Below are 144,179 nucleotides of genomic sequence, written 5' to 3'. Positions count from 1 at the left end.
CTCCTTGAATATATGTCTTTGGATGAGACACTGCACCTTCTTTTGACTAGGTCTCCCACTTAAATCTGCCATAGATGGGCTAAAGACCCTCTTGGATTAGATTTGCAAAATTGGTTATAACCACTCCCACAATGAGGTGGTTCACTTATAATATCCGCTCCTTGTGATGTATATCGACTGTGACACCCTCTCCTAGATCTTGTTTCTCCTAAAATTGTATAATTCTACTCTTTGACCATGTCAATATTGATCTAAATTCACATTGGATACCTCCATAAGTGTGGCACTCCTCCTTGGTGTATGTTCGTTTAAAGATGCCACAACTACTTTCAAAACAACCCTTAGATGACAATAGAGTGTTGATCTTGGACTGTGTGCAATGTTGTCTTTATTATGTATTAATCGCTGTTTTTTTATGATTTTCTAGATTGATAATTACTTCCAATGATTTATCCATTAATTTATCTTGTGTCACATTCATCATTAAACAATTATACATAGAGAATATTCAACAATAAAAACAATAATTACAGTAGAATCATGAAGAGACAACCAAACACAGAGATACAAAATTTATCTTGGGAAAATCCTAACTAGGGAAAAGCCCAATAACTTTTTCTTAGAGAAATTTGTCCAATTCAACAAGGAATAAAATCTGAATATTCCAGTCAAATCAAGTCAAATTGACCAATAACCAAACCCAGGTCAAAACTCGTCAAACTGTTCTCAATTAGCCTCAGAAATTCGGTCTGTTGTGCCTTAGATATTTCTTCCGCCTCAGAGAATTTGTCCTTCAAGTCCCCCACAGTTTCATCCTTCATTAGCCTCAGAAGATATCTTCTTGTGATCCAAATTTTTGATGCCTAAATGGAGAGGATGAATGCCAATATATAGATGTTGAATGAGCTGAGTTGGTGTGTCCCTTTACATGTGGAGGCAAAAATTCAAAATTCAAAATTTTCTTCTTTTGAAGCCAACTTGGAATCCACATATATTTATTATTTTTGTATATTTGGAGGTCTAAAACTTGATTATGAAGACCGACCATAGCTACAGAATTCAACACTCCCTCTTAGCTAGGGAGGTATTCATAATGAATTTTCCAGATCTTCTCTTGTTGAATAAAAATTTCTCTATCCCAAGAAAAGGTTGAATGAGCTTAACTATGTTGATGAATCCATCATGTTCTATACTAGAACCATGTGGAAAGCATCCCCACATCAACATCACATAGAGGAATTGGTTACCTGCTAGTCCTAAGGTCACCAATCAACCAAGTCGTAACTTGGAGTCTTGTCAGGAACCCCACCTGACCCATGGTGAAAACCTCCTTGGATCACCAATCTACCAAGTTGTCACTTGGAGTCTTGTTAGGAACCCCACCTGACCCATGGTGAAATCTTGGGACCCATTTACCATTCCCACATGTCGTCACATGTCATTGAATGGTAAAAATACTTGCCCGATGCTATAAGGCACAACCTCAACCCTCTAGCCAAACCCCATGGCAATATGGTCAAAACCGCACTGACCGGGGGAGCAATCCAAACCTCGATGCTAACTGGGCCAATCTTCCCAACCTTAAATCATGGTTTCCCGGTCAAACCCCATGACCTAAGGGAGATTCTCTACCACTTGATGCTTCAACATCAACAATCCCTTCAACCAAGGGAAACATTCTCAATTACTTCAAGCTTCTCCAACTTCATCCAAGGACAATTGGAATGTCAATAAACAACTTGACTATAGAAATACATAGGAGCCTCACTGCTCCTTTATACCATGTGCAATTATCATCATGATTGTACTTGATCATACGATCGTGAAGCTCCCTTGCTTCTATGTTTGCCAAAATGCAATTGGAGCAAATGTCTTCTCAACGTCCTCTCCCTCTTCCTAGGAGAATCTCCGCTTTGCACTTTTCTATGCTGCCAACAAATGCTTGATCTTGTGAATCCATCTTGAAGTCATTGCTGACTTTCCACAGATCTTGGTACAATGACCTCCTTTAAACTTGTTGTCCAGCCTGCTCCCTCTGAACTAGGAGCCCTTCTAGATATCAGTACAATTTCTTCCTTTTGAACACGAATCACTCTTGGGAGAGTCCTCTTCCCACATACTTCACTTCGTTCATCCAATACTTCCATCTGTTGCCAGAGCATTGACATCCTTCACAATGTACCTGCAATCCTCACTAGGAGACCCTGGAGGAATGATTACAACCCAACAAAAGAAACAGAAGCAAGAGGCTAATTAATAGCAAAACAATAATAATCAAGGAAGAGAGACATAAAGTACTTATCCTTTGAGGATTGAAGGGGATTGTCAGCTCCCTCTGGATCTTTGCCTTCTTGCAGAAATCATTTACTTCTTTCTACTAACTCATTGTCCTCGTTCATGAGCATCTTGCTTTCCTTGCTTGAGCTAGGGTTTCTTTGTCCAAGACATCCTCATGTTATCAAGGAGATGAATCACATCACTTTTACTTGTATTCAACATTGTAGGTCTTGATTTAGGGATTCATCCTTAGGGATTTCAACCTTATACCAAGCTGTCCTTTTTGATTACTATCAAACTTGCTGCTTTAGTACTAAACTAGTCTTTTTACTGTTAGGCCATACTTCTGCTATAAATGATTCTCTTTCTGGCCATCATGGCAACACGTGTTCTCTCAGCTTAGGCAGCATACTTCTACAGCTAACATTCTTGCTATATGCAATGGCATCAATATGAGCTAAACTCATCTGAGGCAAGTTAGTGGACAGTTTAATAAACTGATACTCTTAGTAGCTCCAACATGAACCCTTGTAAGCAACAAGCACAATCTAGAACAAAGATCAACTCAGGTTTTGTTTCAAAATTCGAGTTTATGCCTTAGCTTTAATACTGTCACAGGCTTCAGAATTTATCCAGGATTATGCTTCAGGGCTTCTAGGGTTCACAAACTCGAATCCTGAAAACTTATGTGCAAATTTATCCTGATGTAGTTAACATAGGTGGGACAATTCTTCCATTCTAAAGACTCAGCTGCAAGTCAATGAGTTCCTTCTAGTAATTGGCATACTTTCACCCAATACAATCATAATTACATCAGTACAATGCAAGGCTCCAAGAGCCCTCCCAAGATATGTGGCATTAGAGGCTTAGATCTCAGCAACTTCAAAACAACATTTCTTCTTTTGAGCACATATCTTGTAGTATAGTGTAACCAAATGAAATATCCCTATACAGGTCCAGACTCCATACAAAACTTCAATCCAATATATCTTCAGTATGCCAAACGTTCTTGGTACAGGTGTATGGAACACACACTTGGTTCATCCCCCTTTTTGCTGGTCTTATGATGCCTTTGAACCATAATCCAAAAACTATTATTTCTCACTACAGAACAGCGGGTGTACAAGTGACCTCACAACATCTTCCTAAGGTGCACGAGTAGCTGGATAACAGTATGCAATCATCCTTATACACAACATACCTTTCAGGTCTTCCCTAGAATCTTATAAGAGAGCTCGCTCCATCGAATGAGCAATATTTAAGTGGCACGAGCAGACTTCCTTTACAAAAGAATCATCAACAACTTCTGACTGCAGAGTATCACAAAATGCTTGGCAGAACTTAGATGGTTGATCTTGGTCCTTTCAGACAAAATAACTTGGCCTCCTCTTTTCTGCAAACAAATGAATGCCATTTCAACTACCATAAAAACTGAACTTTTTCCCACAAAAATCTGCTTCAAAGTCTGCTACAGGACTGATATCATAGGCACCTTCTTCAAGTATAGTTTCATAATCTAGTCCAAGAAACAAAGTTAAGATCCCCTTCAGACTCCTTAGGCATATAAGCTTGAAATAACCCAAGAAGACCTTTGAAAATGACTTTAAGTCTGCCCTAACCAGTCTCATTACAGGTAAAAAAACACCTTGTTTTTGCTCTATAGACGGATCCTCAACAAATTGTAATGTGCTTTCTTCAGAATACATTAAAAACAGTGATCCCATTCTTTATCTCATTTTTGACTGTCTTGATGTAATGTTCCTAAACAGGAATTTAAGTGATATACAAACCATGCAAACAATCCAGCAATCAGAAAAACGAAATAGACATCAAGCACCCATGAAAATGCTGGAAATAGGGAATTGCTGTGCCATTTTATTAATTCTTCAAGGACAAATACAATAGCAAAATAGAATGGTGCACCTGGGCTTGTCTCAATGGACAAGCATGACAAAACTCAGGTGAGAAAATGCTGAACTGAAGGCTGCCTCAATTGCTGCACTAAACTGAACTGCGCTGCCTAGAATCTGCACTGCTTCGAAGGGCTGGAATCACTGCTTTCCGTGCTCAGAAAATTATGAGATTTCAGCTCCTTGCTCCTTGGCCTAAATCCAGAAAAAGCCAGGAAGGGTTTGAGCTGGTTTAGACTTTTGAAATTCGACCCCCAAAGAACCCAACCTCAATTGCAACTGCAAAACTCAGCCTGCTGGAATGAGGCTGTAAATCATCCTGAAAAGTGCCCCAAAACTCTGAGATGATCCCTCCTACAAATCTCCTTCCTTCCCGGATGAGTTTCCGGGCTGTAGCTCTTCCCCTCAAGACCCACGAATTTGTTGAACTGGCCCTCTGCGCTGTCCCCCAAGCCTGGAATTCAAACTGTTGGTTTGCTCCCTTCTTTGACCCCAAAACTCTACCTGAATGCTGGCCCAATAATGTCCTTCAGATTCCTTGGCTCCTCCGGCTAATGGTTGACCCGAGGTGGCTCTATCTCCCTCTGTGTGTTCTCACTATTGGCCCAAAAATACACACTCCTTGAAGATCGCTGAGTGACTGTGCTGTAGATACTCCCTGGAACTCTTGAAAACGCTGTGGAACTGCCTTCCTAGGGTGGCACTCAAAGTTCCTCGAAGGTAAGGTTGAATCTCTTGCTCGAGAGATTCGTGGCTGAATAGCCAGTGGACTCGGCTAAGCAGCTCGAGCAAACAGTCAAGTAAATTCGATGTAGAAGAGTGAATGAATGACCAAGTGAGAGCCACCTTCCCCTTATGACTTCATGGGCCTTCCTTTGCCTCATGTGGGCCCCTCCAATCAGCAATTCAAATTCCCTCCAAGCTATTCGAATGGGTTAGTTCGAATTCCCACATGGTTGGCCCCTACCTTCCACTAGCAAACTAATCTGGCCGAAATTTCTCCTAAGTCCCTAAGTCGAAACCGCTGGGTACTTTTCCTTGGCAAAAATGTGCAAAATTATGTGGAGATAAACCTGTTACAAATGTATTTGGGAAGGGACATGATAATCCTCCCCTCCCAAATGTTGCTTGCCCTCAAGCAACTTTAGAGCTGGATGCTCCAAAATGTGCTCACCCTCCCAGGTGGCATCCTCATCCGGCAAGTTCTTTCAGCGTACCAAGAACTCCCTGATGGTCTTGCTCCTCAACTTTCTCTCCCTTCACTCCAGGGTGGTCTTAGGCTCCAAAACCAAGTGGCCCTCATCATCCAATGGGGGTAACTCTACAGCTGCTGTCACCTGTTGTCCCAAAACCTTTTTAAGGCACGCGACATGGAATATATTGTGAATCCTACTCCCCGAAGGCAGCTCTAGCTCGTAGGCCACCTCCCCAACTCGCCTGATCACCTGATATGGCCCATAGAAGCAGGGCTGTAGCTTCTCGGCCCCCTTCTGCTTCAATGTGGATTGCCTGTACGGCTGTAACCGGAGGCACACCAAATCCCCCTCTTCGAAATGTCTCTTGGTTCGGTGCTGATTTTTGTACACCTTCTGCTGGTTTTGTGCTGTTACTAAGTTAGCTTTGAGAGCCTTGAGGATGTCTTGGCTCTCTTGGATCCAATATTTCACCTTTGGGGCCCGACTGTCTCCAAAAGCAATATCAACTAAAGATAATGCATCATAACCATACAAGGCACAAAAAGGAGCCATTGTATCCAAGCCATTTGCTGCAGTCACGTAGTTCCTCAGATACCCCTCTAGCCACTGATTAACTTGCTTTATCTGGCCATCTATCTGGGGGTGGTAGCTCGTGCTAGGAGTGAGCTCGGTACCGACCAACCCAACCTGAAAACCTCCTGCCAAAAGCCTCCCATGAACCTGTTATCCCTGTCGCTCGCAATGTTCTTAGGAAGCCCGTGTTACCAAAAGATCTCCCTAAAGAACAACTCTGCAACCTGTGCAGCCGAATACCTGGTGGGGATGGCGAAAAAGTGGGCATACTTGGTCAATAGGTCGACCACTACATAAATGCTGTCCTTGCCCTACACTGTGGCGAGCCCCGTGATGAAGTCCATGGATATACTTTCCCATTTCCCCTTGGGGATGGGAAGCGACTGTAACAATCCTGCAGGGTGAATCAACTCCCCCTTGTTCCTCTGACATGCCTCACACTCCTGTACATGCTTCAACACGTCCCCCTTGAGGCCCTTCCATGTGAATCTCTCCCTGACTGCCATGTATGTTTTCCGGAACCCCTGATGCCCTAACAATGGCGAGCCATGTGCTGCCTGGAGCACTCTTTCCCTCAATTGCGAGTTGAGTTGGGCACCAGAAATATGCGCCCCTTGTAGTAGATAACCTCGTCCATCACTCAGTAACGCTCATTTGTGTGGGTACCCTCTAGAATCTCGCATGCCCCCTATCCTTGGAGTACTCCACCGATCGCTGGGCCTTCCAATCATGGCAGATGCTCATGAGTGACAGACCTGTGGGTCTTCGCGATAGAGCATCGACCACCACATTGTGCTTTCCCCACACATACTCTATGTCGAAGTCATAGGCCTGCACCTTGCTGGACCATCTCTGCTGCATGTCGTTGAGGCCTTGCTGCCCCATGAAGTGACAAAGACTGTTGTGATCAGTCTTCACTCAAAACCTGTGACCCACGAAGTAATGTCAGACCTTGGCCAATGCATGCATGATGGTCAGCATCTCTGTCATATATAGAATATGACCGCTCATGTGGTAAGAGCTTCCGACTCTCGAAAGCAATGGGGTTCCCATCCTGTGATAGGACTGCTCCAACTCCCTCCCTGGATGCATCACTCTTCACGGTGAAGGGTTGGGAAAAATTCGGAAGTGCTAAAACTGGGCAACTACTCATCACCTCCTTGAGGCGATCAAAAGCTGCCTGTGCCCCATCAGTGCATGCGAAATCCCCTTCCTCAGTCAAGTCTGTCAGGGGTGTTGCTAACTGTGAAAACCCCTTGACAAATATCTGGTAATAAGTGCAGATACCCAAGAAGCCCCTCAACACTGTCACATCTCTGGGTACTGGCCAGTCACGGATAGCTCGTATCTTCTCCTCATGGACCTTCACCCCATCTACACCAATGATATGCCCTAAGTAGAGCATCTCTATCAGGCCAAACTCGCAATTGGACAGTTTGGCATAAAACTTCTCCTCCAAGTGTTGGAGATGCTCCTCCCAAGTCCTGCTGTAAATCAAGATATCGTTGAAGAAAACGAGCACAAATCTCCTCAACTGCCTCTGGAAGACATGGTTCATACAAGACTGGAAGGTAGCCAGAGCGTTGGTCAGCCCAAATGGCATGGCCAGGAACTCGAATTGCCCATAATGGCACTGAAAAGCTCCCTTGGGGATGCCCTGATCCCTCACCTTCATCTGGTGGTACCCCGAACGTAAATCTATCTTAGAGAAGTACTTGGCTCCTCTAAGCTCATCCATCAACTCATCTATGCGGGGGATGGGGTACCGGTTCTTTAGTGTCTTCCGGTTGAGGGCCTGGTAGTCAATGCACATGCGCAAGGTTCCATCATTCTTCTTCACCAACACCACTGAAAAAGCGAAGGGACTGGAACTTGGCTTGATATGGCCCAATGGCAACAGTTCTTTGATGACCCTCTTAATCTCATCCTTATAGGCCTTAGGATGCCTATAAGGGGTAGTGATCATTGCCTGCACACTCGACTCCAACTCAATGGTGTGCTTGAATCCCCTGTCTGGTTGCTACCCTGGTGGAATATCCCCAAACACCACTACATCCCTGTCCAACAAGGCTTGTATGTCTGGAGGTGGTGGCCGGACCTATCCCCCAACCTCTGAAACCCTCAGCTCCATTGCCCATGCTATGTCCCCATGTCGCAGATCTGCCTCCATCCTATGCGCTGAGACTGTCTAGGGTGGATAGGAATGCATGCCTCTAAGGACTATTGACTTGCCATTCGACCTGGTGAACTCCATCTCTAGTTTCTTCCAATCAGTAGTGACTCGCCTAAGGGAGTACAACCACTGGACACCCATCACCACGTTGGTGTTTGGCACATCGACCACAAAGAAGTGATCCGTCATTGAGTAGTTCCCCATGACTGTTGTCAAAGTAGGCACATACCGAGTGCACTGCATGGTATGGTCACCTAGTACTAGGATTGAAAATTCCTCAAACTTAGTCATGGTGAGGCCTCTCCTCTGAACCAATTGGGCATCTATGAAGTTGTGGGGAGCCCCACTATCAACTAAGACCGACAACTGCTGTCCCTGTATAGTGCCTCTGATCCTCAATGTCAAGAATTTGGGGACCCTGCATAAATAAGCAAGGACTCCCCCAAATGGGGTAAAGGATGCCCCTCCCTGTGGAGGTGGTGGTGGTGGTCCCCTATCTACCGGACTCTCACCATCTCCCACACCACACTCTTGCTCCAACTCATCCTTCTGGTCATTGTTTGAAAAGACTTCAATATAATGTGCTTTGCCAGCAGTGCATTGATGGCCTGGTGCCTAGGGCTCCTGACAAGTGAAGCACAACTTCCTCCTCCTGAGGTCCTTCCGTGTCTCATAATCCAACTGCCCTTGTCCCTGGGTGGTTCTCTGAGGTGGGGGTCTAGTGTCATGCCCCTTTTGTGGAAAAGGGGTCCGTGTAGGGAAAGGGGCTCTGGTCTTGGGGATGGCCCCCTGTAGATATCTGGTGCACATAACTGCCTCTTGCAGCGTGGAGGGTTTGCGTGACTTCACCAGTCAATGCAAGGGCTCAAGCAAGCCCTCTATGAACATATATACCCTCCGAGCCTCCGATAGGTTTGGGACCATCACTGAAACTCGCAGAAACTCCGAGATATATTGCTTTGGGTTGTCTGTCTAGTGCAGTTGGGTCAGCTCCCTGAAATGGGCCTCCAGATCCCTCTGGTCAAAGAATTCCACCACCCTCTTGGTGAAATCCTCATATGAAGCCACATTGGCATGCCCCACGGTGGCCAAACCATGAAACCACCAGTCATGGGCTTCCCCCTCCTTGTGCAGCGCGGCCATCTTGATGGCTTCCAGCTCTGTCATTCGGTTGAGATGGAAATAGGTGTCCATCTTCTCAACCCAAGCCCTAGCAGTGCACTTGGTAGGGCCATCGAATGTAGGGAAGTGCATCCTCCCTATGATCCTCTGCAGCTCATAGCTTTGCATGCCTTGTCCTCCATAGCCCTTGCTCTTCTCATAGTGCTTGAGCTTGCAAAAATCTCTGAAAGAGAGGGCTTCCCTGAAGTCGATACCCATAGATTGCCACTCTCTAAAGTGTTATCCCATCTGACTGGGGTCTTCACCTCCTGCTGGTTCGATCTGTGCCACAGGTATGAAAGAGTGCAGTGTGGCTCAAGTTGGACCACTAGATGAAGGGGTTGTGCTGCCGGTGAGGGGTGATCGAATTGCTGGGAGGCTCCTGAAGTTTCCCCAAATAAGAAGCCTCTAGGGGTGGTCCTCTCTCTGTTCTACATCTTTATCTCCTCCAGCATCTCTTTCTGGCGCTTCGCTAAATCATTCAAAGCCTTCAAGAGGCTGTCAAAAGCCATCTCCTCCCTGCTCTTGGGCTCTACCATATCTTCCTCTGCTACCATTGCTTTCCCCCTGTCCTCTGTGTCTAGAGTGATTTCCAGCTCTCTTTCTCTGCTCTGGTACCTCTGCCTCCTGTATGTGATGTTCTGTTGGTCCCCTTCTCTCATAAGAGAAAATCCCCACAACTAAGCCAAGACCTAGGCTCTCATAGCATTGTAATGTTCCTAAACATGAATTTAAGTGATATACAAAGCATGCAAACAACCTAGCAATCAGAAAAACGAAATAGACATCAAGCACCCATGAAAGCACTGGAAATAGAGAACTGCTAAGCCATTTTATTAATTCTTCAAAGGCAAATACAATAGCAAAATAGAATGGTGCACTTGGGCTTGTCTCAATGGACAAGCATGACAAAACCTAGGTGAGCAAATGTTGAACTGAAGGCTGCCTCAACTGTTGCACCAAATTGAACTACGTTGCCTAGAAACTGCACTGCCTGCTAACTTCGAAGGGCTGGAATCACTGCTTCCCGCTTCCCGTGCTCGGGAAATTATGAGATTTCAGCTCCTTGTTCCTTGGCCTAAACCCATAAAAACCCAGGAAGGGTTTGAGTTGGTTTAGACTTCTGAAATTCGACCCCCAAGGAGCCCAACCTCAACTGCAACTGCAAAACTCGGCCTACTGGAATGAGGCTGTAAATTGTTAGGATATTCCGACACATAGGAAATAGTTAAGTATAACTTGGTCTAGTGTAGAGTTAGGTAAATTGTGTTTCTTTACTATGTACTTTTGTAACTTACAATCCGACGGTTCATTCTCTCCTCGATATTACCGACACTTGATCCGTGGCTTAATACCCGATTGGTCCATGATCTCTATGTAAAGAGCATGGAGGGTCATTTGTAGGGTAATTGTTCATGAGAGAAGCTTATGTAAATTTTCATTCTTTTATTAATAAATTGCCTGAAGTGGCCGCGTTGGCTCAGGCCGTGAACTGTTTCCCTCTTAGAGGGTTTTAAGCACGTCAACAATACTGGTGTATTGATCTGTGATCTGTTTGTGAGCGATGTCTTTTGGTGTTCTGTCTGAAGAACTTACCCTGTAAATTCCTACATGGTATCAGAGCCAAGTTGAGGGCCGCATCCGTTGGTGATCCAAATCTGAAGCCGATAGAATTGCATCCAACTGCTGTTTCCTAGATCTACTGTTTCTGACTGCTTTCGGGCCGATATGAATACTCTATTGTGTTAGGAGCATCTGTTCTAGTGAGGAACCCCTTTCGTTTCACGTGAAAAGGTTTCTGGTAGCCCTAGCTACGTCATTTTTAAGATCTGGAGGTATACAATGTTTATTTGCAGTTTTTAGTTATTTTCTCTCTGTTTATTTCGGTTTATTTAGCTCTTTGTTTTTTTTTTTAATTACCAGATCAATACCTTTCATTTCTGCGTATGCTATTTGCCCCGCGACTCAATGCGATCTGGGCAAATCAGAAACAGAAAGGAAGGATTTTTCTCATGCGTATGCTCTTTTCCGCCGTGCCTTAGTGTGATCTCGGAAAATCAGAAACGTTGAGGAAAATATATAGTTTCCGGGTAAAGCTAACTTCAAGCCGTAAGGTTTGTTTTTTTTTTGTATGTCCGTGTTGGGTTTTGTGTTTTTTGTTTTGTAGGCAAAAAGAGCTTTTTCAAGTAAGCACGCACCCCAAAGCTTCAGTGCAAAAAAAATAAAAAAAAATCCCTTCCTCTTTTCCAAAAATTAGTCCAAAGCTACTTTATGAGAATAGTTTCCAAAAATTACTAACCTTTTAATCTAGCTCACTTGGTCCAAAGTTACTTTATGAGAATAGAGGTCTTGAGTTCAAGTCTTTCTTGGTCCAAAGCTACTTTATTAGATTAAGTTTGGAAAGGGGGCAATTTTTTTTTCAATATAACATTATCATTCATTTCCGCACATTCCCGTACTTCGTCGGCATCTTCAACAACTTTTCTTCAAAAAGCTATAACTTCTTCATCCGGAAGCCGTTTTCAGAGCTGTTTTTTTGGATCAGCCTATTTTTTCCAGATTTTTCCGTTGGAACACTTATTTTCAGCTTATACAGCTTCAGTTTCTATTAAAATGGAAAGTCCATGCCAAGTTATTCTTGACAACACCAACTACTTCCAATGGTGGTCCTACATTGTGGATTTACTTAGAAGTAAAGGTCTTTACAGAATAGCCTCAGGCCAAGAAACCAAACCGAAAGATGAAGATAAGGCAGCCAAATGGGAAAATAGGCAAGATCAAGCACGTGGGTTGATAGGGATTTCTATTTCTCCAGATCTTAGATTCCATATCACAGAACTTGATACTCCTGATGAAGCAGTGAAACAGATCACTAAAGTTTTTGGAATTAAAAATGAACTTAGAGCCCATCAACTTGAAAATGAATTGCTTACATTGGACCCCAATAATTTTTCTTCCATTGAAGATTTTCTGTCCAAGTTCAAGACCCTTAGACTTCTCTTGGAAGCTGTTAAGGTTAAGAAAGAAGATGGTAACCTTATCTATTCCATTCTTACTAAGTTGGGACCAGCCTATTCTGTGTTTGTTTCCACCTTCCATTCTACAAGAGAAGCCTTCATTTCTCAAGGACAAGACTACAAGTCCCCTTCTTTTGATTCCTTTTGTGATTCTTTAATAAGAGAACAAGAAAAACTCTTACACCTTGGTCTTCTTAATCTTGGAAACTCTTCTTAGAAAGCCTTAGCCGCCCAACAACAACCAAACTCAAAAAATCCTAAGAAGCCGTATCCTAAAAGGAATGGTCCTAAACCAAACAAGGGTCCTAAGCAATTTCAACCTCAAAATGACAAATCATTTCAACAAAATGATAAGGAAAATAAAAACAAAGGGGAGAATACTGATCGACATTGCCACTTTTGTAATCGAGATGGCCACTTAAAATCCAAATGCTTTAAGAAGATGGAAGCCTTGGAAGTAGCAATGAAGAAGCATAACATCCATTTGGAGCACTCTTCAACTTCAACTTCATATTCAGGAATAGCACTTTCTGCATGTGGTTGTCAAACATCTCGGTCTGGATATGCACTAAATGTATCTTCTTCTTCTAATTCTCATGAGTGGCTCATTGATTCTGGAGCTTCTTATCACATGGCCAAAAACAAAGCCATGTTTTCTTCTTTAAATGATTGTAACACCAAAAATATATATGTTGGTGATGGTAGATCTCTTAGTGTTGTAGGGACTGAAACTGTTCATATAGACAATGGTTAATTTAATGATGTATTATGTGTTCCAACCTTATCCTGCAACCTTCTATCTGTATATCAGATAACTTATTCAGGTGAAGGTAAAATCGTTGAATTTTCACCTCACGATGTTGTAATTAAGGACCTAAGAGATCCTATACAAATTTTAACTAGCGGCATTGCTGATGATTCTACAAGGTTGTATAAGTTTAACAACTTTGGGTCATCAAATATTCCCTCGGTATTTGTTGCTCATAATGATGAAGTGAGCAAACTTTGGCATGAGCGATTTGGTCACTTAAACTATCGCTCCCTTCAGAATCTATGTAAAGAAAATATGGTGACAGATTTTCCGATGGTATCTTGCAGAGATGGTGTTTGTTCAGGATGTGTACTCGGAAAACATCATCAAGATAGTTTTGAAAAACGTGCCTCTTGGCACGCCTTAGCCCCTTTACAGCTTGTGCATAGCGATTTATGTGGTCCACTTCCAGTTGTTTCATTCTCTGGCTACAAGTATTTCTTAACTTTCATTGATGATTTCTCCAGGCGCACTTGGGTATACTTCTTAAAACTCAAGAGTGAAGTATTTAACATGTTCTTGGCCTTTAAGGCCTTTGTTGAAAAACAATCTGGACATCAAATTCTTAAGCTAAGATCTGATAATGGCGGAGAATATGTTAACAACAAATTCATCAACTTTTGCACTGAGAATGGAATTCAAATGCAACATATTGTTCCATATACTCCACAACAAAATGGTGTAGCTGAAAGGAAGAATCACACCTTAAAGGAAATGGCTAATTGTATGCTTCAATCTAAATGACTTAGTCTTAATTTTTGGGCAGAAGCAATTAACTGTGCAAATTACATAATAAATCGCACTCCTACTAAGGTTTTAAAGAATATTACTCCAGAAGAAGCATGGAGCTCAATTAAACCAGATGTAAGTCACTTTCATGTTTTTGGAAGTGAAGCATGGGTCCATATTCCAGATGAGAAACATAAAGCTTTAGAACCTAAAAGTGAAAAATGTATCTTTGTTGGATATTCTGAAGATATCAAAGGATATAGACGTATTCCACTTAAGTCCAAAAATGTTATCATTAGAAGAGATGTAAAGTTTGCTGAAAATATATCGTCCTATGAGCCTAGTTCGGCGGATGTGCCACCTCTCTCTATCTCTTCTACTTTTGAAAATATTTCCTCTTCAGATGATGAAACCACTTGAAAAGTGCCCCAAAACTCTGAGATGATCCCTCCTACAAATCTCCTTCCTTCCCAGATGAGTTTCTGGGCTGTAGCTCTTCCCCTCAAGACCCACAAATTCGCTGAATTGGCCCTCTGCACTGTCCTCCAAGCCTGGAATTCGAATTGCTGGTTTGCTGCCTTCTTTGACCCCAAAACTCTTCTTGAATGCTGGCCCAATAATGTCCTTCAGATTCCTTGGCTCCTCCGGCTAATGGCTGACCCGAGGTGGCTCTATCTCTCTCTGCGTGTTCTCATTGCTGGCCTAGAAATACACACTCCCTGAAGATAGCTGAGTGACTGTGCTGTAGATACTCCCTGGAACTCCTGAAAATGCTGTGGAACTGCCTTCCTAGGGTGGCACTCGAAGTCCCCCGAAGGTAAGGTTGAATCTCCCGCTTGAGAGATTCATGGCTGAACATCCAATTGACTCGGCTAAGCAACTCGAGCAAACAGTCAAGTAAATTCGATGTACAAGAGTGAATGAATGACCAAGTGAGGGCTTCCTACCCCTTATGTCTTCGTGGGCCTTCCTTTGCCTCATGTGGGCCCCTCCAATCAGCTATTCGAATTCCCTCCAAGCCATTCGAATGGCCTAGTTCGAATTCCCATGTGGGTGGCCCCCACCTTCCACTAGCAAACTAATCTGGCTGAAATTTCTCGTAAGTCCCTAAGTTGAAACTGCCGGGTACTTTTCCTTGTCAAAAATGTGCAAAATTGTGTAGAGATAAACCTGTTACAAATGTATTTGGGAAGGGAGATGACACTTGATGTGCAAGGAATAGACTTTAGTATTCTGGGCTGGACATGGAGAATGTATCTTTTATCAGTCCTTGTAGCCAGAAGAAGTCTTCAAAGAGAACTAAGCATGTGATACTTGAAACACCTTCAAACATGTCATTGGTATTAAAACATCACCCCAATCCCTTCTCCTATGTACAGTGCCTTCCACAATCTAAGGGTTAAATTTTAAAACAAACTTTAGTAAACCTCATGCACAAAAGACAACTTTGCTGGCTTTTCCACACAGAGTTATTTTGGACTTCTTCTGGCCACTTTCTGTAAATCCTTGGCCTTTGATGCTTGGACCGAGGCCCTTTTTTGGATTCTACTAGGCCTGTGGCCTAGTCCTGAGGCTTCTTGGCCCCAAGTAACAGGCCCTGAGGCCTTCTCGGCCCACTTGAGGCCCCATATTTTGTCCTAAAATTTTGACTAATCTTCCTTCTGGAATAGAATATAGGCAGAATATAGATCTTTTAGGGCACAGACAAAAAAACAGATCTTGTTCTGGATTATTTTTCGTCTTACTTGCAACCATAATTGGACTAGGGCTTCTTAAAGGCTGCTCTTTCACCATGGCTTTGATTTCATGTTGATTTTTCAGGATTTTCTAGACTGATAATTACTTACAATGATTTATCTATTAATTTATCTTGTGTCATATTCATCATTAAACAATTATACATAGAAAATCTTCAATAGTAAAAACAATAATGACGGTAGAATCACGAAGAGACAGCCAAACACAAGAGACAAAATTTATCTTGGGAAAACCCTAAGCAGGGAAAAAAAACCCAGCAACCTCTTCTTAGAGAAATTTCAACAAGGAATACAATCTAAATATTCAAGTCAAATCAAGTCAAACTGACCAGTAACCAAACCCAGGTCAAACCTGTCAAATTGCCCTCAATTAGCCTCAGAAATTTGGTCTGCTGTGCCTTAGAGAATTTGTCCTTCAAGTCTCCTACAGATTCGTCCTTTCAATAGGCTCAGATTTGGCCTTCATTAGCCTTAGAAGATATCTTCTTGTGAGCCAAATTTTTGATTCTCAAATGGAGAGGACAAATGCCAATATATAGATGTTGAATGAGCCGAATTGGTGTGCCCCTTCACCGGGGCTGACTTGAAGCCGACCTTACATTTGGAGGCAAAAATTCTAAATTTTATTCTTTTGAAGCCGACTTGGAATCCACATATATATTTCTTGTATATTTGGAGGGCTAAAACTTGATTATGAAGACCAACCATAGCTACAAAATTCAACATTAATTGCTTACCTGATCGGGCCACAAGAATAATAGAGCACTCTTCATTAATCAGGCCTGTTTGTCCATGTCAAAGGGGCTTTGCTGGTTGTTTAAAACTGTTATCAATATCCAACAACCATGCCACCAATACTTGCCAAAGAATTGCTTATTTGCTGGGGAACATTGCATCCTTTTGTCGTTGAAGTTGACATGTTCATGGGCAGAAAAATGCTGTTTCTCCCATGCAACCACGAGCCCAACAAGCAAAACCTTTATTCTGAACGAAATGTTCTGAAGCAGCCCAAGGCAACAAGGTTGAAAAACATGAATCAGATCAGCAACTGGATGTCTTTCTTCAACTAAGATATCTTTCATATAATATATCCACAGAAGTATCTTATAGCCCTAGTACTTACAAGGGCAATCTTCATGATATTACTGGGGCGATGATATTCTTGGCTTCCTTGTTAACACTTCTATTCTTTGTTTCACAAATTCTTAACAGAGAGAAAAAATGGAGGTTGGCATGTTGAATATTAGGGCATCCTCTATACTGATAATTACTTTTTATGATTTTCATTAGTTTAATCTTTTTCTTGTGATCCTTTTAATCATAAAACAATTACACAGAGGAGCTCAACAGTAAAAACAAAATGCCATAAGGATCATAAAGAGACAGCCACACAATAACACAAGAGTTTACCCTGGGAAAACCCACATGGGGGAAAACCCAACAATCCTTTCCTTATAGAATCAATTCAACAAGAGAGACATCAAAGTCATAGACAGACTGACTAGACTGACCAGAAAGATGATGACCAGCAAGTCACCAAGATGCCAAGTCAACACTCCACAAAACTCTGTCAAAGGTCTGCAATAGGAGGCCGAAATTTGGCCTTCTCTCTCCACAGAATTTCGGCCATATCACAGAGAAATCATCACAGAGAATTCGGTCTGTTCCTTCCACACGTGCGAGCTTCTTTCCTTCCTCTTTTGACTTGTCAACTTATCTTCTACTTCAGCCTCTTTTCTTCGCTTGGGAGCAGGTATATTTTGTGAGTCAAATGTATGTCACAAGGAGGAGGGATGAATGCATATTTATAGACATCCAATAGGGTTGAATGGGTGCCTCTCAAGGGGCCAGGCCGACTTGGTCATCTTGTGGTGCCATTTAATACAAAAATCAAATTTTTATTTGGAAGGTCTTGAAGCAGAAGAACAAGCCTTCTAATTTTTCTTTGCAAATACAAATAATATAATTTCTTTTTGATAGTTACAAAAATTCGACATGGCACACATTTACAAAGGTCCACTGCTTGTTTGCACTATTACGTTGCATAAGGTTTGATATATTTTTCCAATGGTGCAGTGGACAAGATCAATGGGATATACCTCAGAATATGCCACTTACTGTATAAGCCTCAGCCTCACAGGCTCATTGTACTCTGTACTTACCTCTTCAGCTTTAGAAGAATCGACAGCATTTCAACTTTTGACATTGCATAGTACTGATTTCGTGTCAGTTCTTCTTTGGATGTAGTATTGCCGTAAGGGTTTGTTAATCTTCCAATCAGACAAGAAAATGCGTGGAGGATTCACAATCTTTATTTGTCTCTTAGTTTATAGCATATGCCATGGAAGAATTCATATCATGACATGTTTGACCACAATATTCTCACAATAATGCTGTCACAAAGTCAGAAACATTATATTTTGACCATGACAAATGGGCTGTATACTTCCCTTTGAATTGCCTGTAGGTACCATGGTTGACCTGTTCACCTTATAGAGATCTATGAGGTGCACTGTACTTAATACAGCCTGCTTAGCCTTAAGTCCACTAAAATAATTTTTTTATTTTTACTGCTACAGCACTGATTGTCAAATCATGTCAATCTTCAATCTACAAATTCATTGCTGCATGTTATGAGTTACTTGACCCATATTGCCATTGATGTGTTATGATTCCTCCAAAAGCTGCTAATCTGTACGTCAGTCTTCCTGTATATCCTGAAACTGACTATATTCTCCTTGACCTTAGATTTCAAACTACTGAGACATCATCCTCTAGATCCACATAATTTCTCAAATCTTCTTACACACAACTTCTTATATCTTACTTAGAAATTGATCTTATATTAGCACTGATTTCATGATGTGGCTACAGGAAGATGACATTCATTGCATACTTTTTAAAAAGTGTTTGTGTTCACCCTGAATACCAGATGAACTAATGACATTTGTAACCCTTAACTTCTTTCCCCATGTGTCTCTGATGCTTTTTATGATAGGTGATATGGCTGCTGGCTGTTAAAACAGATCTACAAACAGTGCACTATTCTACAACTACAGGATGAAGACATCATAGGTATTGAACCCATCTTTACTGCTGTTAAGCACCTTTAAAATCTTCTGGATCAGCACCTACTTTATTTGCAACCAGATTTCAGTAACCTACATGGATAGTCATGTACCTCGAGGCATTTGCAGCTTCTTTTGCAAAAGATTAAAAGGAAGTCAAGCCATCTGAAAATCACCTGGAGATGAGAGCTTACTTCTTCATTTAAGATATCCACTGCTTATATAACTTTCAGTGTCCAACATAATGATACCACTACTAGGATGCTATTCTCTGCTACAAGTTGCCACCGGTGTCCTATGTCTGGAAGTCTGCTGCTTAACCTCTGAAATTACCTTTTAAAATATTCCATTGCTGTAATAACCAATGTTGCAAACATCGGCATCGGGATAAAATTGGCAAGGGTTCGAAAAACCAAAAAATTGCGAAAATTGGGAAAATATCGGTAAAAATCGGCAAAATTAAGATACCATCAAAATATCGGTAAAAATCGGCAAACATCGTCTAGGCCAAAAAATTGTGATTTCGAGATGAAATAGGGATGTTTTCGAGATGTTTGCAACATTGGTAATAACTGCCTTTAATGATAACAAATATTTGACAGGCTTCAGAGGACAGCTTTAGCAGATCTGGGAGAAAAAGTTAAAAACTGTGATGTTGACCTCTGTTTCCACAAATGGGTTTTCAGGCTTGTAGATCTGGAAATACTCATTTCTGCGACCAGCATCTTGTAAGGACCTCAAGACTAGACTCAATGTATATGCCAACAAGTGTAATACTGCCTCAGCTGAAGATCTGGAACCATAGTTTACAGCTTGATAGTCTGGACAACATTTCCAATATGACAATAATGCTGCTTCTGATATTCCTGAAACAAGGCAGCAAGCTTACCTTTTATGTTTGCCATATTATCTTGGTCATTACCCTCCATCTGGCATCAACCAATCGAACTGAGATCCATAGGTACAATATCACAACTGCGTGACGTAGGGTGTTCAATGTAGACAATAACTTCATAAATGGTGGATTACAGATTGGGTTCAATTTTGAGAAGACTGCTTCTAACAAATGCTGTGTAAATTTAAGCTGTGCCATAGGGACTGAAACGTTTTCTATCATCTTCCTACTAGTATGAATCAAGATGTGAATAAGCATACCAAATAACAACATGATGATGTGCATGCTTTATGACCATCAAAGCATATGCTAAGAGGATAACTCTCCAATCAAAGGCATGCAAATGTGAATAAAAGTAAGCGATGAACCATTGACCTCAACAATCAACCAATGAGATATTGATTTTTCTGCACCAGGTCATTATCCAATCAAGAGACAGTATTATCTCCCGGCCAAAATTTTAGGTGTGTATCTCAGGTCCAATGTTGCACAAAGCGGGGACGTTTTTTGGAAGCATCATTTTCCAAAAATCCTCGGAAGCGATGCGTCCCAAAAGTATATATATATATAGATATAGATTCTAGATGGTTGATGCTCGAATAATCAATCATTAAAGTACTATGGATGCCATTTCTATCTTGATTTGTGTACAATATGCATGTTTTGATATATTCTGCAACTAATTTGTCACTCAGGATATATATTTGTGTACAATATGCATGCTCTGATATATTGTACAATATGCATGCTTTGATATATTCTGCAACTAATTTGTCACTCAGGATATATATATCCTGAGTGACAAATTAGTTGCAGAATATATCAAAGCATGCATATTGTACACAAATCAAGATAGAAATGGCATCCATAGTACTTTAATGATTGATTATATATCCTGAGTGACAAATTAGTTGCAGAATATATCAAAGCATGCATATTGTACACAAATGAAGATAGAAATGGCATCCATAGTTCTTTAATGATTGATTATTCGAGCATCAACCATCTAGAATCTATATTCCTCTCCTCTTGTCTAGCCTTTTGCCTCTACTTTGATTCTCTAGGGTTATTGGTCAACATTGCCCAATTATGATCAAGCTGCCTAATCCAAGCCTTATAATATGACAAAAAAAAATTTAACATGCCTGTTCAATGATTTTGACTTGAGTGAAGGGTACATTTTTGCTAAGGCCATGTCAAAGGAGTTCAACAATCAACACCACCAACACTGGGGTACATATAGGGCTTGGTGCTCTTGATTAAATGCCAATCACATACCCTTGTACATGATATAATCTAATAAAATGCCACAATCACATTGATCTTGAAATCTTGAAAATTCTTAGTCTGATGAATTATGAATGGGATATGCAATTCTATTTTCTCCATATGAAGTTCGATGAGGTTGGAATCACTCTCAAGCATTCAGAGTCATTTCATGGTAACGTAAAAATTTAAGTAAAATGATGAAAATGAAAGATAAAGGAGAACATTAATAACTTAACATTAGGGGAATCACTTTTTCTTTAAGAATTTAACATTACCATTAGGGGGCATTTTGGAAGCATCAAGGGAGCACCTTGGGAGTGTCCGGGAAGCAAGTTCCTAATACCTATTATTAAAGTTATCATTAGGGAGCATTTAGGAAGCATCAAGGGAGCACCTTGGGAGTGTCCGGGAAGCATGGTTCCTATTCTTAACATTACCATTAGGGAGCATCTAGGAAGCATCTAGAGAGCATCAAGGGAGCATCTTGGGAGTGTTCGGGAAGCATGGTTCCTCAGATAGCAGTTCGAAAATTCCAAAATAAAAAAATGCCCCGTGGAACCATGCGAGCAGTTTCTGGAACTGTGGTGGAACCATGAAACTATGGTTAGGAATCGTCACGGTTCCAAATATCGGAGAAGCGCGAATTTTTAGGCAGAACCGTGGTTCCAATTTTCGGAACTGCAGTTTTGCCTGTGGTTCGCCAACAGATCTGCATGGGACGCATATCCGCCCTCAGAACCCCGAGGGAGTGGGGGGGACTGTTCCTGCAACATTATGCAAGTTCATCAATGTCCAACTATGTGATCCTGTTGTGATGAAAATCACAAGTTTCCTCTCATGCAATATGAGGGGTAACGATATCGATCATCAATCAATTCAGTGTCAGATTGTATTTCATATACATTTTTGTGTGCCTTCATTTTGCACTCTTCGCAGAATATGGATTTATGACTCATCCAGTTCCTAACATTGGGTCAAATGTATATCTGATATGGATTTGAACTAGTGAATGGTTGTAAGAATCAACGCTTGTAAGCGTAATTTGGTGATTAATGAGGGTTAGCATGTAAAAGACAATGGAAGCAAAGTGGAATAAGACAAAAGAAGAAGAAAACATGAATTAAAAAAATAGGAGAGCAAAGACTGAGAAATGGGAAATGAAAAGTCATGCCTATTGTCCTTTCCATGACCCCAACTCTCCCTATTTTTTATTGTATTTTCACTCTCAAAGCATCTTTTGGCCAAGGAGGTGAGGATATTGAAACTTGAAAGAGCCATTTGCTGCATTGTAACTAGAGTTTGCCGGAACAAGAACACTATGCAACCATTGAATGCTGGTCTTCCTGTTTGCGTTTCCAAGTTAAAATTTCTGTGTTTATGGTATGTTTAATTTTGCTGCTATACAAATTCTGTGGGGAATATGCTACTTATATTTTAGGTTTAATGTGTTGTTTTGAGTATGGTAAAGGTTTTGAGGAAGAATTCTCGGTGGCAGCTATTATTCTACTCATTTTTTTTTCTCCATTCACATTTAATGAATGCCAACAACTCTCTACTCTCCTATGTTCATTTGCCAAAAATTTGAAGACCCATGGCTACTATTAAATGGCTGTTGCAATTAATCAAATAGTTTCTAATTTTGTCCAATAATTTATTGAGTGTTGAAGCCATACACGGCAATTGGAATTTCTCTGCTTTACAACATATGCTTCATCCCCAGGCTTTACAATTTTCCAACTGACAATTTGGCTAGCTTGGATCAGTTTGTCTCTTTAAGAAATTAAGTGACTCAACTCTAGTTCAATCTAACAATTACTGTACCAATAATAAGAGCTTCCATAGTAGGAGCAAAACCTTTTTTGTGTTTGAGACTACTTGGAGATAGGGGATGTTATGCTGAGGCTCTTCGGCCTGTTACCCACGACCTGTGGGTAGTGTATATGGGAGAATTGTTTTCTGCTAGATGGTCCTCAGCGGACAACCAACAACCCTGTGTAGCCCCTAGATAGCTCGATGTGCCATTTTCTCTACCCCCTGAGCTAGCCATATGGTTCTTCGCCCATTTGTTATGAATGTATGTTTAAGGTGGGCCTCCCGACCCCAAAGGTATGGCTTTTCATTGATATAGTTGAGTAGTTTTCCTTACTTATCATGGGCACTCTTGGGTAGGAATTGGTGGGGGGATTTGCCAGAAAGAGTGGGTTAGGTTTGTATTCTTGTCTTCATTGCCCGATTTCACGGTTACCCTTGTGTCCTAGTCCCTCGGGATTTCCTTTATTGGCCATTAGCTCTAGGGTTGGCACTACATGGGAAATCCCGACTTTGGTTTCATGGCCCCCCTTCCCGACACCACCTACATTACTCCCTTTCCACTCATTTGAGCCCCCATTCATCTCTTTGCCCATCTAGGTCCACATGTGTCCATTGGGTCCACATAGGGTTAACCTCCCCCTCCCTTTCTCCACACCTTGGGTCGAGCCTGGAATGATGCCCCAACGGTTGATGCAGTTAGAAAGAAAATAAAAACCATAATTTGGCCACTCTTAACAGGAAATGTACAACAAAATGCAAAAGATGGTCGAGACATACAAATTTAGCACATGGGCAAAAGCTAAACATGAGCTCTACCACTTATATGGCCATCACCCTGGTTCCTATGGGCCCTAGATGAGCCCCCTCCATCATTAAGGAATCCATGATTGTCCCAACCCCTAGTGGGCGATGAAATGCCCCACCTTAAGGGGGTATTCATTGCTACATCTCTCACATCATGCTCCCCATCCCTCGGAGTCTCGAGCAGTTATGAAGAAAAATCAATAAAAGGCAAAATGCATATGAAGGAGGGTGGAAAAACAAAGGCCGGGGTAACTCATGTACCACGATTTTCCCCTCCTACACTTATATACCCAATTGTGGGCTTCCCCTGTTATATCTACCCAATGTACCTTGACATGTGGTTTGGATGATAATTTTCCTTATCCCCACTCCATTTCATATTATATCATTAGCCACCTACCTCTTAAAGGATGTACCATGGACATGCCACCCCCTTTAGAGGTTGAAAACACCTAATAGCGTCCTTGGTTAGCCCCCTATTGAGCTTGGAGACACTTGTACATGCCAAAGCTCACTATGGAAGGGCATGCCACCATGAAGTGCCTCGTTGACCCCATGAATTGTAAGCATTATTACTTGATTATTCTAATGATTTGTTGTATTGGAGGGCAAGGGAATGCATTGGATTTTATGCAGAATTGCAGTTGGGTCTTCATTTAGGGCTTGGTTTCCCTATATAGGTCCTAGCCCTCCAGAGGGCCACATTAGCATTTGTAGGGTGAGTGTTGAGAGCCATGGGCCTCCACCATAGCATATATTACTTCATGGATCCCCAACAATGTTCATTGATTTTTTGTGTTCCACCTTTTGGATGAGGATGATGCACCTCGTCCACCTTGCCCAACTGGCTTCACAGTTGTACCATACACTTGGCAGATGTTCCAAGATGCCTCCCACTACAGAGGGAGGGCTTATATCATTACTCTAGCCCTTACAGATGGTCTACAAGCATATTTGATCCATTTGGGGACCCATGAGGATGTCCTTGTGCCCCCACACCCACTTGAGAGCACCACATGTTCTTGATTGGAAAACAAGTGGCCACCCCCTTGTCCATTATGTTTGGAGTCCATTTCTACATCATGGCACCCCTTGGGCTTCATTAGGCCTCCTCAAAGGCCCAACGACTCACTTTGTTGATCATTCGACCCTATTAAGAAACTTGTCTTTACATTATTGAGCTATTTGGTGGGCTTGTCACCAAAAGTTTTGTTATTATGCACATTATTTTATTTGAGGGGCCTAATTAGGCCTAATTAGCTAAATTGAATTTATTAGGAAGTGTATAAATACAAGTATGATGAATCATTTTGATCATCATCACTTGGATTGGATCATTCTCTCTTGTGAGATTTTTGCTATTCTTTTTCGATGACAAAATTGGATGAATGGATGAATTTTGATGTTTGGATCTCTTCATTTTTGTCTTGGAGCTTCACTATTGTGAGGTACTTAATTCGGAAAATTAAGGAAATTGAAGCTAATAATACAAGCAATGAAATTTAGGAGCAAAATTTACCAATTTAATTCACAGTACATACCTGGCTTTCACTTTTGAAGTCAATCCCGCACTGTCGTTGCTCCAAATTCGCTCTTGTTACCAAAATGACCAAATCCTCCCTGCTAAACTGGGCACAACCTTCGTACCCAGCCCCATAATATTTCACAATGGAAGCACTCTGACATTGTGCCCAAAAGCTTCAAGAACAATTGCTCAAATCTCTACGTCTGATTGAATTCTCCTTCGAGCCACACTTCACGAATCACAATCACCCTTATAGCAGACCCCCCCTCCGGTGTCTCTGTGTACTTGGATAAATACCCCTTCCTAGGCGGTCGCCGCCCTCTTCCACCGCCCTCATAAGAATTTATTTGAGACATATGCTCTACGTGTAGCAGGAATGTCGGGGTACGTATATACTAATATATTAGTGGGGATTTGGATATGTTAAAATAAAAATTTTAACTTTTAAAACTTTAATTATAATATTTAAATATAATATATATTTGTACATTTATATCAATAATAATTAACTTATAAATTTAATGCCATGGTGATCAATATTTGCGTTAGGAAGATTGAAAGTATTAATTTTATTCAATAACCTTAATAATTACGAAATATTTAATATGTATATTTTGAGTGTCGAATTTTAGGTAATATCTCCTTTTTTAATAATTTAGGTACTTGATCCCTTTATCATTCATTTAAACATCTTTTATAATTATTTAACAAGTATACTAGTGCAAGGCATGCGATGTATGCATATGTAGCTATCATATGCGTACCTCGTATGCATGCTAATACCATTTTGCTTATAAATTGAAATGGGTCATTACAACTATTGACATATAATGATGATTGGATAGATTTTTTCTTACATGTAAGTACTCCTTTAATGTTATTTTGTCATTTTCTTATGTCACATCCATGTTGCTGGGGATTTTCGCTATACTAGGCTGAAATTTACTGCTTTTCTCATGTGAAATTGTGGAAATTTGTCTTTTTATAGTGTTGCATCATGTCATGGGCCATGTATGAATAAGTGAATATTCCTAGAGATATTTTGTCGAAATTTTATCTTGATAAGTCATCATATATTGCATATCTAAGTGTAAAGACCTTGAAGCAATTGTCCCATGCCCTAATTGCCATGTGAAATTGTTCTAGAGGCCTCCTTGACTAAATGAAATCATCCCAAGCATTGGAATCTCCTTGACTCCATTTCTCCCAAAGGATTAGGCACTGATCCTCCACTAGTGATCACTCTAAAGCACATCTTTCTCACCTTCTCTCTTTCTTTCTAGGCCTAGCCCCAATAGGTGACCTAGAGCATCAAATTTCTCACAATTCACCCACTGAAAAAATTTGATCTCTTGCTCTCTACTGCGTTGTTGTGTCTCCTAGGAGCCCTCCAAATTTGAAGCAATTCTGATGGTGGGATCTCAAGATATTCCAAGCCCTAGCTCGAAGATCGATTCTTGCCCTTGGTTTCCCATTGGCTAGTGACCTCATAGGGATCATTGCATTAAAATCACTGAAAATTTCTCCTTTGATCCCCTTCTCCCCCTTAATTAGGTCAAGCACACCCCTGATTGATCAACTCCACCCACTTGACCTAACTTTGGGTCCACTTGGTCCCGTGTGGTCCCACAACTTTTGGAAGATAATTTTACAAAGACCATTTGGAAACCAAGTTTTCACAAGGGTTGCTAGAACTAGGTTCCTCCTTGATGAGTCTCATTTGCAAACCCTAGCCCTTGAAACTGCCTTGGCCCTTCTTAGAGAGCCTTACACCTTGCTTCTCAAGCAAGCAAACCATACAATTGAGTCTCTCTTGCAAATAGGCCTTAGGAATCACTCCTTTTCTCTTCATTGATTCATCCTTCTAATGATTCCCTTTACTATCTGGTCTCCTCCCATCGGTGAAACTTTGTAAAGCGTAGGGAGCTTTACTTGAGGTGACAGTGGGCTATTGCTCGTTCGTTGCCCTTGACCTAGTAGTTGTCCCTTTAGGAGCCTCTCATAGGACTCCTGCTAGTTTGAGCGGTAACACGACCTTCATTTGGACATCTTGAGGCCTTGTCGGCCTTCTTGAGAATTGTCACAAATTTTGAGCCTTGTATACTAATGTTTATTTTGAGCTTTACCTCACTAATATTTCAATCTTCCTTTAAAATATGCTTTTGATCCTATGTTGCAGGAAACGTTGGGCAAGAGGCCATTTCGGGCCAAAAAAAACTAAAACGTGTATGGCACGACCTTGAAACATGTTTTAGGCTGTATTGGCACGTTTCACGAGGCTAAAATGTGGCCCAGTACGACCTGAAATGTGTTTCAAGGTTGTACGGCCGCGTTTCACTAAAAGGTGCCCTTTTTTGCGTGTTGTTGTGTTTTTGTTTTGTTTTGCTTCAAATTCTCTATCTAATTTTATTTTTATTTGAAAATTTAAATTAATTTGGCGATTGAAATATTTTGTGGATGTTTCTAGATGGCTCTCGCATGTTATAAAAATACTCTCGTCTCGTTCCCTCATCACACGAATTGAGCAAGTCGTTTCATTGGAGAGGGGTGATTCTAGCAAGGAGAAAAGAGGAAGAGAGCAGTGGTTTCAACTAGGGCGTTTTCAATAGTGAGCAAAGGAGATTTCAACAACGAGAAAAAGAGATTTCACAAGTAGATTCGGAGTGGGGAGTTTCCAGCTATGGTATTTTTGGTTTTTGGCTCAAGTACAACCATCTTTCTCTTGTGTTTTGTGGCATTTTGGGGTAGATTTAGCTACAAAAAATTAAATTTGTAAGAAGCATTCATTTTCTTAGTTTTTTCCCAGTGTTCCTTCTATTTTTCGAGGGTTTGTGCATACAAAAATGTGAAAAACGTTTTTTCTTTACATATTTGTTTTTTTTCATTTTTTTTTTGTAGCAATAGCTTCCAACCAATGTGCAAGTTCAATCCCCAAGTCCAACCAGAGGGCTGACTATTATCCTCTTTGGAGGCATGTTCAGAAGCTTCAAAGATGTGCAGGTGGTGGCTCATGGGAATGGTGATGTAATCTTTGCAGTAATTCATACAAGGGCTCCTACCCAAGAGTGAAGGTGCATCTTTTGCATGGAGGAGGACAAGGGATTGCAGGTTGCACAAAAACAACAGACCCAATGGTGAGGAGGGCATATCAAAGAGAGCAAGATGAGGCTGATGGACTTAAAAGAAGGCATGAAGAGCTTACTAATGCTACTCCTCAAGCTCCACCAAACATTGAGCCAAGGATTGTGGTTGAAAGAAAGAAGAGGAGAGCCACTCAACAACAACAACAACCACCATCCAAAAACACCAGAAGGGCATCCGCTTCAGTTCAAGATAGCAGAATCGCTAAATTGGTGTATGTGCATGTGAGAGAAGAAACTGATTCTAGAGTGGCTAGGTGCATTTATGCATGTGGTATCCCATTCAATGTTGTTCTCTTTCCTTACTGGCAAGATATGATAAGGGCAGTTAACAAAGCTCCCATATGTACAAGGGGCCAAGTCAAAACTCAGCTTCTCAAAAATGAGAAGAAATTGTGGAGGATATTTTATCATTGATTCGTTCTTCTTGGAGTAGCTCTGGGGTTAGCATAGTCTTAGATGGATGGACAAATACAAGGCATAGGCCATTGATAAATATCATTGTCACTTCACCAAAAGGAACAATGTTTTTAAAGGTAGAAGACTGCTTAGGAGAGGTAAAAGATGCACAATTCATTGCTGATGTTATAATAAAATCTATTGAACAAATGGGACCTAACAGGATGGTGCAAGTTATCACGGATAATGCACCAATTTGCAAAGTTGTAGGTTTAATTATTGAGGGGAGGTATGACCACATCTTTTGGACGCCCTGCATTGCCCATAATCTGAATTTGATCTTAGAGTAGATCGACAATAAAGTTACATGGATAAAGGAAATCACAGGGGAAGCAAGGGATATCGTTAAATTCATCACTAACCACCACCAATCTCAATCAATGTTTCTAGAGTACTCCAAATTGGAGTTGTTAAAAGTTGATGAGACAAGATATGCCTCAAACTTCCTAATGTTGCGCCACCTTGTTGAGGTTAAGCAACCATTAGTTTCAATGGTGGTGAGTCAACTCTGGGTTGAGTGGAGACAGGTAGATTAAGAGTAGGAATATATGGTGCATAGATTGTGCCTTGATGAGGAGTGGTGGAGCAAGATAGATTTCTTGCTAAAGTTCACAACCCCTGCATTTGAGCTTCTTTGGAACAGTGACATAGACCAACCTTTCTTAGGGGAGGTATATGATGGCATGGATACCATGGTTGAGAAAACTATGGAAATCATTTCACAAGAGTCTTCACAACTTTTATTTGTTGATGATCATTTTGCTGATTTAGTCAAGAAAATCATTGTTGATGGGTGGAACAATTTCAACACTTCATTACACAATTTAGCACATGCCTTGAACTGCATATTTTATGATGAGGAGCTTATTGCTCAAAGAAATGGGAAGAGGAAGGCACCCCATAAGGATAGAGAGGTGGCTAATGGGGTGAAAAGAGCCCTCATGAGAATGTTTCTAGCTCATCTACATAGGGAGGTGAAGGAAATATTTGCTAGTTTTGCTGCAGGATTAGATGGTTATTCAGATATATCAGCTTTGGAGGAGAGAAACACCGTGAATCCAGTTAGGTGGTGGATTTGTTATGGAGCAAATGGTGTACATTTGCAAAAGCTTGCCATTCGTGTTCTTTCACAAGTGGCAAGCTCTTCATCAGTGGAAAGGAATTGGAGCACCTATGGTTTTATTCATTCTGTGAAGCGCAACAGGTTGGGTTGACAGAAAGCAGAGGATCTTGTTTGCACCTATGGTTTTATTCATTCTATGAAGCGCAACAGGTTGGGCTGACAGAAAGCAGAGGATCTTGTTTATGTGCACTCCAACCTTTTCCTTGAATCTCGTAGGGGTCCAATATATAGTAGTGGTCCTTCTAAATAATGGGATGTGGATCCAGAAAGTCCTCATTTGGAGCTCTCTCTTGCTGCCCTGAAAATTGAGGATTGGGAGCCTAGAAGTGGAATTGGCCAATCATCTTCAACTCCACCATCCACCGTGGAGCATGCTTTTGCTTCTATTTTTGACGAGGATTATGATGATGAGGATGAAGATTGAAGACTATTAGTATTTAGTCTTTATAATACTTGCAGCCTCAATGTTTATTGTACACTTGCAGCCTCAACCTTTATTGTACTTGCAGCGTCATATATATAATAAAGGCTGATTTTGGATATTGCTACTTTCATTATCTGATCATTCATAAGTAAATGTGATGCAAAATTTAGAGACTTATAGCTTATGCATTGACATTGGACAATTTAATCATAATGCAATAAATTGTAATGTATCATGTATGCTTTATGATTGCACATAACATTTCTTAAATGTCCTAACATATGAAATGTGAGCCCACCCAAATTTTGGAAACGGGGAAAAATTTGGGGGGGGGTCACATTTCATACTTGTATCCATTCCATACCTGTTTCCCTGCATCGTGCAACTTAGCTTTGATCTTCTTACATGCTTAAGAATGGATTTTGATCAGACTTTCTGAGGCAAATCTGAGATTCACGGTCTTCTTGAATTAAACATCAGTATCACAGAGATCCTTTGATTTAGGACACAAAAACAGCTCTTGTTCTCTTTTGGATCTACTCAAAACTTATTGCTTCAAGGCTGCTCCTCATACCCTAGCTCTGATACCATGGTGATTTTTAGGGCATCCTGTATACTAATAATTACTTCGTATGAATTTAGTTAGGCTAATTCTTTTCTTAAGATCTTTTCCATCATAAAGTAATTACAAAGAGGAGCTCAACAGTAAAACAAAAAATGCCATAAGGATCATAAAGATACAGCCACACAAAAACACAAGAATTTAGCTTGGGAAAATCCACATGGGGAAAAGCCCACCAATCCTTTCCTTGTAGAATCAATTCAACAAAAGAGATATCAAAGTCAAGATCATAGACAAACTTACCAGCAAGATGACAACCTCAGCAATCCACCTAGAAGCCAAGTTAGTCCTCCACAAAACTCAGTCAAAGGTCTGCAATTGAGGTCTGAAATTCGGCCTCTCTTCTTCACAGAATTTTGGACCCTTCCTCAGAAATCATGCACAGAAATTTGGCCTTACCACGGAAAGATGCCTCGGAAAATTTCGGCCCCTTCACAGAGATAAATGTTCAGCACAGAGATTCGTCCTGCTCCATAAATCCTTTGTCCTGCTTCATAAACTTCTCTTTAGCCTCAGATTAGTCTCTTCGCTTGTCTCAGACAAATCTTGAATAGGAGATCTGAATTGCACTTTGGATGGAGGTCAAATGCTTATATATAGTCATCCAGCAGGGTCGAATGTGTGTCTCCAAGGGGCCAGGCCGACTTGACCAGGAGGGGCCAATTTGGTCATCTTGTGGAGCCATGACACATAATATAAATTCAAATTTTCTGTTTTGGAAGGGCTTGAAGAACAAGCCTTCTAATTTTTTCTTTGACAAATACAAATAATATAATTTTCTTTTGAGCATGAAGAACATGCTTATAATAAATACATTAATGATGAAAATATACATTATGAAGACTGACCATAGTTACAAAATTCAACATGACCTAGAGCTCTGTTTTGCTGGCATATACCAAATTGTCTTGTGTTGTGTGATGGCCTTCAATGCTGATATTACCCATTTGCTTGAGCTCGGGAATCAACTCTAGTTCACTGTTTGACCACATTCTACAGTCATTCTTGCAATCACTTGTTTTCTGGGTATTTATTACATGTTAATTGAGTTCCAATACCATGCTACAGCACCCAAATGCAAGAGACCATGGTGTTCTATTTCTTGGTTGGCCGGCTCATTGATACATACGTCACTCCAGTATTGCACATTCCAACCAAGGGGCATTTAGTCTTGTAGTGTCTTACAATGGGTATGAAACCTACAATCAGACCATTGAGGAAAACCATGCTGTATGAGAAAGCTCCAGTGGAATTTTATTAATTAATTGAATGAAACTAGAATCTGTGGTGAATGGTTTTCAAGCATTCTATGGATTTGGTTGGTAACTATTTAATTGTGTTTGGTTTGAATCCCACAAGTGCCAGTGCTGTAGAGTAATACTTACAGCCATTCATCCTATTCATTCAGTCAATGAAAACATCCTCTAGCCTGTTTGATTTGATTGTCCTGCAGTGTATTCTGTAAGGTATGAAGAATGGGCTTTTAGAGTGCTAAAGTTTTTATTCAACATGCCTTGAAGCTTTAGAACTCAGCATTGACAGAGTTACAAATGTTTGGTACAATTGTTGGACCTTTTTTTTTTCACAAATGGAGCTGTGAACCAAATCTGAAAAATAGAGTATGAATCTGAATGCATTATAGCAGAGCCATTCATCCTTGGTAATGAATTTCCAGCAAGAAGTCTGATTTCGGCTATTGTATCTAGAGGTCTGTCCATATATTGGGCATTAACAGAGTTTTGTCCGCCTGTTGAGGCTGCGAAGGCTTGTGCTCAGAATTGCACCAAGAATAGAGATCAGAAGTTAATTTCTCCGAGGATCCGTGTTGATTAAGTGCATGGGCTATAAGTCCCTTGTTAATGGATCATTGTATTAAAATGATTTCTTTGCAATTTTGTTCATGTAAAAATAACTGTGTACACTAATAACAGAGTTGAAATCAATATTCAATAAATGGTGCCAACTGCCAAGAGAAAAATTGTTGCTCAGATTTTAATATTTTAAAAAGTCTATTAGTGATGTGTAATGGGATGATTGAAATTTTGTTCTCTTTTTTCCAATTGTTACTTTTGTATCAGCTAATGATGTCGCTGTTTTCTCATAGACAGTTATTATAAACTTTACTACATTTACTTTCTTTGCCCTCCAAATCTTAATGAACATAACGGCCTTAGGAAATCCCAAATCACAAGGATGATGTTCTTAAGATCCTACAGATTGCGAATGTATGATTTTGATAAAGTTGTAAGCAAATAATAAAATATTCATATTTCTAAATTTTAGTAGCCTATCTTAACAACATTTGTAAGCTGGCATCTTTATATGGTGATGAGCTTGTAATGTTGATTTTGAATTTTATTTGTTCCATTATCACCACTAAGCTTTAAGCATCTCTAATTAGATCAACCTCAATGTCAATGTCGTTTGACTTAACTAATATTGCTGGGTATAGCTTCCAACAAAAAATAAAGTCAAAGAAATGACGAAAGAATTAAAATTCAGGCACATATTGGTCTTTTTTTCAAGCCTTGGTGACTTTTAGCAATATTTACTTGAAACATGGTGATTTTTAGGAAAAATCGTGATGTCACAAATTTTGCTAAAAATTGTGATTTTTTGGAGGCGATTTCCTGTTTTCTGTTTGGAATTGTGTTTTTTGCGATTTTTTCATCTATGTTTTGCAGTTCCAAACATTTGCAAGTTAATGGGTCACTTCACTTTCATACAGCTGTCATGTCCAGACTCCAGATACATTGTGTAGTTGTTGTAACTTGGGGTTGTGTGTTGTAACTTTTGCTTATATCAATATGTCTTTCAGTGGTGGTAGTGTAATTTGAATTTTGTATTATGTTATTTTTTTCCCTTTTTCAGTCAATTTGCATCCATTATTTTGATGGCATCTTATAGATTTGTTTTCTCCTTGTCAGTTGGAACAAATATTAGATAAATTGCAGCAATACACATTTTAGAACTGCAAAAAAAGGTGGATTTCTATGTCATCCTTATTGATTGTTGAATTTAATAAAATGGATTGCCTTCACCATTTTTTGCTTCTAATTTCTTTGATTTGATATGTTTGTTACCATTGAAAGTTCCTTTTGAAGTACATATACCTGTTTTGAAATTTCTTCGACCTGATGGAAGAATATGTAGACACTGAGTTGGCTATTGCAATTGCCTTGAGGTATGAAAACCCTGTGTTCAGAAAAAATAAGGTGTTACATTTTTTGGAAATTCAGGCGAACATGGCAGTAATAAAAAATAGAGAATCTGTGGCAACAGACTTTATGCCAGTCCTCCGTTCTGGATTCTGGTCTGATATAGGAGGTCGTGAAAACATGGAAGATGCGCATGTATGCATTCCTGATCTTGCCAAAACATATGGCCAGAGTTCCTTCGTTCAAAGTCCTGTTGCCTTCTATGGGGTAAGTTTTGTTTCCTATTGTACATGTTTCTATTCTTATTCAAAGTTATCCAGTTGCAGATATTTTTAATCCTAGCATGCACATGACTGGTTTTGTTAGCAGGCTATTTGATATTGGACCGTTCTTTTTTTCTGTTGTTTTTTGTTTTGTTAAATTTTCTTCCAACTCTGGGTCTTCTCTGTTACTTGTCACTGTTCAGATATAGAAATGCAAAAAGTCAGGTGGATTTGAATGAAAACCCAAGAAGCTATTTCTGGATATCCCTTTCTCTGGATCTGTACAAATTATGTCACGGGTTTTGATTTTGATTTGCTTAAAATATGTCATGTGTCAAAATATAAATTTGGAAACTACGTATTTATTCTTGCCCCCCACAGTTTCTGTTTATGACTCTGCTTCGTTCACTAGCCTTATGCCTGTTTGTTGTCACATGATTGTGTCCATCTTTGCATTTACTACACAAGCACAATGATGGTCAAAGGTGGCTTCGTTCTATCACCTTCATCCTTTTAAATGGCCATAGAATTCAGGTTAACATTCTTTCAAGGTGGAGATCCATAATAGTAGATGCTATTAGTACTTTAACTAGATCAGTTGATGGTATATTCATATGCAGCAATTAGTGCCGCAGTACAAACACCTGATTATAACTTCCTGTTTGTAAGTGCATACAAGTGTTCTTTCCCATAGCGTAAACAGCCTCTTTGTCAACAATGCTGAGTGCATTTTCTCAACTTCATGCACCATGGAATCCACACATTCTTTTCCTGTTTGTATTTTATTTTTTTGCTCATAAGCTTTATCTGACACCAATTTTTTTGCCAATTTGCTTTCCCTCGCTCTTGACATTATTATCCATAACAAACTAGACATAACAAGGGCATGGAGTAGGAAAATAAACAGAATGGACATTAGAAATAATTAACAAAAGGTCTAGAATATCCTAGCAATATTTTTCTATAATATAACTATTAATAATTCCCAAAGGTCCCCACTGGAGTTAAAACTTAAAACCATGACCTCCTGTTCTCAACATTATCTGCCTTTAGTCCTATTTATTAAAATTTAAAGGACACCAAATTTATTTCTGTCCAGACCACCTAGCAATCATTATCTACCTAGCTTTATTGTCCAATTTATTAAAATCTAAACGACACTAAATATATCAAAAATTCCAGATCACTTATCATTATTTCCTGATGCAGAATGACCAATATCAAAAGCATTGACAGTGTGGACATGGATGTGCATGTAGATGATCTTATGAAAGAGATGCAATGAATGTATTAAAATATGTAAGGAATCACCTAAAAATTAGGAAAAATGAGGGCCACAGCATTTTAGAAGCAACATCTAAAATCTCACTTCAAACAACAAATTTAGGCCAATCAATCCACATGGCAATAGAAATATACCACTGTCAGCTTCATCCAGTATTTGAATACTCTCTCTGTCTCAATGCTTCCTATATCATTCCAAACAGTGTAACATCATGTACAAATAACATTTTATAAGAAAAGGGTCGCAGATTACATCAGCCACCGCCATGGAATCATAAAGAGACATATTAAATGTCTGATTTGCAAAAACTCCAAAGGGACAAAAATGAGGCCATTAAATATACAAAATACCCTTTAAAGATTGATAAAACTACCTTCCAGTCCAGTATTTACTACTGAGGGCATACTGTAAACATTAATAATTGCCACAAGGGACACAAAGCTTGAGAATTCTATGATAAATCAATAATAACTCAAGCCTACACGAGAACTGCAGGATTTGGATCATCATCCCTTCTCAAACACATTTGTAAGAGGGTGCTGCTACACAATTCTGCACAATTTTGGCTAAGGAAGAGAACCCATAATAATCAATTTAGGGACTTGGGAGGCAATTCGACTTTATTTGGTTGCTAGTGGAATGTGGGGGCCATCCACATGGGAGTTCGAATTGGCCCATTCGAATAGCTTGAAGGGAAAGTCGAATAGGTGGATGGAGGGGCCCACATGAAGCTAGGGAGGCCCAAGGAGTTATAAGGAGGGAGCAACTCTCATTTTGGATTCATTTTTACACCTTGCAATCAAAATTAGTTGATTGTTTGCTCTACTGTTTCGCTGAGTCAACCGGCTATTTAGCCACGAATCTCTCAAGCGGGAGATTCAACATCTACTTCGGGGGACCATTCGTGCCCGCCCTAGAGAGGCAGTTCCATAAGTATTTCAGGAGTTCCGGGAGTGTGTTACATCACTACCATTCAGTGACAACAGGGAGTGTGTATTTCTGGCTAGCTAGAGAATACACAAGGGGAGTTTGGAGCTATCAGTTTTCAAGCATTTGCATGGAGAGTTAGAGGATTGGGAGAGCAGCAAAGGGCCAACCTTTATTGCGAGTTTGGAGCCAAGATAGCCAACATCCCAACAGCCCGATTTACTGTTACCTAGGCCTGCACAGAGAGCTATCACTAGGCTCACGTGGGAGTTGGAGGAAGGAATTGTAGAGTTGGAGCTGGCCGGGAGAAGTAGGAGATCATTTGGAGGGCCATTTGAGGAGGATTGCTAGTGTTGGGAGAGCAGAGATTGACAGGATCAGTCACAGCAACAAAATTCAAGATTGGAGGGGGGCCAAGCTGTGAAGGGTCAATTTTTGAAGGTTGGAACCAAGGGAAACCCTTTATGGGTTTTTCTGGGTTTTGGGCAAGGATCACACTCCTAAATTTATAGAATTTTCTAGGCAGATCTAAGGAGTCAAACAGGGGTCCCAACTCAACTAGCAGGCTAACAACTAGAGGAGCTAAGGGGAATTTGGGCTAAAATTCCCAGGTCAACATTTGGCCAATTCCTTCATGGATTTTTCTGGGTTTAGGCCAAGGAGCAAGCGACTGAAATCGTATAATTTTCTGAGCACGAGAAGCAGTGATTCTAGCCCTTTGAAGTCAACAGACAGAGTAGTTTTCTGGGGCAGGGCAGTTTGGTTTGGTGCAACAGTGGTAGCAGCCTTCAATTCAACATTTTTTCACTTGGGTTTTGTCATGCTTGCCCATTGAGACAAGCCCAAGTACACCATTCTATTATACTATTGTATTTGTTCCTGAAAAAGTAATAAAATGGCTCAGCAGTTCTCTATTTCCAGTGTTTCCATGGGTGCTTAATGTATATTTCGTTTTTCTGATTGCTGGATTGTTTGCATGCTTTGTATATCACTTACATTTCTGTTTAGGAACATTACACTTGGGCTAAGCAATCAGTGGAGGTGGATCACCATGTTAGTTCACCTTCTTACGCTCTGGACTTATTTTCCATTGTCCATCAACTGGTTGAGTTACTGATGGCTTGGCCTTTTCTAGAGAGTGGGCGCATCATTGGGAGAGATTCGCAAGAAGGTGCAGTGTTTATGAAGACACACATTCAAGTGATCGACAACACATGTGATATGCACACTTGGGAGAAAGATTCCTTGCATGTGAGATGCATTTATTATGGCAATTCACTGTTGTATGTGGCACACTATTCTAGAAGTGATTACCTTATGCATGGCGTAGTTTACTATGGGAGTTCAACTCATGCATGGTGTTAAACACTCACGAAAAAAAAGACTGCAAATTAGGGTCAACGTGAGATGCATATTATTCACAAAACATACATATAAAATTACATTTTGTGTGACCCTTGGTTTCATCTACCAAGAGGTCTCTTGGACTTCTATGATCGTTGGTCTTCACTTGAGGATTTTCACTATCTGTTAAAGTGAATGACCCAAGTTTGCATAATCCAAGAGGATTATGCTTCCAACATTCCCCCCTGCCCCTTAATTGGAAGGGGTGTAAATGAGTCCAAGAAGAGCGTTGAAATACAAAAGTGTATGGCAACCAATGTGTAATATACTAGGGCAATACACCCCCCCCTTTTTTATTTGTGTACGAAGATGCTAGGTTTATTACAATTTTTTCCCAATACACAATAATTCCATGCAATTAATAGAATCTACATTCAACCCTCTTACGGATGTGACAAATTGAACAAACTCTCTTAAATAAGCGACAAAATGAATAAGTAGTATGACATATAATGAATGCAATAATCCCACACTGAGAAACATAACACAAATAGTTCAAAGTAATGTACTTTCCCCACACTAATGAAAAGTAGCACAAATAATTAAAGCTAATGTAATTGTCCCCACATTAATGAAAATGTAGCACAACTGATTAAAAGGTGAATATATTTCAATATTCAACCAGAACTCCTGACATGAGTCGATCATACTCAACCTTTCGATGCCAATTGTTCTGCCACAGAGATCTGCACTGCTACAAACTTGATTAGCCACAGACTTGCTTACCTTCTCGAAGGTTAATTCTTCCAGTATCCTCTTGAGAATTTCATTCTACGACAAACAAGATGAACAAAAGTGTATTTCTTGTACGAGAGAGAGATTAATGTCGCTGCTTATCACATATAACTCAGAACCTTGCTTCATCTTGTCAAAATGTTGAATCAATGACCACGGGTAAAAATCAACTTTGCCGGTGGAATTCTTCGCTGTGTGAGGCCCCAATTGATTCAGTTAGCTCAGGATGGCTCGTTGTATTCCCGTCTGGTTATTTTTCCTTCGTGACCCTTTCTTTTCTAGGTGGGATCAAGGTGACAGAGTCCTCCAAGTTGTCTCAAAAATTAATCACGGAGAGAGAAGACTTCATTGCCTGTATTAAAATATAACTGTGACTCCACAAAGAGTGAAAGGCTTCCGCTGTCAACCCAAGATGATCACAAAGGTATTCTGCTGTCTTGTCTAGAATTCAGAAGAATGAAACAAAGGCAAGATAGATCTTGCTGCCTCAACTAGAGCCCCAAATTCCGAATCAGTCTAGGAAAGACGAAACACCAATCTAGACCCTTGCTTTTTCCCTGACAGAGTTCCTGTGCCAAACAAAATTTAGTCCCTAAAAATTCTTTGCTTCAGATAGAATCCTGGTACCCAACAGAGAGAAAGAAGAAAAGTAGATGACAACTAGGGTGGAATCTTTCACCACCGAAATTGTCAAGAAGTCAAGGGGTCTTAAAACCCTCAGAGCCTCAGTCTAAAAAAACACAGATAAATGATTCAATTCAATGATAATCTTAAATGAATTCAATCTTACCATATTTATAGATTTCCTAGAGGGGTTTCACCTTCCTAATTGATTGAATAAACTTTACTTCAAGCACAAACTTTGTGTTTTTTCACACAAAAGCCCCAAAACTTGCCCCACAGTGGGATTTTTTGGGGTTTCCCCTTTACCACAGACTATAGCCTACGGGGATTGATAGGCTACTTCATCTTTTCGAGCGATTAATTTACCGGGAACATTACTCAATGGGTAGATTTGTTCTCTGAATTGGTGGTTTTAGGAAGACCACAAACCAAATGAGGTAGTAGAAGTTAAAGTATTCTACTGGTGGTGTTTTAAGGTTGTCCACCAACTTTGGAACTTGATTCGAAACAATTCCTAGAACAATTCCGAATGTGGCTAGAAGCTAAATTCTTTTGTGAAGTGGAAGTGCTTTTTGATGATATTATGAAGAGGACCACAAACTGGTGAGATGGGTAGTAGAAGTTGGAGTCTTCTACAGGTGGTGGTTTAAGGCAAGGTCCCAACCAAGTCATGCTCATTGAACATGAATTTGTCTTTGGCTACAATTTTGACTCTAGCACTAGTTGACTATGGCTCTAGCCTTTGGTAATGGCTATGGCTCTGGCTCACTTGATATACCTTTCAAGCTAGTAGACGACCGTCAATCTTGATCCAGACTTATGCAAGAACGCAACAAAATACAGATATAAACATAAACATAGAGATGCAACAGAAATAAAACTTCATTTCATTTATACCACAAAACTGAAATATGCTTACATACAAAATGGAAATAGATTAGTTCGGGTGATGGTAGCATATCTCTAAGAAGAGATGTGGCAGCTACATGCCTCTGAATTGTGTTACAATGAGGCTCGGAGGCCTATTTATTATTGAGAAACAATGGAAAACCCTAAACATCCAAAAACCTAACCCTAGGAGATGAAGCGCCAAACTTGGGGTTTGGGTAAATTGGTACATCAACTTCCCGTGGTCGTAACTTTAGCATACGATCTTCGTTTGACGCTCACAATACCTCGTTAGAAAGATCTATCTGATTACTACAACTTTCGAATGCAAACATTAGTGAAAGGCTCTTGTTTGCCCATTTAAAAAAAAACACCATCGTTTAGGGCCTCAAAACGGCTTCGGAAGTTCAGGAGTCGAAAAACTACCAAAAATAGTAAATTGTGCTACGATTAAGGAAATTGAAAAATTGAAAGAAATAATGGTGGGAGTTCAAGTGGAATAGGTGGGTGGCCACCAATATCCACCTAGATCAGTCCTCCTCCCTTAGGAAGCAATGGTCCCCATTGCGTTGAGTGCTTTCATGAGATGGGGAAACTTCTGCTGAACTTGGTCCTTGGTGAGCCACTTGCCTTGGTGCAGGAGTTGGCCAGCTTTGACAACCCGATATAGTCGTATTTGCTGTTGGCGAGTACTCTTGATTTGTGTGTCCATGATTCGATCAGTTGTGGCTTGTTCCATGCAATCTGCGTTTGACTCTGTTGGTGTGAGCTATTCTGCAATGTTTGATGTGTCCAGTAATGGTGGACAGTATGGTCGAAGTCGGTCTACATTGAACACTGGGTGCAGGCCAAGGAATGGTGGAATGCTGAGCTCGAAAGCATTGTCCCCTATAGCCTTTGTGATGGTCTAAGGTCGATATCGGAGTGGGTGAAGCTTGTGGTGGGGCCCAGCGAGGCGCTCCTTCTGCAAATGTAACCAAACTTTGTCGCCTACCTGAAACTTTTGTGGCACCTGATGTTGATCATGTCATTTCTTGTACTTAGCATTGGAATTCTCCAAGATGTCGTGAACCTGTTGGCAGATGTGTTGGATGCGTTCAATAAATATGGTTGCTTTATCAGCCTCAGACCATACATGTGTGGATTCTGTCTGTGTAGTCGCATGAGGCATGGCAACATCAATCAGATGCAATGGTTGAAATCCTAGACCCACTTAAAAGGGACTACGACCAGTTGAGCTATGGAGAGCTCTGTTATAACTATGTTGCACATAGGGAAGACTCTCATCCCAAGTTCGTGGATGCTTGGAGTTGTACATGCGGAGTATGTGCACTATCATCCTGTTGACGACCTCTGTTTGGCCATCAGTTTGGGGATGGAATGCAGTCGACTTGGTGAGCTTGGTGTCCAACAGTGTCTAGAGGCTTGACCAGAATGTGTTCAGGAACTTGTATCGGAAAGTGTCTCACTATGATAGGCCATTGGATGCCAGCGCTGGGTGAGGACTGCACCAATAACATAGTCGGAGGCGTCTGTCTCAGTTTCAAATGGCTGCTGTAGGTTTGGTAATGTGAGTACCGGTGCAGAGCAGAGGCAGCGCTTCAACTCAACGAACACCTTCTGTTGGGACTCAGACCAGGAAAACTTTGCTTTCGCTCCGCCCTTGGTAATCTAACTCAAAGGCCAAGTGATATGCGAGAATCCCAACACGAACCTCTGATAAAAATCTGCAAGGCACAAAAAGTTGTGAAGCTCTGTTAAAGTGGTCGGGGCTGGCCAATCCCGAATGACTTGGATCTTAGTCGGATTCACAAGCATGCCTCGCTCATCTATGATGTAACGCAAATATTGGACTTGGCTCATGCCAAAGGTGCATTTCTCCAAGTTGGCACACAGTTTCTGCTGCTGCAGGGTTTGAAGGACTTGCCGAATGTGTTGCAAGTGTTCTTCCCAACTCTTGCGGAAGATGAGGATGTCATCCAAGTAAACAACCACAAATGAATTGATGAAGGGCCGCAAGATGTCATCCATTAGCCTCATAAAAGTAGCAGGGGCATTTGTCAACCCGAAGGGCATAACCAACCATTTAAAAAGGCCTTCCTTGGATTTGAAGGCGGTCTTCCATACATCTGTGGGCTCTATTGAAACCCGGTGATAGCCAGACTTCAAATTGATCTTGCTGAAATACTTAGCTCCTGTGAGTTGGTCGAAAAGGTCATCAATCTGTGGGATTGGATACTTGTTCTTGACAATGATTTTGTTTAGTGCCCGATAATCAATGCAAAGGCTCCAAGTCCCATCCTTCTTCTGTACAAGTACAATTGGGCTCCCACAAGGTGAGGAAGTTGGTTGGATGTGCCCTTTTTGCAGCAACTCCTGGATTTGCAGCTTGATCTCTTCATTTTCTAGAAGGGAGCGACGATATATCGGCCCGTTGGGTAGAGGTGCTATGGGAGTTAGATCGATCGAATACTTGACCTGACAGTGCAAGGGTACCCCTGTGGGTGAGGAGAAGATGTCCCTGTATTCTTCCACGATAGTATCCACTTGCTTCTGCTGCGTGGAGGAGCCCTTTCTGGGGGCGATGGATGTGGCCACGATCTTTCCCTTACTTTGTGAGCGAATCAGAACGAAAAGAAATTTCCCAGTCAGGGAGATGATCTTACTGCGTTGCTTAGCAGAGATCAAAGAGATGGCGGTGGGCGGGGCTACCTCTGGTATCCTGTATAACTTATTACCCAAAGAAATAATAACAGTGCGAGGCTTCGACTTATATACAACATGACACTTCCTCAAGTATGGTTGGCCTAGTAATACATCACAAATTTCAAGAGAAGCAACATCACACAATACCTCATCCGTGAAAGGCTTGATGTTGTAGGGAAGGCGACACTGCTCGCTGACGCGAAGATCTCGTCCTTGGTGAAGCCATCCGATGGTGTACAGATGCGGGTGTGGTGTGGTCGGTCGTCCCAACCGTTTCATCACCTCTGCTGAAATGAGCTTCTTTTGGCTCCTGCTGTCGACAATGAATTGCAACGACAAACCCTTCACCCACATCTGTGAGTGGAAGAGATGCTCCCCCTCCTCTGGATCTTCGGGTTCAATCTTCTGGATCTTGGTGGTGGCAACAGTGGCGCTGGGCTCGCATCAATAATCTGCTTCCCTTTGTCATTCCCTTTATCGGGTTCTGACTTCAGAGTGTAATGTTCGAAACTAAGGAAAATAGTGCTATTGAAAGCAAATAATATAAACAACATCATAAAATTGAAACATTCTATGCACACCCATAAGAAGTCTAGGAATATCCAACATCTGAGCCATTTTATTATAATCTGGGAGAAAAGTACAATAATGTGGAAGTGGTGCACTTAGGCTTGCCTCAATGGCAAGTGTGATCAAGCCCAGGTGGTAATATGTCAAGCCCAGATTGCACAATAACTGCTGCAATGATGCCCTGCGCTGCCCCTGTGAAACTGTGTTGTCTGTTGCAAAGATGCTGCTGGAAACCCTACCTCCGATGCTTAGAAAATTACGGAAAATTAACCCCGGCCTCTCCACCAAATACCCAGAATTACCCACGAAGGAATTGGCCAAATGTTGACCTCAAAATATTGGCCCAAATTCCCCTTAGCTCCTCTAGCTGCTCGTTGAGTTGGGACCCCTGTTTAACCCCTTAGATTTGCCCAAAAAATTCTATAAAATTAAGAGTGTGATCCTTGCCCAAAACCCATAAAAACGCAGAAAGTGTTTCCCTTGGTTCCAGCCTTGAAAATTTGACCCTTCACAGCATGGCCCTTCTCCAATTTCGAATTTTGTTGCTGTGACTGATCCTGTCAATCTCTGCTCTCCCAACTCCAGCAATCCTCCTCAAATGGCCCTCCAAGTGATTTCCTCCTCCCGGCCAGCGCTAGCTCTACAATTCCTTCCTCCAACTCCCACGTGAGCCTAGTGATGGCTCTCTGTGTAGGCCCAGGTGACTGTAAATCGAACTACTCCAATTGAACAACCTCCTGCTCTAAAACTTTCCCGGAAGGTTGATCCTCCACTGTAACTTCAATGCCCAAACTCCCCCGACAGTTGCTGCCTGGATGAACCCACAAGCAACACCTGCATGTTCCCTTTCTACGTTCTCCAGTAACATGCACTGGCTGAGACAAATGCTGAATGATATGTCTGTGAAACTCCATCGACTCTCCTCCAAGGTAGTACGAATTGCCTTCCTAGTGTGGCACTCGAATTCCACCGAAGCAAGGGTTGAGATCTCCGCTCGGAGACACTCGTGTGCTAAACAACACAGCAACCCAGGTAAGCAGCTCAAGCAACTAAGGTTGAGTTCAATATGTCAAAAGATAAGATGTTGAAATGAGGAGAGTTTCCTTCCTTATATAGATTTCATGGAGCACTTTTCCCTCTATTTTCCCCTCCATGAAAATCGAACTAGGGAATGCGTATTCTCCTAGTGTGGGTGGCCCCCACGTACAAATTAACCACATCGAAATAACTTCTACTAAGTCTAGCCTCCTAATAAAATCGAATGGGCCCCATCAACTCCAAAATCGGCCCCAAAATGTAGAAATTAATCCTGTTCCAAAATAATTTAAGAAGGGACATTACACAGAGTCGGAACATGCATTTGATTCTGAAGCCTTCAACTCGGCCACTAGTGACTGTTTGGCTCAACACTCACTTGTGTTGTGAGTGGGGCTCTTATGGAACTCACACCACTTTCCTGTGCCCATCTTTGTCTTCGTAGTGTTGTTATTTGCTTGCGTCTTCGACGGGTTGTCTTGGGTTACCTCGCGTTGGCTTTGTCCTTTGTTCTGCGGTTTGGGGGCGCCTTTCCCTTGCGTCAGATTTGAAGATCCAAAGTATCACTTCTTATGTTTAAACTTCTGCTCGATCTTGACAACATATCAGTAGGCGACGCTAAGTGAGGCGATGTCTAGGAACTCCATCTCATCATGGATGTATTTGTGTAGACAACCGTGGTACTTGAGTACGAGATGTCGTGCAGAATCCTTGATACCCAACTTCGTGCGAACGGTATGAAAAATATTTGTGAACTCCGACACGTCTTGGTCCATTCCCTGCCGTAGTGTGGTCAACTTTATGTACTTATCTTCGTAGCTCTCGACAAGGTAATACTGCTCCTTGATGACGTCTCAGAATGAGTTCAAGTGGGTGCGGCTGAAAACAGTGAGGGTTTCCTCTCATCCTTCTACTCATAGTAGGTTTCCCACCAGTGCTTGACGTGGGGGGCAGCTTTGAGGAGTGCAAAAATAATATTTCCCTATTGGAAAAATCATGAACCGAAAAATACCCTTCCAATAGATTTAACCATCTATCTATGGCGTCTGCATGTATCTGGCCTTCAAATATGGGAATGTCAAACTTGACTTGTACGTTGAAGGGAGTGGTGCCTCAAGAATGGCTGCCAAATAAAGATGCGTTACCTGTGGCATCTGTCGAAGGATCTGGGCAAAGTTGTCCATCGTTGCGTTCCTTTGTCTCTCGAGGGCTTCTTCGAGCACTATTTTGAAGGGATGTCCTGCTCCCTGGTCTTTATTTTCTTTCACCATGGGAGGCTGTCGGGTTTTGCGAGGTCGGTCTTGCAGAGGGTCAACCAGTTCACGCCCTAACTCCCCTGATCTCGGTTGGGACATGTAAAGAAAAACAGAGAAAGAGAAGACTCGCTTTGATACCACTGATCCGGACTTATGCAGGAATGCAACAAAATACAGATATAAACATAAACACAAAGATGCATCAGAAATAAAACTTCATTTAATTAATATCACATAACTGAAATATGCTTACATATAGAATGGAAATAAGCTAGCTCGGGCGATGGTAGCTTATCTCTGAGAAGAGATGTGGCGGCTACATGCCTCTGAACTGTGTTACAATGAGGCTTGAAGGCTTATTTATTATTGAACAACAATGGGAAACCCTAAACATCCAAAAACCTAACCCTAGGAGATGAAGTGCCAAACTATGGGCCCCATTTGGGTAAATTGGTACATCAACTTCCTGGGGTCATAACTTTGGCATACGATCTTCGTTTGACGTGCACAATACCTTGTTAGAAATATCTATCCGAGGACTACAACTTTCGAATGCAAACATCAATCAAAGATTCATGTTTGCCCGTTTTTCCAAAAAACGTCGTTTAGGGCCTCAAAACGGGTCCAGAAATTTAGGACCCAAGAAACTTTCCAAAATAGTAAATTCTGCTACAATTAAGGAAACTGAAAAACTGAAAGAAATAGTGGTGGCAGTCCAAGTGGAATAGGCAGGTGGCCACCAATGCGCACTTGGTTCAATTTCCCCCTATCAGTGTGAAAATTCCTTAAAATGCAACAATTAGATTTAATTCTCCTAACTCATTATTCAGTTTATTAATTTTCTAATTAATATCGAATTAATCACATTGCAATTTCTAAACAAATAAAAACAAATGTTGTGGAAATAAAAATGTTGGAAACTGAGAAATGCCAGCACACAAAAAAAATATGACATTGTTATTTTTGGAAAAATGTCCCTGGAAAAACCCAATGTGGGAAAACTAGTGCAATAGTGGGGGCTTTTATTATTATTATGTAGCGAAATTTCTGAGTACAATAAAATGTCGCCAAACTGGCTATTCTACCCAAGAGAAATACTGGCAAAAATATACTGAGGGATTTTACCCTCTCTCCAAGCAATCCCGAGACTTGACTGCCTCTGAAAAGTAAGTCGTCCAACCTGCTTTGCACAACCTCTACGTCACCCCTGCGCAGTCTGCTACACTTTCAACCTAGAATTCCTGCAAATCAAGGCGTTCCGCTTGCTGCTGACTGGGAATGTCTCTTCGACACTCTGGAAAATCTTCATGGCATATGGAACTGAAAACGACCTTCCCTTCAACCCAATCGAACTGCTTTGCTGAAGCAACTGCGCAGTCCCTCCATTGCTTCCTGTAGAAAATTTCAGCCTCCTCTTTCTGACTCTTTGGAATTGGTCCTCCGGAATACTGCATTATTGCCCCTCTTCCACCTGCTACTCACCCATTAGCTCGATCTCTATTGCTAAATCACTTCTACTATTGGGAATTCAAGCTGCCTAGGCAATTGAGTATCTGCACTGGTGTGTTCTCCATCTACCCATCCATCTCTTCTTATAATCTCCAGTTGGGACTCCAACGACCAAGATTAAAACTTAATCGATCGTTGAGATCATCTCCAAGTTCATATGTTTGAGTTTCTATAGAATTCTTACCTTTCTCAATTAATTACTATTAATTAACCATTTTCCTAAGTTAGACTTAGGAAATTTTAATTATGGTCAATTAATTTAATTGAACCATCTTTAAGTGGAATTTCTAGAAATGATTTCTAAGTTTTGGAGAACTCGTGTTTTAGCCCCTCCACAAAGTTTCGAGACTAGAACACCATCCAATGGTACAAAAGCTAACACTCCCTTTTAGCGAGGAAGGTGTTCTCTCCAACTAGTGCTGCACAACTATCACAACACCCTTTCTCTGCATCATCCTCCAACCATGCTGTTGATGTTTGACAACTGTAGCAGCCTTCCATTGTCTACCAACTACTGTACTAACTCTAATTCATTTGCCATTGATTGTAGTTGAACCAAATTGTTGCATCTGTGCTGCTACAGACATTGCACTATACATCCTGTACTATTGCCAACTCTACATTTGCACTGCAACGCAACTAACATTCCCTCTCAAGCTGTTGTTGCTGTTGCAATGACTGCAACTAAGAAGCATCCAAAATACTAAATCAACTATGTCTCTGTGCTACAATTGTCTCCTGAGCATCTGACTACCTTAAAATTGGCAACTAAGGCCAAACTCCACATGGGTCATCTTATTTATGACATCTGATATTTTTCTTGGATTCCTCTCTTTGAGAGGGTGTAGTATTGATCTAAAGATCATCCCGTTTTGACTTGTACAAATGAAGTTATGAATTATTTTGATTATGGACAAATTGTCAAGGTCGGCCAACAAACTCATGTAGGCTTAGAAACCCAACAATCATGTCTATTCATCCTCAACGTTTGCCTATAAACTCATGATGCCTCCTCCTCATTTGGACACACTTCATCTTCACACATCTCTCTCTCCCACATGATTGGGTACAGATTTCTGGGCAGCTCTCCACACGTGCGGAGAAGGGCTGTACTTTTCCATTCCAATCATTGACCGGCGTTGACCAAATTTGTAGGAGGCTGTTTTGATTGCGTTGACCATCTTTGAATGCGGTTTTGTGTGAGGAATTTCTATTTGAGTAGGCTGCAGTTCTGGGCATGAAATTCGAGGTTGTTTGACCTCTGTTTGATGAGCGTTGACTGTGGTTAGGGGTGATCACAGGTTGACTGTTTGACCAGACTTTGATTGGGCTGAATTTGACTGTTTTGAGGGTTGTTTCATCTTGCTGTTTGGAGGCCGAAGTTGACTGAAGTTGACCAAATATTTGAGGGTCAAATCTGCCCTGTAGACCAATGTTGACTTTTCTAGTTAGGGCTCTTTTGCTGTTGTCATAAATTATCAGAATTTGTAAATTGTACTATCTCTCTCTGCTGAACTATTGAAGACTAAAAGAAGATTTGATCAAGGGTTTCCCCACATTGGGGTTTGTCCCTGGCTGGTGCCACATCTTGTGTCCTCTTGTCTTCTATTGTTTATGTTTATGTTCTATTTGCATTTGACTATCATGTTGATGTGATTGCTAAACTGAAATTGGTATTGGGCTCTTAAAGAAATTGAAATAAAATTGCTCTAAAGCATAGAACAAACCATTGTTGCCTAAAATTAACATGGTATCAGAGTTGAGGTGAAGACAAAGCCCAAGCAAGAGTGAAAGAGCAATCACCAAAGACAGTTGGACAAGGACAAAAGACTCAATGGGTTCCTCATCCTACTTCCTGGCTGAAGACAAGCTCCATGATAAATCTGACTATCATGGATGGAAGATGTCTCTTGATTTGACCTTGGAAGAGAAGGAAGTGATGGATTATGTGCAGGGTAAAATCCTTGAGCCTCCTTCAAATGCACCGGCTGCTGCGAAGACCAAGTACAATAAGGCTGAAGTCAAAGCAAAGAAGATTATCAGGGATTCCATTGACAAGCATCTGGTGGCCTATATCTCCGAATTGAAGACCTTCAAGGAGATATACGTCAGGTTGGTCGACATGTTCAAGGTTAGTAATGCTAATCAAATTCTCTTCCTCAAAAATAAGTTGAAGGATATTAAGAAGGGAAAAGACGAAGATATTCAATCCTATTTTTTGAGGATTACTAAGATAAATAATGATTTACTCTTCACTGGAGAAGTCATTCCTGACCGTGAACTTACTCTCACCACCCTTGGAGGACTCCCACCTGAGTGGTATGTATTTAAAACCACTATACTCAACATTGATCGAATTCCAGGGTTTGAAGAATTGATGTCGAGATGCAGTCAAGAAGAAACAAGAATGGTGGAGCATGAAATTCCTTCTAATAGAAGCAACCCCACTGCATTTTCCGCTCATGCCAAGAGGAAGAACAATGCAGGGTCAAAGAAGCAAAGTCAAGGAAGACCGGGATTCAAAAATGGAAGGAAGGGAAGATGCTTTGTTTGCAATAAGTTCGGCCCCTATGCAAGGGAGTGTACTAATAAAAGGGATACACCTCAAGATGATGACTATCATAACAACTCCAGGGGCAACTTCAACCACAACGATTAAAAGGAATGGTTGGTCCAATGGCAAAGGAAAAAGGAATGCGAGACATCAAGGAAATGGTCAACCCTCCAAGCAATCAAGGAACTCTAGGTATGATGAATCTAATATTGTTAACAATAAGCAAAAAGAGTACTATCTTATATCGGCCCTCTCCACTGCCTCTCCTCCGGACACTTAAGGAAATTCGCTGACTGATAGTGGTGCCTCATGGCACTTCACCAGATACAAGGAAACCCTCTCTAGTCTGATAGAAAAGGAGACGAACTTGGAGATCATTCTTGGAGACGATGCCACCTATCCCGTGAAAGGAGTAGGGAATGTTACCCTTTAATTGAATCAAGGTAACACTATTCATTTGCAAGAAGTACTTTATGTACCCAATCTCAAGAAGAACCTGGTATCCATTTCAACAATGGAAGGTAAAGGATTCAAGGTGGCTCTTATTGATGGAAACGTACGTGTTTGGAAAAGAAATTTCAAGGATGCTTTTACTTTTGGGTTCAGGGTTGACACTTTGTATCAAGTTGGAGGAAGTCCATTGGGATCCATGTCTTGCGACACATCTCTACAATCTGAACTATTGCACCGGAGGTTCGCCATCTTCATTATAAGGCCCTACCTGATGTGAGACAGATGGTGACAGGTATGCCCAAGTGAGAATCCAATGAATTCCAAGATCACTACAAAGAAGCTGGCATTAAGAGGGATTACAATGCCATACACTCCTGAGCAGAATGGTGTGGCTAAAAGGAAGAATCGTTCTATTGTAGAAGTTGTTCGTGCCATGCTTCATGATCAAGGCCTTCCGAAGTTTCTATGGGGTGAAGCTGCAAATACCACCATGTATGTTCAAAATTGATGCCCTCATCAAGCATTAGACTCCAAGACTCCCAAAGAAATGTTCACTAGTAAGAAACCCGATGTCTCTCATTTTAGAATATTTGGAAGCCCCGTATATTTTCATGTGCCAAAAGAGAAAAGAAACAAATTGGGTGCATCTGGGAAGAAAGGAATCATCCTAACATTTTCCACGATTTTGTCGTTCCTCTTGAATCTTGTGAAAATTTAGTTTCTGCTGACGTTACTACTTCCAATCATTCTCATAAAATGTGGAATGTCAATTTTTCATCTGAATGTGGAGAGGACAAATCTTTTCTTCCTGATCCTCCCAATCTCTCATCTTATCTTTCTAAAACTATAGAGGGTGAAATTTCTTGTTTTCCATCCTCCCCTATTTGCGATTGGTTAGATCATGAGAATGCCTATATTCACGATCCTAAACTTTTTGATCGTTGTTGTTGTGACCTTTTCATTGATTCATTTGGTCACAATCCTGATTCTTCTGCTCTTGATCTTTCCAAGCCACCGATCTTTGGTGATCCATCTTCCAAGGTGTTGGAACTTCCCCAAGCTGCCAAGGCACTTCAGCCCGAGTTGATGGTTATGTTAGGTTCTTGTGGTCTTGAGGTCAGTTTCACTTCCGATCAAAAATATGTTTGAATCTTTCCAGGCTCCTCATCACTCTGTCGCACACATTGAAAATCAATTTGTTTACAATTTTCGCATCCTCCATTGTGTCACATGATCCTATCGCCTAGTCATTGGAGGAGTCGTAAGTGGCGAGCATGGTCGCAAAACAAAAATTTTCTTCTTTCTTTATGTTTGCCCGTTTCCACAGTTCGAAAGTTTGTGCTTGCATGTCTTCGAGTCGCAATGTGTCTAAACACCACCATGCCTCCGCAGAATGTCTCGCATGCACGTTTCTTTCTTTCTTTTCTGCGTGTTCTTTCAAACTTTGAATGTTTTGGTTTGTATTTTCTTATTTTTGTTTGTTTGCTGTTATGTTTGAATATCTTTCTTGACATGCATTCCCTCACGTACATGGGCCAACGAATGCACTGGTGGCTGCATTGGAAGTATCACTTCACGTAAGTCTGGCCTATGCTTTGATTAAGTTAGGAGTAGTAGTTTTGATTTTCTTAGTTGTTTTCTCTTAAATACTTCACTTTAATTTTCTTTCCGCTCCGCTTCTTCCCTTTCGTTTGCTTTCTTTCAGTTATAGGATAGTTTCCACATGAGATTGTGTTTGGCTTCTCAGACAAGTAGGGTGAAGTCCAAGAGGAAGTTGTATTGCTGTCAATGCTTAGTTATTTGTCTATTTCCTCTCTTTGTGTCAATCTTGTGTTTCTTTTAATCGATGATACTCTGATGGAAAATATGTTCCTTTCAGAGAAAGTCACAGTGAAATCACAATGCTTGCACTTTTAACTAGTACTGCCTACTTCAATCGGTATGATATTTTTTGGTTAATCCTTGTCAACTAAGTCAAGTAGAGTAAGGAGGGGAGGAAAACCTTAACAAGTATGTCAGAGTTGTACATAAAAATCCTTCTTTGAAGGGACAACCTCTTTTGCTCTCAATAAGTTGGGATCCCTCTTTTGGCCCCGTGAAATAAATAAGTGCCTATGCACGCTTCTTTGAACAAATAAAATGAAAAAATGAAAAATGAAATAAAGCGAAAAAGAAGAGAAAGGCTTCCTACGTAGAGAGGTGAAGCAAGCAATTCTGTTGGGGTACTGTCTAGGCTTGTTGGCAACAGAGTAATGCTTATGTTCCTGAAGTGATTGCGTCGGGGTATTGTCCAGGCCTGTTGGTAGCGGAGCAACATTAAAGATGAAAACTGAGACTTTGGCATTTTCTTTTACTTGTGCATTTATATACTCCTCATCCCCAATCGAAACAACTCAGTCTGACTTGGCTTGGTATGTGTGCTGTCGATGAAGAGAATGGTAGGGACTATATCTTTAACTCAAGCTAAGTGAAGAAGCTATGACAATCAATGAACTGAACAATACTTCCGGAAGAGTTAGACTTGTTTTGCATGAGACAAGATCCATATAGAGAGCTGGAGTTCTACTAGTGTGTCACCAGTGTTGTAGCAGCTACAACCACCCTCCAAAATTTTTCCTATGCTTTGATTTTGGAGCCTTCCTTCCTATCCATAGGAGCTTATCTTGCACTGTTGTCAAGTATTCATTCTTCGATTGAGACTTATCTTTTTCGTTTGTGCTTGTGTTTGCTTGTTTCTACACTTAGCTAATCCTTCTAAGTCACAAGCTAACCTCATGATTTGGTCACAAAACAGTTCTGGGCTTGCCTCCAAAAGCTGTGCAATCCTTGAGGGTAGTCAACCTTAATGATTGGAATTGCACAGTTTTGACTGGTAGTCAGCCTTGAGTAAAAAATTGCGCAGTCATGGAAGGCAGCCCAACACTGAGCCTAGAAACTGCGCAATCCCTCACTGAGCTCAGGAACTGCGCAGTGCACTACACCGAAAAGTTGCCCAGTTCCCTAGAATTGCACAATTTTTCCTAGCAACGTGCATGGCAAGTTTCCCTGGAAAAGCAAAAAAGCTAAAAGGAAAAAACATCCCTAGGAAATAGGGATCCATTATTAGTTTCCCGAAGGTGGCACATTGCTATTTTTAGAAGTTCCCGCCAAGTGTCACTTTTTCCTTTATTTTTGGCATGCGTGTCATAAACCCTAATTCACTCAAATGTAGTTAATCGATGCCTGTAGAGCTCATTTGCGCATTCGATCTTGGAGCTCTAGCATTCTTGGGGAGATCAAGGAACCTTTGGTGGAGTTGTTGTTGCTTTTTTGGGTGAGTTTTGCTTTTATCGCCTTTTGCCGCTTTTTGTCGTTTCACTTGTGTGAGTGTTGTTTTCCTTGTTTTTCTTCATGGTTGTTGGCATTTCAACTTATTTTAGCTTGTAGAAGTGTTGTTCTAAGTTGTTGTTTGCCTTTGACAAGCGTCGCATCGGTTTTCTTGTTTTTGCATCAATGGTCGCCGTCGCGGTGACTCTCCTCACATACTTGATTTTCCTTCTGTTTGTTCAGTCTCTACACTTGATATACATTGATTCGTTCATACTTAGTCAGATCTGCACCCAAGCTTGTATCATTACTTACTTTTGCTTGTTTTTCACACTTCCATTGGGTAGATCTGTACTTCCCTTGGCTAGATTTTGCATTGTCCAGCTAGGCACTGCACAATTCTAAGGCTCAAGCCGAGAGCTTGGCCTCCGGAATTGCGCATTGCGTAGTTCCAGGGCTTAGCCTGTCACCTTGGCCACTGAGACTGTGCAATGTGTAGTCTCTCCCAATCTCTGCCCAGGATGTATTGCACAATGTGTAGTTTCAAGCCTCAGGTTGCACTCTTGGCTGCTGGGACTGCACAATGCGCAATTCCCACAACGAGTCTCCCTTGCTTGTTGATGAAAATTGCGGAATCCCTCTCATGAGTTGACTGGATTGCTGCTTGATCATGCTTTGAAGTTAGATTTGCTAAAGCTAATGTTTGCTTGCCATGAGTGTCCTTTTTGTCCCACAGGGACCACACTTGTGCAACACTTCTCTCATGCGGTCATTATTACCATGTCATTGAAGAGAGCTGCTTCAAAAGAGACCATTAGAAGCAGTACTGGGGAAGCAGTTGAGCAAACACCAGTAGACTTGCCAGTATATGCGGACACTCAACTGCTTATAGAAATTGAGTCAACACTAACATGGCAACAAGTTAATGAAGCTTTTTCAGCAAAGAGCCTTGAGGCAGATCTAGAGGACAACTCTGGAAGTAGCACCAAGCAGCTATCCCATAGAGGATATGGGAAAGAGAAAGTTTGCTGATAGTAGAGGGGGAGAACAAAGTTGCAAGATGAAAGAAGATCCAATCCTTATGAAAGCAACTTTAACAGCAAAAGCGAAGAGGAAGTAGAGGATACAGAGAGCAGAGTAGAGGAAGAGAGAAAAGCAGAGCTTGCAGGAAGCAGAACTGAGGTTGAGGCAGGTAGAACAAGAATTGAAGGAAGAACGAGAGCTGAGGAGGAAAGAACAAGAAGTGAAGAAGAAGTAAGGAGATCAAGAAAGGAAAGACGCTATAGTAGAAGAAACTACGCCAATATAGGTTGAAGAGCAAGAATTGAACCAGCTAGCAACAGAGGAGGAGGGTGAACAGATTCATGATCGAGAGCTTGCTTAGTAGATTGAAGTTGCAGAAATGGAGTTAGAATTGGAGCTGCAGAATGAGGATGTTGACCTGATGTTGAGTGCACCACAAGTCACCGTTTAGTCCCCATCATCTCTAGCAGCAGAGTTAGCTTCGAGCGAAGAAGGGGATGTTGTTCCTCTTGATGATGATCCGGTAATGGACTTGTACAATCTATCTTATGATGAATTGCAAAAGATAATTGTACAATCACGGAGAAAGCATTTTCCAGATGGTCATGCATCACCTGCGTTCACTAGAGAGAGGGTGATAGTGGAAAACACCAACAAGAATCCAAATGCTATTACTGAAGCCAACTTGGCCTTTGTAGGTGCAGGAAGATCAAACACTCAATTTTTGACGATTGAGAATAAGCAATTGGTACATAACTTACAGGCTGCCTGGCAAGAGATAGAACAACTCCGCGCAACAGTACAAAACACATTCTCTGTACAGGTTTACTTGGAGGTAATGAGAGCAATGATTCTTGGTGAAGTATCAACAATTGGAGAGACCATGTAGGACCTCTATGAGGAGCTCATAACCATACATAAGGTAGTTGTTCACTTGCATGGTTTGCAGCAATAGAGCAGAGACTTTGTCAAAACTCTTAAGAATGTACAAGTTGCCATTGCCATCGTGCAGGAATGGACAATGCGATACAAAGGGGCACTGCTTAACTTGCCAAAGAAAATGAAGCCACAGGCAGAGTTGGAGAAAGCAAGAGTTCGAATATTGATTCAGAAAAACAAGCAGCTCGCCTCGTTCATTGGAAGTATTCAGGCCTCATATGTACGATTATACAACAGTTTGGATTTCATGGTGAAAACACACAGGATCCCATCAGTTGGCTCGCTCACCGAAGCCAAACGCAGACACCAGGTCAGGTAGGAGATCGAAGAGTACTTGGAGCAGCTGATGCAGATTGCCACTAGGGAGGATTTGGAGATGAACAAACAAAACATGCAAAATTACATTGTTGGTCCTGTCCAGATTAGACCAATGTTGCTTTTGCTTGAGAGGGATGTTAAAACTGATTCCAAGTCATTGTACCTGGATGCTATGGAGTCTAGAGTTCGCTTCCAGCTAGACAACATCACGCAGTTTGGGGATGTCATCACACAGTACTGAAATTGGCACCAATTTGTGACCAAGAAGCATCAATTGAAAGTTGCTGAGCTAGGGTTTCCCCAAACTCAAGCATCATAGTGTTTTGTCTTGTTATGCTATCAAGTTGTCTCTACCCTATTTTGTCTTATATGGGTATGCGTGTAAAATGTAATATTATTTGTAATTATTGTAAAGTGAAATTCCAAGTCTTAATATTGCAATGTGAAGAGTCATGATGTAATGTAATGAGTCATTTTGTTAAGAAGTTGAAGAGTCATGAGGGGAGTCGAAGAGTCAAAGGGGAATGTGAAGAGTCTCTCCCTTTGCTATAAATACATCCTCATAACTCATGTAAAGGGCATTTGAGAGCCAAGCTTTTGGCTAGGCTTAGGCATAGAAGGAGCTTGGGAGTATTGTGAAGAGCTTTGGCTTCTCCGTAGCATAGAGCGAGTATACACCTTTGGAGGAGCAGGTGTTCTTGACTTTAATGTTCCACTATTGGGGCTAGTGGTCCGTCAACGTTGTATGTATGAATGGAACTTTCACACTTATAATAAAACTCAGAGCCGACACACTTTCATGCATATGTTGTGAATATAGTTGGACTATTCTTGTTGTATTTGCAATGTATGTTATTTAACTTACGCTTATGCTAATGAACTATCTCGTTCTTATTTGTATGAATCTTGTTAAATGCGGGTTGTTGTATTAATTCGTCACCTTAACTTGTGGACTATTCCGCATGTTAGCTCGTGATGTCATTATGCTCGTGTGTTCCTTTCAAGCTATGTACTATTACAGGGTTCCAAGGGGCGCACTTCTTTTCCCCTTCGTGTGTTGGAACCTTCATGCATCGCACTTTACTTTCCACAGGGTCACACACTTGTTCTCACCAAAGTTACCGTACTTTACTCTGCGCGTATTCGCAGTCAAGGCATAACATTGCCACCCACTGCTGGGACTCCTACTCCAAATGGTGTGAGGTCTAGTTGGGACTTCATATCGTGGAGATCCCTTGAATGTTGGCGCGTCCAGCACTGTTAACAGGTCGACCTGTTCTTTTGTGCACATGTGCGTTTCCATAATAAAATTATGTTTTTCCTTAACCAAATTAATATTCCAAGAGCTAGGAGGGGTCTTTCTTGATGAGGAAGATTGTTCAAAGGAGGGAATTTGTCCCTGAGCTGCCAAATTAACACTTCCTCTCAGCTAGGGAGAAATTATCGACTGCAACATATGTCCCATCACAAATATCTCGTCAACAAATGTCGTCTTCACTCATCTCTGCTCATCCTTGGTCATATATGCTCATCCTTGCTCATCTTTGCTCATATGCCGAACACTCTCGAATTAAAAGAAGAAGAGTTTGACATTGGAGGGGAGCTCGAGCTACCATCCTCTATCCACCAGGGAGCCACTACTACCACCCAGAATCACTGCCAGCGGGGAGCCCAATGCTACTACCAGGGAATCTATTCCAGCGGGGAGCCAATGCTACAACCTAGGAACCTCGTCATCAGGGAGCCAATGCTACAACTTGGGAACCTCGTCATCGAGGAGCCAATGCTACCACCCAAAATCCAATGACAATGAGGGAGGTCCTATGGGACACTCTCACCTCATGTCTGTGACAATGGGGAAGGTCCTATGGGACACTGTCACCTCATGTCTGTGACAATGGGTAAGGTCCTATGGGACTCTTTCACCCCAAGTCATCTTACATAGGGGAGTATCCAGCTAGCACCCTATACCAAGTAATAGGTGAGATACCACTTACCTAGCAAGGATAATAACCATCCCATTATGCAATCAATGGGCGAGATACCACTTGCTATACAAGGTAAGGATCACAACCATCATATTGCCTATTGATCTTCCCAGCAATGATCCTTAAGAGTCATGTGGTAGAACACTTGCATCTCTAGTTTGAGCGGGATGCCACTTACCATAAATGGTAAGGATCGCGCCTAAGTCAAGCATCCAACACCCATTGGTCATATGGGTGGGAAAGTTAAATGCCAACTGGGGTATACCTTGTTAAATCTAGAGTTCTCTCAACTCCAAGAACTCTACGGCTCAATTCCCACCCTTGGAGCTCAGACAGGGGGAAGAGCTAGCTCGGTGTCCTCTATCAACCTAAACCCTTACTTAGGGGGGTGACATACACCAATCCATGTTGCTCTCTGTAGATGATAAACATATCAACGTGCTCATATCTGGTGCCAACTCAAACAATTCACTGAAGAGTTCAGTCATAATGCTTTATGTAATTGTTTTGAGCAACAATCCCCTGTTTTCCTGTTCATACGAAACATCAAATCAAATATTATGTTAGAACAAATAAATGTCATAGAAGGATACCTTATTCATCGTCCCTCTCATAGAGGCAACAACGACAAGCCTAAGCTTGGCTCATGCAACAACATTGTCTCAATCTATGAAGATATCTCTATACCAATTATATACGGGATTCTCTGCCAATTGGATCCCAGTCTTGTTGTCACAATATATCAATCATATCCAAAGCCTACTCAAACAGCTCTCCAAAGAGCTTCTTAAACCAAAGTATCTCGCAGATAGCCATGCTAGCAACAATGTACTCAACTTCGGTCGTGCTTAAAGCTACGAACTTCTATTTCCTGCTCATCCAATATGTCATGGCAGATCCCAAGCTAAAGCAATACCCAGATGTGCTCTTCTTATGAATAATGTTTCTAGCCCAATAAATATTAGTGCATTCATGCAATCGTACATCTCCTGTAGTATATCTTAGACCAAGATTGATCGTTCCATGCAGATTATTTCAAAATGTACTTGGTAACAACCCAATTCGTATGAAGTTTCTTAGACATGAGTTGATGAAAGTTGTTCACTACTAAGTATATATCCAGATGAGTGTCCACAAGGAACATCAATGTCTCAATCAACTATTTGTACTCAGATCCAACAACATCTCTGCATAATTTATTGAAATTCAATTCCATTGGGGTGACCAAGGATTTGCATTCCCACTTTCCAAATCTCTTCAATAACTTCATCACATCTCAAAGAAAATTTCTTTCGGTCTTTGCCAAACTTCTAATCCCAAAAAATAATTCATCATGCCCAGAGCGTTCATCTTGAGCTTGGAGGCCAACTCCCTCTTACTTTGATCATCAAAGGCTCATTACTTGTCAAGAATAGATCGTCAACATATAAAACCAAAATCAAAGGCATACCTTGGACCACTTTGAAGTAGAGGTTTGGATCAACACTGCTTCCAAGCTTCACTATGTAAATGTCAATGCAGACATATCAGGCTAGGGGAGCTTGCTAATCATACAATGTTTTGTTGCAAACATAACACTGACCAAACCAATATACCCATCTTCAAACAAATCAATACTGTGTAGTCAAATCAACCAAGTTTGCTTATCAAGTGTTAAATGCCAAAAACTGCTATCAAAGCCATGAAAGTATATGCTAATATCACTGTTAAACTTTTCAATCCAAGTCCCCAAGTACCAGGTTACAACCTTGTCTATTGTCACGATAACAACTATCATTTACCAAGCAATATCAAGCCAAACTTCATCAAGCCATCCACATGATCATAATATGAATCATTTTTGTCACTAAATGTAAATGAATATACCAAGGACACGTCATATAAGTTTCTTTCATCCATTTATTATGAGATTTTTGCAATAGCCAAAATAAAACTACTGCGTACTAAGGAGAAATCCTTTACTGTCATACTAGTTCCAATGATCAAATCAAGAAAAATAACATACTGATATTACTACAAACCCCTGCAAACAGAAGATGAGTTAAGACATTCACATTCTCTGCAACAAGTCAAACATTATGTAGATCTCATTGTTCCTTAACTTCCTTGCTCATGGAAATTTCTATCATCAACTTCATATCTTTAGGTCTGTCATACTCCTGGTGCACTTCTGATCTCATGCATAAGATTTTAGTTTTTGTGTCCTACAGGCTTAGTTGCACCCATAAGCTTTCTTCTGTGCAGCTGGGAGACCTATAGCTGCACCTTTAAGACTTTCTCCCAGCGGTTGGGGCTTGGACTAGGAGAAACCCTTTTTGCTCAGATTAGAACTTCAACAACATTAAATGATCATCTATTCATGTACATAAACCTGGCTTCAATAATCAAGAGTCTTCTATTCATTTACTGCAATCAAGAGACTCCATGAGATCTTCTCCCTCTGAATGGAAGCTTCTTCAATCAACATCAATCAAGACATCAACATGTTTATCATAATGTTGTCATGCATCAAGAAAACTGATAGGTCATGAAATCAAACTATATTAGGTTTTTAGACATATATCATAACAAATCATCATCAACTGCTTCATCATCACATTTGAACATGTTATCAAACAGTCATCAAGGGTTAGTGTCATATAAGTTTATCTTCATACTTCAAGGATCATGATCACAACATCACTTTTATCATATTACTCAACAATTATAGAATCCTAACATCATCAAGTCAGGGCATTCATTTTTGTCACATAGTCAAATTTACTAGCTTATCAAAACCTAACCAAGATCAATAAGAGGATCTTGAGTATCACTTTTATTATCAAGGTTATCATGCTTATCACAAGCATTAACAATAGTATCAAGTTACCATATATCAAAATCAATGTTTCTAGCCAGCTTTATAAAAATCAGGAAATCCACCATGTCTAATAAAATGTAAGATACTTGCCAAATATCAAGAGCACCAATATATCACATGTACCAAAAATCAAACTTACTTTCATATGCATGCATGAGTCATTTATGAAGGTGATATTCTCGACATACCTTAGGGCTTAACTTTCCATCCAATCTTGTAGTTAAATCATAACACTGAAACAATATACTTCACATACCTTGTAGTATTCATATACCTTTGCAACTTGTAACACTTATTTGTCATTAGCAGTTGTAGTACTTGCATATTGTAATTTCCGTATGCTACTTTGAAAACTTTCAAAAACTTTCCTTAGGTACTTCTTTCCTTTTCCAACACTAACTCTTCACTTCTTGCACTAGCTCTCTTTTCCTACAACTTAGATGATCCTCAAGAAGGATCTGCTTATTACATCTCATCTGGAGGTTAGAAGTATTCAGATACTCAAATATTTATATAGGAAGTATAAGTAATAATCAAAACAATAAGTCTAGTATCACAAAGAAATAACATAAATCTAAAAGGTACTTATCTTTAACGAGAAGTGATCATCTCCCTCTTGAGCCAACCTTCAAGAGTTATTATTGTCCATTATCCATATATCAATGTTGACTTCAATATTTCCAACCGACTTCATCAGCAACCAGGGTTAATTGAGACTATCCCATCTAGGGTTACACTAAACTTGTCACAAGTGCTAGAACATCTTCTCATTGATCATGCTAGTGTTTCAAGACTGCATATCTCAATCCTTTGTTTATTCCAAACCCTAACCTCATATATCTATTAAACCCTAATAACCAGATTGCCTAGGGTTTCCCTCAAACCCTAGCATTCTTTTAGGTCTCCTCCATCTTCTCTTGCTTCCATTAATGGTGATTTCGCAGGGGTGATCTTTAATGACTTTTCTTCCACCTAGCTTTGATACCATGTTAATTTTTCTTAGGGCTACATTGTTCTTCGCTTTAGATAATTGCATTTCATCATTTACATATTGAATTCACCCCACAACATTATAATATCATTACATCATATGCAATTATGTAGAAAGAACAATATCATCAACAATGTAGCGAAACATAAAAGGAACAATAAAAGAAAATCATTGACACATTGAAACACCATGATTGGTCGAAGACTAGGGAAAAACCCGACAAGGGGGAAAACCCTTTCAAATTCTTCTTCTTATTAGATTGTCATAAAATGTTCAACAAAGAGAGAATACACTGGTTCAAATCTTCAACCACAAAACTGTTAACAAAATCAACCAAACAATATCCAAGAGATGAACCCAACAACACGACTGATCAAAATCATGATTTAGAAGCTTGCGGTCAACGGTCAACATTTGTGGTCAACTATCAGAATCTGCGGTCAACTGTCACCTGAAACCTTAGGCTTTGGCCGCACAGAGCAAGTGCTCCTGAAGCGTTTTGGTTGCATGGACAGGCTTTTGTGTGTGCAACTACGACCGAAAATTTCCTGTGACAACCCTGCGGCTGCGAACCAAAAACCCTAATCCACACGTGCGAGCTTCAGACCCTATAATCTCAGACTTGTACGAACCAATCTCCGCAAACCAACTTCAGACTTGTGCGAACCAAACCAAAGAAGAGAGAAGAAGAAAATGCTTAATGATGATCTCCATATGGGGGTCTCTTGACTTGTATTTATGGCCATCCAAGGTTGTCCAATTTCCTTTTAGGGCCGACTTGTCCTTTTGTGCACATGTGGGTTTCCACAATAATATTATATTTTTCCTTAACCAAATTAATTTATTCCAAGGGCTAGTTTGGGTCTTTCTTGATGAGGAAGACTGTTCAAAGGAGGGAATTTGTCCCTGAGTTACCAAACTAACACCATGAGGCAAGGAATTAACATTATCATCAAGTTGATCCAAAGACGTGAAGATAACCAACATAGCAACAAGAGCATCATCATCAAGTGATCGCATCGACACCAACCAGGGCAGCCCAGGCTATCAACCACATCAATATCAAGGCAAATCACTATGCTTACCATCCAAGTACTGTTCTCAAACAAAAGTCCATAGGCATTCTTGTAAGTTACCCTTGAAAATATAATTACCATTCATGTGCATATGAGGGCCAACAAAAGGCATTTCATCTTGGGCATTGGTTAAACTTGAGTTTGACACTTGTACATCCTTGTATTTTACGAATATCCATGTGGGGTTGCTTTGTTGGTTACTTGTATGAATATAAGTCCTTATTTTTTGTTAGCCTCCCTCACCTATTGTATATAGAAAGGGAGGAGAAAGCTTTTGTAATCATATGATCATTGTATTCTATTCTTTATATTGTCTTGGTGAAGTCTTGTAAGGGGCAAGACCCCAGATTTCTTGAGGAAACCTTGGAAGATAGATGTTAGGGTTTAGGTGGAAATTGTTGAAGAAGACAAGGAGAGAGAGTTGTCTTGGATGTGCTTGGAGAGATTGCTTGTGTGATGTTGAGGTTTTCTCTTGTGAGATGCTATAATTTGAGTTATGCATGTAAATCTTAGAGAAAAACATGATGTTGGAGGTGATAGTTCTTGTGGTTCTTGTTTGTAGTGAACATGAAGAATAGAGCTAGCACCTTGAATGATTTTGCAATTGTAATGTTCCTAATTAGGCAAAACAATGATAAACAAAGCAATCGCTGACATGCATATAGAAAATTCAGAAATATAAGTAAACACCCATGTGATCACCAAAAAGCACCATCCAACTGAGCCATTTTATTATATATTTGGTGCAACAGTACAATGGATATGGAAGGGGTGCACCTAGGTTGGAGAATCCAATGCACAGATGCTAGAATGAGCTACCACGAAAATGCCTTGCGTTGCCAAGAGGAACTGCACTGTTTGCTTGAAAAGCACTGTTGAAAGACACACTTCCGGTGCTCAAAAAATTCAGCAAAATAGCTTGGGCTCCTTTCAATAAACCCACCAAAACCCATAAGGGTTTGGTCTAGTTCTGACCTCCAAAAATTGACCCCAATTACCACGTCCTCCTCAAACTGGCTGGGAAATACAGAGTTTCTGGAAATTCGCTGAAGCATCCCTCCATTCACCTCAAAAATGCTGAATGCTACTCCCCAGATGATTTCCTCAAATTCCCAGCGCAACCCAACTCACAAACTCTTCTCCTCAACCTCCCACATGTGCCTAGAAATTAGCTCCTACGTTGGCCCTGGGTAAGAAGAATTCGTCTTGCCTTAATGCAACAATCTTTGGCCCCAAAACTCCTCACCCAGCTTGGACTTCCCCTGGACTTGCTAAGAAAAATTTCTCTCAGCAAATGCCACCCATAATATAGCTAAAATAAGTGGTACGATATACCCTACTGCGTCCTCCTGGAGCACGAAATTGGCTGAATGAATGGCTGTACGATGCACCCTGAGCTCCACAAATCCTCCTCCAAAATGGCATGATTTTACCTTCCTAGGGTGGCACTTGTGGTCCACCGAAAGAAGGGTGAGCTCTCCCCTTGGAAAGCTTTGTGCTGAACAACATTGTGACCCGGCTAAGCAGCTCGAGCAACAAGAGAGAAATTAGATTGACAAAAGACCCCAATAGCTGCTAGGCCCCTTCTATTTATAATTTTTGAGCTGCCTTCCCATGTGGGCCCCTCCATCAAGCATTTCGACCTCCTACCTTAGCAAATCGAATTTCCCTCTAAGGAAATGCGTACTTCATGTGGGTGTGGCCCCCACATCCCACAAACAAAAATATTTTCGGCCTCCATCTCCTAAGTCTTGGTCCAAAATTTCGTGGGTCCCATAATAAACAAAATTGCCAAAATTGTGAAAGTAAATTCATGGAAATTATTCTAGGAAGGGATATTACAGTCCTTCCCTCCCAAATGTTGCTTGTCCCCAAGCAATTGCAATGCTGGATGTTGAAGTATGTGCTCACCCTCCCAAGTGGCATCCTCATCCGGTAAATTTCTCCAGTGTACCAAATACTCCCTGATGGTTCTGCTCCTCAGCTTCCTTTCTCTAGTCTCCAAAATGGCCTCCGGCTCTAAAACAAGATGCCCCTCATCATCTAGTGGAGGTAACTCTGTGGCTGCTGTCACCTGCTGTCCCAACACCTTTTTGAGGCATGAGACGTGAAAGACATTGTGGATCTTGCTTCCTGGTGGAAGCTCCAGCTCATAGGCCACCTCTCCAACTCTCTTAATCACCCGGTATGACCCATAAAAGCGGGGTTGTAGCTTCTTGGTCTCCTTCTGTTTTAGCGTGGACTGTCTATATGGCTGTAGCCATAGGAAGACTAAGCCCCCCTCCTCAAATTTCCTCTTGATCCTATGCCTGTCTGCATACACTTTCTGTTGATTCTGGGTTGTCAGCAGGTTGTCCTTGAGAGCCTTGAGGATGTCTTGGCTCTCTTGGATCCAATCTTTGGCCTTTGGGGCCTGATTGTCTCCAAAAACAAGGTCAGCAAAAGACAAAGCGTCATAACCATACAAAGCGTGGAAAGGTGACATACCAATGGACATGTGGTGGGTGGTGTTGTAGCAATACTTGCCCAAATGCAACCACCGGATCCACGACCTCTGCTGTCTGGTCACATAGTTCCGTAGGTAGCCCTCTAACCATTTGTTGACCCTCTCGGTTTGGTCGTCTGTCTGTGGGTGGTAACTGGTGCTGGGGGTGAGCTCAGTGCCCACTAATTGGAAAAGCTCCTGCCAGAATGCTCCCATGAAGCGGCTGTCCCTGTCACTGACTATGGTCTTGGGGAGACCATGCAAATGAAAGACCTCTTTGAAAAACAACTCCGCTACCTGTGAAGCAGAATACTGGGCTGGGATAGCAAAGAAGTGTGCATATTTGGTCAAACGATCCACCACCACGTATATACAATCTCTGCCCTGCACCATAGGAAGGCCCGTGATAAAATCCATAGAGATACTTTCCCATTTCCCCTCAGGAATGGGAAGTGGTTGCAACAACCCAGCCGGATGGGTCAACTCTCCCTTGTTCCTCTGACAAGCCTCACACTCCTGCACATACCTCAACACATCTCCCTTGAGGCCTTTCCATGTGAAGCGCTCTCTGACTGTCATGTATGTCTTCCGGAACCCCTGGTGTCCTAACAATGGAGAGTCATGGGTTGCATGGAGAATCCTCTCCCTCAACTGTGAACTCGACACCAAGAATATGCGCCCTTTGTAGTATATGATGTTAACCATCACCTTATAACACTCATCAACATGTGTACCCTCCAAAATATCACACACCTGCCGATCTTTGGAGTACTCCCAACAATTGTGTCTTCCAATCATGACAGATATTCATGAGTGAGAGTGTCGCGGGCCTCTTGAATAATGCATCTGCTAACACATTGTGTTTGCCCTTGACATACTCAATATCAAAATCATCGGCCTGGACCTTGCTGACCTACCTCTGCTGCCTGTCATTGAGGCCCTGCTGCCCCATAAAATGGCGAAGACTATTGTGGTTAGTCTTCACTCTAAATCTGTTGCCCACTAGATACTGTCGGAATTTGGCCAACGCATGCATAATGGCCAATATTTCCTTGTCGCAAATAGAGTACGACCTCTCATGCGAAAGGAGCTCTTGACTCTCAAAAGCGATGGGGTGGCCATCCTGTGATAACACTGCGCCAACACCCTCACTTGATGCATCACACTCCAAGGTGAAGGGCTGAGTGAAATCTGGGAGTGCTAATACTGGACAATTGCTCATCAGCTCCTTGACGCGCTCAAATGCTGATTGTGCTCTATCTATCCATGCGAAAGCCCCCTTCTTGGTCAAATCTGTGAGGGGAGCTACCAACTGTGAGAAACCCTTCACAAACTTCTTGTAATAGGTGCATATGCCCATGAAGCCCCTCAACTCAATCACATTCTAAGGCACTGGCCAATCCCGGATGGCCCTGATCTTCTCCTCATGCACCCTCTATTGAAGAATCAGGGGCAAATTAAGTTAGTAAGGTTCTTCTCACCATGATAACTTTTTGTGAGGTATTTTTAACTTTTTCCTTATTGGAACAATCTTCTCTTGCTATTATTAGAGTGTATCTTCTTAGTTCATCAAATAGATACCAAAACAAAAGAGACAAGAACACAAGATGTTGGCTTTCTGCCAGGGCCAAAACCTCTCACTCTTTGAGAGGAAAACCCACACAAAATTCTTCTTATAGAGATTCCAATTGACGAATACCAAGACCATGACCCTTGACCTATTAGGCCACTACAAGACCAAGACACCAATCCTCTTCTTGGTCATTGCTAAGATCATGATCATCACTGCTGCTACACCGAGGTCATCATTATTGCATTATTGATGTCATCACGGTTGCACCATTGCTGCACCTTCACTCAGATCATCCTTGCTGCACTTTCACCGAAATCATCATTGCTGCACCTCACCAAGATCATCATCGTAACAACGAGATCTCCCGAATCCAAGGACTCCAAAAGAAGGTATAGAAAAGAGAGGCCTCAAGTTGAATGCTTCAATTGCCACAAGCATAGTCACTATGCTTGAGATTGTCCGGAAAAGGGAGATGCTCCATTGTCCAACTACTGTTGAAGAATCTAGGGCATCTATGTATAGTGAGATTCCTTTGACGATGATTGCAATTTGTGAGGTACTTTTTATTTTTCTTATTAGCACAATCTTCTCTTACTAGTATTAGTGTGAGTTCTCTTACTTCATCAAACAATTATAAAAAACAAAAGAGACAAGAACACAAGATGTTGGCTCTCTGTTAGGGAAAAACGTCTCTCCTAGAGAGGAAAATCCTTCTGCAAATTTATCTTATTGAAGCTTCAATTGACAAATGCCAAACCCTAGACCCCTGACCAATAGATCCTCCAAGCACAAGACACAACCTCTCTTCCTTTTGTCCTTCAATCAATGCCGCCTTCTGCTTTGCACCTTGATCTCTTCCTTCACACTTCTTTCAACAACTAAGGGCTCTTTTTCTGGCAATTGCCGAAACCCTAGGTCTCCTTAGAGACCTCTTGTTTGGAGTCTTCCTTTTCTTCTCTACTTCGCTTGGCAATCTTCTCTTCCATGACACTTAGGCTAGAGAATGAGACCTTCCCTGAGAGATATTTCTGAATTGAGATGCTGATCCTCTTTACCCCACTACAGGTCTGATTTCTTCGCACGTGTGGCTGATTATGGCACAATATTTCCTTTCTAGCTTGCTCCTTTCCTCCTCTTGAGATGGAACCATTTCGCTTGATATGGAGGCCTATTTGAGACCTCTTTTTAGCCCAATCAAAACTTCTTGGAGGGCTGCAATTTCTGACTTGTTGCAGCAGCAGAATGTCCTCTTTTCCTTTGCACATGTGACAGAGAGGAGCCCTAAAACAGTCCAAAACTTTCAGATTTCTTTCTTCTCTCCTTCGCTGCCCTAGAAGCACCCTTCTTGCTCTTTTTTGCACCTCTTTCATGCCTCTTCTTTTCACTGATTTCAGAGATCACTTGATGGTCTAATGGTGAGGTCGTACTGCTCTATATATAGGAGTCCGTCACTCCTTTAGGCCAGCTTGATCACCCGGTGAGGCTGACTTGACATTTGTGCATAAAAATTCATTTCTTGAGCCAACTTGAAGAGGACACTCGTCTTTGCTTTGGAAGATCTTCTTTGACATATTTCTTTGACTTTGATACATATGTTTAAATAGTGTAACATGCCCACATGGGTCTTCAACAATTACATTGACTCTTTGACTTTCCTAAAAGCACTCAAACATGTGCTTGACCTATTAAATGAGCAAGAAACTCATTTTACAATTTACAAAAATAATATTTCTTTTCTTTTACAAGTACAAAGATCAAAATTGCATTTATGAAGACCTAACATAGTTACACTTTCTTCAGCACTCACTCTTAACTAGGGAGGTATTCATAAATCATTACAAGGTGTTTGGACATTTTCAATCTAAAGAATTCACATAAGAGAGATTGGATTGACAATCCATCTGTTATAGCATCGTAGTAACCAACATTGTTTCCACAACAAGGACTTGACTGACAACGCTATCTCTCAATAGATCAGAGCACAATGTTGGCGAGACCAATGACTATAGACACCTTCATCATTGTCTCTCAAGGTACATACCCACCTGGGTGTTCACTGAGTATGACCTTCTAGGACTATTCTTATCTTGGGTTCCCAACCCTCAAAGTATATTAGTCCTCTTGCCTACTCTTCTCTTGGATTCCCTACACCTCCTCAAAGAGCATCAGATGCTAGATGATTACCCAATCCTCCATTCTTTCTTCCCAAGTGAAGAAAAGAATGTTGTGTCTATCTCTCCCTCTCAACTAAGATATGCCCATTCCTGTGAAGGAATGTACCCAAACTTCCTCTAACCAAGAACTTGCCCAAGGTCCCTCTCAATTAGGGACTTGTCAGGGCTTCCTCTTAACTAGGGACTCTCTTATACATCAACAACTTCTTCTTATGGGTCCTTTAGCTGCTTGATCAATTTCTTTCCTTGATGTCATGAAGTTCATTTGAGATTCTTTCTTGTAGGGCATCAACCATCGAACACCTTCCTTCTTGGTTTGTCATGTCATTCCTTTCTTCATGGAAAGTGGTCTTCTTGATAAATATTCAGAACCTTCGTCATATGGCTACTTCTTCTTCATCATGTTTCTTTCAGGAATTCCCATCCACCACAGGAATGCTAGTTATACTTGTACTTACAACCCTTGTTCCAGTAGCCGTGCATGAACCTATCCAAATATTATTCAAGAAGTCAAAGCATAACATTAAATCAAATAGTACCTTACGAGATGGCTTTCCATCATGACATCTTGCTGGCTTGAATCACCAACATCCTCCATTTTCACATCTCCAAGGCCTTTCCAAGTGTTAAGGGTCCTTTGATATTTTTCTTGTTTAGTTAGAATTCTCACGCCTTCTTCTGGGAGATACCTTCAATAAATCTATTGGATGTTGATTCCTAGTGTCCATGGTGTCCTTTTGATCCCTGATCTCTTTTCTTATGTGCTTCTTCATAGGTTTCTTAGGCAACCTACTCATACTCCTTATGAGGACATTTCTCATATTGACCTTCATCAGTGTGTGAACCATGCCTTCATGCACATTTTCAATGAAAGAGATCTATCCTTTTCTTCTTGATCATGCTTCCAGAGCAATTCCCCATGCTCATTAACACAAATGATGACATGGCTTAACTGAAAACATAGATTCATACATACCTCATTTTAGTTCTTTCTTTGATCATCTCAGTTTCCTTTGTCAACTTCCTAGATTTAGATTACCTCGATCCCCTTTGCTTTGTTACATCTTTCCTTGCCTGCATATCATCCTTTCTTGAATCCCCATAAGTGGAATTCCTATAGAGACATCTGGTTTCCTGAAAGTCATTAACCTTATATTGAAGATTCCATCGGAGGATTCTAGTAGTCCTCATCCTGCAAATGCTCCTGCTGATGATGGTGACCTTCCAAGATGATTCTTCTTGATCATGATCATTCCTTTATGCCTTGATGAGGTTATCCAATGGCTACATCCTTCCTACATGAATATCTTTATCTGAGCTATCTCTACATAATGGTCCTATATTCCTGAAGATGCCATTCTCATAAATCATGCATTCTATCCCACTGCTACACGTTCCTATGATACCCAAAACTTTAAAGAAGACTTATGTGAAGAAGTTGATTTCAATCATAGTAGAGATCTGGAGGGTCCTCCTGCTTCTTATCTTCTGCTTTCACTTCTTGGGTAATGTGAGCTTCTTCTCGTTTCCTCTTATTGTTGTCCTTCTTAAACTTAAGACAATCCCTCTTATAGTGTCCATACCCTTGGCAACCAAAGTATTGGACTTTAGACATATCCCTTTTACCCTTTCTCTATGGACCAAATTTGCCAAATTTCCATTTTCTCTTGGCCATAGCAACAAATGCCTGCTCCTTTGATCCCACATCATCTTTGTCTTTGCACCTAGTTTCCTCAATCTTGCATAGAGACCAAAGTTCATTCAACGGGGTGGCTTCCTTCTTGGCATATATACTTGCTGTGAAGTTACCCCATTCCTTAGGTAATGCATTGAGCACTATAGTTGTCATCTCTCTGTTTGACATGACTTCCCCTAGTTCTTGCAGTTGGGCTCTCACCTCAGAGATCTTCATGAAGTAGGGAGCTATTCCTTCTTCCTTGGATATCTTCATTTTATATAGTTCATTATGTAACGATATCAGTTCTCCAACTGTACTAACTGAGAATAACTCCCCCAACTTATCATAGATTTCTTTAGATGTTTCAAGTTTGGAAACATAAGGAATGAGAGGGTCCTTGATGGATTCCATCAGAATCCTTTGAGCCCTTGTTTCATCCTTATTATACTTTGCTAGGGCTTGAGTTTGTTCCTTAGTAGGAACAATTGACATAACTTCTCCTAGTTCTTGCAGCTGGTCTCTCATCTCAGAGACCTTCATGAAGTAGGGAGCTATTCCTTCTTCCTTGGATATCTTCGTTTTATATAGTTCATTACGCAACGATATCAGATCTCCATCTGTACTAACTGAGAGTAGCTCCACCAGCGTATAATAGATTTCTTTAGATGTTTCAAGTTTGGAAACATAAGGAATGAGAGGGTCTTTGATGGATTCTATCAGAATCCTTTGAGCCCTTGTTTCATCCTTATTATACTTTGCTAGGGCTTGAGTTTGTTCCTTAGCAGGAACAATGACACTCCCTTTGACGTAGTCCAAAAGTTCATTCTCCTTTAGAAGTAGATCAATCCTCTTTTTCCATGCAAGGAAATTAATAGTCCCAACCAATTTGTTGCTTTCCTTGCAGAAAGACATTTTGATATTTTCAGAAGAGGACATAAAAATACTTACTTGAGAGTGTTGGTGATGAAGAGATCTTGCTGCTTTCTTGAAGATTTGATGACTTGACTTATTAGATCTTGGAGTTCTTCAAGGTACCTTATGATAGATTTGCTTATTGTTGAAAACTTTTCAATGTGTAGATTTGGAGATCTTCAATGATGGGCCTGGATATAAGTTCCTTCCTTTGAAGATGATGAGTTTTGATGCAAACCCTTCTTGGATGAACCTTCTTGTAGATACCTTTAGATGGAAGGCTTCCTTATTTATTTGTTCCCAGGATGGTAGTCCTTCTTGATGGATCTAGGAGAGGTGATGTCCTCCTTGTTTTTGGTGGATCTTGAACTCTTGCTTGTAGATTAGATGCTTCAACCTTTGTGTGCCCTTGCTTCTTGATCTTAATGCTTCAATCTTCTATGTGCTCTTGAGATGCCCTTCCTTGATGTGTCACCTTAGCTCTGATACCATGTTGAACAATCTAGGGCATCTATGTATAGTGAGATTCTTTTGACGATGATAACAATTTGTGAAGTACTTTTTACTTTTCTTATTAGCAAAATCTTCTCTTACTGTTATGAGTGTGAGTTCTCTTACTTCATCAAACAATTATCAAAAACAAAAGAGACAAGAACACAAGATGTTGGCTCTCTGCTAGGGCAAAACCTCTCTCTCCTAGAGAGGAAAACCCTTCTGCAAATTTCTCTTATTGAAGCTTCAATTGATAAATGCCAAACCCTAGATCCTTGGCTAGTAGATGCTCCAAGCACAAAACAATCTCTCTTCCTTTTGTCCTTCAATCAATGCCGCCTTCTGCTTTGCACCTTGATCTCTTCCTTAGCACTTCTTCCGGCAACTGAGAGCTCTTTTTTTGGCAAGCAAAAACACTAGGTCTCCTTAGAGACCTCTTCTTTGGAGTCTTCCTTTCCTTCTCTACTTCGCTTGGCAATCTTCTCTTTCCTTGACACTTAGTCTAGAGAATGAGACCTTCCTTGAGAGATATTTCTGAGTTGAGAGGCTGATCCTGTTTACCCTACTGCAGGTCTGATTTCTTCGCACGTGTGGCTGATTATGGCATAAGATTGCCTTTCTAGCTTGCTCCTTTCCTTCGCTTGAGGTTTGATATGGAGGCCTATTTGAGACCTCTTTTTAGCCCAATAGAAACTTCTTGGAGGGCTGCAATTTCTGACTTGTTGCAACAGTAGAATATCCTCTTTTCCTTCGCGTGTGTGACAGAGTGGAGCCCAAAAACAATGCAAAACTTCAGATTTCTTTCTTCTCTTCTTCGCTGCCCTAGAAGCACCCTTCTTGCTCTTTTTCGCACCTCTTTCTTGCCTCTTCTCTTCGCTGATTTCAGAGATCACTTGATGGTCTAATGGTGAGGTTGTACTGCTCTATATATAGGAGTTTGTCCCTCCTTTTAGGCCGACTTGATCACCTGGTGAGGCTGACTTGACATTTGTGCATAAAAATTCATTTCTTGAGCTGACTTGAAGAGGAGACTTGTCTTTGCTTTGGAGGATCTTCTTTGACATATTTCTTTGACTCTAATACATATGTTTACATAGTGTAACATGCCCACATGGGTCTTCAACAATTACATTGACTCTTTGACTTTCCTAGAAGCACTCAAACATGTGCTTGACCTATTAAATGAGCAAGAAACTCATTTTTACAATTTACAAAAATAATATTTCTTTTCTTTTACAAGTACAAAGATCAAAATTGCATTTATGAAGACCGAACCTAGTTACTCTTCCTTGAACAACTACAACAACAATCATGGCTTCAACAACTATAGGTTTAATGATAAAAGAAGAGGCGATGGTAGAAAAGAAGAGATGATAGAAGAAGATGAGATGCTCTTGATGATTGTGAAGGAGGCTATCCTCCTCAAAAGAGATCAAGAAACTCAAGGTATGGAAACAACACAGTTGCGACTCAATTTGAATATACTCTTATTTTTTCTCTTTCTAGGTCCTCTCCTCCGGATTCATGTGATAATTGGTTGGTAGATGGTGGCGCCTCTAGACATTTCTTTGGGTATTGTGAAGTTCTCTCAAATCTGGTTGAGAGGGAGACTAATTTGAAGATCATTCTTGGGGATAACTCTACTTATCCTATGAAAGGTTTTGGCTTTGTCACATTTCATTTTGATTTGCGGAATTCATTCTTCTTCACGATGTTATGTATGTACTGGGATTAAAGAAGAACCCTGTATCTATATCTGCCTCATAAGATAAAGGGATGAGAGTTGCCTTCGTAAGAGGAAATGTCCTTACCTGGCCTATGGAATCTTGCATGAGAGATGCATTCTCCTTGGGATCTAGAATTGAAGGACTCTATAGAGTCAATGGGAGACCGTTGCGAGCAATGGTGCATGATAGAATTATCAAAGTGAGTTATGGCACTTAAGGTTTGCTCATCTACACTATGAAGCCCTGCCTAAAGTAAGAAGGATGGTTTCTAGAATGCCTGAAGTTCAAACTAAGCATGATGGGGTATGTCCGGGATGTGTCAGTGGAAAGAAGTCAAGGGGACCATTCCCTTCTAACAAAAGTAGGACCAATGATATTCTACAACTCATTCATTCTGATCTATGTGGACCCATGCCAGTAAAATCTCTGGGTGGCTATCTATATTACATAATCTTTGTTGATGACTTCTCCCAGAAAACATGGATATTCTACGTGAAGTGCAAGGATGAAGCATTTGGTATGTTCCAAAATTTCAAGGCTTTGATAGAGAATCAAATAGGGAAAATGATCAAATTCTTTAGGTCTGATAATGGTGGAGAATATACTTCTAATGAGTTTATTGACTTTTTTAAGAAGGTTGGAATCAAGAAGGAGACCATTGTACCTTATAATCCTGAACAAAATGGTGTGGCTGAAAGATAAAACAGGACCATCATGGAAGCTGCCTGAGCCATGTTGCATGATCAAAAGCTACCAAAGTTCCTTTGGGGAGAAGCCACTAATACAACGGTCTATGTTCAAAACATGATTCCTTATCAAGCCTCGGGTGACAGGAATCCCGAAGAAGTGTGCATAGTGATCAAGCTCAATGTTGGTCATTTAAGAATCTTTGGTTGCCCCATGTATTTTCATGTGTCGAAGGGCAAAAGGAACAAGTTGAAAGCCACTAGAAAGAAAGGTACGTTTGTTGGGTATTTTGATAATTCTAAAGCCTTTAAAATATGTGCCTGGCTAAAGGAATATTGAGTTTAGCAGGGATGTGACTTCCGATGTAGATGTTGCCCTTGGAAAAGCAAGGGATATTTCTCCTCCTGTTGAAAAGGAGGATGACATAGATCTACTAGAAGGTCTGTGCTTGAACTCGAGACAAATGTTGTTGATGATCCCATGGAGCACATGGACCCCTTGGATCCTCCTCCATGTGATCCTCCTACCAGGAAGATATCACTTTGGCTTTGCGATACATTATCGAATGCTGAAAGACATGCTGCTGCTAGAGGAACCTTTAGAGAAAGCAATAAGCCATGCCGATACTAGGAATATGTTGTGGCTATGAGCTCAATCATATAGGTTGAACCCCACACTTTTGACGAAGCAGTGAAGAACAGGTTTGGAAAGATGCTATGGCTAGAGAATATGAATCTATTATAAAGAATGATGTGCGGGAAGTTGTTTTGAGACCCAAAAGGAAGTCTGTTGTGACTTCTAAGTGGCTGTACAAGATCAAGCATGGAGCTAATGGGAGCATGGAGAAGTATAAGGTGAGATTCATGGCTAGAGGTTTCTCCCTGAAAGAGGGAGAGGATTATCATGACATCTTCGCACCTGTTGCTTGCTATACCACCATTAGATCTATGCTTGCCCTTGCTACTAGCTAAGGATGGACATTTCACTAGATGGATGTGAAGACTACATCTCTTCATGACATACTACATGAAGAAGTATGTGTTGAGAGACCATAGGGATTTGAAGTACATGACAGGAAGACTCATGTTTGCAGGTTGAAGGAGGCATTCTATGGATTGAAGCAAGCTCCCAGAGCTTGGTATACCTGTATTGGTAGTTACTTGGTGAAGCTTGGATTCACTAGAAGCAATGCCGACCCAAATCTCTAATTCAAAGTGGTCTAAGTTATGCCTTTGATTTTGGTTTTATATATTGATGATCTATTCGTGACAGGTAGTGAGCCTCTGATGCTCAAGTGTAAGAGGGAGCTGGCCTTTGAGTTTGAGATGAAGGTCCTTGGATTGATGCAATACTTCTTGAGCTTAGAAGTGTGGCAAATGCCTGGTGAGATTTTTTTTCACAAGGAAAATATGTGGTGAAACTATTGAAAATATTTGGAATGGTAGAATGCAAGTCCATGGCCACACCGATGGAGTTGAACTTCAAGAAGTTATGTGGACTCTGGAGATGCTACAGGACTTGACTTGGAGAATCCCTCTGAGTATCGACATTTGATTGGGGCATTGATGTTCCTTGTGAACACCCATCTGAACATATGTTTTGCAGTTAGCACTTTGAGTCAATTCATGACTAAGCTTCTTCATGCATATTGGGTTGCTGCCAAGCATGTGCCGAGATATTTGCATGGGACAATTAATCTTGGTCTGAAATATACTGCCTGAGATGTGAGGCTTCATGGGTACACTGATGCTGATTGGACTGGAAATGTTATTGATAGGAAGAGCAGGCATTGGATATCGAGTTATATATTGCGACAAGAGTGGGATCCATTTGGTAGAGAATCCTGTGTTCCACGACAAGTCCAAGCACATTGAGATCAGGTATCACTACATTCGAGATATGGTGCAGAGAGGAGCAGTGAGACTCCATCACATTTCAACAAATGAGCAGATAGCAGGCATTCTTACCAAGGCCTTGCTGAAAGGGAAGTTTTTGGTCTTCAGAGAGCAAATTGGATTGATGGATGTGACCTTCCTGGGTAAGGGTCCTAACTGATCGAGGACACTGAGCTATTCTCTTCCCTCTTGTTTGAGCTTCCAGGGAGAGGAATTGAGCTGGAGAGCTCCTGGAGTTGAGGGAACTCTTGGAAAATAGGTGTGTCTGATCCTTACCTCATGGTAACTTTGTATCTCCCCTATTGTCATTGTAGGCTTGTGTCTGATCCTTACCTCATGTTAAATGTGTATTTCCCCCTACTGAGTATACCTTAGTATGCATCTTACCCACAAGATGGGCTTGTCGGGATTGCCACCCATCTGGCCAATGGGTGCAAAGGCTTGGGCGTGTCTGATCCTTACCTCTCATGGTAGGTGTGTATCTCCCCTAAGTGCCTTGGGTGTGTTTGATCCCTACCTTGCATGGTAAGCGTGTATCCCCCCCAAGGTAGTGGATGCAGGTGTTTTACCATTGACTCTTTAAGGTCAATATGGGAAGATCAACGGACAATAGGATAGCTGTGATCCGTACCTCATGGTAAGTAGTGTCTTGCATATTGTCCTTGGATATAGCGTGGTAGCTTGAGCTCCCCTATGATGATTCTTCTTCTTTAGATTCAAGAGTGTTCAACAAATGAACAAAGATGAGCAGAGACGAGATATGACTTGATGACGATGATGAGATTTTCAAGACGAGGTTCACGATGCAGTCGGAAATTTCTCCCTAGATGAGAGGGAGTATTAATTTGGCAGCTTAGGGACAAATTCCCTTCATTGGACAACCTTCCTCATTAAGAGAGCTCATAATTGTTGGAAGAATTTCATTTGGTCAAGGAAAAATTTATTTTTTGAAGGTGAAACCCACATGTGCACAAAAGTTCAAGTCGGTTTGGGCAAGCTAAATCGACTCCTCTAAGACACATAAATAGAGCATGTCGCATCACTTTGGAGCATCAACATCACATTCATTTCTTCTCTTCTATGGTTCGTATAACTCTGAAATTGCAAGTCCTTTTTCATATGTGCGAAGGAGAGAGTCTTTTATGATTGGTCGAATTCATCCTCTGTTTTGGGACTTTGACTAGTGGTTGACCAACGTTGACTTGGCTCATTTTGACTTGGTTTGATTGGATTTGGATCTATTTTGGAAGGCCGAGGTCAAAGGCAGTTTAACCAAACTTTTTTGGGTTGTTTGGCTAGCATTGACCATAGACCTACAACTAGGTTTTAACAGGTCAAAGATTGACTTTGACCAAATTTGAGAGGGCAATATTTTCACTGTTTGGATTGAAATTTGACCAGCAAGGAAGGCCACATTTATTGGTAGGTTGAATAAATTTTTTGGAGCAACTTTGACCGTTGACTTTTGCACTGGTTAGGGCATCTTTAATTGTTGTTGACTTTGACCAGAATTGCAGACTTTGACTTTGGATTAGATTTGACTTTTGGGCTCATCTCTTAGATATTGGTTAGTTGAATTTTGGATAGTCAAATATTTGACTTTAACTCATTGTTGTTGAATTGGAACATTGTATCTCTCTACTGAACATTTGATGACAATTTACTAGAAGAAGAATTTGGAAAGGATTTTGCCCCTTGTGGGGTTTTTCCCTAGTCTTTGACCAAAGCTTGTGTCTCTTGATATTGCTTTTGGCTGTCTTCTATTGTGCATTGGATTTTCTGTTCTATCATCAATTGCTTATTGTCATAGGAAGATTGAATATATTTGTAAAGTGATTGCTAATTGAAGAAGAATTGGAATAAGTGATTGTGCTAAGCATAGAACATTGGAAATTTAACACTGTGGGTAGCTATCATCTGTAAACTCGGACACAACTCTTGATACCTCTGTGTCTCTTGGCACCTCATCAATCTGCTGTGGGTGATCATCATCTAAAACTCTGTCACAACTTTGGGTGCCTCATCAATGGATGCATCATCAACGAATGGCCCTACGGGTGTATGCCTAGTTGTCTCCACTAATGTGTCAAACAGGGCTATCAAAGGAATCTCCCACAAGGGTGACTCCTGCATCATACTAGGTATATCTAGGTGCTCCACACAATCCTATGTGCCCTCATCATCATGCTTAACCTTCTCAGGCTCGTCGTTGGTGTACCTGTGTCCTAGGTCCCACGATCTAAAGTAAAGTCTCCTCCTGTTCCCATAATCTAACTGCTACTCCTTTTGAAGAGGTCTATTGCCCTGATTCTGTTGACTTTCCTCACATGGTGTAAATGGCTTCACCCCTGTGGCATGTGCACCTCTAGTGCCTCTGTTATAAAGATAAAGATGGTACTGGTCCATCATCTTCCGCAACTGGGCCAATAGCTCATCATTCCTGCAGATCCTGTCTAAGATTTCCTATAGACTCCCTTGTATCGTTGGGTTGTCTATGGCTCCACCAGTCACTATGCATGCATGCCCAACTCATCCATAATCTTACTGGTTTCTGCACAGCTAGCCAAGATCATGCTCTTATACCACTGTAATATTCCTAATTGGAAAATAACAGTAAATACCAAAAGCATGAATTAAGAACAACAATTAAATTAAAGACCAAGCTCGCAAATCAAAACACCATAGAAAATAAGTAGAATAACTAAACCATTTTATTAATCAATGGAAATCTGGGTACATAATGAGGAAGAACAATGGAACCTGAGCTTGCTATGCAAGCTATGCAAACCCTGGGTGAAATCTCGTTGACCCAATTGCTAAAATGGCTCTAAACTAATAATGCACATTGCCAAGAAAATCTACTACAAGCCGCCAAATGGAATTGGAGGTTCTGCTCAAAATGTTGCCCTAAATGCTCTGAAATTTCAGCTCTGAACTCCTTTCCCAAAACCCATCAAAACCCAAAAATGGTTTGGGCTGAATCCAGATCATGAAGAAGCCCTCCAAAATGGTGCAGATGGCTTTCTGGCTGGCTATACGCCCTATTGGAAATTTCACCCTGTAAACTGCTCAAAAAATTATGAAATTTTAACCACGACCTCTCCTCCAAATATCCACTAAAACCTAGAAAAATATCGGGTTGGTTCTAGCTGACTCAGAAGCCCTCAAGAAATGTGAATTGCCTAGGCTATCGTGTGTTGTGTTATCACTCAAGAAAAATTTCTAAATTGTTCACATCAGTTCGATTGTTTGCCAAAGGGTTGGTGTCAATTTTGGGTCTAGTCTTTTCATCTGGTTTTAGAGTCTAAATAGTTTGAATAGGAGTCTTGTTAAGAGTATTGTTGGTATGTATAAAGGGGTCAATTCTCTGTTTTAGTCTATCATTGGTCTCACATCTCACATGGATATCATATGTCCAAACTCATTTCAAAGCCGAAATTGTCTAGGTGATTTCGTAGCGCCTGTAATCATTTTAAAGTGGTTTTGCAGCACATAAATCCTTTTTAGCAGTTTCGCAGCGCAACATGTTTTAGTAGTTTCGTAGCGCATAATTCATATTTTGCACTGGCTGCGCTACGAAACTGGGGATTTGTTCGAATCCATAGCCATTCTTTCACAGCTGTCATATCCATCAAAATCCATCAACAGTTGTCAGCCTATACACTTCGTCTATCATATCCGACCGCTTATCCTCATCATTAGGTCGTTAGGTGTCTTGGTACTGGCACATGTTTGCAGTTGTATTTTACTTAGCGGTTTTGGTCGTTCAATCAGGGTTTTCAAAATAGTATCAGAGCAATCGGGGAAATGTTCTTGTGGGTTTTGCTTCTATTCTTCGAATTTGGAGCAGTCTGAAACTATTCCTTGTGAACAGCTGGAGGAATGATACAAATGTTATTCTTGCAGATGAAATGGGCCTTGGAAAAACTGTGCAATCTGTGTCAATGTTCGGGTTTTTACAGAATGTGCAGAAGATACACGGCAATCGTGCAAGTAGAGAGGTTTGGTAATGATTTCAATTCATCACAACCGCCGGCAGTAGCATAAGGAAGAAGTATCTGACAGCAGAGATGTCAGCGGAAGGAGATTCTCAGAGTGATTTCCAAAAGGAATACCATGAGATTATTTATGATATTTGTCAACAACCACTTCAGTTGCCTCTGCCAAATGTTTCAAGTACAGTTCAGGAATTTCAGAAAGTGGAGGACTATTTATCTATGGTGGAACAGTAACCTTCTGAGATAATGCAGGATGTAGTGATTCCATCCATAAGTGCGTTGGTAAAGCCATAACTTCTAAGGCACCAAGACAAAGATGTCAGGCTCATTGTTGTTACTTGCATTAGTGAGAATCACACTGAAAACGTATCTGCTTCAATGCAAACAATTATGAGTTTGGTTTGAATGAGAGTGAAGACATATCACAACAACTGTTATCTGTTTTACTGAATAGCTTGAGAAGAGACAAGCAAAAAGCTTCACCAGCTGCCCTTGCACTAGCCGTAAATGTTGTTAAACACTGTGCAGAAAAGTTGAGGCTAATAATCATGCTCATTTACAGGTTGTTCCCATAACCTTGTCCAAAGCATCAACTATGCGAAGTGAATTTTTAAAGGCAGGGAAGAAGACTGTGCTTTTGAAATTGCACAGCAGTTTCGTAGCGCGCTACGAAACTGCTGTAGCTGCATGTTATAATTCAGTTGATCATTTATGATTGACAAAGCGGCAAATCTTTTTGAAAGATTTTGTCATCACACAGGTACATGAAAATGGTGGACAACACATCAAGGACGTGGCAGTCTGCTCTATTTTGGGTAATTAAAGGATAAAGGACATGCTTCTTTGGATTCGAACATTTTGAGGTAAACCAAAGACCAGTAAAACAGGGATAATTTCCGATGTTTCATGACATTGGAAAACATGTGATATTAAAGAGCAACATGAAGCATTAAAGGTCCATCACAGCCACCGCCAAAGGGAACCAGATGTCAGAGAACGAAAATGATTGTAGACCAAGGCTGTTATGGAGTTAGAGTCATAGTTGATTTAGATCTCTAAAAACTCCAGTCAACACTCTGTTGTATTTATTAAGTAGTTAGAGTTTAAGAGTTGTCAGTAATAGAAGTAGTTTTCGAATTCCCCTCATGCTATAGGAGGAATCTCGATCAGTTAGAATTAGAATCCTAATTGTTTTAGGATTCTAGAGCCGTCAATTAGTAGTCAGTTGTATTTATTAGTTAGTTAAAGGGTTAATAGGTGTCATTAGAAGTAGTTTTCGAGTTCCCTTAATGTTTAAGGAGGAATCTCGATCAGTTAGAATAAGAGCTCTATATATAGCTAAAACAACAATGTAATCAGGGTTGGAAATTTTATGCAAAAGCTTGTATTTGGCCTATGTAAGACTCATTTTCAGTAATACATGCTTGACTTTACTTCTTAGGATTCATGAAGGATTTTTTATGTTCAGAATATGTGATGTTGTCCTTTTCTTAATTCTTACAGTGGTATGAATGTATAATCACTCAGAATTCACTGAATGTGCTTTGACTTCCTGTATACATTTATAAACTGTGTGGTCCCATATGAGTTTATGTTTTGAATGTTTAAATGCTGAATGCCCTGACTTCCATGTAAGGTTGAGTTCATTGTTATATTGAGGTGTTGTTGACTCCATAAGCCCAATGGATAGTTGTTTAATGTGTTTCCACCATTCATATTTTTCACAGTTGTTCTATAAGAGTTAGCCATCTTATCTTTAATCAAAATCATTAATCCATCAAGAGAGAGCCCTCTCAGGTTGAGGAGGCTAAGCCTCAGCCTAAAGTAGGTTTGAAATAGTTACTTAGAGTCAACCTGACCAGCAGCCTATCAGGGCCTGATTTTGAGATAACATGTTGCACATTACATGAATGTGTTTGCTAAATGGAGCTCAATCTCTTACTGAAATGCTTTTGGAAAACTCCTGCAATATTCTCCTAGAAAAAGTCTTCTTCTTATATCCCCTAACTTTTCCAATCATCATGTCTTCCAACCTCTTGGAAGTCACTGCCTAAGAGCCTCTGCAAACCACCAAAAATAGATAAATTCGGTCCAAATATTCCCCTCAATCTCTGCCTTGAAAAATGCCAACAAAATCCTGTTACAACCAAGGTGAAACTCTCTCCAAAATCCCATAATCTCTAACCCACAACTGCTGCTCCAAAAGCTGTACTACAAACTCCTTCTATGCCCAGGAAATGCACAAAGCTGATCAAATCTCCTGCAATAAGCTCAAGGGAAGCCCTGAATTGGGCCCCCGAATTCCTCACTAGGGATACACTCGAAGTTCTTCGAAAAAATGAGGGTGGAATTTCTGCTTGGAATTCCTATGCTAAACAACACTTTCCTTCTTGTGCTAAGAAATCCCAAGAGAAGATGAAAGGTGAAATGTAATAGTAAAAAAAAATCAACAAATGAGTCCATCCTCCTTTTATAATTTTTCCCCATGCTTCTAGACTCCCTTTTTAATTATTATTTTATTGGTGGGGCCATTTTCCACAAAGTGATTTTTGGTTCCATCTTAATAAAATAATAACTTGCTCCCAGCCTCCCATAAAATAATACTTGCCACCTTTCTCCAAAATAATATTTCTCCCTTTTAATTAATATTACCAAAATTGGGCAAAATTCCCATCCTCACAAAATTGGGGATATTACACAATCTGGAGCCCTCGCTTAGGAAAACATTGATAATGCTTGCCTCAAAATTTTGAATAATGCGTATGTTGGAAAATTGGAAAGGCAAATTTTTTCTCTTGTTGATAATTACTTGTGATTCCTTTGAGTTATTATTATTTTTCTTATCTTCTTCTTTTATCTTAGTTCATCAAGAAATTACCAAAACCAAAACACGAAAATCAAGGACACTAGATGTAGGCGCACAATGCGGGAAAAACCCCTATCTATGGGAAAACCTAGTCAAGAACTCTTCCTTTAGTAATTCAAATGAGATACACCAGGACTCTAGACGAACAGACCTTCCTCCTCCTCCAAGTCAACCTTCCAAGATGATTTAGTGGTCTCTTCTTATCTAACAACTTCAACCCAACAATAATCCATAAATTTTGGCTTCTCAGCAACAAAACTTTGATCCAGCTTCAGGAATGCAGTTTCGATCTAGCAATTTCAATAGCTTTAGGCTAACAGCTTCACAGCTTCGACCTTGATGCGATAACTTCACAACCTCGACCTTGATGCAGCTTCACAACTTCAACTTTGATGCAATAGCTTCACAACTTTGACCTTGATGCAACATCTTCACAACGTCGACCTTGATGCAACTTCAAAGTTTCGTTGCACATGAGAGAGAGAAACCCGAAAACTTCGATTCCAACTTTCTTCTTGAATTTCACACCTTTTTGCTTCTTAGCTACTTCAATTTGAACTTGTGTGAGATGTCCTCGAAATGAGTCGAGTTGTTGCTTATATATAGTCATCTTAGGTGATCGAATTCTTCTAATGAGGCCGACTTGTCCTTCCTTGAGGCCGACTTGGTGGAGGAGGCCAAATTGACCTAATTTACATTAAAATAATTTTCTTTCTTGACAAATAATTCTTAAGAAGAGTTCTTTATATTGTGACATGGACAAGGACACTTAACATAAACCCTAAAAGTCTTCAACGAAGACTTTGACATAAAAACAATTGACCCAAGCATGAAACCCATTCTTTAATAAGCCAATTTATTTAATAATAAAATTTCTTTTTCTTTTTTTTGACTAATACATTTCAAATATAATTATGAAGACCGACACTAGTTACATTCTTCAACAACCTACAACCTTGGAGGAATAAAGGGGTAGTTCGATGCACATCTTGAAATTTAAATTCCAAAAGATAAATGATGGGAACTAATATTCAGTCTTCCCAAGCCACCACTTCGATTGTTGCAAATAATAACCCTTTAACTTTCGGCCCTTTAAAAAAATAAAATGATATTTCAACCCTTCTATAGATAATATTTTCACGATCCTTACAAAAATAATGCGTTAATAATAATTGAGCCTTTGAAATAAAAATAAATATTTGGCCCCCTTTTAATAATTATGCAAATTTGGCCAAACATTGAACTTTGGCTAAAATATTTGGCCAAAATAATAGTTGCCACACTTCAAGATTTTTTTTTAATCTTCTGCAACATAGAACAATTACCACAATGGATTTGGGCTTCTTCAAGAATCACCTACAAAATAATGAACTCTAGAAAATTTTACACAAATAAGCCTATTAGGGTGGCCACAAAGATTACCTAATATTGTCGAGATTCTAGCTAGGGTGATTATGGAAGATCACTGAAAACTAGTTTCTCTTAAACCCTCGATCTTCCTCCGAAGTTGATCTGCAATAAAACCCTCAGGCTAGCAAGAAAACTATCTCTGATACCACTGTAATATACCAGATTAGTTTATTTATATTTTTTAGGAAAATCTTGCCATAAAAATTTGCTCAACATGAATAGCACAAAATTACTGGCACTAAACAACTCGAAAATGCTTCGATCACACAATTGGGCAAGATAGATAGCCGCAAAATTAGGTAGATTTAACCTTATTATATTAAGATAATAACTAGTTACAACAATAACACTAGTTGATAGTGGCTCCTCAAACCAAATCACTATAATTGATAAGTACAATCTATAAATTTTAAATGAATTCACCAAGGGGAGAGGAGGGTTCTCACCCGTTCTCACTAAATCATCTGAGGGTTTTTGTCAAGGGGCTACTAAAGTAGAGAACTAAATTCTCAAATCCACACCAAAAATAAATACTCCAAACCAAGATGTCCCAAATGATCTCCTCCTCCTCCTCCTTTTAAAGGCTTGATAAATAGATCTCCAAACTTCTAGAAGTATTTTATTTTATTATTTTATTATTACTCTAGAAGCTCCTCCTTGACTTTGTCTTAAGTGACTTTTTAATTTACTAAAAGTCACTTTTGGCCTTTTCCCTTAATTAATCTTTTTCCTTTTCTAATTAAATGACTAATTAAAGTCATTTTAATCAGGAAAAATGGTAAATCGCCTACCATACTCTCTCCTACGGATCTTCTCGTTTCGGTTCCAACGAGATATTACATTGACATGTTCTGTCAAATGTTCCTCCCAGAATGCCACCTTAAGCGTGATTAATTAAGTTATGCTCAATAATAACCTCGTTTTTTGGGAATTATCAGAAAGCAACGAAACCATAAGCAAGCTATGCATAGCTCTGCTCTTGATGATGAAGATGCCAAGCAAATACCGTCAGATCCCATAAGAACTAGAAATCCCTTCGGAACCTCTGATGATGTTATCCTGCTCTAGTAACTTGGCCATCACATACCCTGGAAACCCATCATGGTTGTGCTATAGAGGAAACTGAAAATGGGGACATTACATCCTTGGCCTATCAGTGGTATTGGAGCAAGATTGATGTTTTTTTGGATAACTCCACGGTATTGTTTTTTTGGATAACTCCACGGTATTAAATCAATTTGTTGCATACTCCAGGTTTTCTCCATTTCGCCATAGGATTTGGGATCAAAATTACAATCTTTTGAATTCACACATAATTACTAGCAATGTTAGATTAACTAGTTGTAACATGTAGTAAAACGATGCAGGCATAGTGCAAGCACTACCAACCATTGCTCAATCGTTCCATTGTTATTGCGAGGTTAAATTGACAAAACATTTGACTGGAGGCATTACTTTGCACTTGGCTCGTAGATTCCTCAACAACTTACTATGAGTTGTAGTAATGCTTTTGTCCACCACCAGGTGTTGGTCATCAGGGGTTAGGAGCATTTTTGTTGCAGGGAAATCCTCATCGGAACAAAACATATTGGTGGGAGATTAAACTAGACAACTATTGGCATATCTGCATGGGATTACCCTAAACCTTATTTAGAGCTATAGTAATGTTTTCTTGAAGCTGTCAGTGTTATTAGAGATGATATTAGAGATGATATATAGAGTGGTGAATATGAGAGGAACTCTCTTAAGAGACATGGTTAATGGCACCACCATGATAGGGATAAACATGCATATCTACTATTTGAATGTTGCTTGAACTCTTATCATGGAAGCTCCCTTTGGAGTATAGGAATTCATTGACCTAGGTTTATTCATTCTTGATAGAAGCTACACATTTGCTATTGCTTTATCTTGGCCAGATTAGGGAGGTGTGATCTTCATCACTAATGCAGGAGCATCCAGCACCCTTAGTCAAAGGGAGGAATCCAAATCGGAGCAAAGAGGAGGACGTGGACCAAGGGAGAAAAATAGGGAAAAATCTGTTTTAAAAAACAGATTTAAAGATGGAAGGGATAAGTCTCTCGAAGACTTGTTATTATTGTAATCTGCCATGCATGCATGTACCAAGAGCTTTAGGGCTTTTGTAAGAGGAAATCATGGAGAAATTGATCGGATCCTTCCGTGATCCGATCCAACACTTCTATACGAACCTGTGCTTCAAGAGGGATATAGGGCAGTAGATAGACAAGATGTAGTCGAGAGGAGAACTGCTGCTAACGCCGAAATGCCTTAGAAATTGTCCTTGTGCTGTGTTAATCTAATATATGTGTTTCAGTGTTGATTGTGCACTGTATGTATTTCATATATGTATGCGTGTTAATGGCTTGGAAGCCAACGTTTATATGTGTGTGCCGAGGATTTAATCCCAATTTTGATGTGTTGATCGACCATCAGGCGTGATGGCGACCCATTGATTAACCAGGATAATTGTGTAATGGAATTTATGCGTGCTTGGCAGACTGTGGCGGAACTGTGTTTAACACAGGATTCCTTCAAATGGCGGAAGATTTGATTAAGGAGGAAACAGGCAAGAATACACAGTAACCGTTGGATCTGAAAGATCCACAGTCTTGATCCTTTATCGCATCGGCGGAGGCCTTAGGGTGTTATCAAAGTCCAACCATCGAACAATGCAATTGCGATAATTCGATGGATCCTAGACCGTCAACTCAAGAGTTCCGATCGACGGTCCAGGTGTGATCGATGATCGCATTTGACAGAGGTCAAGGGACAACAGAGTTGAATGGCCGAAGAGCGATGCAGCGACAATGCCGATGGACCGATCAACGATCGGAGGTGTCGGTAATCGAAGGTCGGTGTTGGAACAATGCTGCGGGAAAAGTATAAAGAATGGACCCGACGAGATTTATAAATGTGGGTTCAATGAATTTGAAGTCCGGTGCATGTATTCGGAGCGGGATTTCCTTTGTTCCCATGTTATTCCCTTATATGTGTTGCATGAGATTTTTTAATGCAAAAACACTATATGAACGTTGCCGATAGTTTAAAGCCTCCGATGGTGAAAAGGACTCGATAGTGTAATAGCTTCGATGAAGTATACGTCCATGGTTTAAAGGCTTAAAGCCTTATGAACGCTTTCGATAGGCTTTGTGGGCCATAACCCACAGGCCTCAGGGTCGATTTTTAAAGGAAATGGGATTTTGGTGAACCCCCAAAATTCTCATTTTCATCATTTGATATCAGAGTAGAAAAAGATTCTACGTGCAAAGGAAGCTTAAAGAAATTCCTAAGGGAAAGGATTCCAGAGAGAAGAAGGAGCAGGAGGTATAGTTGATAGAGCTGGAGAGTTATGGTCTTACTGTCGCACAAAGAACGATAGCAGAACGTGAGAAGATTGCAGCAAACGTAGAGCATTGAGTGCTCATATGGTTCCAGAGTAGAGAATCTGAAGGATGCCAAAAGACCGAGTGAGGAGAGCTTGGTGAGGTATCATGTAGCAAAAGGACACTATTACTGCAGAGGTTTGATTGTAGCTCACAAAAGACCATGAAGGCAGTTCCACTGAAGAAGTGAAGTATCAGTGGGTAGAATTGCTAAAGACAAGGAGAAGCATATGACCAGGAGGTCATAAAATTTTTGTGCCTCGGGAGTCTGATGCTAGAGCATCCAACACCCTTAGTCAAAGGGAGGAATCCAAAGCGGAGCGAAGAGGAGGACGTGGACCAAGGGAGCAAAACAGGGAAAAATCTGTTTTAAAAAACAGATTTAAAGATGGAATGGATAAGTCTCTCGAAGACTTGTTATTATTGTAATCTGCCATGCATGCATGTACCGAGAGCTTCATGGCTTTTGTAAGAGGAAATCATGGAGAAATTGATCAGATCCTTCCGTGATTTGATCCAACACTTCTTATATATACGAACCTGCGCGTTCAAGAGGGATATAGGGCAGTAGATAGACAAGATGTAGTTGAGAGGAGAACTGCTGCTAAGGCTGAAATGCCTTAGAAATTGTAACTGTGCTGTGTTAATCTAATATATGTGTTTCAGTGTTGATTGTGTGCTGTATGTATTTCATATATGTATGTGTGTTAATGGCTTGGAAGCCAGCGTTTATATGTGTGTGCCGAGGATTTAATCCCAATTTTGATGTGTTGATCGACCATTAGGCGTGATGGCGACCCATTGATTTAACCAGGATAATTTTGTAATGGAATTTATGCATGCTTGGCAGACTGTGGCGGAACTGTGTTTAACATAGGATTCCTTCAAATGGCGGAAGATTTGATTAAGGAGGAAACAGGCAAGAATACACAGTAATCGTTGGATTTGAATGATCCACGATCCTGATCCTTCATCGCATCGGTGGAGGTGTTAGGGTGTTATCGAAGTCCAACCATCGAACAGTGAGACTACAATAATTTGATGGATCCTAGACTGTCGGATCAAGAGTTCCGATCGATGGTCTAGGTGTGATCGACGATCGCATTTGACGGAGGTCAAGGGACGACAGAGTTGAATGGCCGATGAGCGATGCGGCGACAATGCTAATGGACCGATCAACGATTGGAGTGTCGGTAATCGGAGTCGGCGTTGGAACAGTGCTGCGGGAAAAGTATAAAGAACGGACCCAACGAGATTTATAAATGCAGGTTCAATGAATTTGAAGTCTGGTGCATGTATTCGGAGCGGGATTTCCTTTGTTCCCGTGTTATTCCCTTATATGTGTTGCACGAGATTTTTTAATTCAAAAACACTATATGAATTCTGCCGATAGTTTAAAGTCTCCGATGGTGAAAAGGACCCAATAGTGTAATAGCTCCGATGAAGTATAAGTCCACGGTTTGAAGGCTTAAAGCCTTATGAATGCTTTTGATAGGCTTTGTGGGCCATAACCCACAGGCCTCAGGGTCAATTTTTAAAGGAAATGGGATTTTGGTGAACCCCCAAAATTCTCATTTTCATCAATCACCAAGTTAGTCCACGATGCACAAATAAATGATTCGGCTCTTGATTTTTGTTTCTTTATTCCCAACTAGAATATAGATGCAAAGAGACCAAATCATCTGAATTTGTATATGTATATTATATATTGATCAAAGAGGAGAAGAAAGATGATATTTATCCATTCAGTATTTCATCATTTTGGCTAATATTTCAACCCAACAGAATTCAAACCTACATGGTGACCAACATATCATATGCATACAACTGAGTTTTTTTTCTAAATTCCCTATTGAAACTTATCATTCGCACTTTATTGCGTTGTCTATTATAAGGGCTTATCACATTCTCAATGTTTGTTCCATTTTCAAAGTATAATTTAATCTTAGCATAGAAGATCTCCAACACTCAAAGATCATGGGAAAATAAGTTGGATAACAAGGAGCAATTGGTGGTGAAAATGCATTCTCTTGTTTCCATTGTTGGTGTGGTGCTTAGTAGAAAAGAGAACCATCCATAATGGTCAAGGAAGATCGAGCATACCCTAATCTTCAATGATCTTTGGGGTGACATTTGTGATGGAGATACGAAATCTACTGAATTGATAGCAGATAAAGAGCTTTCCATATGATGAATAAAGACAATAAAACTTATACTTTGATTGCTACTTCTGTAAGTGAAGTGGCGATTTGTCATATTGGATCTATCAATTATTCTTGGAGTGCTTTGAAGAATTTGAAAGATTTGTATGATTTACATTCATAATTGGAGATAATTCAATTGTTGATGAGTGTTTCTCAACCCAAAAGTGAAGGATAATGATTGCATGGTTTTAACTTCTGAAATTAAAGCCATCATACGCAATGTTGATACTACTAGTGTGGAGGTAGACATTGCTCTCATGACCACCTTTAAGGTCCTCTACCCCACATATTCTCACTATTTGGAATCACTTCAAGGTAGTGGACAATTGGAGTTCCTCAATTGAATCTTAGGTTGAGAAAATTATAGATTTGTGAGAATGCTTTTGGTAAGAATCAATCACATGATTGTTATGTTGCATGGGGACCTGTTCCCACCAAAATTCATGGTGTTTCCTTCGTCCTGACGATCCAAGTACTTTGGAACTCGTCAAAAACTTCCCCAATTGGCTGGGGACTCAATTGGGGGACTTGGGGACTTCTAGGCCGTCCCCCGAAAAATCGGGGACTTTTCAGGGGACTTTAGGATGCCCCCCAATATCATGCACATTAAACTTTAGAAAATTTTAAATTTAAAAATATAAATTTGAAAACCCAAGTTCTAAACTTTAAAGTCAAAAAATTAAAAAACAAATTTTGAAACCTAAACCTTATTGCAACCTTAACCTATCAACTCAACTAAACCTATCACATACACACTAAACTAAACCTATCGCATACTACACACTACACTACATGGCGACAGTGAAGGTAAACACTGTTACAAAGACACGACAACGAAGGTAAACACAGGTTGCGAAGGTTGCAGGTAAACACTGAACTCGAGCAAAGGTTGCAGGTAAACACAGTTTGCAAGGGTTGCAGGTAAGAGTCGAGCGAAGTCTGAGACAACGGGCGAAGGTAAGCGTTGAACAAAGAACTCCATTCACAGTGGCAAAGGTAAACAGAGCTGAGAGAACTCAAAGCGACAAGGCGAAGTCCGAGACTCTTAATTTGGGATTTATAATAAATTTTAACGACTTATAAATGTTTGCAGTTTACATTCACTGTATTCTATGAATTAATTTGCCTTCAATTTGAACTTGTCTCTTTCTCCATGTTTGTGACAAACCTTTTCTTGGCATGAATCTTTGAAATTTCTCTATGCCACAATCATGATGACTTTAATACAATGTTAAATATATGCAATAGACAAGCAGGAGAGACTAGATGAGAGATAAGATGATATATCAATGTGCTACTAAATTACTAGCGTTGTTGTTTGTTATGTAAAACTTAATTACCTCTGTAATGATTAGTTAAATTAGGCAAAAAGGGCTATATCAATGTGCTACTAAATTACTAGCGTTGTTGTTTGTTATGTAAAACTTAATTACCTCTGTAATGATTAGTTAAATTAGGCAAAAGGGGCATGATGATCATCTATTCACCAAGAGGCACTCGAGGCAGTATTTAAGTCAGGGGCCTTCCACAATCGTATCATCATTCAATTATTAATAAAATATATATTATTGTCTGTAAATAAATGAGCTTATTTGCTCCATCTGGTATCAGAGCAATCAAATCTACCTCCCTGTGCTGGTTTCACCATCCATTCCACACTTCCCTCACACACTCACCATCGCTGGTCCACACCCACTGCTCCCTCTATGTTGTTGCCTTACCACTTGTTGACCCTGTCAAATTTCCAAATTCGCCCATTCCACCTGTGCCTTCTGTTGCGTTTCCTCACTCGACCCTCCCCCCGATGCTGTCCCGTCCATCCCTGCATCATCGTGCCGCAAAACCAAATGTTTTGTTTGTCCGTCACCCCTTCGTTCGCCCCCCTTCCCCAATGCTGTCTGCCACCTATCTGTGCTCTGTCAACGAGGGTGTTTGTCAGCGGAGGTCGAATAAGACAACCGCCACCTTTTCGAGGCCACGGTCAAGCATCCTTAACTTGTATGACTATATAATTTATATATCATAAGTTATATAATTAATATAAGTTATTTAATTTAATTAATTTAATTTAATTTAATTAATTTATAATTAATATAAGTTAAGTTAATTAATTAAAAAATATAAAATATTATTAGAGTCCTCAGTCAAGTTAAGCTGGATAAATATACTCCACCTCATACACGCTCAATGTCTTCATCAATGTCGATGAAATAAAATATTGTTAGACCTTGAGACTAAGGTGACCGGACAGGGCGAAAAAATCGAGGCACTGTAGGATACAACAAAGAGAATAGAGAGTTAGCTCGAGCAGAACCATAATGAATTTAAAAAGGATCAGGCAGACCTTTCAGGTAAGGTGGATCAAGCAATGGTATTGTTGACCTATATTTGTGACAAGTTGAAGGTTACACCTGATCAAATACTCTCGAATAATGAAGCTACTCAGCATCCAGACTCTATAGATACATCAAACGTGTCAGACTCACATCCGAACCCTGAATCTCCAAAGGCATCTTCCGTGCTTAATCAAGAAAATAGTAACACAAATTTTCAAAATAGGCAACTATGGAATCCATACACAAATATGCTGCTCTGAAATCAATATCCCTTCTTCGCTCTGCGGATAACTACATATCAACGAAGAGCAAAACTTGAGCACTCCAAATTTGATGGTAACGAAAAATGCAGCGTTGCTTGGTTCAATAAAGCAAAAGAATATTTCGAGATTTACGGTATTGATAATGATGATGAAAAGATCAGGCATGCATCCATGCAAATGAGAGGCGAAGCATATGACTGGTATATGTGGTGGAAGAAGATGACACTTGCCATTAGTTGGAAAAAATTCAAAAATGCATTCTTTAATAGGCTCCAAGGTGTCAAGGAGGAAGAGTTCTTCCAACACTCACCAAATTGCAACAAAAGGGGGATGTGGATGAATACACGCGGGAATGGGAAACCTTAGCCACACGAGTTCCTGGAATATCTTAAACTCGTCTCATTTAGTCATTTATCATAGGACTTAAATCCCATCTACAGGGAAAACTCGAGCTTCATGACATTACTTCGATAGAAGAAGCAAGACAAAAAGCGAAAGCTGCTGAAAAGAAACATGAAAAGATGCAGTGGCCAAAGGTTGAAAGAGTATATTCGAGACGAAGATTTCCCCAGGCTGCGAACATGGATAATACAAAATATGTTCCACCACATCTTCGTGAAGGAGACAAAACTAATTTGGAAATGCAAAGAATGAAAGAAGGTAAATGCAAACGTTGTGGCGAAAAATGGGACCCGAGACACAAATGTGCTAAAGGGAAAGAAACCAAGAACCTGTATACATGTGAAGAAACCAATGATTCAGACAATGAAGAATCAAATGTAGAAGAAATTGAAGATTCACCACAATTTTCTCCAGAACTAGATGATGAGAGTATTCTGCAGGTATCATTATCGACCATGATAGGTATATCACAGCCCCAAACATTAAAATTAAAAGGACATATCAAGAAGAACAATGTAATGGTTCTGATCGATACCGGCAACACCCGCAATTTTTTGGACTCAACCATGGCGGAAAGACTCAACAATTTCACATTTCCCATGCCCAACATGAAGGTTATGGTAGCTGACGATAACACAATTGAAAAGGTAGCGAAATGCCATAAAGTCAAATTGCAAATTCAAGACTATAATCTAGAATCTCCGTTCTACACTGTACCATTAGGAGGAGTGGATGTGGTCTTAGGTATCCAATGGCTACAAACCCTAGGCACTTACTCTGCAAACCATCAAAAGCAATTTATAAAGTTTAAATGGGAAGGGCAAAAGTACAAGTTATATGGATTCCAACCACTTGAGAATCAAATTGTATCATCATCCTAGATGATGAAGATGATTTGGAAAGGTGCACCAGCTTATGTAGTACAATGTTATCAATTAGAAATGATAACTTCAAATTTGGTCAGTGAAGAAGCACCAGAAGTCCAAGAGCTAATTCAAAAGCACGAAAAAGTATTCCAAGACCTTCCAATGAAGATGCCTCCTAAAAGAGAAATCGAGCATACAATAGAAGTCAAAGCAGGATCAAATCCCATCAACATCAAACCGTATCGATATCCACATCATCAAAAAAATGAAATTGAGAGATTAGTCCAAGATCTTTTAAAGTGTGGCATAATCATAAAAAGTAAAGGTCCATATGTTGCTCCAGTTGTATTAGTTCGGAAGAAAGATGGATCATTCAGATTATGCGTCGATTATCAAGGACTAAACAAAATAACAATTAAAAACAAGTTTCCAATTCCTTTTATCGATGAAATGTTGGATGAACTACATGGAGCTAAATACTTCTCAAAATTGGACTTAAGGTTAGGGTATTACTAAATCAGATAAGGTTGGAAGACATCAAAAATTGTGCTCCGAACACATGAAGGTCATTATGAGTTTAAACTTTTAAAGTAATGCCTTTTGGGTTAACCAATGCACCAGCCACATTCCAAGCTACGATGAATGAGCTATTCCATCCATATCTAAGGAAGTTTGTGTTAGTGTTCTTTGATGACATTTTAATTTATAGTAAAACATGGAAGGAGCACCTACAACATTTGGAGCAAGTTCTTACTACATTAGAAGAGCATCAGTTCTATGCCAAGAAGTCCAAATGCACTTTTGGCAAAGAAGAAGTAGAGTATCTCAGACATATAATATCCAAGGAAGGAGTAAAAGTAGATCCTAATAAGATCAAGGCTATAAAGGAATGGTCCAAACCAATTAATATCTCCAAGCTAAGAGGATTCCTAGGATTGACCGGGTATTTTCGAAGATTTATTAAAAACTATGCCCATATAACCGCACCCCTAACAAACTTTCTAAAGAACTCATTTCGATGGAATGATGAAGCAAAAAAGAGTTTTGAAGACTTGAAGGAAGTCATGTCTAAAGCCCCTGTATTGGCAACTCTAGACTTCTCAAAGCCATTTGTAATTGAGTGTGATGCCTCAGGTTTTGGTATAGGAGCAGTATTAATGCAATATGGTCATCCAATAGCTTTTGAAAGTAGGAAACTCAATAAGCGAGACGTCTTAAATGTACATACAAAGAAATGCTCACTATTATGCACGCACTAGCCAAGTGAAGGTAATATCTTTTGGGAAGTTCTCCATACGAATAGACCATAACAGTCTCCAGTGCCTCCTCCAACAAAAAACACTTTTCGAAGAACAACAAAAGTGGATTGAAAAAGTTGTTGCTTTTGACATGGAGATATTACATAAAAGGGGAAAGGACAATGTAGTGGTAGATGCTTTGTCTAGGAAAGACGAAGAACCATCATTACTTGCAGTTTTGGTTGTTGTTTCAAAGTGGCTTAATGAGATTCGAAGTGAATATGCAAAAAGTCCCGAAACAAGTGCCATAATCAATAACCTTCCTCAAAATTCAAAATTTGAATGGAAGAATGATATTCTATGGTACAAAGGAAGAATTTATCTGAATTCAAATTCCAAGTTTAAAGCCAAGATTCTCAAGGATTCACATGATTCACTGTCAGCCAGACATCTAGGGTTCTCTAAAACCTACTATAATGCGTGCCAATCATTCTTTTGGAAGGGAATGAGTAACGATATTCAGAAATATGTAGCAGAATGCGATAAATGCCAGAGGAATAAATGAAAATATTATGACACCTAGACTACTTCATCCTTTAAATATCCTGAATTAGAAACGGGAAGAAATATCAATGGATTTTATCGAAGTTTTACCTGTGTTTGAGGGTAAGGATAAAATTCTGGTAGTTGTCGACAGACTCACCAAATATGCTCACTTTATTGGAATGAGGAAATCAAACTCGGCAAAACAAATCGCTGAGCTATTTTGCAAAAATGTTTACAAATTACATGGATTTCCCAAGGTTGTTGTGAGTGATAGAGATGCCAAATTTAAGGGTAATTTTTGGAAGGGATTTTTCAATCATATAGGAACCTACCTCAACATGAGTTCAACGTACCATCCTCAAACAGATGGCCAAACAGAGGTTGTCAATAAATGTTTAGAAGCCTAGCCACATTGTTATGCCACAGTGAAACAAAATAAGTGGGTTCAATGGTTACATCTCACTGAATGGTGGTACAATTCTACTTACCACACGTCAGCGAAAATGACTCCATTTCAAGCTCTATATGGTTACGAACCTTTGAAATGGAAGGAACTTGCTGTCATCGAGACAAAACTTCCAGTTGTTAAAAACCAGTTAGAAGCTAAGTCACCTGACACGGGGATTCGGGACACGTAGGATTCGAGATTCGTAGTGTCGGATTCAGACACGCTGACCCCCCGGAACAGGACACGTTATATATTATTTTATATATATATATATTTAATATATATATATATTTAAAATATATATTTAAAAATATATATATATATATATATATATTTTTTTTTTTTTTTTTAAATATATATATATATATATATATATTAAAAATTAGATATTATCATATTTCTTACACAAACTGCTGAAACAGTGAAATGCCAGTCTTAGAACAGAGACAATACACATAAATTCAAGGTTACAATGCACATAATTTCATAAATTATAATTAAATTATTAAATAGATTCCACTGTTCACCTAACAGAGGGTTGGCCTCACACATCTCATTGCTACGTTTCCATTAAAATTTAAAAATAATCTGAAGAGTGAAGACTGAAGGGTTAATAAATCCTCTATGTTGCATTTAAAGTTTCAACTTTCAAGCCAACTTTCAACATGACCTTGATAGAAGAGATATCCATGGTCATTGGTGGGTATCCTTGTAAGTTGTAATATGAATACATCACTGCCCACTGGAGGGTTGGATTTCAGATTTATCATTTAAGTCATCCTCTAGTGAACTGTGAAACTGAAATAGCTTCCAGTTCCACGGTTTCTCCAACCTTCAACAGTGAACAGTGAACACTAATTTGAAAGTCTAGTACCAATAAACATAAATTTATGCTTTAAAAATTAAATCAAACAGCCAAGCAAGCTCCATCTCCTAAGAGTCCAACTAATGAAGTTCAACCAACTCCATGTAATTTTGTCAATGGAAGGATGGACATTGGATATACATCTGTCATCTATGAAACTCTGAATAAACTACGTTCTTCCTTGAGATGAAATTCCAAAGATGAAGTTCAATGAAGGACCAAGGTAGAAGAATAATAAGTTGAGAAAAGCAAGGCCACATAAAGAGGTTTATCAATTTATGTAAATATTCAAAAGAAGAGGGGGTATATTTTCAAGATAGAGATGAATGTAACTGCAAAACATTATTATTCAGGACCCCTCGTATTACTACGCACGTCAATAATCATTTCATCAAACAGTGGCACATTTCATCAAACAGTTTATAAACACACTGCTGTAGGTGCTCTTCTTGTATTTATTTCAATGTATTACACACAGTACCACAAGAATGAAGCGTGTTTGTCACTGACTCACTCCGTTTTATGACTCCGTTTTATGAGTTACCTGTCAGTCCGTTTTATGACACTGTTCTGCTACATATACAATATTCACATGCTATTGCTAACTTAGGGTGAGAATATATGAGAAACGGATATATTATTAAGTTATTAACACATAAAATAGGCACAACCGCACACATTATGAACTCCCAACATGTATAATACTGATACATAAGTTACGGCGTCCGTTTCAGATGTAATAGAAAGGGACATCCTTGCTGTAGCAGTGTAGCGTAATAGGTAGGTTACGTAGGTAAACAGTGAACAATACCAACTTACCTGGTGGACTGTGGACAATGCAATGGTGGTCTGAGAGTCTGCTCCTTGCTGCTACAGCACAATCGCTTGCCAATCACTTGCAAAATGAAACTATCAAGCAACAAACACGCCCTTTTAACTTGCGCTGGGCGCTTAGAGAGTCCTGGAAACAGGACTCGTTTTTCAAAATCGTGACACGCTCAGCCAAATTGTGACACGTGCCAGGGCACGACGTGTCATAAAGGGACACGATGTGTCATAAAAATTGGACACGAATCCGTACCGAATCGTGTCAGATTCGCGATTCGAGGGGTCTTTAGGGCGAATCCGGTGATCTAGGTTAGAAGAAACTCAAAAAGTTGTCCAAACTCTTAAAGAAAATCTAAATCATGCAAGAAATCGTATGAAGCAGCAAGCTGATCGAAATAGAAGAGAGAGGGAATTTGAAGTTGGAGAATGGGTATTTGTTAAACTTCAACCTTACAAGAAATTATCCTTAAAACAGAAGGGAAAAAACAAATTGGCACCAAGGTTTTATGGACCATACCAAATCGACAAAAAGATCAGCCAAGTAGCATACAGTTTAAGCCTTCCTGATAAAAGTCGTGTTCACAACATTTTCCATGTATCCTACCTTAAAAAGGCACTTGGCGAACATCAATCAACACAAACAACACTTCCATCTTTAGATGACGAAGGAAGGGTCATTCTAGAACTAGAAGGAATCATCTCCATTAGGGAAAAGAAGCTGCGATCTCGAGTAATCAAAGAATACCTGATCAAGTGGAAGGACTTACCAGAAGAAGAAACTTCTTGGGAGACTGAAGTGTTCGTCAACAACATCCATCGTTACGTATGCTTTGAGGACAAAGCATATTTTTAGGAGGAAGGCAATGTTATGTAAAAATTAATTATCTCTGTAATGATTATTTAAATTAGGCAAAAGGGCACGATCTCACCAAGAGGCACCCGAGGCATTATTTACACCAGGGACCTCCCACAATTGTATCATCATTCAATCATTAATAAATTATATATTTATGTCTGTAAATAAATGAACTTATTTGCTCCATTGTTTATATCCATAGCAAGTTCCATTATTCATTTTAGGAACCAATCAACTAATTCCCTGAATACATTAACATAAACATCATTTATTATATATAATTGATTTCGCTTTATGACATTATGACTTTTGTACATAACATTTGTTACTCCTAAAATAAACATTACAATGGCTAACTCATCTTTAACGCTTAATGTTAGGAGGTAAATAGATGGATGGTAATACTCTTTGTGCTCTGTAAATAATAGTGATTCTAAATGATTATGATATACATTACACTGATGGCAAATCCCGCACTGTTCTTAATTTCTAGACTCTTAATTTGGGATTTAGAATTAAATTTTAATGACTTGTTCATGTTTACAATTTTATTAAAATTTACTTTAGTCTTTAAAGTTTCGCTGCTATTTAAATTTTGAAATGATTCATCATGCATCATAGAATGATTATGCAGACAATAATTGATTGTAGGCTGTAGAAAACTAATATTACTTAGTAAGTTCTTGACAATGGGCAGTGATGGTGATATTTGTTTTTGTGATGTGTAATGATGATTAGATGGTATTAGGCTTTAATATTTTATTTTGTAATTTGAATTTCAAAATTAGTAATAGTTGTATTTTAATTTATCATTCATGTTTATACTGAATTACTAAATTTTATTTTTTTAATAAATATAAAAATTAGTTGCTGCGCTTGTCATCCCCAACCTGCCATCCCCTGAAAATTTGGCGGTGCGCTCTAGCCTGCCCAGAAACTCATCCCCCTGTATCCCCCATCCCGACAACCAGTGCAACATAACATGATTCTTCTCGAGGAGAAGGCAATACGAGAGGACATGTAAAGAAGAATTTTAGAGGGACGGGGGTAGGCACAAGCAAGGTGAGAAATCTGATCTTCACTTTTTTCATTGTGGCAATAATGGACATGAAGAAAAGACATGTAGAATCCCGTGGAGAATATCGAAGGAAAGTAGGAACAAAAGGAAGGAAAAGGTAAAACTTCTGAATTTGCTCGTTTGGTTGTTGCTCATTGCAATATTGGCATAAGGGAGCCCTAATCCGCAGCAAAGGGAAGGCTCTAATCCACAACAAAGGGAGCTCTAATCCACAGCAAAGGGAGCCCTAATATGGCAAACAAAGGGAGCTCTAATTGCAGCAAAGGGAAGGCCCTTATCTGTAGCTAATGGGAGCCCTAAACCACTGTCAAGAGGAAGCCCTAAAGTGCTGTCAAAAGGAGCCCTGAGTCAAGACCTTAGCCGCAACATAAGAAGGACTTCATTCGCAACAGAAGGGACCTTATCATAGCATGAAGCAATGTGGGCATGGACAGCAGCAAGACAGGGAAGCCGTAGTCACAAGGAGGAGAGATTCAAGGCTGTATATGTATGTTTTTGAGTGCATGTAAGTGTTGTTAGCTTGCCCGAGTTCATGAGGAAAGAAACGCTGCTGTTTGGGTATCATTTGGGAAGGCGGAGTGCTACAGCTAGCTGTTGTGCTAGGGTGCAAGCCAGAGCACACAACTGAGGTTGTGTCAAGGACTGTCAAGGATGGACAACACCTTTAAAGGGCAATGTGGCATGAGGGAAAGCTCTTTAAGATAAACTGCAATCCTAAAAGGACTTATCTCCTGACTGTGTGGTAGCCCTAACCTGAACACAATCATAACAACAATGGACAACAATACATATGATCAGTATCACTGTTGATAATATCGGCGATATATCGGCGATATTCGAAAATATCGCGATATTTTCGGCAAAACGATATATCGCCGAGAAAATATCGCGATATTTTCAAAATATCGGCAAATATCGGAAAATATCGGCAAAATATCGCGATATTTTGAAAATATCGGCAAAATATCGGCTATATTTAAAAATTTGGAAAAAATATTTTTTATGCTTGCCGATATTTGCCGATATTTTGCCGATATTTTCGCCGATATTGCCGATAAGATATTTTCTGGACCTCGCCGATATTTTCCCGATACCGATATTATCAACACTGATCAGTATTGCTAGACATAGGTGCTGCAATGGGACAACATGGCAATGATGAGGTATTATAGCATGCATGGTAAAACATGATGCAACATGGGACAGTTGCAAGCATGAAGAATCATGCACATCAGCAGCATGGTAAAGCATGGACAACTGCGAGTAGAGTGCTGTATGGGACAACAGTATAGTACTTGATGCAGCTAGGACACAAAGCAGCAATGGTGCAGCAAGCACATGGGCATAGCATGGTGTAGCTGTGGCACTAGGTAAACACTGGGACAACAGCAGCATGAGGTCTAGTATTGTGATGATGGGTGCAGCATGGTGCAACACGGTGAGGTGCAGCATATGGATGAGATGCAACACATGATAGGTGAATGAGTCACCTTGGAGAATCAGTTGAAGCAGCATGTCTTCAACTGATCTCATGTAGAGATAATATATTAGTCAAAGTATTGACTTTTGTTGTAAATGTACTATCTCTCTCTCTTTGCTGAACTATTGAAGAACATATAAGAAGAATTGATCAAGGGTTTCCCCACATTGGGGTTTGTCCCTGGCTAGCGCCACATCTTGTGTCATCTTGTCTTGGCTTGTTTTCTGCGATTTATGTTTATGTTCTATCTGCAGTTTACTTTAATGCTGATGTGATTGCTAAAGATATTGAGCTAACTGTGAAAATTGAAATAAATTGTTGTAAGCATAGAACATACCTAAACTTAACATGGTATCAGAGTTGAGGTGAAGACAATGCCCAAGCAAGAGTGAAAGAGCAATCACCGAAGACAGTTAGGAAATGACAAAAGGATCAATGGGTTCCTCATCCCTTTTCAAATTCACCAAGGGTGAAATCGAAGCAGAGAATATTATTAGAATGGCGCAACAGAATATGGCCTACCTAAAGATCACTTCATTGGGAAGACTAGATCTCAAGGTGGAAGGAAAGGCAGATAATTAGTTCGGCCATTATGCGAAGGAGTGTCTGAATGGTAGGGACACATCACTTGATGATGATAACAATCATTCCAGGGACATCTTCAATGATTAGAGGAATGTCAATGCAGGTCATCAAGATAACAACTGACTCGTCAAGAAAGCAAGGAACCCTAGGTATGAAGAATCAAATGTTGTTTCTGATAAGATAAAGAAGTGCTATCTTGTATTGGCCCTCCTTCAGATTCTTTGGGAACCTGGCTTATTGATTGTAGTGCTTCAAGGCACTCCATCGGATAGAAGGGTGCTCTCTCTAATTTGGTAGAGATGGAAACTATCGTGGGATTATACTTGAAGCCGATGTCACCTATCCCAGAAAGGGTGTAGGGAATGTTACCTCTCAATTGAATGAGGGTAACTCGATTCACTTACATAATCTCTTTTATGTACTTGATCGCGAGAAGAACCTGGGGTCCATTTCGGAAATGGAAGTCAAAGGTTTTAGGGTGGCATTCATTGGTGGAAATGTACGTGTTTAAAAAATAAAACTTTCTAGGATGATTTTGAGTTCTGGGTTGGCAATTTGTATCAAGTTGTAGGATGGTCCATTGGGGACTATATCAGTTGACACATCTGATCTATAACACCGAAGGTCTACTTATGGGGCCCTACCCCGATATGATTCAGATGGTGACTCAAATGCCTGAATTCAAGAAGAGCATGGAGGTACATGTCTGAGATGTACCGAAGGAAAATATTACAAGGGGACCATTCCCCTCATGTAGTAGGTCCATAGGTTTGGAACAACCTGAGGAGTTTGAGATCCATGATTAGGAATCTCATGTATATAGGTGGAAGAAAGCCCTCTATGGCTTGCAATATAACACCCCAGGCATAGTATGAGAGGATTCATAACTGTCTGATGAAGCTGAGATTCACTAGGAGTGAAACCAATCCAAACCATTGCTCGAAGGTTGTGATAGGCCTCTCATACCGACACCTTCTGAGGACAACCTATTTTTGACAAGTGCAGACTCTCTCACTTGCAAAAGTAAGAGGGAGTTGGATTCCAGATATGGAATGGTAAACTGCAAGCCCGTGACTCCCTCGAGGATCTTAACTTTTAGCAGTTATATGGTGGTGATACCGGACCAGATTTGGGAAATGCCTCTGAGTTTCATAAACTCATTTGCATTGATGTTCTTGGTGAACTTCCGTCCATATATATGCTTTGCAGTTAGCATGATGAGCTCATATTTGGTTGAGCCTCACTAGATTGGTGCCAAGAATCTTTTGAGATATCTTCAGGGCACAATCTCTCATGGATTGAGATACATTGCCGGAAATATGAAGTTGCATGATTATTCAAATGTTGACTGGGCAGGCAGTGTGGAGGATCGCTAGAGCACTTTTCAGTGTTGGTTCTCTCTGTATTCTGCTTCGATATCATGGATGAGCAGGTAGCAGAAGTCGGTTGCTATAAGCATCGTCAAGGCCGAATACATAGCTACAAGTATGATCTCGTGTGAAGCTACCTAGTTGTGGAAGCTCATCAGTGAGCTGTTTCATGATGAATACCACTGTGATTCTTTGTGACAACCAAGGGGAGATTCAATTATTGATTAATCCCAAATTCGATGATTGCTCCAGCGGATAGACATCAGATACTACCTTATCTGGGATATGGTAAGTTGATGAGTGAGGAGGCTCCATCACATTAAGACTGATGTATATGTCGCAGACACTTTGTCAAAGCCCCAGGGAAAGGTCAAATCTGTGATTTTCCCGAATGACTTGGAGTTGTTGAGAGACCTTCATATAAAGGTCCTACATGTTGCATGCACTGAGCTCTTGGAGCTCTGGGGGGCTTGGGGTACTTACTGGAGCGACATACGACCACACGGCGACTCACCCTCCCCTGGTGGTGCACTATGTACAGGGTGACAGGCTCAACCTTTCCCTGTGATACCTCGTGGTGACTATGGAACAGGGTGATTAGTTCTCCTGTGGGCCGGGATGATTAGTTCTCGTGTGGCAACTATGGAATAGGATGATTAGTTCCCCTGTGGGCTGGGATGATTAGTTCTCCTGTGGTGACTATGAGCCAAGATGATTAGTTCTCCTTTGGGCCAGGACGATTAGTTCTCCTGTGGTGGCCAATGGATAGGATGATTTGTTCTCCTGTGGACAAGATAATTAGCTCTCCTGTCGAGGCATCCTACCCATGTAGTCTGGGACTCATGGGAAGTGCCTCTCATCTGATCAATGAGCACGGAAATGGGGTTAGGGACCATAGTAGTACTATTGATGGACGCATCGTTGTATCTACCACAGTTCCTATGCTAGGATGATCTCCATTGATCTGAGATCAATGAAACTGCTCTAGCATCAGTATGAGTGGTTTGAGACACTCTCTTGTGATATTGATCTGGGATCAATAAAACTGACTTCGGGTCAGTAAGAGTGATATGACACACTCTCTTCAGATGAAATTAACTTTGGGTCAGTAGAGAATGGTATGAGACATTCTCGATCAATTCTTTTTCTTCATGGTTCAGCGGAGCAGAACTGAGCAGAGTAGAGCAGAACAGTGCAGGGCATTGATGGCAGAGATAGTACAGCCAGACATATAGATCAACGGATGGGGTTCTCCCTAGTTGAGAGGGAGTGTTAAAATTGGCAACTAGGGCCAAACTCCATGTGAGTCATCTTATTAATGGCAGCTGATATTTTTCTTGGATCCCTCTCATCGAGAGGTGTAGGATTGATCTAAAGATCATCCGATTCCGATAAGTATTCATGGAGATATGAATTTATTTGTGTTATGGGACAATTCATCAAGGTCGGCCAGCAACCAAATAAACCCCTCATGTGCTCCACGTTTTTGTATAAATAAAGGTGCCTTGAATCATTTGAGAACACAACTCTCATGATCTCCCTCTCTCCACTTGTTTTGGGTTTGTCTTCTCTCAAGGAAGACACAGTGGAGAGGGTCATCTAAAAGAGCCCTAGACGCAGTCATCTAGGAGAGCCCTAGCCACAGTCTTGGAGGAGATCTGGCCACAGATCTAAGAAGCCCTAGCTGCAGTCAATAGGAGTTCTAATGCACAGTAAGGGAGCCCTAATCCGCAGCAAAGGGAAGACTCTTATCCACAACAAAGGGAGCTCTAATCCACAGAAAAGGGAGCCCTAATCCGGCAGCAAGGGAACTCTAACCGCAGCAAAGGGAAGGCCCTTATCCGTAGCTAATGGGAGCCCTAAACTACTGTCAAGAGGAAGCCCTAAACTGCTGTCAAGAGGAAGCCCTAAACTGCTGTCCCTGAGTGAAGGCCTTAGCTGCAGCATAAGAAGGACTTCATCCCCAGCAGAAGGGACCTTATCATAGCATGAAGCAACGTGGGCATGGACAGCAGCAAGACAGGGAAGCCGCAGTCACAAGGAGGAGAGATTCAGGGCTGTATATGTATGTGTTTGAGTGCAGGTAAATGTTGTCAGCTTGCCCGAGTTCATGAGGAAAGAAACGCTGCTGTTTGGGTATCATTTGGGAAGGCGGAGTGCTACAGCTAGCTGTTGTGCTAGGCTGCAAGCCAGAGCACACAGCTGAGGTTGTGTCAAGGACTGTCAAGGGTGGACAACACCTTCAAAGGGCAGTGTGGCATGAGGGAAAGCTCTTCAAGATAAACTGCAGTCCTAAAAGGACTTATCTCCTAACTGTGTGGTAGCCCTAACCTGAACACAGTCATAACAGCAATGGGCAGCAATACATATGATCAGTATTGCTAGACATAGGTGCTGCAATGGGACAACATGGCAATGATGAGGTATTATAGCATGCATGGTAAAACATGATGCAACATGGGACAGCTGCAAGCATGAAGAATCATGGACAGCAGCAGCATGGTAAAGCATGGACAGCTGCAAGTAGAGTGCTGTATGGGACAGCAGTATAGTACTTGATGCAGCTAGGACACAAAGCAGCAATGGTGCAGCAAGCACATGGGCATAGCATGGTGCAGCCGTGGCACTAGGTAAACACTGGGACAGCAGCAGCATGAGGTCCAGTATTGTGATGATGGGTGCAGCATGGTGCAGCATGGTGAGGTGCAGCATATGGACGAGATGCAGCACATGATAGGTGAATGAGTCACCTTGGAGAATCAGTTGAAGCAGCATGTCTTCAACTGATCTCATGTAGAGATAATATATTAGTCAAAGTATTGACTTTTGTTGTAAATGTACTATCTATCTCTCTCTCTCTCTCTGCTGAACTATTGAAGAACATATAAGAAGAATTGATCAAGGGTTTCCCCACATTGGGATTTGTCCCTGGCTAGCGCCACATCTTGTGTCTTCTTGTCTTGGCTTGTTTTCTGCGATTTATGTTTATGTTCTATCTGCAGTTTACTTTAATGCTGATGTGATTGCTAAAGATATTGAGCTAACTGTGAAAATTGAAATAAATTGCTCTAAGCATAGAACATACCTAAACTTAACAAGCATCTTAATATTGATGATGCAACTTTATTTGTCGACAAAAATTGGCAAATTGTTTTATATCTCGTGGTGTATTTAGATGTTCGTTTGATAACAGGAACAATGAAGCATATATTGCATCCATAAGAAAGAATTGAAGAAGGGTTTTGAGATGATAAACATGGGACATCTTCACTACTACTTGGGCATTGAAGCAACTCAAAAGCCAAAGCATGTATTCATCTCCCAAAAGAAGTACATTAGATAATTGTTGCACAAATTTGGCATCGCTGATTGTAATCCTCTCTACTCCAATGGAGCAAAATCTGAAGCTTACATCAAAAGAAGTAAATGGATCTGAGGATGCAATTAAATATGGACAACTTGTGGCAAGTCTTATTTACCTGACAACTACCAGACCAGTTATTTCATTTGTAGTTGGGATCCTTTCTAGGTTCATGGAAAAGCTTTTTGAAGGACATTGGTGTGCTGCCAAGAGAGTTTTGAGGTACTTCAAGGGAATTCAAGACTTTGGGCTCAAATACTCTAAGGTTGAGGACTTTAGATAGTTGGACATACAGATTCAGAATTTGATGGGCATAAGGAGAATGGAGTGTCTACTTCAAGATACCTCATAAGTCTTGGATCAGTGATATGCAAATACTCTGTTCCCACAGATTCCACTGCAAAGGTAGATTATGTAGCTGTTGCAGAGGCAACAAAGGAGATTGTGTGACTTGGGAAGATACTAGATGATTTGCAGGAGAAACAAGTAAATGCTACTCCACTTTTGATTGACAACATTTTTGCAGTTAAGTTGGCCAAGAATCGTATATTGATCGAACCAACCACATCAACTGAAAGTACCATTTGATTCAATATCATGTTGAGGCCAAGACCATTCAACTAATACATTGTTCCACAAGTGAGCAAACTGTAGACATCTTCACCAAAGCACTTGGAAGGGAAAAGTTTGAGAAGTTTAAACGAGATGCAGGGGGGGGGGGAATGTCAAATAACTAATGCTTGGGATTATAGTATTGTAATATTTAATCTAGGAGAAAATGTAGAGTCATAGGTGAATAGAAACAGCCATCCAACCTGTGGAAAGATGAAACCAAAGGCCATCTCTATGTAGATATATTTGGCTGTTTATTAAAAGTTATAATGTGTAGAATTGTTCATCCCTGGCCTATCAGAACATCGAGTGACACATGCAACAGTGGAAAGCAGTTTGGGAGATCAACCCCAAGACCTCTTGCATGAAGCTTAAAATACTTTGACCACTTGAGTTAGCCCACTGTGTTAAATGATTTATTTATTATTCCCTACAGCACCTTTCCGGTTCAAGATTGAACTCAAACTATGTGACGAGTATGCTTCAAGGTGCACTGACTTGATATATCACTTTTACCAACTTGATGGGGCTTGTTGTCAAACTTGGGGTAGACTCGGGCAGTGGAGACTGAAGCTACTAAATTCATATCATGCCTTCTAAATTTATGATTTATCAAATTTGAAAATTGGATTGGCATTCTTTTTTGGTTCAAAATGATTCAATTAGTTTGTATTAGCCTTTTGATGTTTGTTAAGATGTTGGTGAATTCTTGTTTCAAGTGTTATGTAATTTAGGAGTAGCAAATCAATAGTAAGTGGGCACAAAAATACCATGAATCAGTAGGTAATACTCAAATGTAGGAGTCATTCATCTCTTTCCCCACATGGATTTTAGCAATACAAAGTTGAATTTGACTCTGCTGCATCTGAGCTTGCAGTTATTCCTCGGTGATATATCTGTGTTTTATTTCTTGTTTCATGATTCATTTGCCAATGTCTGACAAAAAACAACCAACGGGATGATATATTAATATTTATTTACATGTGAATTGGGTTATTTCAGGTGTTTGATGGACATGAAGGAAAAGCTGCAGCCCATTTTGTTCGTGACAATCTACCCAGACTCATTGTCGAGAATCCTGATTTTCCTTTAGAACTAGAGAAAGCAGTTATGAAATCATTTACAGAGACAGATACAGCATTTGCTAAGGCTTGTTTACTTCACACTGGTCTCTCATCGGGTACAACTGCCCTAACTGCTGTGGTTTCTGGGAGGTCTGTTTTAATATTATTTTAGTTGTCTATTTATGTTGTGGCTTTTGTTTTTTGTTTGTTCAATCAGTTGTGCTTTCACTGAGATTTTTGTCTGGAACAGAATTCTATTGGTTGCAAATGCTGGAGACTGTCGAGCTGTGTTGTCTAGACGTGGAAAGGCTGTCGAAATGTCAAGGGATCATAAGCCTCGTTGCACAAGAGAGAGAGAACGTATTGAAGGGTCAGGAGGATATGTGGTTGGCGATTATTTGAATGGTCGCCTGAATGTCACAAGGGCTTTGGGTGATTGGCATATTGAAGGTATGAAAAATCTTGGTGCTGGTGGTGGGCCTTTGAGTGCAGAACCTGAGATAAAGAAGGCAAAATTGTCAAAAGATGATGAATTTCTTATCATTGGATGTGATGGTATCTGGGAAGCTTTTACAAGCCAAAATGCAGTTGACTTTGCCAGGCGGAAGCTACAAGAACACAATGATCTAGAAACTTGCTGCAAGGAACTTGTTGATGAAGCTATAAAACGTAAAATTATGGACAATCTTACTGCAGTCATGGTTTGCTTCCATTCTGAGCCTCCCCCCAGTCTTGTTGTCAATAGACCACGTGTACGAAGAAGTATTTCTGCAGAAGGCTTCCGCAGCTTGCAAGGCTTTTTGGATAGCTTGCATGAATGACATTATTAGGTTTAGGTGGTACTGGGGCAATGTTTATCCTGTTCTTGTGGTGTTGATATTAAACATAATTTATTGGCTGCTATTAAGTTGGTTAGTGAGGTTTTCAACTGTACCATATGCGGCAAGTTTGGGTTGTAACATCATTATTTTGTTTCTAATATTGGGCACAGGTGGCCGAGGAGCTCAAAAGTTTTAACAGTCATGATTAACAATAATTTTGTCAGGTAGGTTTTGCAGGTTGATTGGCCCTGTTTGTAGTGTTTTTATAAATGTTTGCTGTTAATATTGGTTATGGGTTTCTAAAATCTTATGGACTTACATTGTCAGCTTCCGCAATAGATGAATATTTCCAGATATTTTATGGTTGTTTGTCTTGCATTGTGGTTATTTGACTATGGTAATGTCACTAATTATCATGGTTCTGCAGGGTAGAGATATGTTAAAAACATGCAATTCTCTGAGAATAGTAAATGTTCTAGTGTATACTGATAGGGTGCTTCTTAGATGAGGGACTTTGTTTCTATTTATATATTTGGATTGTGGAGAAACACCAGACATCACTTTTAACTTTTAAGGTTTCGAAGACGACATAAATTCTGTAATTCCTTCTAGATACCTTTTTTTGCTCTGACTTGTAATTACTAGTTTTGAAGTTGTAGACTTCTGTCAGAGTTAGCACATTATAGACAGTGGGGTTCTGAGAAGCTGAAAACTTAAAATCTGTGAGGATGTATTCTCCTTAATTTTTATTAATATCTTGAATTTTATCACTCAGAAACTTGAGTCAACACCATAATTTGTGCAATATTGACCCATGAAAAGCATTTGGAGACCAATTCACATATTCTATGTTTTTGAATTTCATGAGCTAGGATTTTCTCTGGAATAGTCAAGAGATTCATTAAATGCTCATGAAAACAAGGGATATAACTATAACCTGTGCAAGTATACGTCGATCAGAATTGGGGTTAATGTTGAAAGAAGCAAAATGTCTTAGTCTGTGATATATGTTTAATAGTATTATTGCTAAGAGTAGCAATGGAATGACATAAAATTTCGAAATTCAAGGACTGTGAAGTTTGAACTCTTTTGGAGTATTGACACTTAAAATAACGTGTCATTGACATTACTAGTATGATAGTATCTGTATGGCTTATAAACAAAATTCCTGATAAGAGTGGTGTCGGTTCATTTATGTTGGCTTTTAAACTTTTTACTTATCAAAAATAACTTGTATAAATGTTTGAAGCCTTGGAACTTTCAAAAATCACTGTATAAATGTGTTAACCTGGGAACTTCTAAAAAATTATTGTATAAATACATGTGAAGCTTTCTAAATAAACGGCTTCACATTTAAAAAAAAAGACTTGTTTCATGTTTCATCTGCTTCTCTTTAATTGTGGCTGGTTAATTTCATCGTTGTTTCACATGGTATCTGAGCTATGAAAGCCCTGAGAATGCAAAGAGAAAAAAACGTTCAACAAGACTGAAATTGCAGCCCAAATGTAAGAAATTGGTGGATACCAAAATTGCTGCATCCACACATTGGCTGTAAACAACATGAGAGTTTTAGAGCAATTCAAGGACACTTGGAAAAGGACAGCCAGATCAGGATTTATTTCTCTGCAAAACCAATGGCAGCGCTATTTTTTTCTCCTGGTTTTGGATGTTAAAAATTTGGGCAAAACAGAGTATTTGCAGCAAACTCAAAAACAAGACGGATTTCTGTGAATTAATGAAAACTTGTGCAGATTATCAAACACAATATGAAATACTCAGGGAAATGAACAAGAATTTGTGTTAATATTCACACAAACTGCTGTGTATTGGTAGGGATCAAAACACATTCCTGTCTCTGGATTGAAATTTTTAGATCTGTCCAGTTGCTCATGAACATAATGTAATGCACTTCAATATGCTTTATTCTTGCATGAATCCTGGGATTCTTGCCATTTCAATGCAACTTTGACTGTCACATCTCAAAACTGTAGGATCTTTTTTTCCATCAAACATCCTTGTGTAACTTCTTCAGCCAGACCAATTACTTGCTTGCATAACACTCTGTTTTGTATTCTGCTTTAGCACTTTGATACGGAACGTTTCTGATGGCTTCCTCACCAACTTGATGTACTTGGACCCAAATCTTACAATTTTTGTGCAACTATCATTGGAATCTTCACAGAGTTGCAATCACCCATCCCAAATGTCTCGAGGATATGTTCCATGTGTCTCCTTTGACTCAAATGAATCTGCCTAATTGCTCAAACCTCTTACTAGAATTTCCAAGCAGAAATGAATCTCACCATGATCCATCAAGTCGAATTCTACAACCTTGACTTGAAAGAGTTCAACAAAGATAACTTCTTGTTCATAACAATTGTATCGTATATATACAATGCCAAAATGCCAAAAGACTCACTAATATGCTTGACAAGCATCCAGAGCTGCAGTGCCATGCTATAAATCATCTTTGACTAAACACACATCTTATGTGTTGATACCATAGATTATTGCTCATGCTTAGGCAACACTTTTTGTGACCTATACATCATGTGCTCCTCGCCCCACTGCACATTACCTTCTGGTTGTTGTATATGTAACTTTTTTTCCTGCAACAAAGCATTCAGGAATACCATCTTGATGAACACGCAAATTCATTATCGTTGCAATTGCCAAGAGTACTCTAATGGATGTCATCCATACCTTGTGAAAAACTCTATTGGTAGTCCACACCTTGAAATTGCCCATTTGCCATCAACCAAACTTTGTACTACTCCACTGAGCCATCTGACTTGAACTTTTGTTTAAAGACCTACTTCCCACCAATTGCCTTCCTACCTGTTGGTAGTGTAACAAGTGTTCAAGCCTAGTTTTTCAATAATGATGTACATTGTAAACTTTTCATCCATGCCTTACTGCCATTCTGCTGCGTTGAGGTCTTCAAGCACCATTTGCATTCTCTGGGGTTTGATATCTTCGACATTCAATGCATGATATTGAAGTTTCTCCAGTCATTTAAGGATTCTTGTTGACCTTATTAGTATTGGTAGTTGCCAATCATGCCGTTTCATTTCTACATCCCAAATTGCAGGATTCTCTTCCTCTAAAGTTCCTTGACAGGTTCCTCAAGTATCTTTGTTGAAGGGTAATCAAACACTTGTTCCCCTGGGTTATACAATCTATAAATGGCCACAGCTGAACCATAGCCAAACCATATTACATTTCACTCTTTTTTGCCACATTATGCAGTATCCTTTGCCTTTCATCTGGAATTTGTACATATGGTGGAAAGTGGAAAGCCTTCAAATGCCCAACGTTTGGCTTTCTACCATGTCATGCTTCAAATGGAGTCTTTCGCAATGCTATGGTAGATAACTTGCTCGGGATATAGGCTGTTGTTGCCACTGCTTCTGACCAAAATGTATTCAGTGCTCCAAAACTTTTAACATACATCTTGCTCTTTCTAGCAATGTCTGCTTTTTTCTATCTGCTACCCCACTTTGCTACAGAGAATATGGGGCAGGATCTTCATGAGTGCAATAATTCTTGAACGCCTTTAATGTGTGATCTCCCCAACCTATCATACCTTACTCTTTTCAAGTTTCAACGGTCTTCCTGGCCGTTTTTCCACATAGGCTTTAAACACTTCAAAATGCTCAAAGACATCTATATATTTTTCAGAAAGTAGACAGAGACCTTGCTTGAAAAATCATATATAAGTGGGACAACACCTGCATCGACCCTCAAATGTCCGAGTGGACCATTTCCATCAGCCCTCTTGCTGTAGTCATTGCGTCCTTGGAAAATGAATGACCTCCTTGGAAAATAACTGACCATCTTCCCAAGTTTGCATACCTCACAAATTCGAGTCCATCCACCAATTGCTGATCAGTTTAAACTTTAAACTTTTAAAGGCTCTGTTCCAACATGACCAAGTTTGTGATGCCAAGTAACTGACATCAACTGCATCAACCATGGATGCCAACACCACTCCCAGCACCTGCACACTTCTGTGACAACGGCTTCTCGTCCTCATTTTCTGAAAATACAATTAGTTGAAATTACACAAACAAACGGGCATCAGTAATTTTATTCACAACCAACAAGTGTTTGTTCAAGCCCGGCACATATTTAACATTGTGAATTTCAATGTATGCACTTTCCAACAACTTGAGACTGCTTGGCCCATGATATTATGCTTTCAAGCTCCTGCCAGAACAATTTCATACTGCACAAATCATGACTTTTCAGACGTCATTCACTGAGATGTTTCTGAATCCAGGTGCAAACACTTTCGAGAAGCTGCAGTATCTTCTGTTTTTGCCAAAGATAACTCATCCTTTTCACTGGATGTACCGTTTGCTTCATCGGTTTTCAACTTTGGGCCATTCTTCTTGAAATGCCCTCCACCCCTGCATTCGAAACATTTGGAATTTGTGTTGTTTCTATTGAAATTTGGTTTCTTGGAAGATTTTGACTTTGGCTAGCATTGGCGTCAAGTGCCTTCTCCGTTCTTTAACCTCTGCATCACAAGATGCCCTCCATGTTGTATCTGCAATAGTTTGTGTACGGGGTCAGTGATTCCTTGTTCATGTGAAAAAAAAGGGGAAGCCTGGTAGACGGATCTTTTTTCTCACATACTTTCTTCAAGTTATCCTATGCGTACTTTGCGTTCTTTGCTTTCTTTACATGTAAAAATTATATCATCACTTCTGAAAATATTGTCAAGGACCTTGCTATCTGTAACTTTCCATTTACTTATTTCTTCAGCTCCCGTGGTAGGCTTGGGCTTTGGACCATCCACGATTTTGGATTAGTCCTTGTCGAGCAGCAATATCTTTATCCGGAGTTGCCATGGGCTGAAACCCAGTCCATCACATCGCTCCATCGCTCCACCAATCGCTGGTCCGATGGGACGGTTGAGGCCATCTTCGCCAGAGTTATTTGCCCACTGTCTCTGGAAATTTCTCAGACAGCAGTCAATACTCGATGATACCATGTAAAAAATTTGGGCAAAAGAGAGTATTTGCAACACAATTTAGAACATAACAGATTCAGCCAATTTACAAAAAACTTACACAGATTATCAAACACAACATGAAATACTAAGATAAATGAACAAAAATCTACATATTAATATGTACATAAACTGCTGTGAATTGAGATGATCAAAACACATTCTTGTCTTCTGGATTCGCTGAAATTGGAACCCCTGCCTCTTCTACCGAGACAGTATTAGTCTGCTATTCCACTGGTGCTTCTCTGAATACTGAGCACTTTACCTCCCTCCTAAGATTCGCTCTTACTCTAACCATTTACATGTCCAGCTACGTTAACAAGACGTATATCTATTTGAACAGTTTGCTTTGCACATCGGTATTCCTCGTGTCCATTTGATTTTTGGAATTCTAGAATCTACAATGGGCATAATTCTGAAATGTGCAATCAACATAAAATTCAATGTTGAGAACTGGAGTCAAGAGTCGCAAAGAGCTTTCCTCTTATTTTTATTGTGTAAATGACACAAAACAACAAAGGAAAACACATCAAGGAAAATACAAACCATATAAACATTTAGCCTGGAATGGTTGTATAATGGGGAAACAAAATAATTTTTTATTTGTATATTTTAGATGAGAATTATTATTACTATTTTAACTTTGGATTTATCTCGAAATTAAATCTAGTTTTACTCTAAAAAAATCTGCACATTAAGAGATTTAAGATTTAATTTCTTTCTACCTTTGGTAGATCTAGATTTAAGACGAACTTACGGTGGTTGTTTATATATCCACCATGGGTTGGTTATTTATATATTCACCATGTGTTGTCAAAACCCGGAACACAAAAACCACTAAGGTAAATTGACTATTTTACCTCAATTTTATTTTATTTTTTATGTAATTTGACGGAGTCAAAATGTTTACATAAGATAACCTTACTAACATTTCTTCCATATTGGGTTGGAGAGTGTTTCTCTGTGCAATAACTTTGTGTTGTTTAACAATATGTTTGACATTAGCACTCTTTCCTGCATTGCATTTGACTCTTTGTTATTCACATAAAACTTTTGAGGTACACTTTAGAAAGTATTTGTGACATTGGACTTTGGAAAACCTTTTCTAAAATTGGTAAAATGAAGACGTAATAATTTTATAGTATTTTTTGGGGCATGGCAATGGAATTACCTTCATAATAGGGAAGATGGGTAGAGAAGACATTCATTAAAACATTTGTTTTTATGAAGTGGTATGGAGATAGAAAAATGACAAGATTTGTTAAATATTGTAGCTCAGACAAGGGTTCTAGCCTTGAGAGGTGTCATTGAAGCTAGGAACACAAAGGTATTAATTATCTCTAAACCCATGTAATTTTTCTTAAGTTTCACCTAGGGAAATGTCTTAATTAAGTCAATTAGTGACGTTTTAAATATTTCCTAAGTTAAAACTTGAGAAAGTGGTTAATTAATTGACATTAGTTGGGATTAGATCGATTTGCCTCTAGAAGCTTGTAAAAAGTTGCGAAGATGATCTTAGCCATCGATTGTGACAAATTAACTTCTAATTGTGACCATTCATTTGTGAATGAGAGATTATAAAAGGGAGTCGATGGGTAGCATTGGAGAGATATAAAGTACGCTGAGTTGGTTGAGTTTTTAGTAAGACATCAAGATGGTTTCAACAACAGTAATTGAGGAAAGTTTTGCAGGGTTTATTCTTCATTCAAGAAGACTTACAACTTTTGAGTTTCAAAGGGAGTTTTGCTGGCTAGTTTATTATTTGCAAAGACGGTTGAGTTATTTTCTGGAGGCAATGCAAATTTCCCAGAGGACATGTGAATTACCATATTAGCAAGTGTGAGTTGCCAAAACTAGTTTCCAAGGGCTGTGTGAGTTTTCCAGAGGCTGTGTGAGTTAGCCAGGAAGCAATGCAAATTGATGGGGAGGCTTTGCGAGTTGCCAGAGAGGTAGTACGATTTGCAAAAGGAAAGCTATGGGATTTTACTAATTTGATTTGATCAACAATGGTAAAGATAAATTTGTTGGAGTTTTGTCGAAGCAATTTATTTAAATTTTCAATAGCAGATTTCCTGAAGATAATAGTAAAATCCTCATAGTGATTACTAGTTTTCCTCACATTGGGGTTTTTTTAAGGACGTTTGTCCAAAAATATTTGTGTTATTTGCGTGATTGGTTTCCCATGTATTCCACTGCAATTTTATTTGCTGAATGGTGTTATTTATGTTTTTATTCATTTCTTTTCACTGATAAATTAACTTTGCTATGTATAAGTAATCATAACAATTAACTATAGGTTAATAGCACCTTTTGGGTAGCATAAATTTCAAATGTTATTAGAGCTATCTACAACGGTGGAGTGTTTCTTTATCTTAACACGAGGATTTTTGCAACACACCCTACCACTTCACTTGGTGGGATGGCTGCTACTAATCCAATTCCTCTTATGCTGTTAGAGGAATGAGATAAAATTTTCATATATATATATATATATATATATATATATATTCTTTTATACTTGTCTTTCTTATGACCAGATTCCCTTTATCAATTTTCCTTCCAAGGGTTTTAATTTCGCTAGTTTGAGCTTTATGACTTCTCTTTACACCTGAGCACAAGATTCAGATCCTAATAACTTCGTTTTATTTAGTATAATCCCATCACTTATATATATATATATATATATATATATATATATATATATATATATATATCTAGACCATTCAATTGGCGGGAATTATGCCTGCAGTGGCCCACCCCGCCCAACGTCACTTTCCACTCAATTAAACTCCTTGTTGAACCAACGACCCATATCAATGCGCGCTCCCAATCAACTGATTACATCGGGCTATCATGCTCAAAGGTTAGCGTGGCAGCTTGGGGGGGATGTGTGTGGTGCAAAGCGGGTTCATCATCTCACCCATCTTTGGATCAACGACTCATATTCATTATGATACCCCTTCCCCACATTTTCGAAACTGTTGAAGAGGGGTGTCGCAGGGCAGTGTCCTGGTTTTCCAAAACCACCCAAAATCTTGATGATGTGTGTTGACGACACAATGGGAGCCCATCCCTTCAGCCCCTTCCATGGCACCGGCCCACCATGTCACCTCAACACCCTCATCCCGACGGTCATCCAAGCCCCATCACCTCGGTGACTCACTTCACCCACTTCTCTTGCACCTCCGGGGTGAGGACCTCTGGGTTTACTTGGATCTGTGGCCACACCTCCACACAACCCTGGCTTCCAGTTGGTCCACAATGTTGTATTTCCACGACATCCCATGACGATCACCCCAGTGCTTCCTTGAATGCTCCTTTATGCACCTCCAAGATGGGACCCTCGAGACATGTCATCCTGATCCCTGCCATCCTGATGACTTCTCTCGACAACTCTCTTTTAACCATCCAGGAAGGGACTTCCGAAACACTTCACCCTGATCCCTACCATCTCGTCGACTCTCTTGACTACTCCCTTTTGGACTTACAGGATTATGGCCTCAGGGATGAATTGTCATATGGGATCCACTCAACCAATGAAAACACTTCCCTCCTCCAAGCTATGAGCTCAGCTAGCACAGTGCCCCGTCAGCCCTGTCGTGCCTTTACGCTGCTAATTAAAGCTTTTGTGGTGTGGCCTTTGGGCCACGACACCCCACCATTTGCCTAATTGTGATAAGGCCAAATCTGGGCATCTAATCCTGAGCTTCCAAGGTGAGGTTTTTATTAGATTGAAGGATAAGGTTTATTCCGCCAAGGGTATAAGATTGAGTCTCAGTGTGTGTTCATCGCAACATGATTCGTGGTAAAATTTCATAATTCAAGCATGGATTCCCTTATGGCTGGCTCTAGTGGTTCTGTAACCGTCTGGATTTGCGCCAACGTTTAGCCATGACCACTATGGCTTATTAAGGCACTTGCTGGTGCTATCCTCTTGAGCTTACACTAGGGATAACTTTCCCGAGTCCACATGATTTACAAAATACGAAAACGGCCACACGAAGATTGGCATTCTTCTAAGAGATGGGTAAATCCTTTTGAGGGTTCGAATACAGGCATGAGCCTTATGGGCAAGTGCATAATAGTCAAGTTGTCGACCTTCAAGCATCCTTGCTTAGGGACAAGGAATTCTAGGCATGCCTTAATTAGTGATATTTCAGTTGCCCCCTGCTAAAAACTTGTGGACTCCTGAAGGGCCACCAACTCTTCTGCCACATGCCAAGCACACCCCATGGTTTACAACAACCCTGAAACCATCATTGCAACGCTTATTAAAGGTTTCAGGGGCATAAGAATATTAACAGTGATGCACATCCATCTCTCCTAGATGAGATACTATCACCTCGAACACCAAGGCTACTATTGTCCATTCAACAAGAAACTACTCCAACATCTCAGTACCGAGAGTTACACAAAAGATGGCTTCTAGCCTGGATGGGTTCCACATTGATGCAACAAGTTGAATGCACCCTATAGTGAATACAAGATGTAGCATGGCTAATCCCTCACATGAGGCCTTGCTCTATTCAGAATGTACATAGGTCCTTTGGACCAAATCTTGGTCAAGTTACCAATGTAGCCCAACACCAGGGCATTCACAACAGGCTAAAGAAGCCCCACATTTAAAATCACAATTTGTTGAAGTTAAGAAGGAAGAATATACTCAACATTAACTCAATGCTTCATAACAAATTCAAGGGATTTTAAACAACACCTTCAACACACCACATCTAGACCCTGTCAACACAGGTCGTCCTCCATGCAACCTTTTTTCTGTAATAAAAGAAGTGTTTATGTTAAGTGTTATAATTTAGTTCAAAGTCTTGCATACCATTCCAATGCCCTTAACATTGTACATAATGGTAGTCATTTATGTGAATATTAAGAACACAATCCATGTTCATTACATTTATATGTACCATTTCATTCTATAAATGAAAACACATGATCATTACATTTATATGCACCATTTCAATACATAAATGCAAACACATGTTCATTAGCACTGCAATACATAAGAATACTTATCTTGGAATGTTTTAGGCAACTGAGTCTGGGACTATGACTCTCCATCCAACCATAAACAACTGTAGCTAAGTTCACTTGCAGCTGTCACCCCCCGAGTCAAATTCTAGAGACTAAGGGGCTTGCATAAGGGATTAAGATCACTAACTGCTAGTTGAAACATGGACTCCAGAGGACCTTCCTCCACCCACCATCCACTCAACAGTTAACTATGCACAGAGAATCCAGAGGCTTGCTGCCTCCACCCAAGAACACGAGGAATCTAGAGGCTTGTTGCCTCCACCTAAGGATGACATGGGAATCTAGAGAAACAAGTCTCCACCCTCCAAACCGAAAAAACAATGGTTCCACCCTCCTTGGGGAATCAAAAACCCACTGTACAACCACATAACAAGGAAGATTTTAAAGATCCTCTTTCTAGGAATCCAAGGAACAATCCTCCACCCCAGCGATCAAGGGACTCTAGAGAAAGACCATCTCTACCCTCTGGCTACATAGGAAACCGAGAGGCCATTGTTCCTCACTAGGGAGAGATCATCTTATTGTCAATCTTGCCAACTGAATTGTTGTCACTATCTTCCTTTTCTTCTGCCTATTGCTGGATGATGAATCAATCTCCCATCTCTTTGTGGCTGAATGGTGAATGAGGTCAAATTGAATGAAAATCGAACCCCCTTCCTTTCCTCTTCCTTCTCTTTTCTCTCTTGTGCAGTGATTGAATTTCACCGTCCTTTCTGCTAACATAGTCCATCTTCCTAAATTTCCTGTCCTTGTTTCCTTGTTATGGTTCTCAAGCAACATGGGCCTGTATACTTCTCGTGCAACCCAATTAAATTAAGAAAACCAACTTATTGAATGCACACCCACTAACCTTTAATGGATGTCATAACAATTTAGATTTCCTACACAAGGAAACCTTGCATATCCCAAGCAAGCAACTTCCCCAACGCTAGAATCCATGTCCCTTGACTTGATACCTTTTTTTTAAAATCTTTTTCCAGTAAAAGTATTTACATTGCATTCCATGAGGAAACTAGGGTTTGGGCTGTCACAAACCCCTCCCCCCTGAAGGAACACTGCCCTCGGTGTTCTTTTGATCATATGCAACCCATGAAGCAAAATAAAAACACATATTGTTCCATGGAGCTTTATACGTACATCTCTATACCACACACACACACACATATATTTGCTTCAACCAACAAACAAAAAGGATATGCTGTCCTCATGGAGTCAACTATTTCCCAAGTGGCTTCCTCTGAGCCAAAGTGCCTCCATTGCACTTTGACTTTATGTATGGCTTGATTCCAGAACATGAGACTCCTCCAGTCTAGAATGCACATGGCCTTGGCTAGAACTCTCCCTTTGGTTCCACCTGTAACACATACCAATTAATAACATGATCATAATCTTGTACATGTCTTTTAAGCAAAGAAACATGGAAAACATCATGAACTTTAACCGATGAAGGTAAAGTCAAACTATAGGCTATTGGTCCAATCCTTTCAAGGATCTCAAAAGGCCCACAATACCATGGTGCCAACTTGACACATGCCCACATCTTTAAGGAACTCTTATTGGGTTTGATCCTCAAATAAACTTGTTCACCAACTTGGAATCCTTTATGCACCCTATGCTGATCTGCATAGATTTTCTACCTATCTTATGCCATCTTCAAATTATGCTTGATGATTTGAATTTGCTGCTCCATCTCCTAGAGCACATCAGACCCAATATGCACTTTGTTTGTTGGATCACTTCAGCTGATAGGAGTATTTCAACTCCTCCCATGCAGTGCCTCAAATGGACTCATCTTTATGGATTCTTGGTATCCATTTTTGTATGCAAACTCTACAAGTGGAAGATACTCCTCCCACTTCTTGGGTTGATGCATCACATACATCCTCAACATGTATTCGAGGATCCTATTTGTCCTCTCTGTTTGCCCATCCATTTGTGGATGATACACTGTATTGAATGTTGATTCTGTCCCCAAACTTGCAAACAATTCCTTCCAAAATCTTGAAGTGAAACTAGCATCTATATTTGAAATAATTTTCTTAGGGATTCCATGTAGTCTCACAATCTCCTTTATGAAGATTTGTGCCATCTCACTAGCTGAGTTGGTGGATTTGACCACCAAAAAATGAGCTACCTTGCTCAACTTGTCAATCAACACCATAATTGCATCGTGATTCCTAAAGATTCTAGTCAAACCTGTAATGAAATCCATGGAGATCACCTCCCATTTCCATTCCAGAATGGGAATGGGTTGTAATAAATCCGCTGGATGCTTGCATTCAACCTTCACTCGTTGAGATTCTATGCATTTATCTACAAAATCAACTACTTCTTTCTTCAAATTCAACCAATAGTAGAACTTTTTATGGCTGTGAGAGTCTTTTGGTAGCTTGGGTGGCCTAAATATGGCTTAACATGGAACTCCCTCATTATGAGCTTCTTCAATTCATCATCATTTGGCACATAAATTATGTTCCTGAACCTAATTACGCTGTCATCAATGAGGTGATATTTCTCATCCCCACCATCTTGTAACAATTTTTCTCTCATTTGCTGATATTTTTCATCATGTTGTCTTGCATTCTTGACCCTTTCTACCAAGTCCACTTTGTAAGAGCTTATGGTTGCTAGGTGATTATTTTGAATTCTCCTACTAAGTGAATCAACAAACTTGTTCTTTTTGCCTTTGATGTACTTGATCTCAAAGTCAAACTCGCTAAGTGTGGCCAACCATCTAGCCTATCTCGCGTTCAACTTGGGTTGCTGAAATTTGAGCCCAGTATGGTTTGTCGTAAGTGTAAATTCACTGCCAAGGGGGTAAATCTTGTTGATTTCTGGTAGCATTGGATGTGCTCTTAGTCTCAAAATTTGCAAGGAGGCTTAGACACATGCACTCTCCAATAAATAGATATCGTTTTGGGAAATTCCACCCGAAGACAATTTTATTAAAATAATTAATTATTTTTAATGGGACTGTAAGTCTAAACTTAGGAAATTAAAATTATTAAAGGGTATTAATCTAACTGTGGGTGAAACTTCTAGAAGACGAGGATCAAGCCAAAATGATCTAAGCCATTAATTAGAAGTTAATCTTGGCCATTGGTTGTCCAACAGAAAGATATAAGATAAAGGCTTGAGGGGCACTTGGAGAACACACATAGGAGAGATCAAAAGTTCGATTTTTCTGAAGTAGAGTAGTTACTAGAGAGATTTTCGATAGTGATATTTTGCAGGGAGGGGCACGGATAGTATCCGAAGGGAAATATTTCTCAGTCGGAGAATACTTAGTAGAGAAGAGAGAGAGAGAGAGATCCAATAGAGGCATCACAAAGCTAGGGAGGCTGAAGCAAAGCCACGTAGAGGTAGTGCAGAAGCCAAGAGGGGATCCAATTTTTTTTTGAAGGAATCAATTGCAGACCGGAAACCAAGGTGTGAGACCAGGAGGTGCAAATCAAAGTTCCTGGGCAAAAAATCTATCAGCTGAAGGGGTGATGCTGGGTTGATGCAGTGACTGCGCAGAGGCAACGTAGAGGCAGCTAGGGGCAATTCATTCAGTGGCTAGATCAGCCAGGATTTCCAGTGATAATGTGAGGTAACCTCACTTATCTCTCTGTCAATGATATTCTCTATAACTGGATTGCCGGGAAGGCATCTAGAGATTGTATTCAGAAATTACTACAGCATAATAATAAAACCCTCAGAGTTTGTGCACCGATTTTCCCGCATTGGGTCTTTCTTAGGACATTTGTCCAAAAAATAACTGTGTAGATGTGTTGTATTTCTTTCTTGTTCAATTTCTTGTTTCCGCACTTTATTTAAATGGTGAAGGCTACATTGTCTTCGTTTCAATTTTTATTGTAGGAAACTATAAATAATTTGGTTCAGTAATTAACAAATAGGAGAAACGTAATTAGTTGATGCAGTAGGAATTTGGGCATCCAAATTTTCACATGGTATCAGAGTTGCAGGTGAAACAAGAGAACAATTCTGGAAGAGCCCAACGTTGAAGGAAGAAGGGAGTTTGAGATTCCTGCAGAGGAAGCAAATTGAATCCTTGGAGGGATTGCGCAGTCTAGGCCAAGAGGGCTAGATTTTCGTGGTAAATCTCTCTTTGAGTGAGTCGAAAAAGAGGTAGGATTTCCAGATCGAAATATGTTAGTGGCAGAGGGAGAAACATAGCAGTAGCTTCAACAAAAAGGGGTTTTTGGCGAGACTCAGTTTTCTGTAGGCAGTTGCTGGGCAAAAAGACATCAGAAGGAAGAAGAGACACTTGAGGGAATTTCTTTATGAGAGAATTCCTAGCCAGGGAATTCAAATTCTCATTTGCTAAACAGCAATGGGTGAGAGGAGGTCATTCGAATTTTTTTGATTGGCATAGATGACAGACAATGGATTGAGAGATCAGGATCAGTTGGATGGTGCATCCAACTATGTGATCTGGAAGGCAAGGACGTCGTGCCTTCTATATACATATTTTCTCAAGATCTACGCCGACAGCATGGTCGCTGAGCCCGCGGATCCAGATCCACTCAAGAAGTATAAGGGAGAAATGGCAAAGACCAAGATAATGATCCTCGACGGAGTGAATGATCATATAGCTTGAGTAATAGAAATATTTCTGGAAGAAATCACATCAGAAAAATTCGGTTGATGCGTTTCGAACCAACTAGTGCTGTTCATCATTAGGACAATATGAAGGATCAGATCATAGTTGTAAGATAAATAGGGAGATGGACCTTCTAACGGCTAAAAGGAAATGGCTATATTTGACTAGGTTAGGAATCCCAAGAAAAATATTGCATTGAGAAACCATTTTTAATTAATTTAAAATATTTAAATTACTTTGATTTGAATTAGTTTGATTTTATTTTATTTTTATTTATTTATTCATTTATTATTATTTATTTATTAATAAATCATATATATATATATATAAATAAACTAAATAAATATTAGATTCAAACTAATGGTCAAAGGGAAAAATAATTAATAGTTATATTATCAATCAAATAACTAACTAACTTAGTTGTTAAATGAACATTTTTATTATATTTTATTATTATTTATATTAATTTGGGAGGAATGGAGATTAAAAATAAATAAATAAATAAATGAAAATAATAATAATAATAATAAATAATAATGAAGGAATAAATAAATATATATTTAACGAATAATAAAATAAATATACCTAACTAAAACAATATAAAATAATATATATTAAGAGACCATAAGAGCATGAAGGGAATGAAAAGATAGAAAAAAGAGGATAACAAAGGAACCACGGGGGAATCTGACAGGGAAAAAGAAAAGGAAACTAGGAGGAGAGGGCAGGAACCCAACAACTACTAATCTTCCAGCCATCATCCCTATTAAGATTGCTAGGCCTCTTCTCAATTTCTATGGCTTCCCTAAATTTACGGTGATGGAAATGAGAAACTTTCGCAATGACCTTAGCCTCCTCAATACAAAAGGTCATTGCGAAAATTTATCATTTTCATCACTGTAAATTTAGGGAAGCCATAGAAATTGAGAAGAGGCCTAGCAATCTTAATAGGGATGATGGCTGGAAGATTAGTAGTTGTTGGGTTCCTGCCCTTTCCTCCTAGTCTCCTTTTCTTTTTCCCTGTCAAATTCCCCCGTGGTGCCTTTTTTTATCCTTATTTTTCTATCTTTTCATTCCCTTCATGCTCTTATGGTCTCTTAGCATATATAATTTTATATTGTTTTAGTTAGGTATCTTTATTTTAGTATTCGTTAAAATTATATATTTATTTATTCCTTTATTATTATTGTTATTATTAGTATTATTTTCATTTATTTATTTTTAATCTCCATTCCTCCCAAATTAATATAAATAATAATAAAATATAATAAAAAATGTTCATTGGACAACTAAGTTGGATAGTTATTTGATTGATAATATAACTATTAATTATTTTATTTTTTTCCCTTTGACCATTAGTTTGAATCTAATATTTATTTAGTTTATCTATATATATATATTTTAGATTTATTAATAAATAAATAATAATAAATGAATAAATGAAAATAAAATAAAGTCAAACTAATTCAAATCAGACTAATTTAAATATTTTTAATTAAAAATGGTCTCCCAATGTAATATTTTTCTCGGTATTCCTAACCTAGTCAAATATAGCCGTTAGAAGGCCCATCTCCCTATTTAACTTACAGTGATGATCTGATTCTTCATCTTGTCCTGATGATGAACCACACTGGTTGGTTCGAAACACGTCGACTGAATTTTTCTGATGTGATTTCTTCCGAAAATATTTCTATTACTTAGAATATGGATCACAGAAGCTTAAATTTGAAGATCATATATTTTGTCACATCGCTGGCAGAGACATTGCCAAGGATACGTGGGATGCTTTTTCGATGCTATATCAGGGATCTTCCGAGTAACGGTAGATGTACTTGGAGCAGAAGATGAGATTTATGCAGATGCAGAAGGGGAAGCACATTGATCTGTTCCTTACTAAGCTTCAGGAGACCTAAGACGAGCTGATAGTTATGGGGTCAACACCTCAAGGTTCCGAGATGGTAAGTCTGGCCTTGAATTCAGTTTCTGAGGAGTGGAAAGTTTTTGTCCAGAGCATCCTAGGCAGGGCGACTTTTCTAGACTAGGATGGAATGTGGGCAGATCTTAAGCAAGAGGAGCTGAGGAGAGACTTAGTAGAGTGTAAACTTGACGGAAGCAAAAACATTGGGTCAAAAACCAAGGACGAGGAAGAGAATGCAACCCTCGCATCCAGGGGGCAGCAGGAGCAGTAAAAGAAGAAGAAATATGTTTCAAAGATCAAATGCTTAAGGTGTGGTGAATTCGGTCACAATGTCCTCTCAACAAGAAAGACACAGATGAGAAGAATGATCCGAAGGTTGCAGCCACGAAGATCGAGGAGTAGTTCACCATGACAGTCTAGGCATCTCTATGAGGGAGGTGGGGAGATCTAGAGCTGTAGTTCGAAAGCACTGCAGTTGGGCAGGATCCTTGAGGGGCCCACCTCTCGGATCAATTCCTTGCTACGGGATCCCAGATCAAAAGTAACAGGATGGACCAGTGTTAATTGGTCCAAAGGAGTGTCAAAGTGAGTTGTAGTGGCTAGTAGCACCGGAGACTGAGAAATGCTGAGTTGGTAGTAGTGCAATTGGCACAAAGCAGAGGTCAACAACAACGCAGAGGCTTCAGAGGTTCAACATAGAGAGTAGCAGCAGTCAGAACTCCAACAATGAGATGCATCATACTGAAAACTTGTTCAGTAATTTGAGATGTTTTTCTGTTGCTGATGCAGTAGCCGTAGCAGTTTGAGAAGGTTGTAGTGCAAATGAAATATTGGCAGTGGGAGTGCCAGCAACAACACAGATGTAGAATTGAGAAGGAGTTTTAGTACAGATGGAGTGTTAACAGTGGTATGGTCAGCCAAAATACGGATGCAACATTTTCATAGTAGTTGGTGGAAAATATGTCAGACATTAGCAACGCAAAAGGAGATGTTACAGAACAGAGTGATGCTTTAGCAGGGTGCATTGATAGAGCACATTCCTCGCTAAGAGGGAGTGTTGATTTCTGGTAGCATTGGATGTGCTCTAAGTCTCAAAAATTGCAGGGAGTCGTAGACACATGCATTCTCCAATACCCAGAAATAGTTTTGGGAAATTCCACTAGGAGATATTTTTATTAAAATAATTAATTATTTTTAATGGGACCTTGAGAACTTAAGAAATTAAAATAATTAAAGTGTATTAATCTAACTGTGGGTGAAAATTATAGAAGAAGACAAGGATCATGCAAAAATTATACGAGCCATTGATTAGAATTTACTTTGGGCCATTGGTTGTCCAACATAAAGATATAGGAGAGAGGCTTGAGGGGCACTTGGAGAACACACAGAGGAGAGATCAAAGGTTCAATTTTCTGAAGCAGAGCAATTGCCAGAGAGATTTTCGATAGTGACCTTTTACAATGAGGGGCATGGATAGTATCCGAAGGGAAATATTTCCTGGTCGGAGAATACTTAGAAGAGAAGAGAGAGAGAGATCCAATAGAGGTAGTGCAGAGCTAGAGAGGCTAATGCAGAGCCACACAGGGCCATGTAGAGGCAGCACAAAAGCCAAGAGGGGATCCAAAAATTTGCTGAAGGAATCGATTACAGAAGAGGAAAGTCGGGGTGTGAGACCGGGAAGTGCAAATCAAAGTTTTTGGGCAGCAAATCGATTCACTGAAGGGGTGATGTTGTCCCCAGAGGGTGTGACGCGGGGTTGACACAATGGCTGTGCATAGACAGTTCATTCAATGGCTGGATCAACCATGATTTCCAGTGATAGTGTGAGGTAACCTCACTTATCTCTTTGTTAGTGATATTATCTGTAACTGGATTTTTGGGAAGGCATCCAAAGATTGTATTCATAAATTACTACTACATAATAATAAAACCCTCAGAGCTGTTGCACCAGTTTTCCTACATTTGGTTTTTCCGGGGACATTTGTCCAAAAGTAACTGTGTAGAGGTGTTTTATTTCTTTCTTGTTCAGTTTCTTGTTTCCACATTTTATTTAAATGGTGAAGGCTACAATGTATTTGTTTTAGTGTTTTCTGTAGGAAACAATAAATAATTTGGTTAAATAATTAACAAATAGGAGAAATGTAATCAGTTGCTGCAGTAGGAATTTGTTGCATCCAAATTTTCACAATTCCTCCACATCTTCAATGCATGAATGATGAAAACTAACTCTAGATCACGAGTCACATAATTTACCCCATTCTCATTCAATTTCCTTGACTCATAACATACTACTTGTCCTTCCTGCATCAAGACTCGACCGAGCCCTTCCTTGCAGACATCTATGCACACTACAAAATCCTTGTCTAGATCTACGATCCTCAACACTGGTGCATTCGTGAGCATTTGTTTCAGTTACTCGAAGCTTGCTCCACACTAGGCTGTGCACTCAAATTTATTTTATTTTCTCTTCATGGATGTGATAGGATGACCTATCTTGAAGAAGTTCTTGATGAACCTCCAATAGTAACCTTCCAATCCCATGAATGATCGAATCTCGCTAACATTATTTGGTGTTGGTGACTCCATTATGGCCTTGATCTTCTCTGGGTCAACTGATATCCTTGGAGACAATATGGCCCAAGTAACGTATTTGTGACTGAAAGAAGTCACACTTGTTGAGATTTGCATAGATCTTGTGCTCCCTTAGAAACTGTAGTACTACAACCAAATTCCTTTCATACTCTTCCTCAATTTTTGACTACACTAATATGTCATCGACGAATACAATGACAAATATATCCAAATAAGGATGAAATGCACTGTTCATTAAACACATGAATGTTGCAGGGGAATTAGTAAGCCCAAAGGGTATCACTACAAACTCATAGTGCCCATATTTTTTCCAGAAAGAAGTCTTATGGATGTCCTCCTCTTTGATTTTTACTTGATGATATCCTGAACTCAAGTCAATCTTGGAGAAGACCGTTGCTCCCCTCAACTGATCAAAGAGATCATCAATCCGTGGTAATGGGTACTTGTTATTTATGGTCACCGTGTTTAATTTCCTATAATCAATGCATAATCTAAGGGTCCCATCCTTCTTCTTTACAAAGAGTATTGGGGCTCCCCATGGTGACACTTGGCCTTATGTAGCCCTTGTCCAACATTTTATTTAGTTGCAATTTTAGCTCAACCAAATTAGGGTCTTCATTTTTTATGGTGCCTTGGATGTTGGTGCAGCTCCAGGTACCAACTTAATACAGAAATCTATCTCTTTGTGAAGAGGTAATCCGGGAACCTCCACTGGGAACAAATCTGCATGTTGCTGCAGAACCAGGTACCTTTCCAACAATTCACTTTGTTTCTTCTTGGTGCCATTGCTAGCCTCCTCTTCACTAGAGACTTTCAGTATAAACAACATGCATCCATTTCTGTTGTTGTGCTTGGATTACATAGTAATGATCAACCTCACTAAAGTAGGCTTTCCCCTCCCTTGGAAGACTCTTCTTTCTCCTTTCTCATCCAAGCATTCGGTTTCCTTTTCAAAACAATCCACTTTGGTCCTGTGCAGGTATAACCAATCCATGGCCAGTAACATGTTGTATGCACCCAATGGAAATAAATTCAAATGAGTTGTGGTGGGCATGCCATTGAGCTCAAATGCACATGATCTTACCCAATGGTATATATATATATATATATATATATATATATATATATATATATTTCCTGGTTTCCAATTGAACCAACCATGGTTCTTCATGCAGTTCCTTGACCAAATTGCTTCTTTGAACAAGCTCTAGGCTAATATAGCTATAATTAGAACTAGGATCAATTATGATAGAAACAATTTGATTACATAGCTTACCTTCCATCTCAATGATGGATGCTTGGTGGTATGCCTGACGATTGCCTACTGCTGCATAAATTTTGGGCAAAACCTGAGCTACATAACCCACTGTGCGAGCTTCTTGGGTTGTAAATATTTGGTCCAACATTTCTCTGGTGGGGAAAATCCCTTTTCCTGTGGTTTTCACCACATGTCCAACACTTCAACTACTCTCTGCCTTCAAGCCCATGCTACTCTGATATTGGCTGCTGCATATTTCCCTTAGCAACTAATTTGGTTTTATGCGGGAACCTATTCGTAGCAACTAGGTGCTTACCTTCCATTTTATTGTGGATTTCTTGAGCCATTTCTTTTTATGCTCGACATTATCCTTGGTCTTCCAGTCACTTTTTGCTTCTGGTCTTCATTTTTCCTGCTCATAGTAGTGTTTCAGCGTCTTAATGGCATCCTTCGTGTCAGGATAGGAGGTAACTCCTCAAATCAAATTGTGTTATTGCATTAATATGGACCATAGATATATACATGGAGAGAGAGACTCTTGGGTTTTATCTCCCTATGTCTCTTCATTTTCTAATTCTCCATATTTTATTTACAATATTTACACGGATTTACCTAATCCCGAAGATTAGGTGTGAACATTCCCCCCCTTAATATGAAGGGATGTTGGTGAGTCCAAGCATCATTCTTAATCTTTCAAACTTTTCTCTTCCAAGCACTTTGTGGAAGATGTCTGTAATCTGCTCATTTGTGGAACAATGGCATAGGTGGATTGTCTTGGCCTCAACATGATGTTGAATCAAATGGTATTTTGTATTGATGTGCTTCGTTCAATCACACAAATTTGGGTTCTTGGCCAAATTTATTGCATAATTGTTGTCAATCACGAGATAAGTTGAATGCACTTGTTTCTCCTACAAATATTCTATAATTTTCCTGGGCTACACAATTTCATTTGTTGCTTCAACTGCTGCCACATATTCTGCATCAGTTGTGGAATATGCTGGAACTGATTTTTTGCATGACCTCCAGGAGACAACTCCTGATCCAAGAATCACAACTTAACATGATGTAGATACCCCAGTTTCTTTATCTCCTTCGAAGTTTGAATTAGAGTATCCAATCAAGCTTAAGTCACCCACCTGTGTATCCTTAAGTCCAAAGTCTTGAGTTCCCTTCAAGTACTTTAGAACTCTTTTTGTAGCCGACCAATGATCCTCACAAGGCTTTTGCATAAAATTGGAGAGGTTTCCAATAACAAATGAAATGTATGGTACGGTAGTAGTCAGGTAGTTGAGAATTCCTACGAGATGTCTATACTTCGTTGCATCCTCAAATTATTTTCCTTCAGTGGATGTGAGCTTTAAGTTCTGTTCCATTGGAGTAGTCAAAGGATTTCACTCATCCATGCCAAACCTATTCAACAGATCTCAAATGTACTTCTTATGAGAGAGGAATATAAACTTCGGATGTTGAGTTATTTCAATACCAAGATAGTATTGAACATAGTCCAAGTGTGTCATTTCAAAACCTTTCCTCAATTCCTTCTTTATGGATGCAATTTAGCTCTCATTGATCCCTGCCATCAAATGATCACCTACATACACCACAAGATATACAACGGTTTTGCCAAATTTCTTGACAAACAATGTTGCATCATCAAGATCATAATGTTTGAAGTTGAGTTTGAGAAGATGCTCAGTTAAATTCTCATACCAGGGTCGTGGAGCTTGGTTGAGGCCATACGAGGATTTTACAAGCTTGTATATTTTATGTTCTTGACCCTTCACAAGAAATCCTTCTAGTTGGGACATAAAAACATTCTCTTAAAGATCTCCATTTAGGAATGAATTTTTTACATCCATTTGATGGACTTTCCAATTGTTTTGTGCTACCAAGGAAAAGAGTAGGTGGAAGGTATCCCATTTTTCTATGGGGGAAAAGTCTCCTCATAGTCAACCCCTTCCTTCTATTTCAAACCTTTTCACACAAGCCCTACTTTGTGCTTGTCATGTGAGCCATCTGATTTATACTTGTTTTTGTAGACCCACTTGCAGCCTATTGGTTTGGTTCCCAATAGAGGATAAAAAAACTTCCAGGTGCCATTTTTTATCAAGGCAACATATTATTTCTATATCGCTTCTTTCCATTCATCATGAGAAACAACTTCTTTGAAAAGAGTTGGTTCGAAATATGTAAACAAATTCAGTTCACAATCATAAGAAACATCCATAACAATAGGTGAATTAAAATCTTCTACATCACCTCCATTCTATCTGGTTGAGCTTCTTGTTCCTGTATTTCCAACCTCATCAGGACGAACACTTTCAAGTGTCTTTGTCAGCCATTTTGGAGTACCTTTCTCAGATGGCCCAAGCTTCTTAGTTGACTGAGATGGGGCTGAATCAAGATTTAGTGTCCAAATTCTATCAATCACATCACTCAAAGTTTCATCAGTGGCTGGATCTTCATGTGGAGGAGAGAGTGCTTTAGAAGAAGATTCCACAAATTCATCCAGTATGGGAATCTTCCCTTCAATATGTGGAATCTCATTATCAAACTCTTGCAAATATTTTTCATGTCCAAATTTATCCAAGTGATCAAGTTTCCACTCAACAACATTGTTAGCCTTGGAAGGTTCTAGAAAAATCACATCTCTAGATATTATAAACTTCTTATTGACTTCATCATAAATATGGTATGCTTTGGAGGTATTTGAATACTCCAAGAAGATACACTTGTGACTCCTTGCACCGAGTTTGTTTCTATGTTCCTTAGGTATCAAGGAATAATAGGTGGAACCAAAAACCATGACATGCCTCACCGAAGAAATGTGGCCATACCAAATTTCATAGGGAGTCTTCATTTTGATAACATTAGATGGACACCTATTCTTTATATACACAACACATAGCACTGCATCAACCCAAAACATCAGTTTAACATTCTTGAAAAACATCATGGAACATACCATATTTAAGATTGTCTTGTTCATTCTTTCAGCTACTCTGTTTGGTTGAGGATTATAAGGCACATTTGTTTGATGTTTGATCCCATGCTGGCGAAGATAGTTTTCAAATTTATTTGAAGTGTATTCTTTCCCATTATTAGTGTGAATAGAGCCAATATGATATTGTGCATCATTTTCAATCCATGCATGAGAGTTCTTGAATGCTTTGAAAGCATTAGATTGTTCTTCAATAAATAAACCCAACACATTCTGCTGGTGTAGTCATCAATAAATGTCATAATATATTTATTACCATTTGTAGAAGGAACATACAGTGGGCCACATAAATCTGAATGAATGAGCTCAAGTTTTCTATGTGCTTTGGAATGAGAATCATTAAAATATTGTTTGCTATGCTTTCCTAGAATACAAGCATCACATTGCTTAAGCTTCCTAGGAATTATAGGCAAACCAGTTACACCATTTTTCTTCAACAAACGAAGGATGTCGTAGTTCAAGTGTCCAAATATAGCATGCCATAAAATACTCGATGGAAATGTAACTTCATCATAGTGAGAACTGTATGAGAAGTTCTGTGCATGAGGAGAGGTTCCTTGCAGCTTCAGAAGTCTTTGTTCTTCTATCCTTGTCATGAAAAGTGAGTGATCTGATGATTTTTTGACCTTGACCTTGCCATCAAATATATGAATGGAGTGTCCTTGTTGGTGATGTAGACAAAAGACAACAAGTTTCTCCTAAGCTCTGTGAGGTATAGAACATAATGCAGAAGAAAGTATGGATGACCAGGCAGTTTGAGCCTAATGGTGCCAAGCCCTAATGGCTTGAGTTTTGACTTTTCTACATAGTATATTGCTCCATCAACATTGTTAGTGAATTACAAATAAATCTCTCCTAAAAGTCATGTGGCAAGTTGCTCCTGAATCAAGCAACCAATCATTTCCATGAAGCAAGTGAAGCATTGAACAAGGCTCCAGTTACTCCATTGTTACAATGTGACACAACATAGTGAGTGGATTTGGGTGCTTTACCTTTCCCTTTGTCATTGGTTTTACCTTTCCCTTCATTTCTTTCCTGCTTAATTTTTTCCCAAGGAAACTTACATGTGGATGCATCATGTCGATCTCTATTGCATCGTATGCAATGAATATCAAACTTTTCTCCTTAGAACTGTCTGCCCCCCTTGCCTCTAAAATTCCTCCTTGCTCTTCCTCTTTGGCCACCTCTTCCTCTAGAAGAACCTTGTGCATGATTCTTCTCCTTTTGTGCAAGACAAACAACTTCTTCAGTAGAATGGGGAGTTGTCTTCTTCCTAAAGGCCTTCTCTCTCAACAAACTTCTTCTCAAGGGAATCAAAGGTAATATCCTTAAGGTTTCCACTTGCTTGTAATGACTCAAGATAATGTGAATAAGTGGGATACAGTGCCTTGACATAAGCTGGGAAAGGAATATCTATTTCAACACCAGTGGATTTTTTATCATGTGTAGTGGATCTTACTTCTGATGCTAAGGCAAGAGGGTAATCATTTTTCAATTCAAGACTGAACAACTTAATCATCAATTGAACAACTTCAAGTTCAGAGTGCGAGTCATACAATTCCTTCAATTTCTTTAAGGCTTCAAAACAATTTGAAAATAGAGAAATATATCGACTCACCTCTTCATATACTAATGCTGTAATCAAGGCATAGGCCTTGCTGTTCTTGTTTTCCCAAATGGAAAGCTCCTTGTCTGAAGTGGGATTTTCAGGTGCATTGTCTCCTACACCTTCATAGACTCCTTTCCACAACTCATTGAAAATGAGTGTGTTTTATCTTCTGGGACCACTCAGGATAGTTCTCCTTGCCAGTGAGAACCACTCCCACAATAGATATGAGTGAATGCATTCTTAAAAAAGGACTATGTGCTTCAAAATAATTACAGTAATTGCAAGTCTTTGTAAAATAATTTGTTGTCTTAAAAAAAACTTCAACTAAGAGTGTAGGCTCTCAATATACTTCCAACATATACCTTCTATAGACCATATATGTAATTTCATTATATGAAGCTTAACCATACCATATATGTCTTATTTAAAAAAAAAAATGCATTTATAAAAGAGCCAATGCACTTTCAAATAACGCACTTCATACCATACATGTGGAGTATTAAACAAATCAAACACATGGTCATACAACCTCAACTTATATACCTCGACCAGTCAACAACAAGACTGCACCAAGCCACAATTACATTGCACTATGGAGGAAACCTCTTTATGGAATATTACCACAGTTGACCAACACTCACAAAACATTCAACTCAGCTCCAAGAAGTATACCGACAATCATTGTTGTCACCAATTCTCTCTGTGCAGTTAATGGGAGACTGTGCATATTTTAATGGGAGACATATGTTGTTGCAACGGTCTTGGACACACAAGATTTTAACACACAATATGTTGCTCCTACATACAATTTAAACAAAGCAGAGACCAATGTTTTAATGGACTGGCTATCACAGGTTTCATGGATTTAATGCATTCAACTAGGTTCTAGTAGAGGGACAAAGGATCGGTGTAAGCTTCACTTGGAGATGAGGGGATAAGCATACCACACGGGTTTTTTTATAAAAGATTTCCACACAGACACAGTACCACCACTAACTTTCAAAATATTTTCTGCATTCAATCAACTATAACTTTTCTACATTCAATCAATATTTGAATGCCAAATGCCACAAAATTTGAACTGCAATCACACCATTCAACACAACATCTCCAAGAAAACGCTCCAGTGATCTTCACACTAGGTTGCAAAGAAATGCCTCAACGCAACAATACGACCCTTTCAATAGTAGGATAGAATACGACATGCAATCTCTACCAATGCATTCAACAACAATGCATGGGATTTTGCAGGGATATGACAGAGGTGTTAGTCTGCAAAAAATGCAGAAAAGAGGCAGAAGGGAGTTACAAGGGTAGAAAGGAAGCCAAAAATGGGATTGGCTCTGATATCATGTCAGGAGGTAACTCCTCAAATCAAATTGTGTTATTGCATTAAGATGGATCATAGATATATACATGGAGAGAGAGACTCTTGGGTTTCATCTCCCAGTGTCTCTTCGTCTTCTAATTCTCCTTATTTTCTATTTACAATATTTACATGGATTTACCTAATCCCAAATATTAGGTGTCAACACTTCAAAGTCTGGGGTTCCAACAATTCAATTTTGTCCCTAAATGTCATAGGAAACCCACTAATGAATCTCTGAATTTCGGTCTTCTCATCCCTGAGATATGGCACATACCTCAATAGTTCCAGGGACTTAGTGACATACTCATCGTTTGTCATCTGCCCCATCATAAGTTCATAAAACTCTTTTTCTTTTCCGTCATAGTAGTGCTCAGACAAATATTGATCTCTCTAAAGAGATTTTCAAATTCATCCCAAATTAGTTCCCTCTCAATAATGCTTCTAACATTTTTCAAATCTTCCCACCATATGTCTGCTTTTCCCTTCAAGCTGTAGGTGGCAATATTGGCTTTCATATTTTTAGAATAATCATGAATTCTGAAAAATTTCTTCATGCCAAGCAACCAAGCTTCTTCCTCTTCTGATTTCTTCATATCCCCATCAAATTTGGGTAGCTTGAATTTCTTGAATTCCTCAGGCATGTAACAATTTTCCTTTCTTTCTTGATGATGATGATGGTGATGATGGAGTGATGGTGGTGTCCCCTAGTAATAGAACTAGATGGCTTGCTAGAGTGATGCACATAAGTGTTGGTTCTTCCTCTTGGGGTGCTTAATGGTGCATTTCCCCTCATAATATCCTCACTTTTAGGCCTATTCCTCTTCTGGGACCTACTACAATCTTTACCATTTGTATTCTCTTCTGACTCTCGAGGGCTCCTCCTGTCCCTCCCATGTCTCAGTAAATTTGGGAGGCTTTGCAAAATGAATGCATTTATTTTAACTTGTTTCTCTTGAGCTCTTAATAGTCTCTCATTATATTCCTTGAAGATTCTAACTTAAACCCTTAGCCTTCTCAGTGTATCCATCTAATATGGAGAGTGATATCGTCCCCCTTGGTCAACTGCCTCTCTTCTTCATTGGCACTGACCTCTTCACTTCCATGCTATGACTAATCAAAACTATACTATACCATTCTAGTCCTCATTTCTGTGTTTAACTCTGTTTTATGTTGCTTGTGATGCATTGTCAATCATATGCACTGTCATATATTTCATGTGATAAATAAACACAATCATGGTCATGAGATTTGCACTGATGGAGCTTCCATGGAGATCTTCGCTGTGAGAAAACAACCATGTTAGTATGCCCATGATACCAAATATTTTGTATACATCAACCATACATCAATCAATATCAATTGTCAATGCATAATTAATAAATAAAAAACAAAATTATGCCCATGGTCTTGCCCTTACAACGCTGTTGTCATGGGATGTTTACAAAAAAACACTCCACATTAGCACAATGTTACACACATGCCTACAAAATTCAGATTTTGTTTTAACTACCAACACAATTGCTAATTTATTTATGACAACAAAATATGTCCATTGTTTAGATTTCCTGCTACTTAGACAATCACAACATTATTATGTCAATTAGGCATATAGTTAATTAGTTAGACCAACTTTTAACACCTAAACATTTGTTCAAGTAATTTTATAAGAATCATCACTTGCTCACGATAGAGCCCATCTAATCTAAGTGCTGAACTTGGATGCTCTGATACCACCTATAACACACCCCACGACTTCATCTGGTGGCATGGCTACTACTAATCCAATTCCTCTTAGCTGTTAGAAGAATGAGATACGATTTTCTTTTATATATACTTTTTTTGTCTTTTATACTCGTATTTCTTATGAACAAATTCCCTTTATCAATTTTCATTCCAAGGGTTTTAATTTGCTAGTGTGAGCTTTATGACTTCTCCTCTTTACACTTGAGCACAAGATTCAGATCCTAATATCTTCATTTTATTTAGTATAAATAAAACCTGCCACTTATATATATATCCCAACTATTCCATTGGCAGGCACTATGCCTGCGGTGGCCCACCCCGCCCAACGTCACATTCCACTCAAAATTAAACTCCTTGCTGAAGCAATGAACCATATCAATGTGCGCTCCTGATCAACGGATTACACCGGGCTATCATGCCCAAAGGTTAGCGTGGCATGGAGTGTGGTGCAAATCGGGTTCATCATTCTACCCATCTCCGGATTAACGACTCAGATTCGTTGTGACACTGCTTCTCCACATTTCCGAAACCGCTGAAGGGGGGTGTCATAGGGTGGTTTCTTGGTTTTACGAAACCACCCACGATCCTACTTACATGCATTGACGACGCAATGGGGGCCCACCCCTCCAGCCTCTCCCACAATGTTGACTTGCCATATCACCCTGATGACTCACTTTGCTTGCTTCTCTTGCACCTCCAAGGTGGGGACCTCATTAGAGGAAAAATAATAAAATAATAGTTAAAATAATAAAATAAGAGTGATGAATTTTGGAGGTAAAACAAGAAAACTACATTTTTTAATTGTATTTTTGGCTTATCTCCTTACAATTTTACTCAAATTTCAAGTGTAGATACTTGTTGGATGCAGAATTAAATTCCACATCCAACGAGTACCCATTATTCATACTTTTGAGTAGACCCACATTGATAAAAATTGAATATACATCAAAAAAGGCTGTTGAACACCATTTTTTAATGTATCTTCAATTTGTATCAATGAAGGTCTTCTCAAAAGTATGCATAATGGGTACTCGTTGGATGTGGAATTTAATTATGCATTCAATGAGTGTTTACACTTGAAATTTGAGTACACCTATAAGGAGATAAGCCAAAAATACAATTAAAAATAGTAGTTTTTCTTTTCTTCCCTCCAAAATATTTACATGTACCTATTTTTAAATTTGAAGGATTTTGATTGGTTTAAATATTATGACATGGAAATTACATGAAAACTTCATGGGCATTTTTAGGCTGGAATTTCCTCTAATGACATGTTTACGTAGATCTGTGGCCACACGTACACACGACCCTGGCTTCCAGTTGGTCCATGATGTTGTATTGCCACGACATCCTGTGACGATCACCCTGGTGCTTCCATGAATTCTCCTTTATGCACCTTCGGGATGGTACCCCCAAGACACATTATCCCAATCCCTGCCATCTCAGTGACTGCTCTCGAAAACTCTCTTTTAACCATCTTGGAAGAGACTTCTGGGACACGTAATCCTAATCCCTACCATCCCGACGACTCTCCTGACTGCTCCCTTTTGGACTTATGAGATTATAGCCTCAAGAATGAATTGTCATATGGGCTCCACTTCAGCCAATGGAGACGCTTCCCGCCTCTGATTTGTGAGCCCAGCTGGCCTGGTGCCCTGTAAACCCTTCCATTCCTTTGTGCCCCTAATTAAAGCTTATGAGGTGTGGCCTTTGGGACACATCACCCCACCATTCACCCAATTGCGATAAGGTTGAACCTAGGCATCCAATCCCGAGCTTCCATGGTGAGGTTTTCCTCAGATTAAAGGATAAGGTTTATTCCACCAAGGCTATAAGATTGAGTCTCATCCTACCTTCACCGCAACACAACTCATAGTAGAACTTCGTCATTCAAGCATGGATTACCTTATGGCTTGGATGCAGTGGTTTTGCAACTGTTTAGATCTGTGCCAACATTCCACCATGGCCACTATGGCTTATTAAGGCACCTAATGGTGCTATTTTCCTGAGTTTACACTAGGGTTAACTTTCCCAAGTCCAAGAGATTTACAAGATACCAAAATAACCACATGAAGATTGAGATTCCTCGAAGAGATGGGGAAATCCTTTTGAGGGTTCGAATACAAGCATGGACCTTATGGGAAAGTGAATAATAGTCAAGTTCTCGACCTTCAAGAATTCCCCACTTAGGAATAGGGAATTCCAGGCATGCCTTCACTGGTGATATTTTGGTCGCCCCCTGCTAAAAACTTGTGGACTCTTGAAGGGCCACCAACTCTCCTGCCACATGCCAAGCCACACCCATGGTTTACAACAACCCTGAAATCATCATTGCAACGCTTATTAAAGGTTTCAAGGGAGTTTTGCTATTAGCAGTGACACACATCCATCTCCCCTAAATGAAATGCTATTATCTGAAACACTAAGGCTATTAGCAGTGACACACATCCATCTCTCCTAGATGAAATGCTATTATCTCAAACACTAAGGATACTACCATTCATTCAAAAATAAGATGCTCCAACATCTCAGTGCCAAGATGTTACACATAAGATGACTTCTAGCCTGGATAGGTTCCACATTGATGCAACATGTAGAACACATCATATAGTGAATACAAGATGTAACCTGGCTAGTCCCTCTCATGAGGCCATGCTCTATTCAGAATGCACACAGGATCTTTGGACCAAATCTTGGTCAAATGACCAATTTAGCCCAACACCAGGGCATTCACAACAGGCTAAAGAAGCCCCACATGTAAAATCAAAACTTGTTGAATTTAATAACGAAGGATATATTCAATATTAACCTAATGTTTCATAGCAACATCAAGGCTTTTTAATCAACATCTTCAACACACCACATGTAGACCCTTTCAACATAGGTTGTCCTCCATTTAACCTTTATACTATAATAAAATAACTATTTATGTTAAGTGTTGTTAATCTAGTTTAGAGTCTTGCAGACCATTCCAATGCCCTTAACATTGCACATTTTGGTAGTCATTTATGTGAATATTAAGAACACAATCCATGCTCATTACATTTATATGCACCATTTCATTCTAGAAATGAAAATACATGATCATTACATTTACATGCGCCATTTCAATCCAGAAAGTCAAACACATGTTCATTAGCACTACAACACATAAGAATGCTTATCTGGGAATGTTTTGGGCAACTGAGTCTGTGACTATGACTCTCCACCTAACCATAGACAATTGTAGCCAAGCTCACTTTCAATCGTTACCCCCGAGCCAAATTCTAGAGATTGAGGGACTTGCATAAGAGATTAAGATCACCAACTTCCAGCTGAAATAGAGACTCTAGAGGAACTCCTTCCTCTACCCACCAACCACTCAACAATTACCAATGCGTAGGGAATCTAGAGGCTTGCTGCCTCCACCCAAGAACACACAAGGAATCCAGAGGCTTGTTGCCTTCATCCAAGAACACATTGGGAATCCAGAGGTTTGCTGCCTCCACCCAAGAGTTACAAGGGAATCTAGAGAAACAATTATCCACCATTGAAACCAAAAACATAGTGGTTCCACCCTCCTTGGGGAATCTAGAACCCACTATACAACCACATGAAAAGGAAGATTTCAGAGAGATCCTCCTTCCACAAATCCAAGGAGCAATCATACACCCCAACCATCAAGGGACTCTAGAGAAATACCATATCCACCCTCTAGATACACAAGGAATCGAGAGGCCATTGTTCCTCACCATGGAGAGATCATCTTACTGTCAACGTTTCCAACCGAAATTTTGTCACTGTCTTCCTTTTATTCCGCCTATTGCTAGATGATGAACCAATCTCCCCACTCTTTGTGGTTGAATGGTGAATGAGGTTGAACTGAATGAAAATAAAAACCCCTTCCTTTCCTATTCCTTATCTTTTCTCTCCTATGAAGTGATTGAACTTCACCATCCTTGCTACTAGCACATTCCATCTTCCTAAATTTTTTGTCCTTGTTGCCTTGTTATGGTTCTCAAGAAACATAGACCTACATACTAGTCTTGTAACCAAATTAAATTAGAAAACGGGCTTATTAAAAGCACACACACCAGCCTTTAGTGGTTGTCATAACATTTAAAATTTCATGCACAAGGAAACCTTGCATATCCCAAGAAAGCAACCTCCTGAACTTTGGAATACATGTCCCTTGACTCAACCCCTTTTTTATTTTTATTTTATTTTCGTAAAAGTATTTACATTGCATTCCATGAGGAAACCAAGGTTGGGCCTGTCACAGTTTTGAAAGAGAAACTGAGGGTTTCATCACACAATTTGATTCTCTTTAGATCACTTTAGATTTATTGGGGTTTATTGTTCAAGGGTTTCATAAATGACTTTAGTTGGTTTGAGGGATCAAGATAGAATTGATGGTGCATCAAAATTTGGGATCTGGAAATCCATGATAATTTTTTTGCTAGAGGAGCACAAATTAAAGGAATATGCAAGATTTGTTGTTTCCGTACTGAAATATCCAACACATTTAGTGACCTACTACAAGGAGGATGCCAAAGCTAGGCGTATTATCCAAGACAGGGTCAAAGATCATATCATTTCCCATATTTTTGAGCTAGATACATATAAGGAGATGTGGGATGCCATCTTAAATTTGTTTTGGTTCCTACTGTGAACAAGAAATTGATCTTTAGAGAGAATATATGAAACACCGAACAAAACAAGTGAGCAGGCATTGTCAATTATCTCACCAAGGTCAGACAAGTTAAATACAAGTTTGCAACTGCCAGAGAGAAAATAGAGGATGATGAGCTCACAAGGACTGCGTTGAATGGGTTCTCAAAGCAGTGGGATGTCTTTGTCCAAGTTATTAATGGATGACAAGACCTGATCGACTTGGATTGTCTTTGGAGAAATTTCACTCGAGAAGATCTTAGATTTAGCTTGGTTAGGGGAGGCAATAGTAAAGGCTAGAAGCGTGAGAATGATCAGAATGATTCTCTTGTTGGAAAGGGAAAACCAAAGAAAGGCTCAAGAAAAGGATCTAACTCCAAGGGAGAGAATAAAATGAAAGACTTGTGTAAAATCAAGTGTTTCAACTGCCATCAATAGGGACATTATGTCAGCCAATGTCTGAATAGAAATAAGGATGAAACGAATAAGAAGCAATAGACAACAAATTTATTGAAAATTGATGAACTATCTTCAAGACTTGAGGGTGAGTTCTCTCTTATAGTTTTCCTATCTAGATCAACCAACATAGGAGTTTGGTACATCAAGAGTAGGGTGTCATGTCACATGAAAAGAGTTAGAGAGTATTTCTCCAACTACAAAGTAGAGGAGATATGCTTCCATCTACAAATGGGAAACAAGTCCAAGTGTACTCCAGTTGGGAGAGGGATAATCACATTTCATAGGAAGTCAGGAAAGAATATCTAGATTATAGATGTGTTGCATGTGCCATATATTGGTATGAATCTAATTTTAGTATCCACTCTTCAGGACAAGGGGTATGATGTAATATTTCAAGCAAAAAATGTGTATTTGAAACACCAACATTGGAAGTTAGCAAAGCAGATTGGGGTCAAGAGAAACAAGTTATATAAGTTGCAGTTTGAAGATCCAAATGCATTGCTAAACAACACCAATAGAAAATATATGAGAGAGATGTGGCATAGGAGGATGGGTCACATACATCATGGAGCACTCAAGTTTCTTAGAGAGAATGTGTCAGGTATTCTAGAGGTGAGTACAGAACATGATGACGTATGCAGAGGGGTCATACTTTGATATTTTTCGAAAGTAACATTTCCAAGGAGTGCTAGTAGAACCAAGGGTGTTTTAGAGTTGATACACTCTATTATTTGTGGTCCATTTTTCACAAAGTCTCTTAGGGGTTATAAATATTTCATGACCTTCATTAATTATTTCTCCAGGAAGACTTGGATATACTTCTTGAAGACAAAAAATGAAGTTTTGAATCACTTGCAAGAGTTCAAGTCTCTTGTGGAGAATTTGATAGGAAAGAAGATAAACGTACTTTAAATAGATCACGGGAGTGAGTATATAGAAAAATCCTCCAAGGAGTTTTGTGCCAAGGAAGGAATCAAGAAGGAGTGGACAACTCCATACAACTCACAACAAAATGGGGTTGCATAATGCGAGAATAGAACCATAGTTGGAGCGGTGAGGACCATGCCATATGGTAAGGATATGCCTAAATATATTTGGGAAGAAGTGTTGAAGAATCTAGGGAAAATTATTAATGATTCTTCCATCATTGACAACTTCTTGTGATATCTTTTATTTTCTTTAGTTAACTTCTTTATGTTTGCTTGTTCTTTAATCATACAACAATTCTCAAAACAAGAAAAACAACAAAGTACACGTACACAAAATGTTGGCTCCAAGCCAGGGAAAAACCTCTCCTCATGAGATTAAAACCCTTAAATCTCTTCTTGTATATATTTAGATGATGAATACCAAGACCTTGACAAAATTGACACCATATTACCTCCAAGATGTTTCTCATTATCCTCTGTACTGTTTGGCCTATAATGAATAGTCTATCGACTTAATATCACTGTACTCCTCTAGTTCTTGGTCTCCTTATACCTTCACTGTCTAGTCACAATCCTCAATTCCTTCTTTCTTCACTGCCACAGTCCTTTGCTAAGGAATAGATTACTTCATTCATGAGATATTCCTTTATTCTCTTTGTTTATGATAATGGTCAGACAAGTCACCACCAAGAGTTATACCAAAAGTAGTCATTGTGTATATATATATATATATATATATATATATATATATTACTTCATTCATGAGACAATCCTTCATGCTCTTTGTTTACGATAATGGTTAGACAAGTCACCACCGAGAGCTTTATCGAGAGCTATCACTG

General features: G+C 39.8%; 1 protein-coding gene across 1 annotated transcript; it reads left to right on the top strand.

The window, feature by feature from the left end:
• Positions 1 to 33,989: 33,989 nt before the first annotated feature.
• LOC149222485 (putative protein phosphatase 2C 27) lies at positions 33,990 to 109,429 on the top strand. Its single transcript, XM_089383116.1, has 3 exons — positions 33,990 to 34,170; positions 108,255 to 108,466; positions 108,567 to 109,429. The coding sequence occupies exons 1-3, from the start codon at positions 33,991 to 33,993 to the stop codon at positions 109,135 to 109,137; spliced, it is 963 nt and encodes a 320-aa protein (XP_089239242.1). The 5' UTR covers position 33,990; the 3' UTR covers positions 109,138 to 109,429.
• Positions 109,430 to 144,179: the final 34,750 nt, after the last annotated feature.

This window comes from Pinus tabuliformis, chromosome Q (genome assembly GCF_031772625.1).
Source record: "Pinus tabuliformis cultivar Carrire ecotype Pingquan chromosome Q, CPIR1, whole genome shotgun sequence".
Taxonomy (NCBI): Eukaryota; Viridiplantae; Streptophyta; class Pinopsida; order Pinales; family Pinaceae; genus Pinus; species Pinus tabuliformis.
This window is presented reverse-complemented; position numbering and strand designations above follow the sequence as displayed.

Excerpts from the sequence above, each read along its gene's own strand:
- LOC149222485 (XM_089383116.1), top strand. The coding sequence starts at position 33,991 with ATGGCAGTAATAAAAAATAGAGAATCTGTGGCAACAGACTTTATGCCA. Across the intron at positions 34,171-108,254 it reads GTCCTGTTGCCTTCTATGGG|GTGTTTGATGGACATGAAGG; the intron begins GTAAGTTTTGTT and ends GGGTTATTTCAG. Across the intron at positions 108,467-108,566 it reads ACTGCTGTGGTTTCTGGGAG|AATTCTATTGGTTGCAAATG; the intron begins GTCTGTTTTAAT and ends TGTCTGGAACAG.